Source organism: Carassius carassius, chromosome 6, assembly GCF_963082965.1.
Source record: "Carassius carassius chromosome 6, fCarCar2.1, whole genome shotgun sequence".
Lineage (NCBI taxonomy): Eukaryota > Metazoa > Chordata > Actinopteri > Cypriniformes > Cyprinidae > Carassius > Carassius carassius.
The window spans coordinates 39,255,199-39,369,055 of record NC_081760.1 but is presented as its reverse complement, the minus strand read 5'-3'; the positions used below and the strand labels follow the sequence as shown (position 1 = coordinate 39,369,055).

The window sequence follows — 113,857 nt, the reverse complement described above, 5'->3', positions numbered from 1 at the left end:
TCTCCCTCTCTCTGTCTCAATGTCTCTCTCTCTCTCTCTCTGTCTCTCTCTCTCTCTCTCTCTCTCTCTCTCTCTCTCTCTCTCTCTCTTCTCCCTCTCTTTCTCTCTCTCTCCCTCTCTCTCTCTCTCTCTCTCTCCCTCTCTCTGTCTCAATGTCTATCTCTCTCTCTCTCTCTCTGTCTCTCTCTCTCCCTCTCTCTCTCTCTCTCTCTTTCTCTCTCTGTCTCTCTCTCTCTCTCTCTCTCTCTCTCTCTCTCTCTCTCTCTCTCTCTCTCTCTCTCTCTGTCTCTCTCTCTGTCTCTCTCTCTCCCTCTCTCTCTCTCTCTCTCTTTCTCTCTCTGTCTCTCTCTCTCTCTCTCTCTCTCTCTCTCTCTCTCTCTCTCTCTCTCTCTCTCTCTCTCTCTCTCTCTCTCTCTCTCTCCCTCTCTCTCTCTCTCTCTCTCTCTCCCCCTCTCTTTCTCTCTCTCTCCCTCTCTCTCTCTCTCTCTCTCTCCCTCTCTCTGTCTCAATGTCTATCTCTCTCTCTCTCTCTCTGTCTCTCTCTCTCCCTCTCTCTCTCTCTCTCTCTGTCTCTCTCTCTCCCTCTCTCTCTCTCTCTCTCTCTCTCTCTCTGTCTCTCTCTCTCTCTCTCTCTCTCTCGGATTAAGGCCTTGGTGTATTTTCAGCCAAGAAGGCTTATGGGATCTCTGATGAACATGGTCATAATCCTCCCAGAGAACAAAACGATAAATTTTCATGATAACAGAGGAACAAAACTCAGTTCTTGAATCTTAGCCATGCATTTGCATGATTTACTTCTGATAATCAACTTCAGTAATATTGGCATCTGTCAGATTTAACTGATGGACTCTCTGTTTCTCTCTCTCTCTCTCTCAGTAGGATTATGACGGTGGGTTCATGTAGATTAGGTGGTCTGTTCACTGTGGCCTTTAAATCTCTCTGATTAGAGAGTAGACAAACACTGACAGAGCAATGTCAGAGACAGTCTGGTGTCACTTTAACCCTGTAATCACCGTGAACGGGGCGCGTGGAGACAGATAACAGCACGGTGAACCTGCAGGACGTGAACTCATGATCGGTTCGGTTCTGAGGCCAGCGAGACTCCATCACTGAAGGTCTGAGAATAGGTAGTAACCTTGAACCTACCCCTAAACCTAACCCAAGCCCATCTAGTTAGCTTGTATTACCAGAACTTTCTTAGGTAAATACACTGTACAATAAAGTGCAACTGGAATATTCAACTTTATAGTTTGGCAAACATCATTTGAATGTTACTTTAAAATGTTCTCTGAACGTTCTGAAACAAGTAGCAACATTTAAAATATATTAGACAATTGTCCAACTTAAAAATTTTCAGAAAAAAATACAAAACTTTTGACAACTGTTCCTTTAATGTTGCTGGGAGAACATTTGTTCATAACTTCTAGTGGCTTAGGGGTGTTTTGAGAACATTCTCTGTTGGTTTTAGTTGAGGTTTGGTTCAATCCTTCTTGTAAAACTCAAACTCACAATCTGTGAGTGTTTATACAGGGCAGGACTTTGACCACCATCTACAATTTCACTGACTGAACTCAAGATTATCTTTTTTTCCAGCTTGTGTAGAAACTAATAGCCTAGGGATACTGTTCACACTGGAAAATGTGTATTTGATTGTGTTGTAGTGTATTCATTACAATAGATTGTTTGCCATTTTAAACTCCATGCATATAATCCAGCAGTGATCAGGGCACGTTCTCTCTTCAGAAGCTGTCATGGTGGACCTGTTCCTGGGGAAGGTTCTGGTGAAGAACAATAAAGACCGAGACGAGCTGGACACGGAGCGTGAGATCGTCCTGCGGCTCCAGAACCGCATCCTCATGCTGTTCTTCGGCTCCGGTGAGTGTGAGAAGTGCCAGGAGTTTGCACCGACGCTCAAAGACTTCTACAAGAAGCTCACGGACGAGTTCTACGTGGAGCGATCGGCTCAGCTGGTGCTGCTGTACATCTCTCTGGACTCGTCCGAGGAGCAGCAGGAGAAGTTCCTGAAGGAGCTGCCCAAACGCTGCCTGTTCCTGGCCTACGAGGACCCCTACAGAAAGTGCGTACCATTTCTGTTTGGTGCAAAAAATTTCTAGTACAGTGCTTGAGCACAGTTTGACTGGTCTGCAAGAAGAAAAGATGCCTTAAAATAAAATATAACACTCAAGAACTTTTATTTTACCGTCCTGTTCAGCATGTAAATATTATGTACTGTATTTATTATATTAATTCAAATAACTGGTTCATTACCATGATCCAGTGATATTTCTGAATTACTATTACAGATTTTGTTAATATAGCTTTTATTTTTATACTTTCAGTTTTTTTATTAAATCTAGTAATTACATCTTTTTGTACATTTTCTTCATTTTTCTTGTTTAATATTTCTATTTAGCTTTGCTTTTTTTTCATTTTATTTCAATTTATATTTTTATTTCCAGTAATTTTAGTGCAAAATTTATATATTGTTTTTCAATCTTATTTTAGATTTTATTTCAGCTTTAATTCAATTATTAACATTCCACATATGTATTAATAGGTAATGCTATTTTTTAGTTGATTTTAACAAGGTTTTTTTTTCTTAGTTATGCAAACTTTAAGGGAACATTTCATTTTATCATTTTGCAAAAAGAAGAATGTTACTTTTTAATGTTCTGTAACAAGTAAAAACATTCACAGTTATTATGAACATTCAACATTGTTTCAGGGAGAAATCATTCTGTGAACAATATACTAATTCTACTGTCTAGAGACCTGGCCTGAGTTTCCCAAAAGTTTCGTAAGCCTAAGAAGTTTGTAAAAACGATCGTACGACTGATCTTAATATTACGGTATGTTTCCCAAAAGCATCGCAACTTAAGTAGCACTTGAAAATCATCGTAGATCTACGGGTGCTCTGGAGTAATCATTGAGCCTTAAGTGCATCGTAAGAAGACAGATTTATGCATCACCTGCAGGATATATAAATTAATGAATTAAAAAGGGCAGAAAAAATTTGAAATACACATCTAAATTAAATGACACAAAAAATAAAAGAATAAAAGTAATGTAGGAAATGTTTCAAAGACTTTGGGGATATGTCAATGACTTGCTGAAGTGCACGAAAACTAGCTATGTATTGGACCCAGAAATAACCTCTCTCCCTCTCTCTCTCTGTCTCTCTATACTGTATATAAATGAATAAATTGAAATAAAATTATGCATTTAGCAGACGCTTTTATCCAAAGCAACTTACAGTGCATTCAGGCTAACATTTATTTACCTAACATAATGAATTTAAAGTATATAATATATTATTATGTATAATATTGTACACTATAATATAATATAATATTGTATTGCATTATAGTTATTATATCCAAGTTATCTGTCTGGAAAGCAGCATTAGGTTAACGTCAATAAACGATTTCAGCACTTGACAAACGGAGAGCGACTCCTAAGTAGCACTTAAAGCACAGGTAGGTGCGATTGCTTTACGTGCAATTTTGGGAAACGCACATGAAACAATAACAAACGATCGTAAAATTACTCGTAGAAAATGCTCTTAAGCACTAAGATCAAACGTTATCGGGAAACCCGGGCCACAGAACTTGGAACCATTACTGGAAGAGTTTGTTCATATCTTTGGGAGAAAGTCCTGAGAAGATTCCCTGTCAGCTGATTTAGAGTGAAAAAGGTTGAGAACTGGAGTGTGTGACCATCAGGATCTGTGTAGTCAGTGACGTGTGTGTGTGTGTGTGTATGGTTCACAGGGAGCTGAGCGAGATGTTCGAGGTGCAGGATCTGCCCAGGCTGGTTGTTTTGCGTCCGGACTGCTCTGTTCTCACACCTGACGCCGTGGAGGAAATCTGTAAACTGGGAACGGACTGCTTCCGCAACTGGCAGGAAGGGGCGGAGCTTATCGACAGGAACTTCATGATGAACGAGGAGTTCGACGAGGGCAAAATGCGCAGCATGACCGACCCCATCCGACGAGTCAAATACAAGGTGGAGGACAAGAAGAAGAAGAAGAAGAAGAAGAAGAGAAAGAAGGATGGGGTGAGTGTGGAAGAGGAGGATGAGGACGAGGATGGAGATGAAGATGGAAATGATGGAGGAGGAGGTTGGGGCTGAGGTTAGGACATCGGATGCTCTGATAACTATTAGTGAAAGAAGCCACGAGTAAGAGTTGATTACACATCGCTGATCAGATCAAATAGCAGCGCTGAGAGAAGAAAGATGGATGTTCTGCAGCAGTTCTCAACCCTTCATCCAAGCCCCATCAATGTCCACAACAACATTTGAAAACTAACATGTTTCCTCTGGAAAGACAGATGCTTTTATTTTACCGAAACTGCGTTAGAAACTAAATTATTATAATTCAATAACTGAATTTCAGGATTTTTTTTTTCATCCAATCAATCCAGTTGTTCATAATTCACTGGATTCGTATTAAGCATAAGATATTGATACGACATTTTTATACTTAATATTCGATTTCACAAATGAAAGAATTAAAGAACATAATTTTACAAAAGACATTTACTGTGCATGCCAGGTTATTTTCTGCCAAATCATGTGAAAGCAATGCAGTTATTAACCTGGAAATTCACACTAAAATTTTAACTGTTGTTAAAGGGGTGAACTAAATTAAGAAGTATCTTGTTTTTATCTTTTTAAATAACATTAAGTCCTCAAGTCCCCTTTTAAAGTGTACTGAAGACCCCAGGTTGAGAACAACTGGACTACAACGGCTGCTCAGTGACTGATAGCTGAGCTCAATTTCTCAATTCAAGGATCAGTTACTTCTCTTCAAATACATCTCTACAGTACATTTCCAGATCATAGGTGTACATCTATGAGTGTACAGTATCACTATAAGGATCGTCAGATGACTGCTGTTACATAAATGTATACATAAATGCTCTTTTTTTAAACATGCATGCTTTTTATCAACATTTGGATTACTAATAAACTATGAAATTATAAAGAAAATTGGTCTTGATCATGTTAACACACACACACACACATACAGTAGAAGTAGTTTCAGACATCCTCCAACTATTTTTAGCCTCCCATTTCCACAAATTACCAGATAACAACTATCAGAACTTAAAAGAAAAAATAAACATCTGTGTAACAATAATTCTCTTTTTAAAAAGGTGTTTATTTTTAATGCATACAAAAGGTTGATTAAAAACAGCTCAATTTCATAATACAAATCTTCCAAATGTGGAAACAACAGAGCGCAGACTGAGCAGAAGGCTTTTTTCATCTACAGGAAGTCTAAGGGTGAAAGAGAAACCGAGTGGCGCGAGCAAACAGGAAGTGAAGACTGCGAGTTAACGAACAACTTTGTAAGTACAACATTAACTTCATTTAACAAGTCCCTGGAAATAAGTTACATTTTCTCAAGGTCTCAGTATTTCTTTGAGTCTAATTACTCAAAGTGTGTTTGTGTGTGTTTGTGTGTGTTCACAGTGGTGTTTGTTTCAAACGAAAGGTAGCTGATGTGTCTCTCATCTTTAACAATACACGTTTGGAAGCACAATACAAACCACATTCTCTATTCAGACAAATATCTGATCTGTAATTGAGGTGTTAGTCGTTCAAATATGTGCAAAGGATTTCACCTCGCCCTTTAGTGCTCGTTTTTACAACTAAATAATAAACTCAAAGGCAGTCATATCAACGTGGTCCAAGCACCAATAGGTTGTACGGTTTGGATATGCAATATATATTTCTCAACATATATTATGAAACTTAAATCTCTTCTGGTTTTAGTAGTATGCAAAATACATGACAGTTTAAAAGGAAATTAGTAAATAAGTATTAATTTACCTTGATGGAACATGAACTAATACCTTGACCTGATCTTAACCTTAATAATCTTAACCTCTAGTGGTCGACTGTAGTATAACAGTTTTGATCTGTCATGCACAGCTAAGGTTGCAGCCGTATTTAAAGGTTTTAGCTAGACCTACACAAAGCTGAATAAACACATGAGGATTTCACAGTGTGGAGAATACTTATAGAAAATGAAAACAATAATAATTTTACAATCAGTAGCAGAGAAGTTCATCTGCACATGTGTAACACTTGATAAGCCAAGCGCACACAACATATTAATAAATCTGTAGGCCAGTATGGTTCGAATGAGGAGGCATAAATTATACAGCTTTAGTCTCGTGGTGAATATAAGCTGATGATTATTTTAGAAAAAAAAAATATATATATATATTTAAAAGTATTCACAATACCAGTTTGAATATTATACAGGTGGGATAAAATGCCCCCAGTCTGACAAAGCACTTTGATTTATACATTTACAGCAAAGTCAGAGTACATCCAGTTATACTGTAGCTAAAAAATAAAGACCATATAATCATTAATTATGATTTACAAAATTATAGCCTATTTGAAAAATATTGTTAGCTGATGATAACTGGCAAGCTAACTAGCTACCTGATGCTAACTTGAAGTAATTTTTAAATATAAAGTCCAAATGTTTTTTATCTCATTATCACCATAACACAATATGAACATATGGGACTCATGTTATTATATTACATGTTATTGTATCAGTATATGATTGCTAAAGCACTGAGCTTGCGTTTTCTCTCACTGGAATATCAGTACACATCTGATTAATATACAAACATTTATACACATAACAAAATGTGTGCTCACCAAATTCCAGAGAAATAAACACATAGATGTAGATTTTTTCATTCTCTTTGACTACTTTTTTTTCTTTTCTTTTAACTCTTGCTCAAAGTTATGCTATGCTCATCTCGTGAATCTCGGAGAAGAGCAAAAACGGCGGGATTTCTGCTTAGACTAAACGTGATTGGACGATCACTGCCATGTCAGTCTGCTTACTTAACTCAATTCTGATTAGTTTGTTTCTTTAACAAACTGTTTAAATATTATTATTTATAATACATTTACTAAATTATACAGGGTATGATTGAATTATATATATTGTTCACAGGCAACATAATAAATAATCCTGTCATATACAGTTTGTTAAGTTTATTTAGTTAAAAATGGAACAAATATTTAAAATGTACTCCTGATTAAAAATGAATCCCTTCCAGGTAAAAGCTGCAGATTGTGCAGATTTGTCTAAAAGGTGATCAATTGATCCAGACTGCTTAAAACACACAGATATATCCTGGATGAGTTCTTTGGGAATAAACAAAATAATCAAATGTGTTCTTTTGAATGTTCACATACTGTAGCTTCCTGTTCTGTTTTATTGTTGAGTTTCCGGGTGTAGAAATAGTCAGTGTGAATGCATGTCTCTTAACTCTCCACACTAAAGGTGGAAACCCTATTCTCAGTTGCAAATGAGGTTTATCAGAGAAATGGCAGTTTCCTGATTCCCTTGCTAGGACCACACAAAACATTTTAATCTGTGCTGGTTATATTTGCTCCCCCAGCTGAGTCTACACTGAGACTGATCAAGTTGTTTTGTTATATTCTCCCACTATAGTGAAACAAAATGGCTACAACCGAAACAGCAATTCTTGATGCACTTAAGGAGCTACTGGAAGCCGAGTTCAAAGAATTCAAATGGCATCTCTCAAATAGTGGGACAAAAGACAACTCTATTCCTCGAGGGAAGCTGGAGAACGTCAATCGCCATGAGGTTGTGACTCTCATGGTGCAGCAGTACACAAGTTCAGACGCCGGGAAGATCGCAGTCGGAGTGCTAAAGAAAATTAATCAAAATGAGCTTGCTGAAGAACTGAAGAAACAATTTCCGGAAGGTACTTTTTAAAAATGTTTAGCTATGAATATTTGCTTTAAACTGATTTTGAGTTTATCTGTATGTCTCCATCACTTCCAGAGGACGTTTCTGCTGAAGGTGGAGCATCATCTGCTGGAGCTGAAGGTGGAGCATCATCCGGTGAAGCGGCTGCAAAAGCTTCCACTGCAGGAGTTAACGTTACCATAACCTCCTCCAGTGGAGGAAGCGTAAAGGCCCCTGTTATTCAGGGTGGTGTGTTTAACGGCCCAATAAACTTCAGCTAATGCTCAAGCACCTGTCTTATCTTATAACAATGATTTTAGTGTTTACATCCTTAGATTTGAAAGGGAAGCTGATTGTGGCTTCTGATTCGTTGTGCTTTTAGGCTCATACATACATATTTATACATGAAACAAAATAGAAATTGTGTTTACAGTGTATTTGAACTTAAAACAGTTTATGTTTTACTAACAGTCTGATTAATTCTAAACAGTAAATTCTAAATTGGCAGCTTCTAATGATACTGGAATGTGAATGACTATGACCAGGAACATTTTTATTTCGGGAACATCATTTATGTACTTCCCTGCCAAATTGGGCAGCACCTGAGATGCCAATGTTTGTATCACATGTTCATTAAAAAGAGCTGGAAGCACAGATTCTGCCTTTTATTCTTGTAATGCCTGCAATTTGCACCTTGTTGAGTTCAAAGTCTACAGAAAAGAAGCACCTTATTAGTATGCATGTGCAGACAAGGATTTAAAATGCCCCCATTATATTATTTTAAAGGATACTAATTTTATTTTGGAGGTCCACTGCAATAGGTTACAAGCATCCAAGGTCAAAAAAACACCCCATACATATTAAGCATTAAATTAAATATTTATTATTATATCCATTTACACGTGCCTTCGCTCAGTAGTTTGTGAGTTTGGCATGACTCCACACGCAGAGACGAGACATGGTTTGTACAAAACTGATGGTTTTAGGCCAGAGAAGTAGATGTGTGTTTGATTCTGTGAAACAGAATCGATTGTTGGGACATGTTGTGCAATGGACAGGAGCCAAGGCATTAATAAAGTATGTTCTTCGATTTGTAACAGAAGTGTAATTAGGCCTGTAAGTCATCATTAATAGTAATGATGGACTGAAGTACAGGGCATCTATAGTTTAAATGGTGATACAGCTGACTTTAAAAAGGAAAAAAATAAAATATTCAATCAATAACATTGGTGTAAACTAGTGAGACATACAAAGTAGACATTAGTATCCTGATCCTCCGGCTAGTGGACAACTTCAGTATAAGTCTTGACCTGACATTCACTGTTGCAAATGAGATGCCTTAATGTTTAACTCTAATAGAAAAGGACGGTTCATGGGGCTTATGTGCCACCATTCTGTCCTTTAAGCATATTACAGAGATGTTTATATTAAATTAAGTGATAGCTTACTGATTCCTAAGAAGAAAAAAACTGCTTAAACTGTGCTAGTTATACAACGAAAAGCAGAATTTCATTTAGTGAAGCAGCTGGGAATCCTCCATTCAATCCATCATTATGTGTTGAATCTGAATGACTAATGAGCAGCACACTTTTTATTTTGGGTCATTTACTCTCTTACCTAAATTGTCCGTGCTTGTGAAGGGGATAAAAATTAGAGCTAATGTTTGTGTCATTTATTCAATAAAAACCGTTATAAGTCCAGAATAACAGTTGTGTGATTTGTTGTGATATTACTGTTTTGGTGCACTAATATTTTAGCAAAATCAGTGTTTTTGTTTTGCAGTGTTCATTAATTTATCAACTCAAGACAAGCAAATGCATTTCGCGTTTAAATAAATACTATACTGTATATCCATTTACATGCGAGCCATTTTTTTTATTTTATGGAAACCAGCCTCTAAATTACAAACGCTTCCACACGCAGAGATAAGATGCTCTGTATAGATGCCTCAATGTTCTGTGAAGTGAATGAAGAATAAAGCAGTAACTCACCGTTTGTGTTGTGCCTTGAGTGTTTGCAGATGAAAGTCTGAAAAACACCTTTATATATATACATCAGATTGTCAGGCTCCTCCTCTGCGTTTTAGTGCAAATCTACATAATGAATGTGAATTTGTGTTCTAATTCTGAGATCAAAAATGCCATTGTAGAGTTCTTGTTTTCATATGTATACCATATGCTGTAACAACACAAGGGTGTAAAATGAATTCAATCTCAGGATTTACTGATGACAGGAAAACAAACAGCAGGTGAGTATCAGATGCAAACTGATTAATGAAACCAAGTAACTTAACTTGAGATTGTATTGCAGATGGCAAACACTGATGAATGAGATAAAATGAAAACATAACAATGGGTGATCAGCAGACAACGAAGGAGAAACCCGAGGTGGTCAACAAACAGGCACATGATCCAGCTGAAAATGAGTTAACAATCTTTGTGTGGAAACACTGACAAGATCAGATAACTACAGAGTATGTGAGGTTAATATAAGAGCTACTTGATGGTGATTTAATGAGCCAGTGTGGCAATGGCCATGATGATAGCTAGTTAAGCAATAGAACCCCAACCAGAGTCATTTTTCCCCAAATATAATCACAAGCATGTAGAGTCTTTTCTGTTTGAAATCATTTTACTGCCTGGAGAGTCAAGGATCAGGTTGCTGCAAAATTTTTATAATGACCCTACACTTCATTCATTTATATGAACTGAAAAAAAGCTGATTAAAATAATTGATTTGTCAGAATAGGCAGTAGGGAATTGTAAAGATGTAAATTATAAGTCATGTGTCCTGTAATTTAAGAGTCAAACTTGCAAAAGAAAAGCAACATCTAATGACAATTACACAAACAAAGCAAGATATCACACGTTCCAAACTAATTTACATCTGGACACAGACTATGGGTTCAGCCTTGATCTGACAAATAAAACTCATTACAACTAAATCACAGATAAATATATCTCATAACAAATATGACATTCAGCCATGGGTATTGAGGGAGGAATAAAGCATGGAAATCCTTTCTGAACATGTGGCTCGACTGCTATTTACAGTTAAACATGTGAAACCTTTGCATTTACCTGCATAAAATCTTATCAAATTTGATTTAATGAATACATGTGTAAATAAATGGTAAGACAAATAGGTTTTCAGGTTAAATCTGACAGAAGGACACTGAGTTGCTGTCCACTCTGAAGGCCGCATAGAGAGGATCTTCAAAAGCCACAAGGAAGGTGTACAAGTGTGTAAGTGTGTCAGAGACACTGTAGAAGGACAAAACGCCAGCTGTCGTGTCCACATACACACCTACTCTTTTAAATGAACAAGAGGATGAAGCCTTTGTATAAATGTCTTCTTCATCATGAGAAACATATGGGAAAGATGCACAGGTAATTTTCCATGACACACTATTACATCCAAGCTGAGCGGTGGCCTCTGCTACACAAAGATCATCACTTTTCCTCTTGATGGTTTCGTACGTCACCCCGACCGTCCCATCCGGACCCGTCCATTCGGCCTCCCAGTAACAGCGGCCGGACAGGATCTCTCTAGACAGCACTTGTTGGACTGATTCAAATCTATCTGGATGATCTGGATATGGCTGCTTCTGCATTACACATGTCGCTGTTCTGTCTCCGTTGGAGAGACACAGCAGAACATGAGCTGTGTTCGGATCCAGCGTGAGATTGCAAGCATCTGCAAGACAGAAAACACATTGGTTAGTGCCTCAGCGAGAGAGAGAGACACAGAGAGATGGAGAAGGAGAAACTTACACTTCCTTATCCCTGCTTTGATGAAGCTTTCACCCATAGGGTCAGTTCTGTAGAAATCAATGAAGAAGAGGTTAAGAGAATGAAAGAACATAATAACAAAAAGTCATTGGTTTGATTTACAAGAAATTAATGAACTGAATGAATGAACGTTGTATTGTTCCTTTGGGTAAAAGTAGCAGCACAAATGTATATTTGCTTCCTGTATGTTGCTTAAACAACACTGACTTTACGACTAATGTTTTGTCCTTATTGAAAACAGCTTTACAGCTATTTAAAAAAAACTTTTTATTGAGCATCCCTCTTTAACTTAAGAACACAAAAATACTGACAAATTACTAAAAACATTTAGATATTGAATCAAATTAAGTGATTCTTTGAGTCATTGTTTCTATACATAATTCCGTTCAAAAGTTTGGGCTCAATCAGTATATATATATATATATATATATATATATATATATATATGTATATATATATATATATATATATATATATATATATATATATATATATATTGGGTACGTAAAGTATTCAGACCCCATTCAATTTTTCACTCTGTTATATGGCAGCCATTTGCTAAAATCATTTAAGTTATTTTTTTTCCTCATTAATGTACACACAGCACCACATATTGACAGAAAGAACACAGAAATATTGCCATTTTTGCAGATTTATTAAAAAAGAAAAACTGAAATATCACATGGTCCTAAGTATTCAGACCCTTTGCTGTGACACTCATATATTTAACTCAGGTGCTGTCCATTTCTTCTGATCATCCTTGAGATGGTTCTATACCTTCATTTGAGTCCAGCTAAATACATGTTATTTGGGTTGTATAATTAAATAGTTTTAATCAAAAACAGAATGGTCTGATTTTAGGTTTGTTAATGAGATGCAAACATCACTCTCTGATAGCAGGTGCCACTATTGGAACACCAGGTCCATTAAAGACGGATCCAATAAAATAATGAACAGATTTCTTTCTCCACCGTATAAGTTCACTTAAGATATAACCAACTGTATTTATGAAAATTCTTTTGCATTTATATTTGGCAATTTGACAGAGATCTGACATTCTATTTGTTGTATTTCTGTCTTGCATAAAACTGAAGAATATTTGGCACATCCTATTCTAAAATGATCTGATATTAACTTTTGCATGGATTTTATGGAAAAGTGCTTAGGCCAAAGGTTTTAAGATATATGAATATGCTTTTAAGTTTTATACATTTTTCTTACCTAGGTTTAAGGTTGGAGTAGGTGTAGACATTAATAAAACACTATCTAACATGTGGAAAATTTTATTTCATTGTTGGTTTCCAGTCGGAGCTGTCCCTTCTAGCCATGTGCAAGCATGCAAGCCCCAAAAGAGTGTGAATGGTTTAAAATGCTTGAATGTTTAAATCGGCAAGACTTAGATTGTAGTTGATCATTTGCACTTGTTTCTGTTTCACCCCTACAAGCGAGTGAACAACGCGAATAAAGTTAGGAATTTTACATTACTATTCAAGATAGTCCTTCGGGCAGGGCAGTAATTCATTTTGGTAGCCCGACTGGAAAACACAGAAGTCCCGGGACATCGGGCTAGAGATTTTGTGAGCACTGTACATATATATAATAAATTATATATTTTATTCAGAAAGTATGTATTCAATTAGTCAGAAGTGACTTCTATTTCTAATAAATGTTGTTCTTTAGAACTTTCTGTTCATCAAAGAATCCGGAAAAACAAAATGTATCACAGTTTCCACACAAATATTCAGCAGCACAACTGTTTTCAACATTGATAATTATCAGAAATGTTTATTGAGCAACATTTGATATAGTTTTGAATTAAATTTAGTGGATCTTGGGGAATTTTTTTTTTCTTCACACCATGACCTACAAGACATACTTGAGTATCTGCAGTTTATAGTTTGGATCCTGCTGTTTGTGTTTGAGCAGCTGGACTCCTGATTGTCCTGGGTTATTGTAGCTCAGATCCAGCTCTCTCAGGTGTGAGGGGTTTGAACTCAGAGCTGAAGACAAATAACCACAGCCTTCCTCTGTCACCATACAGCCAGACAACCTACAGACTGACAAAACAACTGAGAAACAATCCATTTGTCAAAAAATAAACTACAGCTCTTAGTTTTACCTCAGTATCTGCAGCTGACAATTTTGACTCTCCAGTCCAGTCCAGAGCAGCTTCACTCCTGAATCCTGAAGGTCATTATTACTCAGATCCAGCTCTCTCAGGGGCGGATCTGAGCTGAGAATCAAGGAAAGGTGCTCACAACTCTTCGCAGTGAGGTTACACCAGCTCAACCTGTGTAAAAACATTCCAAAACAGTCATTTATCAAGCATCTGCCTAGTACAGTGTGGTCAATGCTAAATTTCATCAATACTTTCCTCAGAACCTCAAGTTTTCTCTCTGTTTTTGTCATCTCATCTAGTAGCCAAACGAGTCCAGAGTCTTGCAGGCCATTGCCGCTAAGGTCAAGCTCTCTTAGACGATGTGAGATATTCTTGAGAGCGGAGAGAAGCTCCATACAACTCTCCTGGCAGAAATGACACTGGGCCAACCTGAATGATTACAATATCAGCATTACATTTCAGACTACATGTTCACAAAGAAATAGAAATGGTAATTACATGTCTGTCAACCACAGATTGCATAGACTGAGAGGTCATGTACATATTTTAAGGGGGGCGTCTAATCTTTTTTTTTTTTTAGGTGTGGTGGGCACATGTTTAATGGCACCTGTTTCTGAATATTAAACACGTAAAACTAGAAAAACATAAACACTAGACTTGTAAATACAATTATTTATATACAATTTAATAAAATGTAGCCAAGTTATATACATGAATTGGGTGTTTGTCAACTGACTGCATGCTGTTGGAGTTTACAGCTCTGTAAAAAATAGGCTACTGGAAGCACTGTGGTACATCACACAAATAACATTTCAAGTTACTTTCATTTTTTAACAAAGACAGTACTTAATTTCATAAATACAGGAGTCTGATTTTTGTTTTAATTGTGAGAAGATATGGTTAATAACAAAAAAAAACACATTTTGCAAACAACGCCTAAATGAACACATAAGAGCTGAATATAAGCCAGATTCGGCCCATATTCTGTTGCTATCAGGGAAGCCAAGCATAAGAATATTAATGTAATTTTTAATGTAAATTTATAACCAATCGCCTAATTTTGTTCATAAAAACACGCTAAACATAAATTTTAAGTTTTTGAAAGGAAAAACAAAAACGGAAAGTCAAGTCGGCTATAAGTCAATTTTATAATATTCAAAAATAATAGCAGCAGGCCTAAAGCATAATGTTAACGTTCCAACATTACAAACACTATAAACATATAGGCTATTTTAGTTCCCCTCACTCAAATCCCTTAAATTTAACATTATTCAGAACAGACCAAGAATGAAAAAAATAATAATTTATTCATTTCTATAATAATGTAACTAACTGCAGTATAATATAATAATATATGTTAGCAAAATGTTAGCAGTTTGAAGATTCATGAATATTAGCAAGGATTATTCAAATTATTCTGGAGGTGACGGGGCACAGGGACCAAGGTGCCTGGGCCCCCGAGGCCCACTGTGGCGCCTACGCTGACCTGAGTGTCTCTAGATGACGGTGTGGGTTCTTCAGTCCAGTAGAAAGTGCCTTTACTCCCGCCTCAATGCTGTAATTGTGACTCAGGTCCAGTTCGCTCAGAGGACAGTCTTCTAGCTGAAGAGCCGAAGCCACTGTTTCACAGCACTGCGCTGTCAGTCCACAGTCTGAAAACCTATAAAGATGGCAAGATGTTAGCTAGTCATGAGGAGCTTACCTCTACAGTTTCAAATAAATAGATCCCAATAAAGCAAAAAAAAAAGAAACAATATAAGTATTACACTGCACAAACAAATGTTGGAAATGTATAAACCGCCTATATGAGTCCATAGACTTTACAATATCACACCTGTACATTAGTTCAATAACTTAACAATTTTATTTGTTTAAAAAAACATGTAAATCTTAAAGGAACAATGTATTTAAATACTATGCTTGACAAAATTGTAGTAATTTAAAAAACATGGAAAGAAAGAAGAGTACACAATGGCTTACGCTGCGCTTCTGCAGCATTATGGTCACACAAAATGGATCAAAATTGTTAAAAAGTCAATTCAATTGATTAAACATGCTTTTGGATAACTCAAATTTAATTAAACTGGAATTGTGAAAAATTTAAGTAGAAAACATAAACTGGGGAAGAAAATGGAATATGTTAAAATAATTTATGGAGGAAATAAAAAAAAAAAAAATTGGGAGAAAAACAAACAGTATTTTATGGAAAATATTATCAAAAACATGTTGAAAAAAAATTACATTTTGAAAAAGTAAAACAGAAAATGCTGTAAAACAACAACAACAGCAAAAAATAATAATAAAATAAATTTGGGGGGAGTTTTCATTTGACTACGTACAGAGCTTTTCTGCAGCACCTCACGGCTGGGACGAGTCTCCTGCATCCCGCATATGTTTTGTTGAACATCTTCGGGTCGAAGTCTTCCAGCACCTCGCCTGACATCAGAAGCACATAGACCAGAGCTGAGCAGTTGGACTTGGAAACCGCTTTTGGCTGGCCACTCTCTGACTTCAGATATTTCCTGATTTGTTGGTACAGGCTTCTGTCCTGCAGCTCCAGGATGCAAAAGAAGTGGTTGATGGATTTATCTGGGCACTTGTCATTGTTTTGCAGTTGCTTGATGTACTGGATGGTTTTATTGATGCAGTTTTTATTGTCCATCGTTTCGTCCAGCAAGCCGATGAGGAGTTTCTGATTGGACTGGAGAGAAATGCCCAGCAAGAACCGCAAAAAGAGATCGAAATGCCCTCGCCTGCTCTCCTTTGCTTTATCGATTGCCTTCCTCTGCAGAACATACAGCAGTTCTTTCTTTTTAGGACGCGAATTCTCAAGGAAGAATGACAGCACATCCATGTCCAGCTTCAAGTAGCAAAGAAACACATGCAGCGCAGCAAGAAACTCCTGCACACTCAAATGTATGAAGTAATAAACCTTCATCTCATGCAGGACAGAGTCCTTCTTGAAGATTTCAGTGCACAATCCTGTGGACTCCTTGCTTTCATCGATGCCGCAGGCTTTCAGATCACTCTCATAGAACATGATGTTTCCCCCCTTCAGCTGTTCGAACGCAAGTTTAGCCAACTTTGAGATCATGTCTTTGTTTGAACTCAAAAGCTTTGTGCGATCTCTTTCGGGTTTCTTCTCATACTTCTGGTTCTTCATGTTCATCTGAATGAGGAGGAAGTGGATGTACATTTCGGTGAGAGTCGAAGGAATGTCCTGCTCGTCATTTTTTAAAAGAATATCCTGAAGAACGGTAGCTGTGATCCAGCAGAAGACGGGAATGTGGCACATGATGTAGAGACTACGAGACGCCCTGATGTGTGAGATTATTCTGGAGACCTGAGCTTTGTCTTTAATCCGTTTTCTAAAATACTCTTCCTTCTGCTGGTCGGTAAATCCACGCACCTCCGTAAACAATCCTACGTACTCAGGAGGGATCAGATTGGCCGCTGCCGGTCGAGACGTCACCCAGACAAGAGCCGATGGAAGCAGTTTTCCTGCACCTAGGCTTGTGAATAAAACATCAATGGATGACCGTGCATGGACACATTTGACCAATTTACAATCAAAATCCAATTCCAGGCGACTCTCATCAAGCCCGTCAAAGATAAATGCTAGTTTGTATTCTTTATAAAACTTGGTATTTTCCACATCTTTCAAATCAGGATAAAATTCCAACAGAAGCTCATGGAGACTGATCGCTTTATTATCTTTAATCAAGTTAATCTCTCTGAATGGAAGCAGAAACACACAGTCCACATGCTGATTGGCTTTTCCTTCGGCCCAGTCCAGGATAAACTTGTGCACAGAGAATGTCTTTCCGATGCCAGCGATGCCTTTGGTCAGCACAATGTTTCCCTCTTCCTTTTGCTTCAGTAAATAGAATATGGTGTTGCAGTCGATCGGTGTGTCCTCAAATTTGGGCGTTTTCACAGCTCGGTCGATCTTCAGAACCTCATGTTCATCATAGACGTCTGTAATGTCCCCTTCAGTGATGAAGAGTTCAGTGTACACTTTGCTGAGGTGTGTTTTGTTCTCCTTTTTGCCCTCAAACACACGCCCCATTTTGGCCTTCATGTCGTCTTTGTGACTTTCCACGAATTTCTGCAAGACGTCGTGCTCTAGAACGAATCAAAAACACAAGAACTGTTGTGACTTCTGCCTAAAATCATAACTTGTAGACATTTAGAAATCAGTCGAGTTTAATCAATTATAACCAGAATAAAGTGAAGTGAAGTGAAGTGACATTCAGCCAAGTATGGTGACCCATACTCAGAATTTGTGCTCTGCATTTAACCCATCCGAAATGCACACACACAGAGCAGTGAACACACACACACACACACTGTGAGCACACACCCGGAGCAGAGCATAAAGAAGGGGCTATTGCTGTTGTACCTTGTTTCTGAGACATATGTCCTTCAGGTGGATTTTGGTGCCCTTCTGAGTAAACATCGGAAAGAAAAAAAAAACAAATTTAGCACAAATCATTCAGCTACCAAAGCATATTTATTAAAATCTTCCAAACTACTGGGTGGTTCTGACACATTAAACAGTTTTGCCAAGTTTTGCTAAAGAAATAAACAACCTGGTCTGAAAAATTACATTGCAATATTAAGTGACCCTTGGTGAATTTGTACATATATAATAAAATATATAATAATACAAAATAAAGTAAACCTGTGACTGCCAAAATCTGTAAGATAATTAAAAAAAACAAAGCCTAGAGTGGCTGATAATGAGCAAACTTGGCAACGCTGATGCTAACCATATAAGAGTGCTATGAGCTCACCGACAGCACCAGTGGCTGAGCTGAAGCTGAAGATTACTGAGCCCTGGATGATGTTTCCAGTGAGTACAGGAGCGTTTACAGTTGCAGCTGTTTTAGCATTCAGATCAACACAGACTGGAGTGTGAGAGGGGCTTATCATGTGCATCGACCCATCTGCCTTCTCCAGTTCATCAGCCGTAACTGCACTTTTTTGTCTCTTCGGTCTGTCATCATCGAATTCTAACTCATCCACTGCCTCTGGAACCGACTCCATATTGTCTACCTTGGTCTTGTCTCCACCTTATTTTTTCAATGCTGAAGTAAGCGGTTTTCTGGTAATGTGTGAGACCTTCGGTTTATTAGCTGCTGTGGGGAAATAATCAAAAGAATAACAGTGCAGCAACAACAAACCAATGTGTTCACAATTTAAATAATGTGGTAAGACAGACCAGTTTACAATATCAAGCAGCAAGAGCTAGAAGCATATGTGACCGGAAGCCAGAAAAATAATAAGATCTGACAAGAGAAGATGGCCTATATGACAAGTTGAGTTTGACTAAACCATTTCATATTTTTACATCTCATGTATGCACTTGTAACAATCCTAATACACAACCAGATCTGATCCTTACTTTCTATTGAGTAGCTACAACTAATTGTGCCATTAAATAACAGTAATTTACTTGCAGCAGGTGTATACGAAAACAAATTCCTCGTATGTGTGAACATACCTGGCAATAAACCTCATTCTGATTCTGATTCTGATTCTGATACAGTATTTTACCGTAAATTCGACCATGGAAATTAACTCCACTCTCACTGCTTCAAACAGTTCGAGTTTAAATCTAGCATTCATATGATGTTAGTACTGTGAACTTATTTCATTTGAGTACATTGCGAAGGAATATTTCTTAATATAAAACAGCAAACAATTAATGTGTAATAGTAAAGTAACTAAAAACACAAATTTTACTTAAATCACTGCAGTTCATTGTCAGCTATAACACACATGCATGTGCTGAAATACTCAACACAGAGATCACCACTGCATCAGTGGCTCCACATTTACTGCCTTTATATAAAGCAGCAGAAGATCAGAATGTTCTGGTTACATTACTGTAATATTTTATAAAATTAAGAAAAAAACATGTACAATTCACTCACATATTTCAACACCAATTCATACTTATAACTTTTAAGTCAGTGTAGTAGATCATGGACGACAGAAACAACCATAGTCTCTTAACAACCTACATAAATATTGCTATTACCAATGTATCACAAAGACACAACTATAGCAATCAAATAAAACTGAAAGTTCAACAGTATCTAATATCTTTTTTCAAGTTACTAGTACTTATTTTTTAGATACTAGAATCTTTTCCATTAAATACTAGTACTTATTCTTTATCTACTAGTGCTTATTTTTTAGGTACTAGTGTCTTTTTTTTAAGTTACTAGTACGTATTCATTAGCTACTAGTGCTTATGTATTAGATACTAGTGCTTATTCATTAGACACTAGTACTTATTTATTAGACACTAGTACCTATTCATTAGATACTAGTGCTTATTCATTAGCAGTGTTTGGAATAAAACCGTTTAAAAGAACGTTAGGCGTTAGGTAACGACGTTATTTTTTCAGTAACGGGTAATCTAACTAATTACTTTTCCCGTCGTTACAACGCCGTTAACATTACTGGACGTTAAATGCGGTGCGTTACTATGCATTGATTGAATAAACTGTATAATCCGAACGCAACCCTGGCTCAAACAGCAAGTGAGGAGGTGGGTTTATAACGAGATAAGCGATTATGATTGGCTAAGGCAGAGTCATGTGTTACATGCTAGCCAATCAAAGCCAGTGTTTTTACACACATGCCAGCACACATGCCAGCGGCACAACAAACACACACACACACACACACACACACACACACACACACACAAGCAACAGCTTCGCAGCAGCAGCAGAGATGGTGAGACAGGAGCAATCAGATGGAAAGTTGGCATTTTCAAAGGTGGAGATATAAGCACTACTTCAAATTCATTGTGATCAAAGGCAAGAACGTACATGTAATGTGTACATTATGTCCAGGAGCGAAGACTTTGTCGACATCCAATGTAAGCAACTCTAATTTAATGAAGCATCTCACAACAACACACGCATCTACAAAGCTAGTTGCCAAAAACACTTTTCTTACAAAGATAATATTTGAAGTGCAGGATAAAACTCTTGCTGTCTGTTGACGTAATCGAAAGTTATGTACGAACACCTGTCTGTTCTACTCATTTCAACTGACTTGTTAAAACTGCTAAAAAAATACAAATTCTTTGACATATAGCAACTTTAAACTTTTTTAGTTTTTTTTTAAACAGTAACGCAAATAGTTACTTTCCCTGGTAACGAGTTACTTTTATTATAGAGTAATTCAGTTACTAACTCAGTTACTTTTTGGAACAAGTAGTGAGTAACTATAACTAATTACTTTTTTAAAGTAACGTTCCCAACAGTGTTCATTAGATACTAGTGCTTATTTATTAGACACTAGTACTTATTCATTAGATACTAGTGCTTATTTATTAGATAATAGTGCTTATTTATTACACACTAGTACTTATTTCAATAGTGACTAGTAACTTTTATATTGTTACTAGTAACAAATTTAACATTTTTGCTATTGACTTCTATGGGGATCTGCCATTGAGATATCAACTATTGAGTTTTGACTAGTATGTATTCCACTAGTGACTAGTACTTAATTTTTATGTACTAGTAGTAACATAAGCCCTTGTAAAAAAGCAGATCTGACTAGTAAGATAAGAATAGTTACTAGTAGTGATTAAAAAAAGGTACTAGTGTCTAAAGAATAAGAACTAGTATCTAATGAATAACTACTAGTATCTATTAAATAAGAACTAGTATCTAATGAATAAGTACCAGTATCTATTAAATAAGAACTAGTATCTAATGAATAAGTACCAGTATCTATTAAATAAGAACTAGTATCTAATGAATAAGTACCAGTATCTATTAAATAAGAACTAGTATCTAATGAATAAGTACCAGTATCTAATAATAAGTACTAGTATCTAATGAATACTTACTAGTACTATATAAATAGATACTAGATACTATTGCAATACTTACTAGTCAGAAATTAAAAGATGATATCAAAAACAGAATAACTCCGAGTCCCTTTTCGTTTGGAGATATCTTCAACCTTATTAAGAACTAGTAAGAATGCATTTGGGGATATCTTCATTTAAACAGATCATTACATAAACACGAGTACCTCTCCACTGTCCAATCAGAGTCCACATGGTAATACAACACGCAGAATAAATTAGGATTGCGTTAGGATTGCGTTTTAAACTTTATTCTCATAAAAATAAGCGCGATGGTTTGCGAAGAGCAGAGATAAAAGCATATATTATCACAGTCATTGTTTATTTTCATCAAGTTTCATCAATAAAACGTCTATCTGAATGTTATTCAGCTACATCTACAGCGAAAGCTGAGTTTCCTGGAACTTCATCAGTGAGTCTCACTTGTGGAGTTTCTGCGCGATGGCGAATTTAGTTTTTTAATGAAAAACGAAATTCATTGAGTACTCATTATTGCTTGCAAAACCCTAATTTGAGTAAAAATAACTAAAATAATTAAGAACTTTGAGGTAAAAATTTGCAATTCCCTACGTTCTTCTCCGGGATAAAGCATTATATTTATTCTTATATATTCTCAGTTTTGTATATTATGGTGAAATAGTGTTATTACAAAAGTAATGTTCCTTATTTTGTTTAGTGTTTTTATTTAGAAATAATAACCATAACCATTATTAGGGCAAAATTGTGCAGCCCTTCAAGTACAGCAAACCTGGTGTTTTATTATTATATTTTTTATTAATACCTTTTGGCCTTCTTTTCAATTAAAGAAAATGTTTGTCTGAAAACCACAAGGTTTGGCTTTTGGGTGCCCTGTACAGAATATTAATGTAAAAACATTCAGTGTCTGCAGCATCAGTGCTACACAGCACTGAAATTAACTCTGCTGGGAGTAAATGTGAGACCACACACAAGAGTGTGAAAGTTTTAAAATAGGAGTGTTAAATTAACACTGAAGCTGAGTTAAAGTTAATGAGATAATTAAGTGATTAATTGAGTGATGATTGACCATTATTGAAGACACCTGATGTTAACATGCAGAATCAACAAAGATGAAAATCACTATTTTTATGTCACCATTATAGTGGTCAGTGTTTGCTTTAGTTGGGCTCTTGAGCCTTACGTTTTTTAAAGTCATATTTGGTTTGGCTGTTGCAACTGAATTGTAACAAACAGACAAGAAAAAAAATCTAAACACAGGCTTTTGACCTGAATCACCAAACTCAATTAAAGCCTAAACAGATTTGATTGACCTCATTGATTATAAAAATCCTGTGATTATACAGTACCTGCTAATTAAAGTGATTTCTTGAAAGTTGTTCTGATCATAAGAAAAGCTTGTTTTAGGCACACACATAGATCAAAAATTTGTTTAGGAATCTCAACAACGGTGACAAACAGCATATTCAGAAAAACAGTACAACTCTAAACATTAGAAAACAAACTACTAAAAGTAACATAAAAAACAAAAATAGAATAGTAAGAATAAAGGAAATTACTGAAACAATTCAGCTAATGATTTATTGATGCCGCAATGCATCATGGGAGCCATGAATTAATTTTGATAGGTGGCACCCAGAATGCACTGCAACATGCTTTTTTGATTTTCACCATTCTTGAGATTCACAGGTTCTTGATGTTAGTGTGCCTAACTGAAAAACTCTTTTGAAAGATTTTTGAACAAACAGCTTTTAAGAAAATCTTCAGATTGTGTTTGAAATTCTGGAAATACTTTGTTTAACAATCATAGGGCTGCAATAATCAACAACGTAACTTTAACGAAGTAATTCAGGAATAACAATATTCTTTGCTTGTCCATCAGTTTTATAACTCAGTTATAACAGCCAATTAAAATCTGACTTTAACACTTTAGGGGTCAAGAGCCCAACTAAAGCAAACACTGACCACTATAATGGTGACACCATTAAAATAGTGATTTTTGTCTTTGTTGATTCTGCATGTTAACATCAGGTCTCGTCAATAATGGTCAATCATTCCTCAATTAATCACTTAATTATCTCATTAACTTTAACTCAGCTTCAGTGTTAATTTAACACTCCTATTTTAACACTTTCACACTCTTGAGTGTGGTCTCACATGTACTCCCAGCAGAGTTAATTTCACTCAGATTTATTTGCTGTGTACAGTCATGCCCAAAAATATGGGCAGCCTTGGTAAATATGATCAAAGAAGGCTGTGAAAATTAATCTGCATTGTTAATCCTTTTAATTTTTTGTTTAAAAAATGCAAAAAATTCTAACCTTTCTTTGAATGATAGGAATTTAAAATGGGGGGAAATATTATTATAAAAAAATATTTTTCTCTAATACACATTGGCCACAATTAAGGACACCCTTTTATTGAATTCTCCATTTGACAGTTTAACAGCTCTACATTTTTCCTATAATGCGTGATGAGGTTAGAGAACACCTGAAGAGATCAGAGACCATTCCCTCATCCAGAATCACTTCAGACCCTTCAGATTCCCAGCTTCTCCTCTTCAGTTCACTCCTCTCATTTTCTATAGGGTTCAGGTCAGAAGACTGAAAGGGCTATAGCAGAAGCTTGGTTTTGAGCTCAGTGAACCATTTCTGTGTTGTTTTTGAGGTTTGTGTTTGTATTATTGTACGGTTGGAAGATCCAAACATGGCCCATTATAAGATTTCTAACAGAGTCAGTCACTTTTTGATTTTTTATATGTTGGTATTTGATATAATCAAAGATGCCATGTATCTAAACAAGATGTCCAGGACCTCCAGCAGAAATATAGCCCCACAACATCAAAAATAGAGCAGTATATGTTTTATCTCTGTGTTCACCAAACCCATCTTGAGTATTTGCTGCTAAAAAGCTAATTTTTTAGTTTCATCTGACCATAGAAGCCAGTCCCATTTGAAGCTCCAGTCATGTCTGATAAATGAATATGCTTTAGTTTTTTTTTTTTGGATGAGCAAGGAGAATTTTTCTTGTAACCCTCCTAGACAGCATGTGGTGATGTAGGTGCTGTTTGACAATTTTTCTTTTAAGGTTTTCTGAGCCCGAGACTCAACTATTTTCTGCAATTCAACAGCTGTGATCCTTGGAGAGTCTTTAGTTACTCAAACTCTTCTTCTCACCGTGCATTAGGACGATACAGACACACGTCCTCTTCCAGACAGATTCATAACATTTTCTGTTGATTGGAAATTCTTAATTAGTGCCCTGATGGTGGAAATGGGAATCTCCACTGCTCTAGCTCATTTGTTAAAGTCACTTTCTAATTTGAGAAGCTCAATTATCTTTTGCTGCACATCAGAAATATATTCTTTGGTTTTTCTCATTATGATGGATGATTAAGGGCATTTGGGCTTTGTTTTCCCTCCTCTTTATATTTCTGTGAAACAGGAAGCAATGGCTGGATAATTGCATGTTTATAATCATGCTGGAGTGCTCAAAATTGTGAATATGACTGGGAATATACTTCAGTTATTTTACTCATAAGAATTTCTAGGGGTGTTCTTAATTGTGGCCAATGTGTATTAGAGAAAAAGCTTTTATTTCATAACGATATTTACCCCCATTTTAAATTATTATTTTCCAATGAAAGGTTAGATTTTTGTGAATTTTTAAAATAAAAGATCAAAAGGATTAACAATGCAGATTAATTTTCACAGCCTTCTTTGATCATATTTACCAAGGGTTTCCATATGTTTGGGCATGACTGTATATGAAAAAAAAAATAAAAATAAAGTTAACATACAGCTCGTGTATGATATTTATTGTTTTTACTGGAGGAAAAATAGGAAAATAACAGCTAATACAATTGGTGTCGTATATCCATCCTTCCAGCAGAGGTCACTCAAAGACCAACAAAAACATTAGGCTACTATATTTACGAAATAAATAAGTTTTCTATGTGCCTGTGTACAAATAATTGTTTCTTTTCTATTTGGTTTTCTAAAAAAAAAGTACATCCATCTCCTTGTTTCTGTTTTCTGTTTAATCTCTCTCCTATATGTTGTTGGCTCATTAATATTCAACATACAATTACCATACTGGGCAGAAATGCAAATTCAAAAAGTACTAGTATCTATTAAGTTCAGGATATCTCTGGTCTAAAAAGTTACTAGTAACTAAAAAATAAGTACTAGTTCTATTTAGTGTTAACACAAATAGTTTAATTAAATACTAGTCACTATTGGAATAAGTACTAGTATCTAATGATTAAGTACTAGTAACTTTACAAAAGACACTAGTACCTAAAGAATAAACACTAGTACCTAATGAATAAGAACTAGTACTTAATGGAAAATATACTAGTGTCTAAAAAATAAGTATTAGTAACATGAAAAAAAAAGATACTAGTACAGCTTATAGATTAAATGTTACAAAGGCTTGCCATACTCATTAGTGTTCATTCTCTCTGTCAGGTGGACTTTATTAGTAAACTCATATAGGAAATAGTGAATGAGGGTGTAGGGTGTGATTTGAAACACAGACGCTGAGTGTCGACTTTGAACGTTGTTAATTTACGATATATAGCAGCAGGCTACCTTCTCAAAAACGATTAATATTACCCTAGAATGCACTGTTTTAAAGAAAAACAGTATGTTACTGTCAAAATTTGGCCGTTTTTACAGCAACTTTTAACAGTGATATACAAATGAGAATAGAAGCAGTTTTGCACATATTATTTTTTACATGCAATAGTACTCAGTATTCCGGCTTACACAAACATGCTCATGCGGACAGAAAGTCCAAAGTCTCACCTACATGCCCGTTCACACCAAGAACAATAAATACATGGTTATCGTTCTCATAAGTGGCCGTGAATGGGTTAAATTAGCAGGAAAATGAGATTAGGAAACCAAACACATGTATCAAGAACCCGGTGGGTTTTCACATGCATTAGCGATACCAGTTGGGAAATAATAAACGCACGGTACATTACCTGTCCTGCTGATCTTGTACATCAGTTTCACTTCGTGTCTTCCTCCCACCAAGCGGCAACCCATAGACTGTGTAAAAACATGGACATAGTCTCCGGGACCTCCAAGTGGGTATAAATGCAGACCAGAGATCTCCAAAATGGGGCGTGAACTCAAAAATTGGGCAGAACCTACAAAATGGGGCGGGGTCTCCTTTCGCAGAGACTTTCATCATTGGTTGTGGCTTCAGCCAATTATTACTGACTTACATTTCATAATAAAACTTTATAAATTAAACATTGTTTCTAGTTCATCTAAAATAATATATGCTATATAAATAAATGTTCTCCATGAGAGCAGAGCCCAAAGCTCGTGGCCAGTGGTGTTTGGACCCAAGTCTGAACCTCTGCTTCATGATGTAAACAGGAATAAGCGTCCCAGCGGAGGGGAAAGATTTTACTCTATCACTTTATTCCAAGCAACGGGGCCGTCCCGGAACGAGAAGGGTATTCCTGCACAACCGTAGGCTGCAGTTTCAGGACCGCAACTCTTGGACCACAGTTTTAGGACCCCTAGTTTTTTTGTGAAAGCGCCACCTACCGTACTGGATCAACACTAATTAAAGATGGACGACGTGGACAGCAATCAGACGGTGAGTACCGATATTTAATTTAGTTTTATTTTATAACATTTAAACGGTGCGAATTTTACATAGTGAGAACTGCTAACTATGAATTAATAATTAATTCCCACCAAATTAAGAATTTGTGAGCTATTTTTATTAATTACTACGATGTTAATTCGTGGCCATGATTTCATAAATCCTTGTTGAGTTTTAATGACAAAGTATTATAAGTGAATCTAGCCTGCACATTAATTAAACTTATCAGATGACAAGAGCATGGTTGATGTAAGGTTTGTAAGATTTACCTGCAGCTTAATGTATTGGTGTGAATACTGGCTTAATAGTCGTTGTTTTACCATATTTATGTATAAAGTATCTTTCATAATTAAACTGCACTGACTGCCTAGTTGCATTATGTGTTAGCCTGTTGTTTTGGCATTGTTTTGCAATGATAAATGAGGCATTTGGCAGTGTTAATAGCTTGTTACAATTTGGCCTAATCTGCAGGTCTACTCCACATACAGTCCATTGATATCGTGTGTTAGTTTCTGTCATGTTCTGCATGGCCAATATGATTTTATGATTTTATGGATTTGGTTAGGCTCATTGTAGGACAGATGATTAAAAAAGGCACTAGGGATATTTTCATGATCTCAAAATATTCTAACAAGTAGGCTCTCTCTTTTTCAAGATACATATAACAATCCAAAAAGGGAGATCCCTGCCCGAATTGAAGAGATGCACCACATGCTGCAAGGAGATAGATATATAAACCAGTTGATTATGTTAACAACTCAACAACTTTTAAAATATTGGCTGTAATTTAGTGACTCCATACGCTGATTCCAACTTTAACTTACCTGATAATGAGCTAATTCACCTTAAGGAGGTTAATCAATACACTGTATAATTCACGAGACTGAGACTTTTAAGGTTCTTCATTTTTTACAATTGTTTTAAAATTGATATACATCAATTTTACAAAATTGATATTTCATTTATATATTTTGTAAATTCATGTTTAAATTTAAAATTGTGACTCAAAGCACACTTACTAATTAACCTCTGCTGCATTTTGAATCAAAAATCACATTTAAAAACAAATACTACTGAGATTAATATATTGATGCTATATACAAAGTAACATGACTGCAAACTAAACCAACAGGGTACTAGAACTGCGGTTCTGAAACTGCAGCCATCGTTATATCGTCCAGTACGGTAGGTGGCGCTGTCACTAAAAACTAGGGTCCTAGAACTGTGGTCCTAGATCTGCGGTCCTGAATCTGCAGCCTCCGGTTGTGCAGGAACATACTATTGCCCGGAACACGAAATTCACAGGCTAGGAGGTGGTAGAGATGCTAGGTGTAACTAGAGCGGTGAGTCACATGTCGCATAAACTTATTAACTGTTTATCTCCTGAACTGAAACTTTCTATACCACGCTATTCAGCGCCAATCCTGCCATTCAGTCAATTTCACTGGTTAAGGTAAGGTGTGGGGTTGGTTTAGGGGTTAGCATTTTTTGTTGCATATTTTAATAAACACTTTAACTGACACAACCAATAAAAACTTCAGAATCAGCTGTGGGGCGGAGTTTGCACTGAAGTGAACTGGGGGGAAAATTTTGCATGCGTGTCATGTGCCCGTCTCTCATTGGGAGGAAGTCACGCCCTATTTTGGAGCTCCCACCCCGTTTTGGATATCTCCAGGCTGCAGTTATACCCATAGACAGTAAAAGAAATGGACACAGCGACCCCATTGGAACTCAATTGAGACAAGTGAAGCCATTTTTAGCGATTTTTAGCACTTCTGTTTCTGACGCGCGAACTCAAACTAAGCTTGATGACGTCAGCAACCAGTCTGACAGATGTCAATCTTCTAGTAGCTGTGCGTGCAAATTGCCATCGTTAATCTTGCAGAGACGGCGAGCCTGAGCGGGGAGTTCTTTGGCGTGAGTGAGCAGGAGTAAGTATTCTGATTAATTATTTTGAATAGTATTTTAAAATGTAACGCCAGGGCTTGTATCTATGGGCTTCTCTCTTTACGTCTCCCCGATTGCCTGCGAGCTTCTCCTCCTTTCTGTACGGTAATTTCTCTACTGTGCGACAGAGAGTCGAGTGGTTATGATGCAATCGTTAGCCTATTTTTACAAAAACTGTTTCTACGGGGCCATAATGTAACATAGAAGGTAATGGAGCCCTTTATACATTGTCGTGTATCTTTAGAAATAAATAATGGACAAATGGAGTCTTTAAACGCCTCAGATGTAAAGTTATTCGCTGTCAAAGTGACGCCAAAATGAATGGGAGTCAATGGGATGCTAACGCAAGTGAAGTTCTGCTACAAGATGGCGGCACGCGGCCGACTTCAACTTCCGGTCGACTTCCTTCCTGCCTGGTTATACCCTTCTCGAACATTCAATAAATCTGAGTATGTCAACCTCTGCCTGTCATCAATATTTCAGTCTCTTTCTCTTGTTCACACACAGATGTCATCTTCAGGCTGCAGACGTAACCTGGGACGTAACCTGTAGAGCTATATAGACCAAAATAAATTTTTTATTCTTTTTTTTCTGCTGCATAGTTGGACATTTTAACATGGGGACTCTACTATAGAGCAGGAAAATAAATGTGTACAGCCTGGTTCAAAAAATAATTTTGGTCTGCTAATGTTGCCCCTCATGACAACTCATCCATTTAAATTTTATTAAGCCTTAAATGTCTGCCAATTAAAGGCGTGGCCACTTGAGTGACAGGTGGATTGCCGCTGCTGTCACCGCCGTCGCGCTAGGTGGGCGTGGCTTCAGCAACCAGCTCCCACCTAAAATGCCCCAAATATTTTTTTTTCTGGTTATTCTTTGAAATAAGACACTTCGCACTGTAAATTTATCATTAATCTATTGCTATATCGAGCTAAATTTGACATTCATAAGTGTACATTTTCAAAGAAAACTCCCTAGTTTTTTATTTTCAGGAAAGATTTTGATGAGTATATAAACTCTTTAAGAAACTCTAATACAGTCTATTCTATTGCATGTAAGACTCTTTCATGGTGTAAGTCTTAAAAGCTAACATTTTCATCCGTGTTTCAGTGGTAGTCGTCCCTGACGGTTGGCTATCATTAGCACTTAAGTGAAGTACAATACTTTGCTTTGGAGTATTGTTTGTAACCCTCATTGTCTTCTGTTCTTACTTTGTCTTTGTAAGTGTTGTTCTATTGCATAAAAAAATACAGCCTATTCTTCCCATCAGCCTCTTTCTGACAGGAACTGAAGGGGGCGCCGATCTTCGATCATCACTTTCTTTCAAATATTGAACCTTTCTGCTTCATTCTGGCACAGTATAAAGGTTGGCGAAAAGGGAACCTTATATAATAGTGATGTATGTGATTGAAGACTAAAGCAATATCTTAATCAGTCTAAATTATGATGATGAAAGAAGTATTCAAAACTTAAAATAAAATGTGAAATTTTATACTTTTGGAATTGTGGGTATAAATAAATAACAGACAACAAAAATGTAACCAAACATATCTCAAACAATCTTATTTCTCTAATACTGATTTAATCTTAACATTAAGGCCACAGATTTAAAATCACAAAGCATGTGAGGAGGAGGAGGAGGATCTGGAGTCCTAGTTTGGTGTGACTCAAATTAAACCTGCATGTCCTCAGTCTTTCATGGTCTAACAGTTGTGTAGACGCATGTTTCCTGTCCGTCAGAAGTCCTGTCTGAATGATGTGCTGCTGTAAATCTGACGCTGGAGTAGTTGATTTCGACAGAGGGGCTGCTGGGTAATTGTGCTAGAGCATAAACAGAGTCGTCATGTTCAGCAAATGCTGGAAGGACCAGACTATAGTCTGGATGATCAAGAGTGTTACTGATGTCTTCATAAACACATTCTGTCTGAAGAGGAGAACAACAAATGAATAAAGAGTGGAGAAGATGATTAGAATCCACAAACGAGTGACTGCATACACACACATGATGAAACTCACTTCTGTAGTTTTTCTCATATCTCCACCGGGCGGATTCTTACTCGGGCCATGACCGACATCTGTGCACTGCGTTCCTGTTTTGTGACACCAGATTTTATGATTTGTGTCAAAAACCTTTCTTTTGACACAACATGCAGCTTTGCGACACCGATGTCCAGTTTGACTATGATAATACTGTGATTCACTGAGGTAAATGAGAATAAAATGACTCTATATCAGGTGAACTGATGTGAGAAAGACATTTACCTTCTTTCTTTTGCCTCTGTCTTAAGTATATGAAGAATAAGAGTCCAAACCCTGTCAGTATCCCTAAGACCATCACCATGATGATGATTGGTGTTAAACCTTCAAAAACACACAAAAACATATAATAAATGACTCCAAATATCTTATATTTAATAAACGCGAGAAAGAAATGTCTCCGCACACTCTCTGTACCTGGTTGTGGTTTTGGTGACACTTCATTAGCAGACAGTGAGAAAAACACTGACACTGAAGGAGATGTTGATGAAGATGATGATGATGATGATGAAGATGTGGTAGGTCTGCTGGAGGCAGTATCTTCTGTCGCTGGTTTGCTGGTGTGACATGAAGCTCTAGTTGTTGTTGTTGTTGGTTTAGGTGACGCACTCTCTGATGTGTCTGAAACTGTGTGTAATGCATGACAGCCCATGCAGTTATTTACAGATATTATTACAACAAAAACTATTTCAGGTGCTGTTTATATTTGTGACCCTGGAACACAAAATCAAGTCTTTATTTGCTTGTGTACATTTTTAGGAATAGCCAAAAAAACATTGTGTGGGTCAGAATTATATTTTTTTTTATATGCCAAAAATCATTAGGACATTAAGTAAAGATCATGTTCCATGAAGATATTCAGTAAATTTCCAACTATACATATCAAAAACACAAATCAAAATTTTTGATTGGTAATATGCATTGCTAAGGACTTAATTTGGAAATATTTAAAGGTGATTTTCTCAATATTTAGAGAGATTTTCAAACAGCTGTATCTCAGCCAAAATATCATCCACTATCCTAACAACCCATACATCAGTGGAAAGCTTGGAAAGGTTTCAGATGAAGTAAACATTGACTCTTATGACTGGTTTTGTGGTCCAGGGTCACATATTAAGAATGCATTTCTGAATAAATGCAAACAGTTGAATTTTTACAGTCTTACTGAGGCAAACGTTCATGTGACACGTTGACTTCCCCTGACACAGCTGTTAGCAACGCTTCACTAATGTCAAGGGTGTGAAGGAAATAGAGAGGCGTATGAGTGACCAACCATGTGTGTTTAGCATGAACGTTTTATACGAAGAACGAATCATTATTTAGGTTTTTATGTCCCTAAACATAATATAAAACCTGTTAATGTCATCTTACCAGCAGAAACGATCAGGTCTGTCACTGAGATCCACTTGTGCTCTTGTCCTCTCGGTGCAGCTCCACACCAGTATATCCCAGAATCCTCTTCTGTCAGATCAGTGATGGTCACAGTAAAGACTCCTGCAGATTCATTATCACTCAGAGAGAAACGGCCATAACTCTTGATCTCTGATGAAGTTCTGATAGCTGATGTTACACAGACGGACGGGTCGCTTCCTTTGCAGATGAATTTGACATCATTCTTCAGTTCACTTTTATAATGGCAGGAAATATTCAGATGCTGTCCAGTCACAGCAGACACTCGGGACACTAAACCAGAGCATCAATGAGATAATTAAGTACTTACAGTGACAGTATTAGCTGTTTACTGCTTTGAATAATATCAGCTCTTTCTGCTCTACATTCAGTGGCTGCTCTGATGTTATGAATGTGAAATGAAGAAGACCTTGACCTTTAGAGGCACTAAAGGTCAACAGATACCTCTTTGAAAAGTTGAGAGTAAGATGTTAAGTTGTGTAGGTGTTTTTTTGTTTGTCTTATGTATTCACTATTTCTTCTCAAAGAAAGTGAATGTCATGTGACAGGAAGTGATGCGGGTCAGTATTATTGTTGGTGTCTCTGTGGTGTGAACACTGGCTCTTCAGCATCTGTAGAGGATACTGTGGTTTCTGTTATCTCGCCTCTCTACATCATTCAGAAGACGATACAGCTCTTTCATACATGCAAAGATCTTATATTACGAGTATACTAGATTTGTTTATTTATTCATTCATTATTCATGTGCATTGCCAATGATGAAGTATTTCACACATACATATATGCACATATAAATATATATTCTTACTTACCATGTTTAATGTCCAGATGAACCTTTGTAAAGTCATCCAGTTTCAACAGCCCTGTGTCTACTCCACACCAGTACTGTCCTTGATCCTCTGTTCTCAGATCAGTGATGGTGACGGTGAAGATGTGGACTGTTTTGTCAGCAGTCAGAGAGAATCTCTTGTCTCGAGCTGATGATCCAGATTCAACAACTTTGTCTTTATTCACTCTTGGACATTCTCCTCTGCAGAGATACTTCTCATTTGCTTCATATCCAGACTCATATGGACACTTTATCTCAACTGTTCCTCTTTCATGTGCAGTGAAAGTCAAGATCTCTTTCGTCTCACATGCCATGACTATAAAAACACAGAGAGAAAAAGCTCAGTGCAAACATGGACCTGATTGAGAACAGAGAGACTGTTAGAAAGACACAGAATAACTCTCACCTGACACGAGGAGCAGCAGGAGAAATATGAGTTGATCATCACAGATCTGGATCATTGTTTCATCTGTGTGCTGCTGCTGCTGTCTGTTAATGAAGAGCTCTCTCTCTCTCTCTCTCTCTCTCTCTCTCTCTCTCTCTCTCTCTCTCTCTCTTCTCTCTCTCTCTCTCTCTCTCTCTCTCTCTCTCTCTCTCTCTCTCTCTCTCTCTGTCTCTCATTTGCTCCTCCTCTCTGTGAAATGCTCTGTTTGCAGCAAGAGCTCCCTCTGTCTTCATTGAATAAATTAAATCTTCCATTTACATTTATTCATTTAGCAGACACAAATACATTCAGCCTTCTGCTCAGAAGGGATTGAGGACTTTTAAGTACACATAAACATGAATGAATATATGTTTCATCAAGTCAAGACACTGATCATAGTCAGGAGACATCAGGCATCGTCAAATACATTGTAAAGTGTGTAACCTGCATCTTTGACCACTTGGTGTCAGTATGATGCAATAATGACAGAATGAAGGGTTGGCATTTGAATTGAAATGTATTTATTTATTTAGTTGATCTTGCAAATATGACTTCTGCATTAAAAGTTACCACTATGATGATTGTTTAATTTAATTTGCATAATATCTTCATGTGGGGTTTACTGGAAAAAGCGAGGTAATGTTACTTGTGGGATTACAAATTTATAAAATGTTAAATCTAGGTTCCAATATAATAGCATATGAACTGAAAACGTTTTGATATACATTTTGAGGTAAATCAGGAAAATCAGGTGTCTGAGATAATGTCCTTTTGTCTTTGTGCTCTTACTTGCCATTTGGCTTTTTAAGCTTAAGGCACAGCTGTGCCTTTTGTCTCTATGATAATGTGAAGGTATCAGTAATACTGTCAGGCACCTCTGTATTTAAATGACACTGTTATGCTGATGAGATCAAGGCTGGGAAGATGCCAGTGTCTGGCACCTTCCTGATTGCATTTGCATGCTTTGTTTAGGTTTGTCTCCACCTTTGTGTATCCCACCCCCTTAAAGTGTACATAAACTACAATGTCTTAGGGACAAGTTAGACTTTTGATGACTGCAGCGCCACGCAGACCGTTCTCAATAAATAATCCTGCTGAAGATTACCCAAGAGTCTCCTGGTCTTCGTTTCTGAGTTCCCAACATACTCTATACCCTTACGAAAAAAATGAATAATAATATTCCAGTGTGCTATTAGTATTCTTTTTTTAAGCTAAAAATAGGAATCTTTTTAGAAAAGGAACTTGTAGTGTACTTATCAGAAATGGGCTTTATGTACTTTATGTACTTAAAGGGTTAGTTCACCCAGATAGCAAATTTATGTAATTAATAACTTACCCTGATGTTGTTTCAAACCCGTAAAACCTCAGTTTAATTCATTATCTGGCTCGGCTCGGTGTTCATCTTCAGTTCTCTCTTCACAGCAGTTCAGTCAGTGTACTGTTTGAGTAAATGAATTACTCCGGGATATTGGTTTGTTTGAACTCAGAGGGAGTGTCAGCCACATTAAAAAAAGTTAACAGCTTAAGTTATTTGTGGATTAATGCTTATTGGAGACGCGAACCATTTAAAACGATTCAGTTCAATTTGGTGAACTGAATGATTCGTTCGCGAACCGGATATCCAGACTGCTTTGATTTGAACTCTCTCACACAACAGACACGGAAGAGAAGACAATGCTGAATAAAGTCATAGTTTTTGCTATTTTTGGACCAAAATGTATTTTCTATGCTTCAAAAAATTCTAACTGACCCTCTGATGTCACATGGACTACTTTGTGTAATATATTGTGTTGCCACTAGAGTGCGCTGTTACGTTGTATGCGCCAGTGCTTTTTGTATACATAGCAGCATTAGCTGCCCTTGCGTGCTGTTCAGTAAAATCAGCTATCGTGCAGTTACACTCGCTGTCTTTATTGTCTCCAGTATCTTACATGGTGTCAGAAGTGTAACATGGCTTCCCCACAATTTGAGCACCCAAGGATTGACTGGGAGGCTGCAGATTTATACCAGGAATTCGACCGTTTTCGGAGCCATGTCACGTTTGTTTTTGATGGACCACTATCCGAACTAACTGCAAAGCAGCAAGCCGGCTGGGTACGTGGATAGGAGGTCAAGGCAGATAAATTTACAAAACACTCAACTGGGCTGAAGGTGAGAAAGAAGATCCCAAAAAGATGTTAGACAAATTTGAGAAATATATCAGACCAAGGAAGAATAAGAGGATAGCTCGCCATCGTTTTAAGCAGAGGAAACAAGACGCAAGTGAGAGTTTCGACCATTTCGTTAAAGATTTACGGCTACTGTTAATGGATTGCGCATATGCAGACCCTGACGACATGTTGATTGACGCAATTATCGCGGGTGTGCGTGAAAAACGAGTACAAGAGAGACTATTAGACAAAGGAGAGGAATTGACACTAGCCAAGGCTATTGAAATCCCTCAACAATATGAGATGTCTCAGAAACAATTGAAAATAGTCAGAGATGATGTCACATGCTCTCAGGTGTCCACTGTTGCAGAACGTGTTCAACCTAAGCCTTCTGGCCAAAGCAGAAAAACACGCTATCCAGATCGCAAGTTCACTCAGTCAAAACCATCAGCTTTCTGTGCTAGCTGCGGTAAACATCCCGATCACAAATGGAACGAGGGCAAATGCCCAGCCAAGGGCTCAACGTGCTCTTACTGCCACAAGCCCAACCACTGGATGGCAGTGTGCCGTAAACGTGCTGTTCACACACTGAATGTTGAAGCGCTGGAGGAGTCTGATGATGAAATACTGAACATTAGCCTAACAGACGTTGTCCATCCAGCAGCTGCATTAACTGTGGACAAATGGTCAGTGCATTTGACGATACTTTCACAGAGAGTCCAGTTCAAGATAGATACTGGTGCCAAGTGTAACACTTTGACTCTTGACAGCTACCAGCAACTTGTGCACACAGGTGAATTAAAGCGTTCTAACAAGCTGTTGCGCTCCTACTCTAATCATAAGCTCAAACCAGTCGCTGCTGTAGATTTATCAGTGCACTATAAACAGTGTGTCACTGATGCAGAGTTTGAAATCGTGGATATTGCACAGGAAAGTGTGCTCAGCGGGGCCACGGCTGAAGCTTTGGGTTTGATCGCAAGGCTGAACTCTGTACGAAATGTTGCTGAAGCTGAGGCTGACTCGCCTATGGAGGGCATTCTCGAACAAGACATTGTTCCTCAAGGCCTTCGTGACTTTCCTGAGCTAATATGGACCACAGGGACTCTACCAGGGAAGTACACAATCAAAATAGAGCCCAATGCTAAAGGTGTTGTCCACCCTGTGCGCAGACAGCCAGCTGCACTCAAGGGACAGATCGTCAAAAAACTGCATGAAATGGAGGAAAATGGCTATATAAAAAAGGTCGAGCAGCCCACTGAGTGGGTCAGTTCAATGGTGGCGGTCTCTCGGGGAGACAAGTTAAGAATTTGCATAGACCCCAGCGATTTAAATAAGGTAATTAAAAGAGAACATTACCCCATGCGCACCGTTGAAGAAGTTTTGTCATCTATGCCTGGAGCACGTATATTCTCAGTCCTCGATGCCAAGTCGGGTTTCCTCCAGATCGAGTTAGATGAGGAGTCATCATTCTTAACAACCTTCAACACACCCATTGGTAGGTTTAGGTGGTTGAGGCTACCGTTTGGAATTAAATGTGCTCCTGAGATCTATCAGAGGATCATGGATGGCATGCTAGAGGGCATTATGGGAGCAGTCGCCATTATGGATGACATCTTGATTGCGGCCCCCACTGTGACGATGCACGATGAAATCCTATGCAAAGACATCGAGAGAGCAACAAGCTACAACCTGAAGCTTAATTTCAATAAGTGTCGCATTCGCCAGAGCCAAGTCCCATATATTGGCCATTTACTCACTGCAGAAGGTCTGAAGCCTGACCCAGCCAAGGTCCAAGCAGTCAGGGGCATGCTAGAACCTGTTGACAAGGAAGGGGTTCGCCGATTTTTGGGGTTTGTGACTTATTAATCAAAATTCATACCAAATCTCAGCGAAGAAGATGCACCTCTGCGTCAGCTCTTGAAAAGTGATGTGGAGTTTGCGTGGCAACCTGCTCAGAAACGAGCTTTTGCAAGGCTCAAAGAACTGTGTTCACACCCCCCTGTACTGAAGTACTTTGACCCATCAGAGCCAGTTGAAATTTTCTGTGATGCAAGCAGCAGTGGATTAGGTGCTGTGCTTTTGCAGGACAATCACCCTGTTGCGTTCTCTTCCAGGTCTCTGACCGACACCGAGACCCGCTATGCACAAATAGAAAAGGAAATGCTTTCTATTGTCCATGCATGCACAAAATTTCATCACTACATCTTTGGAAAGTCGGTCACTGTGTATAATGACCACAAACCACTGGAGGACATCTTTAAGAAATCACTGCTTGCCACCCCCATGCGCATACAGAGGATGCGCCTGCACATCCAATGGTATGATTTGACTGTCAGGTACAGGAAAGGGAAAGACATGGAGCTGCCCGACACACTTTCCAGGGCGCAACTGTCACACAATACTCCAGAATTGGAACATTTGGAGTGTGTATCCATGCTGAACTATGTGGCTGTAAGTGAAGAGAAGTATGCTGAGCTACAGGAATGCACAAAAAAAGAGCTGAGCACTTTACAACACATCATCCAGCAAGGTTGGCCAGAGCACAGGAGAGAAGCCCCAACTACTGTTCAGCCATATTGGGACTCAAAAAGCCAACTGACCATATGTGATGGAGTGGTGTACAAAGGGCTGCGTATAGTAATACCACCCACCATGAGACAGCACATGCTAAAACTCATACACCAGTCTCATTTAGGGATTGTGAAAAGCAAGCAGAGCGCGGGAAGTGCTCTACTGGCCGGGCATGAGCGCAGAGATAGAGGAGGTGGTGAAGAATTGCAGCAAATGTGCAGAGTTCCAAAACAGACTACCAAGACTGCCTCTAAAGCCAACTGAAACCCCAGAACTGCCATTTGAGCGAGTGGCCTCAGACATCTTTGAATTTGATGGCAAACATTTCATTCTTCTCGTGGATTATTTTTCTAAATACATTGAAGTGGACGAGCTTAAAGATCAGAGAAGTTGTACTGCCATTGAAATATTGAAATCACAGTTCAGTGACAGTCACAGTTCTGTTCACGAACAGACAATGGGCCCCAGTATGCGTCAAAGGAATTCAGAGATTTTTGTGAGAGCTATGGCATATCACATCTCACATCATCACCACACACACCTCACTCAAATGGAGAGGCCGAGCGTGCAGTACAAACGGTGAAAAGGCTTTGGAACAAAGCACCAGACAGACATTTGGCATTGTTGGACTACAGAACAACCCCCCTAGAGACAGTAGAGTTGTCCCCAGCGCAGCTGCTCATGGGCAGAAGACCCTGAAACAAACTCCCTGCAGCTCAACAACTGCTTATCCCAAAGGCCTACAACTCTTTGAAAATCAGACACCTGCTCAATAGGTCCAAAGCTTCCCAGAAGTACTACTATGACAAAGGCAGGACGATGCACACTCGCCCTGCACTGGTGCCAGGCGAAGAAGTCAGAATGCAGCCCTACCCTGGCCGTGCCAAATGGTCTCCAGCTGTTGTCATCCAGTGTCACAGCAGCACACCCAGGTCTTACATCGTCAACTCTGGTGGTGTGGAGTTCCGCCGGAACTGTCAGCACCTTCGCAAAAGCACTGCAAGAGCAAATCAGTCCCGTCACCTCGTGCAAAATGAGCCTTGGGAGGAGTTGCCTGATGCTCTTCCAGAACAAGAGGAACTGATTCCTCCCCTAGTGGGGACTTCAGCATCACCTGCTAAGGAACCCCTGAATGGGGATAAACCTCAGCCCTGTCTGCCCTACATCACTAAGCATGGCAGAGTGGTTAAGCCCCCTGAAAGACTGAATTTGTAGGCCATTAGCATTGAGTGAAATAATCCAGTAGGCCTAACTGTTTTGTTGATAGCATTCAATTGTTGATAATTAACAAGTTGCTCCTGAATAGTTAAAGAAGTATGTCAAGTGTGGTACCTTTGTTTAATGTCATTATTCTGCCTTTTAAATTGGCTTAGAATCTGTCAGTTATTTAGTCTGCTATCTATCTGTGGTGTCTCCCCGACTAAGCTGAAGAAGGGGAGATGTAATATATTGTGTTGCCACTAGAGTGCGCTGTTATGTTGTATGCGCCAGTGCTTTTTGTATACATAGCAGCATTAGCTGCCCTTGCGTGCTGTTCAGTAAAATCAGCTATCGTGCAGTTACACTCGCTGTCTTTATTGTCTCCAGTATCTTACACTTTGATGATGTTTTTCTTACCTTTCTGGACATGGACAGTAGACCGTACACACAGCTTAAATGGAGGGACTGAGAGCTCTCGGACTAAATCTAAAATATCTTAAACTGTGTTCTGAAGATGAACGGAGGTCCTACGGGTTTGAAACAACATGAGGGTAAGTTATTAATTACATAAATTTGCTATCTGGGTGAACTAACCCTTTAAAGGTCCCGTTCTTCGTGTTTTTTTGAAGTTTACAGTGTGCAATATAACATGTGTTCATGTTTCGCGTGTAAAAAAACACAGTATTTTTCACACAATTCACCTATCTGTATAGCGCTGTTTTCACTGTCATAAAAACGGGCTGATGACTTCCTTGTTCTATAAAGTCCCTCCTTCAGAAATACATAACGAGTTCTGATTGGGCCAGCGGATCCTGTGTTGTGATTCGACACCAGCTTAGAGCACGCTGCCCTCCTGGAAAAGCAAGTGAGCAGGAGCATGTGCTGGAGATGTACTTACAATCACAGGAGCATTTTTACTGACCAGATGCACATGAAAATCGCATTCGTTTTTTTGCACAGCCCTACCATCTAGTTAACAAAGCTAAACAGCGTTGCCCTTTGTGTAATAAGTTACAGAAACTGTTAAACGCACCAACTTAAATAATAAAATACACTTACCTGTTGTGGTACACAAACAACGCCTTCTCCAGACAAAGAGGGAACTGCTCCATCTTTCAGGAATAATCTTTGTGCGAATCCGGCATTAAACTGATTGAGATTGAGGAAGCTGTCCTCAGCAAAATGTGCTGCACATAGTTTTACATGTGGATTATAATGTCTGGGAATGAGTTAAACATAAATTGTAACCATTAATCTCCAAGTGCAGCGTCCCTGGGAAGCCCAAACAAAGATGATTGGATTCAAATATGAAAATAACAGTGTTTCAACGACATGGCAAACACAAACGCACCTCTTCCTTCTTCTCCGTCGGAGCGCAACAACAAGACCACGTACCCCTTTTTGTGAATTCATGTGGGCAGAGGTTAGTCAAAAAACTGTTTTAGTGACGTCATTACTGCAGGAACTAGAGGGATGTAGTCCAAACGGGTCATTTGATGTAGGCAAATTCTGTTAAATAAAATATCTCGCTTGGCATTGAACTTTGAGCTTTAGAATTTTACAGATATTATTTATACTCTAACAACAACATTACACACTAACTAAAGTTTAAAACATGGGATCACGAAGAAAGGGGCCTTTAATATGACATTTAAGTGTACTTGACTTATACTTAAAAAAAGTCTAAATATATTTGAGCTAAAGTAGTCAACATTTGAAGTGGATCAAAACCTTTCATCAAAGTTGTTCTAAAATATATAAACCAAAATACGTTCTTTTCTTAGTGCAACTTTGATTAACTTTTTTGATCCACTTCAAATGTTGACTACTGTATCCTTGTGCTCCTAGAATCTGTGTTTTCATTATTATACTGCAGAGGGCGCTAGTACACATCTTCTGTACAGAATAAAAAAAAAAAAAAACACAAGTGAAGAAGAAAAAAGAAACACCAGATACTAACACACGTAATCTAACACGATCATCTGACATGAAAAAGCATCAAAAATGTAATGTTATGGAATAAATTGTCAACCAATGAAGAGGTAATAATTACATTCAAGCTTTGGGATGTTGATCGACTCCATCTACAATTTGATTATCATTCTGAATACAATTCATAGTCTTTTTTAAGCTTTTTGTTCAAAATGTTATTTCTTTATTTCTTATTAAACTTACCCACACTGAAGTGTTTAAAAAAGAATGCATGAAGCTAAAATGTTTTTGTTTACAAGAAGATACCTGTTCTTCCTTTGGATGATTTGTATGTTCAGATATTCACATACCATATTTTCCGGACTATAAGTCACACTTTTTTTCATAGCTTGGCTGGTCCTGCGACTTATAGTCAGGTGCGACTTATTTATCAAAATTAATTTGACATGAACCGAGAGAAATGAACCAAGAGAAAACATTACCATCTACAGCCGCGAAAGGGCGCTCTATACTGCTCAGTGCTCCTGTAGCCTACACTGAGCAGCATAGAGCGCCCTCTCGCGGCTGGAGACGGTAATGTTTTCTCTTGGTGCTTGGTTCTAAATAAATTGACTAATAGTCCAGTGCGACTTATACAGTGTTGTGCCAGTTCATACTTAAACAGAACTAGCTCAAAGTTCAGTTCACACAGATGATAATGAACTAGTTCATGTTCATAGTTCATTTTTTTTTTAAATGAACTAAGTTCACATATCTAAAAACGAACTAGTTCACGTTCATTTGTATCATTATAATATTTTAACAAATATGAAACGCGCTTTTTTTAATGGCTACAACAGTATAGTATGCCTACATAGCCTACTCTCTATTTGTACAAATTTCTGCACATTAATTTAATTCTGAATTTTGCACACACAAGTTGGAAGGCATTTGTTCAAATCAAGTTCACGGATAATTGTGCGTGCATTTATTAGCCTAATTATGATACCAAAATCCTAACAATTAGGCTATGCTATGTACAAAAAAATCAGATGAGCCCATAATATGTGAATGAATGTGAAGTGACATTCAGCCAAGTATGGTGACCCATACTCGGAATTTGTGCTCTGCGTTTAACCCATCCAAAGTGCACACACACAGAGCAGTGAACACACACACACACACACACTGTGAGCACACACCCAGAGCAGTGGGCAGCCATTTATGCTGCGGCGCCCGGGGAGCAGTTGGGGGTTCGATGCCTTGCTCAAGGGCACCTAAGTCGTGGTATTGAAGGTGGAGAGAGAACTGTACATGCACTCCCCCCACCCACAATTCCTGCCGGCCCGGGACTCGAACTCACAACCTTTCGATTGGGAGTCCGACTCTCTAACCATTAGGCCACGACTTCCCCGTAAAGTGTGGGAGATGTTGCCGAATCCCGGGATCAAACCAGGGACCTTTAGATCTTCAGTTTAACGCTCTCCCAACTGAGCTATTTCGGCTACGCAGCCGTATGAATGGTTGAGCATTTTCCCCCCATAGAAACCCATTATAAGAACGCTTAATGTGGCTTAATGCAGATTAGAATGTCCCCTTATTATGTCGAAATAACGAGATATCGATACTAGGCTACTGTGTCCACCGTGGTCTCCTTTTTGATCAGCTGAAACGATTTTTGCTTGTTTGGGATCTGACAGTCCAGCGTATTTGAAAAAGTTAAGCAAACTTTCCTGTCATTTTTCCCCTGCGTGAAACGATCGAGGCTAACAGCAATCTCAACTAGTACAACAAGCGCGCAAGTCATGTGTCACAAACATTGAACACTACACAAACAGTAATTTTTTTTTCATTTAGGCAATTCATTTTAGTGACACAGGAGGTGCCGGATCCAATGTCGGAGGTGAAGGAACATATTCCGGCTCAAATTAAGCCCTGGTAAAACCTGACTTTTCAAATGAGCGTGAACGTGAACTGCGCGTGCTGTTCATTCCTGCCAGAGTGAGCGCCGCTCTCGTTCACGTTCATTGTATGAAAAGTGATTCGTTCAGTTCAGCGTTCGGCGAAAATATGAACGCGTTCAGTGAACGTCATTCATTGAACGCGTTCATGCACAACACTGGACTTATATATATATATAGTTTTTTTCCTCATCATGACGTATTTTTGGACTGATGCGACTTATACCCGGGTGCGACTTATAGTCTGAAAAATACGGTAAATAAATATATACACATTAACACCTAAATAGGCACATAACAGTATACTTAATGTATGATGTAAAGTGCACTTAACGAAAACTTGTACATTAACACAATACTTGTAGTATAAATCTACTAAACTAGTAGTTTACTGAGACTACACTTTGTAACCGCACTGGGTTGTACATAATAATTAACTCAAATGATATAGGGAATTTGGGTAATTAATCAGGAATATGATTAATATATATATATCATATTACAGTTGCATTAAAATTATTGAAGATGAAAAATAGGTCAATTGTATATATTAATAACTCATCACAAGGCACTGTAATTTACTCATTAATATTTCAATATTCTATTCTTCATATCAATTATTCTGATATCTTTTACTAGAAATTAATGTAAATCAAACGTGGTTCGTCCAGCAAACGGCCGTAAGATTTGTTCTATTAATTCTCAGTAACGCTATCACTTCCTATAATTCCAGGACGAATAGTTTCTGGCCATGAAACCATTCTCATGTCCTTATAAAATTTATATTACTTAAAAGTAACATATGAGCTTTGTAGCTAAGATCGGCATTTCATTGACTTCGTAACATGAGCAACTTAGACAATCTGGAGTATATGGAATTTAATAATTGAACTAATAATACATCAACTACGATTTATACAGAGTAAATACGCGTACGACAAATATATATACAGTAAACTTTGTACAAGACATAACGCAATCCAAATGAGGGAGAGGGAGAGAAAGAGAATGAGAGAAAAGGCATGATAAATGAGAGAAAAGGTTATGTAATAAACCAACAGACATTAACCCTTGAGAGGCAACCTAGAAGTCAAATTATAGACAACTTAAACAGCATTTAAAATTTAGCAGCATTTCCATAATGATACTTGCAAGTGTCTCTGTGTGGGTGCTGGAGCAACGTGGGCGTGTAGCGTGCGTCAATCTGGGCTTGTCCTCTCTGTGTCCGGGCTGCTGCGGAATCGCGCGATATTTAAAAGTTCAAAGAAATCAATGTTTCAGAGTTCGTCTTCCTCGTGTGGAGAGGCGAATAGGTGAAAAAACTTAGTAAAGAAAATAAACAAAACAACGAAAACGAAAGCTACCAAAGGAGTCATGAGAATGGCTGCCCTCTCAGCCCCTGTGCTGAGGGGGACGGCGATAGGAGCGCGGACCGAGGCCGCGCAAAGGGACGAGGAGCACGTACTAGAAGAACGCGATCAGCGAAGAGAGAGAGCTAAGAGAGGGAGGAACTTCCTGGGTCAGTCCTTATAGCTTGAAATGGTTCACGCCTCTGTTCGCATGAACAACCAATGAACGTCCCCCATCTGAAGCAGGAAAAAGTTCCTTTGTCTCTGTGGAAACACCCACCCTAATAAATTAGGGTTTATCAGATTTCAACAGTGATATTCTAGCAAGTTCGTAATTCAAGATTAATACGTTTTACACACCTTTTATACAGGGGGATAGTTGGGTCACAACATGACAATTCCAAAAACACCAAACAGTACATATATAGCTGATAGAAACACGAAGTTAGTCAAATGCAGAATTACACACATTTAATGTTTTGATTAACACACGATATAAACTGCAGATAATCCAATTTATATGGGGAACCATCTAATGCACCAAAAAGCAATACTTAATACATTGAGAATACATTTGAGTAGATTTTACTATTCTCTTTCTAAGAGTTAGCTTTGATTCCTGTTTCCCAGTGGGATCATAAAGTTTTATGAGCTAGTCAGGGGTAGGGTTACAGACTCATGATTCTTATTTGAGAACATTAAAATTAGGATAAACATTTCCAAAGTATAAGCTAGCAACTTATACTCTTCACATAACAAGGATTAACCATTTTATGCAACACACAAATATATTCGAAACACATATTATTAAGGACTTTATTATTAAGAAAAATTGGTAAGATTGGTAATTGGTTTTAGACTGTTGGTAAGACCACAGTCTAAAAAGTCTTTGGCACAGGATTCTTTGAGCTTATAAAGAATTTGTCTTTGGCGATCTGTATCGCTCTGAAGTGCATGAGCGTCTTGTAGAATTTGCTGCACTTGAGATTGAAAAAATGTGTAAGGCTCCTCCGTCGTTGTGTCATCAGTCAGTTTGGTATTGAGAGTTGTAGCAGCTTCATCAGTCTCACTGACGTTCTGGTGGGAGACTGTGTATACTGCAAGGTGTTGGTCATCTGTCAGATCCATTCTGCATACCTGGTCTTTGCTCACCGACATGACAGATGTGATGGTGACAAATTTGAAGGGTGCAGTGAACAATGTGTTGTTTGTACTCCCTTCGGGTATCAGTGCAGGTGGAATGGGCTCAATGACAGGTAGTACAAGTTCAAAGTCATTAAAGTCATGGCTCATTAGCCATCCCAGCCCGTAGGCCTTGGGAATGTTAATGTCAGTTGCCATGCAGTTGTTGCACAGGATGTAGGCTATACAAGATGACACTTCAGTGAGGGGTGTGGCTTCAAGTGTGAGTCCGAGTTCCACACATTCAGGTGAGGAATGGAAGAAACCCAGCGTGTGGTTTAAGGTTTGACCACATTGCAGGTTGAGCTGAACAGCGACCCCTTTGGTGTAAGCTGGTATCACCGTACGCTGTTCGTTGACTAAGGTGCAGAGGCTTGAATTTGAACTTGGGCCACGGCTGGGTGCTGGGGTTCCCGTGACCTCTGTGACCTGACAGTCTGGATCTGTGGGAGTTCCCGTGACCCCTGTGACCTGGCAGTCTGGCTCTAGCAACCTGTGTGGCTGGAGGGAAAGAGGTTCTTGCACTTGAGCAAAGTCTTTTAGCTGTTTGAAGTTCAGAAAAGGGTCAAAGTGGTCTAGCAAGTCTTTGTCGATGAAAAATGCCTGAGTGTTCATTGGTGAGACATACATGTGATGTACTAGACTCATCAGACCGATTGTCAGGTGAATGGAAACAACCTGTTCAAACTGGATGTCATTCTGGCTGTACGACTGTACATTCAGTTCACAAGTTTGAGGTGTAAGAGTTTGATCTTGTCTCTTAGCTAAAAACTGGAGTCTTTTGAAAAGGTGAGATGAGATCATCGTCAGGTTTGATCCTGTGTCGATCAGGTCTTCCATGTTGACTCCTTTTCGGCTCACCCCCTTTTTGACAAGGCTGCCCCGAAATGTTGGCATCCGGGCAGGTGTGACGATCGATGGGTGGTGAGGACCGGTCTTGTGTAGCTCGCTGCGAAGGCAGGTAGTCAAAACAGCATTTTCTGGTACCTTGTGTTTGTGGTACCTGGTGTGAGGACCTATGCTGTCTCGTTCAGGGTGTGCAGTTGTCAGCTGTGGAGCTTGGGTGATGCTGTCACCTTGTGATGTGACAGTTAGCTCTGTGGTCTGTGGATGACGAGCAGTGTTCTGGGTGCTTGGTTCATACAGATCGTGGGAAGTCGTGGCCTAATGGTTAGAGAGTCGGACTCCCAATCGAAAGGTTGTGAGTTCGAGTCTCGGGCCGGCCCGAATTGTGGGTGGGGGGAGTGCATGTACAGTTCTCTCTCCACCTTCAATACCACGACTTAGGTGCCCTTGAGCAAGGCATCGAACCCCCAACTGCTTCCCGGGCGCCGCAGCATAAATGGCTGCCCACTGCTCCGGGTGTGTGTTCACAGTGTGTGTGTGTGTTCACTGCTCTGTGTGTGTGCATTTCGGATGGGTTAAATGCAGAGCACAAATTCTGAGTATGGGTCACCATACTTGGCTGAATGTCACTTCACTTCACTTCTCACTTCAGATGGCAGTTAGACAGGGTGTTGGTTTCAGTTCTTATGCTTAGACATAAGATGTCTGGTTCATCTTCCTTGTCTTCCTTGCGAGTTTTCATGGAAAGAAGCTCTTTCAGCACCCTCAGGATCTCTGCTGTCTCAGACGTGGCTGCACTGTGTTTTTCTGATGTGGGCTCAGGATTGAGCTTACCAGTGTCATATCGAGAGTGGTTCCACTGCCGGCTGTCGGGGCTTTGTGTTCTGGACGGTGAGGATCGGCTCTTTTTGGGTCGCCGGTCCCAGAGTCGCTCGCTCTGGTGCATTGGATGAGCACCACCACGATTGTGTTGCCCTCTGCTGGCTTGGAACGGTATTGACTCTCTGTAAAAATGTCTGTGACTGTGGTGTTGTAGGGCGCCATCTAGGGTTAACTCCAAGCAGTGCTCAGAGACTTTGGGGTTTTTCACAGTCTTTTCACAAATAGTCTTTTGCTTGGTGCAAGCTTTGTGGGCTGAGTTCCATAACTCTTGTGTAGTTCTGTTACATGGACACGCTGGGACTCTGAGATGAAAACTCCAACTGGCATGTAGGTTTCGGAGGAACAGAGTTTTTAAGTTGACATCCTGTTCCATACCTGGTTCGTTGCATGCTCCAAAGTAGGCTTTTCGTAGCTGAATACAGAAAGTCTGTGGGTTTTCAAGTCAGCCCTGTTTGAGGTCCATAGCAATAAGCAGCCCTGGTCTGGTCTGGTCCAGGTCTGTGTCTGGATCAGAGAATTCAAGAATCAAAGTCTGTAGCAGTTGCTGGTAGTACGCTTTGACAGTCTCTGGTTGACGATCCAGAAAACAATGCACATCATGGCTGGACGTGATTTTTAACAGGTACAATGTGTTCACATCTGTCATGTTGATGACAGTTTGCAAGTGAAAGTCAATGTCTTGTAAAGAAGCATGAACGTCATGTCCTCCTGCAGGATCTAGATTGCATGTAGGGATGTTTCTGGCTAGCTTGTCAAGTTCTCTGTGAGCCGTGCAGGGTTTAGTGGCATGCGTTCTCTGGAAGGGTTCTCTCCCCTCCGTTGTTGACAGGTGTTCTTGTAAGCTGGCTGGTGATTTCTTGAGCCGTGAGCTTACACCCCCTTGTCCAGTTCTGGGTTCTTGGCTGAAAGGGTTGGAGTGGCGGGCCGGGAGAAACTTTGTGGTGTGCGTTTCTCCGATCCAGCCACTCTGTAATCTGTCAGAATGTTTCAGTTCTGTATGAACAGTGTCAAGTTCATCTTGGAGCTCGTCTCTCTGCAGAGTAAGCTCGTTGATTTTATCTCGGGACGCTTGCAAGTGTGTTTTGCACGCCCAGGTTTTATAGTCTCTTTCTTTTAGTTCAGTCTCTGCTCTTTTTAGGAGAGCGTCACCTTGCTGGAGTTTTTTGTTGAGTTCTTTTAGGGCTTTTCTCTCCAGCTGTTCTCTTTGATCTGTGTCGAGGCGAAGATCTTGCAGGGCATTGTGAAGTCTTTCCACTTCTTTCTGTAGCTCTGGATCGGTGTCGTCCTCTTTCTCGCGCTGGTTCTGGGTCTCGAGGAGGAGCTGATCAAGACGACTCTGGGTTCGGGCCTGGTCCATCCAGGCCTCCTCCGCTTGAAGCTTAAGTGTTGCTGCTTGCTGTTCAAGGTCGATGTTGCTCCGTTCACTGAGCCATGCCTGGGCGACGAGAATGTGAACGAGGCTTCCGAAGATCCTGGCGAGTTCTTTGTAGTAGTCGCTTTGGGTTGGATCGTGTGCCATCAGTTCATCTAGCTCGGTGTCTAGTTGCTCTGGGTGCTGCAGGTTACTGGCGTCCTTGGGCAGGAAGGGGGTCGTCACTGCTTTCAACCATGTCGAGAGGTGGCCCCCGTGGACTGCTGGACTGGATGACTGGAACATCCTGACTCACTGTCGGCGAGAGAAGCACAGCACACACACACAAAAAGACCAATGCAAGTTCGTTCTAAGGTTAACGAGCTATATTCATACGGCTGTGCCGTTTATGAGAATTTTGGGGCTAACTGATACAAACAGTCAGACATGAGTAACCAATTAACTTGGGTCAACGAAGGACCTGAAATGGAGATTTGACAGGCAGTAGCCTAGCGGGTCGCGTGATGACACCGGCTGCTGGTTGTCACTCTATTTAGCTTCTCTGGTGGCTCTCACAGGTTACTGTCTCTATGTGAAATGAAAGAAACAAATCACAACAGAACAGAGGATAGAAAAAGATCAAAGTGAAGCACAACACTTGAAATTAGGTAAAACAATAGTAACACAATGTGTTAGTGTGAATAAGGAGGCCTAAGCCTACTGCTAGATTTTAAGATAGGGCCAACATGTGAGTGGGGCTATCTAAGTAGAAAACCTAGAAAGATGGTGTGGCTTGAAGAAGCAATGGGTTAAACACTTAAAATATATCCAGGGGAATATCTAATATTCTGTGGCTTATAATAAGTGGATGGTTTTATCACATTTGGTTCACCTGGGTGCATTGAAGTCATTCAGGTGGAAACCAGTGGCTTGGTCAACCTCTCCAGCGCTTCCCAAACACTCAACCGCAGTGTCCCTGGCTCTCCGTTACTCTGGCGCTGCGCCCTCTCAGACAGCTTGTGACTTTTAACACAACCGGGCAACACCAAGATGTCAACCGCCAGACAGCACTACAAAATTGGGCTGTTCCCTAGAACCCTCTCTTAAAAGAGAGTGGCCCCGATTTAGGCCCCGGTTTAGGTACTGGTCCCAGAGATTGCGTCGTTAGTCGGCTGGACTGATTGACTACCGTTGGAGTGCCAAATTGCTGATGTCTCCGCTGCGTGCCACAACAGACAGAGATAAGAGGAACCGAGTTTCACTCACAGCCAGTGTCGGTAACACCGGTCGGGCAGCCTTGCTCACTGGAGACCTGAGATGACTGTCCAATCACCAAGGGAGTTCTACAATCAAATACACCAAGGATGAACAAAGGAAACTTAAAGTTAATTAAGGTTTGGTTTGTTTAACATCAATTGAGTAAATATATATGTAGAAATGAGAGGTAACAGCTTTACCTAATAATGATAAAACAAAGCAAAGGGATTATGATAATAATGGTAATTATCAAAATAACCTAAGCCAAAGGAGAGAAGAAAAAATACAGGAATGAAACATGGGAGAAGTAGTAGCTGGTTTTCACCACAAGGGGCGTACTGCCTCTCCGTGCTTAACCTGGTGAGCAGAAAACTTAATTCAAATTAAAAAAAAATTCAAAACTGGTTTAAATCAAAATTTAAAATAAGCATGTAAGAATTAAATTAAAATGAAAATCTGAATAATATCCTACAATAACCAATGGTAACAGTAAGGTCTCATTATTAGATATGAAATTAATCAGAAAGGGTCAAAATAGACATACAATTCAAAACAGAATTGAAAGAGAGCAAAGAGCTGTTAGTCGATTTAACAGGAGACTGCCACTAGATGGCTTACCTTCTAAGTGGATCAATCAGTTTCCACTATTACACAATTACATTTTAATTCAAATAATGTTTGAACCAAACTCAAAGTAAATGTAAACAGTCTGAAGTTGTCTAACCTGGAATAATATTTGCATGAGCAAGGCTGTAAATGCAAATAATTATAGAGAATTTAGACATCTAATTCAATAGCAAGGAAAATAGAGATTAGCAATTAGAGCGCATTATCTGAAACGGCCACGGCATGGCGGACTTGCACTCATGCAAGCTGGAATCAGAAGGCAGGGCGTAACTTGAAACTTCTAAACAAAAACTCCCTCTGGATTTTAGATAGCGGAATTACAGCTGACTTCAATGTGATCTAACTCTCTAACGCTGATTCTCTGCCTTAAAATCACAACTAACCAACAGACAAAAGTTTTACCTCTGCGGTGCTATATTAAACAGAGCGTGAAGGGAGGATCCGTTCACTGCCAACACACAACTGTTAACAACAGGAATTTTCCATCTGTTGAACTCCCATAAACATTTATCAAAATAGCACTTATGATTTAAATGTTTTAGGTTTACAAATCGGGTAGCTAAGCCAATTTTGGACCAGGAGTTTTTATCGTTTATTTTTGAATATCACTGTGGTCCACCACAAATTCATTAACGATATTTAATAAGCAAGGCCTTTTTGACTGAATCAGAGGAACATCGCTCATGTTCAGATTTACATGTTGCAACTAATAAAATATTTCTTCATCTTTTAATTATTCATATTAAAATGTTCTCACTGCAGAGAGATCTTGGTCTTTCTTAACAGGAGACTTTTTTAACATTTTACCTTCATTAAAATAACAGTGAGTATACTGTTAAGTTTCTATAAATACCTAACGTGCTGACTGATCAGCTTTTGCCTCAGTCAGTTAGGAGAGAGTTCGCGTCTTGCGGCTTCTCACAAGTACAAATTTCATAGCGCGCGTGCAGAAATTATTAATAACCATATACACAGATTGAACTGGATTGCTCACAAAACGAAGTTTGAAATGGCCGCCGTTTCTCCACCAAATAATGTAACCGCACTGGGTTGTACATAATAATTAACTCAAATTATATAGGGAATTTGGGTAATTAATCAGGAATATGATTTATATATATATATCATATTACAGTTGCATTAAAATTATTGAAGATGAAAAATAGGTCAATTGTATATATTAATAACTCATCACAAGGCACTGTAATTTACTCATTAATATTTCAATATTCTATTTTTCATATCAATTATTGTGATATCTTTTACTAGAAATTAATGTAAATCAAACGTGGTTCGTCCAGCAAACGGCCGTAAGATTTGTTCTATTAATTCTCAGTAACGCTATCACTTCCTATAATTCCAGGACGAATAGTTTCTGGCCATGAAACCATTCTCATGTCCTTATAAAATTTATATTACTTAAAAGTAACATATGAGCTTTGTAGCTAAGATCGGCATTTCATTGACTTCGTAACATGAGCAACTTAGACAGACAATCTGGAGTATATGGAATTTAATAATTGAACTAATAATACATCAACTACGATTTATACAGAGTAAATACGCGTACGACAAATATATATACAGTAAACTTTGTACAAGACATAACGCAATCCAAATGAGGGAGAGGGAGAGAAAGAGAATGAGAGAAAAGGCATGATAAATGAGAGAAAAGGTTATGTAATAAACTAACAGACATTAACCCTTGAGAGGCAACCTAGAAGTCAAATTATAGACAACTTAAACAGCATTTAAAATTTAGCAGCATTTCTATAATGATGTTTGCAAGTGTCTCTGTGTGGGTGCTGGAGCAACGTGGGCGTGTAGCGTGCATCAATCTGGGCTTGTCCTCTCTGTGTCCGGGCTGCTGCGGAATCGCGCGATATTTAAAAGTTCAAAGAAAGCAATGTTTCAGAGTTCGTCTTCCTCGTGTGGAGAGGCGAATAGGTGAAAAAACTTAGTAAAGAAAATAAACAAAACAACGAAAACGAAAGCTACCAAAGGAGTCATGAGAATGGCTGCCCTCTCAGCCCCTGTGCTGAGGGGGACGGCGATAGGAGCGCGGACCGAGGCCGCGCAAAGGGACGAGGAGCACGTACTAGAAGAACGCGATCAGCGAAGAGAGAGAGCTAAGAGAGGGAGGAACTTCCTGGGTCAGTCCTTATAGCTTGAAATGGTTCACGCCTCTGTTCGCGTGAACAACCAATGAACGTCCCCGATCTGAAGCAGGAAAAAGTTCCTTTGTCTCTGTGGAAACACCCACCCTAATAAATTAGGATTTATCAGATTTCAACAGTGATATTCTAGCAAGTTCGTAATTCAAGATTAATACGTTTTACACACCTTTTATACAGGGGGACAGTTGGGTCACAACATGACAATTCCAAAAACACCAAACAGTACATATATAGCTGATAGAAACACGAAGTTAGTCAAATGCAGAATTACACACATTTAATGTTTTGATTAACACACGATATAAACTGCAGATAATCCAATTTATATGGGGAACCATCTAATGCACCAAAAAGCAATACTTAATACATTGAGAATACATTTGAGTAGATTTTACTATTCTCTTTCTAAGAGTTAGCTTTGATTCCTGTTTCCCAGTGGGATCATAAAGTTTTATGAGCTAGTCAGGGGTAGGGTTACAGACTCATGATTCTTATTTGAGAACATTAAAATTAGGATAAACATTTCCAAAGTATAAGCTAGCAACTTATACTCTTCACATAACAAGGATTAACCATTTTATGCAACACACAAACATATTCGAAACACATATTATTAAGGACTTTATTATTAAGAAAAGTTTGTATGTGTGTGTAAGTTGTAAGGCGAGCTCGTAATCTCTTTGAAGCATGAATGTGTTGTCGGGCCGTGGGGAAAGCAAAACCGGGGGTGGGGGGTGGGGGGGGGGGTTTGAGGCTCCCGCGAGTGTCTCTGGAGACTCTCTCTAAGGTGTAATAACTGTCACCCACGGCAGGATGTTGCCGACATCGCGGCGCCCCAAATGGTGAATTATGTTGGAAGATGTAGTAAAACTCAAAGTCCTGGGTTACTCACGTTCTGGTCTTTGAGTGCAGAATGTGTTAGTGTTAGGATTCATTAATATGGAACAGATGGCTGAAATACCATCAGCTCAATAGTGTTACAACTTCAAAGAGAACAAAGTATTTAATTAGTAAACTTTCAGTATACATATAAGTTCAATTTTAGTATAATTGCAGTACAAACTACAAACACAGAGGTAAACTAGTTGTGTACTCAAAGTTTGCTACTGTTATACTTAAAGTATACTTAAAGGTATTTTATTTTTTATATACTAGAAAGTGGGCCAATTTAGTCCCAAGAAGTATTTTAAACAGTACACTCTTAAACAAGTATACTACTAGAACAATGATATTTTTATAATTGCTACATAAAGTATACTTAAAAATATACTTAAACTTTACTTAAGTATACTTAATAAAATAAACTTGAAGTATACTATGTTTTGGTAAGGGAATACAGCATACAGATGCATGTACTTGCACTTATATACATGTTTATAGTGGGGCAGCGTGCTAAGTCTCTTAACACTGTTTCATTTATGGAAGAATGATAAAATAAGACCAAACGCTGAACAAAAGACACTTAGATGAACAATAATTCATTATATTTTGAGTCCTTAATAAGGTTGTGTGCCCTTTGAAGTTTCAAAACCAGAGAATCAGAGCATGAATCAATGAGCCAAAGTCAAGAGATTTCACTAAATGAGTCTTTGTTACGTTAGAACTGTGTCAGTGTTTCAACATTGTAATGGTTCACCGCTAGCTAGGGGTCGAGGATATCTGTGTATCCATGAACCAATGGTTTTTATCTGATCTCAGTTCAGTTTTATTCATGTACACACTGTAAAACCCGACAAGTTAACTTAACTCAAACCGTTTGAGTAAACAGATTGCCTTGATTTAAACCATGTAAGTTTTAAAACTTTGCATTCAAGTAATTAAGTGATTAACTAAGTGCTGATTGAGAATTAGTGATGAACAGCTGCTGTTAACAAACAGAATCACTGAAGAAAAGAGAAACACAAGAACTACTACAACTGACTTCAGACACAGCCTTAGATGAAATCAACTGAAATAAAATACATGAAATCTCTCAAGATCTGATTAAACAACCCCACAAACAGCATCACCAGCTCCACTTATTAATAACCAGACTGACTTTATTTCTGTCAGACGTCTACAGAAGATCTTATTGAGAATGAACTAAGGTTTAGATGTTGATTTATTGTTTCATTTGAAGTAACCATGTTAGAGATCAGTGTTTGCTTTAGTTGGGCTCTTGACCCTTGACTTCTGTCTTTGTCTTTTCTCTGGCTGTTATAACCGTGTGTTTCTAAAACACATTTGTTGTAATTCAAAAGCCCAGAAGAAATGCCATCAAGTGTTAACCTGTACCTAGGTGTAGGTTGTTATACTTTATGTTGGCGATGATAATCATCAATTATTGAACTGTACTGAGTCTAATATCTGATGAAATAGGTCTTGTAAAATTTGATTGATTATAGTAAAAGTGATTCTAAGAGGTTGCTCTGTGATAATCAGTTAATCTGAATGACTTTTCAAACTGTGTGGTCTTCTACGGTGTCAATTAGTCACACACAGACATCAATAATCAGAATATGAACCTCAACAATGGTGACCATAACAAAAATGCTGCAGAGCATGCTGGGAGCCATGGATGAGTTTTGTACTACAATAGTACCCAGCATGCATTGCAGCATGTTTTTTTTCGTCACCATTGTAGAGGTTCATATTCTGATTATTAATGTCTGTGTTTGACTAATTATTGGGATAGAAGAAAAAAGTATGTGTACAAAATGTTTATGAAGTCATTTTTATATGAACTGAATGTTAGTGTCATTTTTACTAGGTCCACTTCTACTAATTGCACATTTATTTAATCAGAGGTTAGACTCTATACGGATCAATGATTGTGAATAATAATGAATAACTATCATCACCTGTACAAACTATAACAACCTACACTTAGGTACAGGTTAACACCTGATGACATTTCTTCTGGGCTTTTGGATTACAACAAATGTGTTTTAGAAACACATGGTTATAACAGCCAGAGAAAAGACTAAGACAGAAATCAAAGGTCAAGAGCCCAACTAAAGCAAACACTGATCTCTAACATGGTTACTTCAAATGAAACAATAAATCAACATCTAAACCTTAGTTCATTCTCAATAAGATCTTCTGTAGACGTCTGACAGAAATAAAGTCAGTCTGGTTATTAATAAGTGGAGCTGGTGATGCTGTTTGTGGGGTTGTTTAATCAGATCTTGAGAGATTTCATGTATTTTATTTCAGTTGATTTCATCTAAGACTGTGTCTGAAGTCAGTTGTATTAGTTCTTATGTTTCTCTTTTCTTCAGTGATTCTGTTTGTTAACAGCAGCTGTTCATCACTAATTCACAATCCGCACTTAGTTAATCACTTAATTACTTAATTGCAATGTATATCTTCTTTCAGTGAACTCAACTGAATTAAGTTCAGAGTACTCATAACTGTTAGTTTTTTCAACTTAAATGGTTTAAGGCAATCGGTTGCCTCAAATGGTTTGAGTTAACATAACTTAAGGATATCTGTTTACTCAAACCGTTTGAGTTAAGTTTAATTGTCGGGTTTTAAAGTCAAGGCAATCGGTTTACTCAAACGATTTGAGTTTAGTTAACTTGTCGGGGTTTACAGTGCAGTTTAAACATTTTAATAGCACATTTGTATTATAAAGCTAAGATTAGTAGTTAATAATCTCTGATTGGTCTGTTTAGCTGAGCCCTTCAAACAAAACAAACAAAAACAAGCCCCTCAATGTAATGACAGAACACATATTATACAGAAATCTCACATTTAAAGGTATTAGATGATTTGTTCATATTCATTTAATATATTTTATTTCCAGCAGGATGTTTTAAAACTCAAACTTGTAAGTAAATGCGGCTGCCTTTAATTTGACAAGATGTGAACGTCCAGCTATGAAAATGCTATAGTGTGGCAAATGAAAAGTGATCAAATATCCTACATCATTTAATATTTTGTGTATGAGAGAGTGAAGACCGTGATACCTTCTTTCTTTTGTCTGCATGATAAGTAAATGAACACTAGGAATCCAATCACCATCAATATCCCCATAACTGATGGCATGATGACTTGTGTTAAACCTTGAAAAACAGACAAAAACATCCCATTTTTAATAAACCTAAGAAACAAATGACTACAGTCACACTTTGAGCAACAGAATGTATCACACCTGGATGTGGTTTGTTGATGATGATGATGAAGCTGTGATGAGTCTGCTGGAGGTGGTATCTTCTGTCGCTGGTTTACTGGTGTGACATGAAGCTCTAGTTGTTGTTGTTTTGGTGACACTCTCTGATGTGTTCGATGCACAAATAATCATTGGTTTAGTTAACATAATCTTGTAGTTCGACACAAAGAAAACATTTATTCTGTAAACTGATTTTACAACGAGATTCTGTTCTTAAAGTCCCTGTAAAGTCAAAATAAAGTATGTGTTCTGAGTCTATCACACCACAGAAAAATGTGTTATTAGCCACCCAGCCAAATTTGAATGATAAGAAAGCCGTCAAATACATAAAATAAGCTATCAAAATATTGAAAAAATGAGCAGTAGACTCTGCTCTCAAACGCTGCGGGCGTGTCCGCTGGCTGCGCTGAAACCACGCCCACTCGCGGGAAAGCTGCCGTCGTCACACTCAACTGTCACCGCTACAGCTGAAATGGATGCTCCTAGCAGCTTAATTGGTTCTACAAAGCCATACATGTTTGAGCCTCCAGAGCCAGAATTTAATTCAGAGGACATTGACCAGCCTTTAGAGAATATTCATCCCCCTCGGTCTGCAACAGAATGGTAAGATTTTTTTCTCCCTTTTATGCAAGTTAGCTAGCGTTATATGTAACTAGCATAACCTCACTTAGCCAAATAAAGTTAAGCTAGCAATAAATAACAGAATAAAACATTTTTACGCTTTATAGTTACGGATCTAACTAGTAGCCATCATGGTTGTTTTTAAGTATGAAAATGATGTGCATAAATCCATGAGAAATGGACTGCTGAATATTACTATAACACACAAGCTGAGAAACAGAATATGCTCCAAATATGCTCTAATTGTTCAGATAACTTTTCTGTAACTGTTATAACACTGTTAAGTCACACTGAATTAAACTGTAGGTGCACCTGTGGAGAATGCAGGACAATGCCCACAGAGGATGAGAATGTCTGCTGCAAAGACATTAATGCTGTATGTAAAGATTTATAAATGTGTCTCCCTCCCACAATGATCATTAAAAGTATGAATGCCCAACTAGAAGAGTATTAGATCTCTAGCACTAAAACACCTTATAACACATACTCCAACAGGTTCAGAATAGATGCGGAGAGCTTCCTGAAGAGCCACGGTGTATGACTCTTCATCCAGGCCTTGAGCCTGTCTGCCTGAACCCCTACTCCCTGCAGAATGCCCTAAACACCTACCAGGCAGACCATGGGCCACTGGAGATGAAGGAAAGAGCCGTGTAAGTTAGACAAAATAATTTTGAATGTGTATAAATTACGTTTGTGCTGATCAAATGGCATGCCTGTCAAAAACTGGTAAGGTTTAGGACACAAGAACAAAGTCACACTGTTTATGCAATCATATTAGGAAATGTTTATTAATGTATACATGAATGATATGAGGCAGATTGCAGGTTGATGAATCAAACGGTCATCTTCTGGGGTCCCATTCTGTTAGACCTGACCAAAAATAGTGTTTTTGTTGTACAAAGACACCAGATATTGATAACTTCACAATGTCAGTTTTTGTTGCAATTATCAGAGAGGACCACCGACCAAATACAAACCTATATAAATAATATATTATGTGACATGACATTTTGTTTTTATTTTTTTAATTACAGTCGTGCTCGCTACCTGGCCTACAGATGTTTTGTTTCCTGGTGTTGGGGATACTTGGGAAAGCACAACAGGGTTGTCATACCTTCTTGTGTTGTACTCCGTATTCACCAGGAGTACTCGGATGAAGATGGGGAGTACACAGGCTTTAGGCCTCCCATTTAAATTTAAAAAAATATATTGTACTTGTTTGGGACATGAGCCATGTAAACAAATATCCAAGATGGCGCCGCACATGGCTGCTTCAGTGCTTGGCTCTCCAGTGTTTGTACTGTTTTTGTTCGTTTTTCCTGTTTTTTGTTTAACAAACACGATCAGTTTCACCAGGGATGAACTGCTGAACATTCGGCAGAACACACCACATGATATTTTTCCGGATTTCTATTATACAGACGTTTTACTGAACATTGTTATCGGAGGAGCAGCGGCGCTGATCAAGCGCTTCAGGACGCGCAGACGGGGAAAGCGAGCGGGAGCGCTCGTCAGACTCAGGAAGCGCGGATTTCGAACGCCGTTGCCTAGCATCCATCTCGCAAATCTCCGCTCTCTACCCAACAAAACGGACGAACTGCTTCTGCTCTCTCGGACAAATAAGGATTTCTCTCACTCTGCTGCTCTGTGTTTCACGGAAACCTGGCTGAATGACGCCATACCGGACCGCGCACTCCATCTGCCGGACTTTCAGCTGTTTAGAGCGGATCGCGACGCAGAATCAACGGGGAAATCGCGCGGCGGCGGGACATGCTTTTACATCAATGAACGGTGGTGTACAGATGTAACTGTGTTAAAGAAGATGTGCTGTCCTGATCTAGAAACACAGTTTATCAACTGCAAGCCGTTCTATTCGCCGCGGGAGTTTCACTCGTTCATTCTGGTTAGTGTTTACATCCCTCCTCAAGCGCAAGTAAGTCTGGCTTTACAGAAACTCGCTGATCAGATCACAGACACAGAACAACAACACCCGGACTCTGTTTTAATCATTCTTGGGGACTTTAATAAAGCCAATCTCTCCCGTGAACTGCCAAAATACAGACAGCATGTTACCTGTCCCACCAGAGACAGTAATATACTGGATCACTGTTACACCACAATAAAGGATGCATATCACTCTGTTCCACGAGCAGCTTTGGGGCGTTCTGATCACTGTCTGGTTCATCTTATACCGACCTACAAGCAGAAACTTAAATCTGCTAAACCTGTAGTAAAGACTGTGAAGAGATGGACCAGCGAAACAGAGCAGGATTTACAATCTTGTTTTGACATCACAGACTGGAGCGTTTTTGAAGCTGCTACCACCGATCTGGACGAACTCACAGAGACTGTAACATCCTATATTAGTTTCTGTGAGGATATATGCATTCCTACCAGGACTTATTTAACATTCAACAATGATAAGCCATGGTTTACAGTAAAACTCAGACACCTTCGTCAGGCCAAAGAGGATGCCTACAGAAATGGGGACAGGGTCTTGTACAATCAGGCCAGGAACACACTGAACAAAGAGATTAGAGCGGCTAAAAAGACCTATGCTAAAAAGTTGGAAGACCAGTTTACTTCCAACGACTCTACTTCAGTTTGGAGAGGACTGAGAGCCATCACAAACTACAAGACACCATCCCCTTGCACTGAGGCTAATCAACGACTTGCTAACGACCTGAATGAGTTTTATTGTAGATTTGAAACCCCCAACACCCACTCTGACCATCTCCCTACACAACCATTAACACCTCCTGCAATCCCCCTCTCCATACCTCCTGCTCTTCAAATCTGTGAAGATGATGTGCGCCAGGTCTTCAAGAAAAACAAAAGAAGAAAAGCACCAGGCCCAGATGGCGTTACACCAGCCTGTCTGAAAACCTGTGCTGACCAGCTGGCCCCCATCTTTTCACAGATCTTCAACAGATCTCTGGAGTTGTGTGAAGTGCCTTCCTGCTTCAAACGCTCCACCATAATCCCCATTCCAAAGAAACCCAAGATAACAGGACTTAACGACTACAGACCTGTGGCTCTAACGTCTGTCGTCATGAAGTCGTTTGAAAAACTGGTTCTGGCTTATCTGAAGGACATCACTGGACCCTTACTGGACCCCCTGCAGTTTGCGTACCGAGCAAACAGGTCCGTGGATGATGCAATCAACATGGCATTGCACTTCATCCTGCAACATCTGGACAAAACAGGGACTTATGTGAGGATCCTGTTTGTGGACTTTAGTTCGGCTTTCAACACCATCATCCCAACAACCCTCCAGACCAAACTGACCCAGCTCTCTGTTCCTAGCTCTATCTGTCAGTGGATCACCAGCTTTCTGACAGATAGGCAACAGTTAGTGAGACTGGGGAAATTCATGTCAAACAGCTGCTCCACCAACACTGGTGCCCCTCAGGGATGTGTTCTCTCCCCTCTGCTCTTCTCCCTGTACACCAACGACTGCACCTCTAAAGACCCCTCTGTCAAGCTCCTGAAGTTTGCAGACGACACTACAGTCATCGGCCTCATCCAGGACGGTGACGAGTCTGCTTACAGACAGGAGGTTGAGCAGCTGGCTGTCTGGTGCAGTCTTAACAACCTGGAGCTGAACACGCTCAAAACAGTGGAGATGACTGTGGACTTTAGGAGAAACCCCCCTGCACTTTCCCCACTCACCATCATGAACAGCACTGTGGCTGCAGTGGAGTCATTCAGATTCCTGGGAACCACCATCTCTCAGGACCTGAAGTGGGACAATCACATTGGCTCCATTGTGAAAAAAGCCCAACAAAGGTTGTACTTCCTTCGCCAGCTGAGGAAGTTTAACCTGCCACAGGAGCTGCTGAAACAGTTCTACTCAGCCGTCATTGAGTCAGTCCTGTGTACTTCAATTACTGTCTGGTTTGGTTCAGCTACAAAATCAGATATCAGAAGACTAGAGAGAACTGTTCGGACTGCTGAAAGGATTATTGGTGCTCCCCTGCCCACCCTCCAAGAACTGTACACATCCAGAGTGAGGAAAAGGACTCAGAAAATCACTCTGGATCCCTCACATCCAAGTCACCCCATCTTTGAACTTTTGCCATCTGGCCGGCGCCTCAGAGCCGCAAATACAAGAACAGCAAGGCACAAGAATAGTTTCTTCCCCCAGGCAATCTACCTCATGAACAGTTAAATGTTTCCCACTTAAACTTATGCTTATGCAAAAATGTGCAATATCCTTATATTTATTTGTTACCCCTCCATCCTAGAACATTCCTGCATCTCACTCAATCCTATTCCATTATCATTTATAGCACAATTGTTTATACACTTATTTATTTGCCAATTTGTAATTCTCCCGTAATTTTTATTTTTTATTTTATTTTTTATTTTTTTCTGTGTGTTGTTGTGTGTCTGTTTACTGGAAGCTTATGTCACTAAAACAAATTCCTTGTATGCGCAAGCATACTTGGCAATAAAGCTCTTTCTGATTCTGATTATTCAATACACTTAATAAATTTCAAAGTCAACCATGTTTGTATGCATCACAACTTACTGTCAAATCTGGACTATCATGTCCATATATACATTGTGCAACAAGTTGATAATGTAAGTGTGACAGATCTAATGTACTGTATAGATTACCCAAATAACAAAAATTGAATAAAGGCAAGAATAGTACTGTGGAGATGGTAACTTACATGTTGGCAGAAAACAGAAAGGGATTGTGGACTTAGATGGGTGTTGTTAGAGCCATTCCCTCACAACCGGGACAGCTGAACCTGGATACGTGGCTGGCAATTGCATCGGATTTCCCAGGTCGCTCATACTCTGAACACAGGAATCCAGGAACAGCCACCGCTTTCATGTTAGCCACAAAGGGTGCAGGGTCCTGGATGACCTCGTTAAAGAGGATGTCCATCAGCTCAGTCACATATTCTAAAACACAGGCGAGATCACATAGGATACAGTTTAAGTCATTCATATGGTAACTGTTGACGAACTGTTAAAAGTAACTGCAATAGAAATGTTTTTACTGCATGTCACACTGGCAAACATGCTACACATTTTTCATCAGGTGGTGCCAAAATCTTGCCAGTGGGGTAAATGCAAAAATTCTAAATTATGTATATGTTAGTATGGAGATATCAAAAGACAATTGAGAATTAACTTACCAGTAGAATATTTTGTCTTCACTATGGACACCACATGTTCCCCTTTCTTGGCCTTGGGAAATTTAATTTTGAACTGCAGTTCTCCGGCTGCAGTCCTCGCTTGGGTACGGCCAGAATTTTCATTGAAATGCAAAGCAGCCAGGTAAAGTCTGAAATGAGGATTTTGTATGGGATTACTCCAACATAATGACGCCATGGCCAGACTGGCCCTCTCGCTCTACCTGTGCGGCTGCTCTAATCTGTTATGAAAAGCTTCCACTACGCACACACCTCGCTCATGTAGACAGTATGGCAAGTGCTGATTGTTATAACTATACAAAGTGTTGTTACTATACAATATTGACAACATACACATAATTTACCTGCAAAGCATCCCCAAGTACGAGAAGACCATGTTTTTTGGTGCGAACCTCAGAATCACACTGTGGAACCCCTCCAAGGCAGATGTTTGGTAGAGAGGGCTCAGCTTTTTCACATCGCCAAGAACACGCTTGTTCATTAGCACCTTCTCCAGCTTGCAGATGGCCTTTGTTGCTAGAAGAGGACATTCTGGACGTGGTTGAGAAGAGATGTCCATTACTCTGATAGAAGAGCAAAGACTAGTAGCCTAGCTAATAAAGTTAAAACATTATCAAAGCAAGTAATCACTATAAAATGCATTAATTAAGCATAGATAAATACAATATAGTATATCGAAGCTACAAATAAAGTAAGGTTTACGCTTTTATTTCAGGTAAAAAAATATAATAATTATATGTAAAAAAAAAAAATTAACTCGGTGTTCACTCGCTCTCTGAAACGCGCCTCGGGTTTGCGCGGCAGTGAGCACACAAAGCGCGCGAGCTGTGAGAACGGAATTAAATTACCTTTTTCCTCTTTTAGCGATGAAATAGTTTGAAATCTATTGAATGTGAAAACAAGCAAGACAACACGTACAAACTAGGCACTTTACCTCTCAACATACCTGTATTCTTTCTGTTGGCTAGTGTTCTTTTAGACAGTTGTGTGGCCACAGTCCTTTTCCCCACAAAGTAATCTGTCTGACATCCAACTTCTCGGGTGACTTTTTGCATGTTGTCACACTGGAACTCTATCTCTCTTGTGGTTGGAAGGGACTGCTTTGTGAAGAGATCATAGTTGAAATTACTTGACTAAGGAATCATATTGATGCATAAACAAACGAAAAAAAATCACGTTAGAGAGTTTCACAATTTAGTAGTTACGGTGGACTACCAACTATAATTATAACATATTAAGCAAGCACACAAGGCAACTTACACTCATTGGTGGGCACGCACTGCCGACGATGGCAACAGTTGTCGGTGCGACGGGAGGATGAAGGCCGAGGCGGGAGATAGTCGGTTCGGCCCCATTCACCAGTAACAGCGGATTATCAGTAAATCCCAGTTGTCTCCGACTAAAGTTAATAAAACTATCTCGTGTAAAATGATCACTACAGAGGCGGGTTTTGGTGGTGATCCTGAACTCTCCATCAAGTTGGCTCTTTACAAAATTAATCCACCTTTTCTTGATGTGATCGTTTTTCGGAAATTTAAACAAGGACACCGATCTGTTTTGAACGCGATCGCATCCAGGTAGTGCGCATTTCCGTGACGAAGGCATAGCTAGTTAGCAAACTGTAGGCTGTAACAGAGAATGTAGAAAGCTGTAGTATGTAATACTGACAGTAACTCGCGATTGAGCGGCAAACTGATGTGAATCTGCTCTATTTATATTGTTAGGGGAGGGGCCAGCGTCAGGGGCTCCAGTGCGTCATCAAGTAGGGGCGTGTCCAATAGCCCAGGGGGCCTCAGTGCGTCATCGAGCCCCCGTTTTAGCCCCGCCCAGAAAATCCGTAACACAGCAATGGTGAAAAACTGTTTAACGGTCTAACGCCACAATACAGCACTTCACAGTTCACAGTCTTTGTAATATGTTTTAGCAAATTTAGCATTTCTAACATTTATAATGTGTTTAGAATTTTTTTTTAGAATTGCCTTTACAGGGTCTTTAAATAAAACACAAAATATGCTGATGTCATCTTACAAGCAGAAACGATCAGGTCTATCACTGAGATCCACTTGTTCTTGTGCTCTTGTCTTTGTGCAGCTCCACACCAGTATAAAAACACAGAGAGAAAAAGCTCAGTGCAAACATGGACCTGATTGAGAACAGAGAGACTGTTAGAAAGACACAGAATAACTCTCACCTGACACGAGGAGCAGCAGGAGAAATATGAGTTGATCATCACAGATCTGGATCATTGTTTCATCTGTGTGCTGCTGCTGCTGTCTGTTAATGAAGAGCTCAAGCTCAAGCTCTCTCTCTCTCTCTCTCTCTCTCTCTCTCTCTCTCTCTCTCTCTCTCTCTCTCTCTCTCTCTCTCTCTCTTTCTGTCTCTCTCTCTCTCTCTCTCTCTCTCTCTTTCTGTCTCTCTCTCTCTCTCTCTCTCTCTCTCTTTCTGTCTCTCTCTCTTTCTGTCTCTCTCTCTCTCTCTCTCTCATTTGCTCCTCCTCTCTATGATTTACAGAGTATTTGCAGCAGGAGCTCCCTCTGTTGAGATCTTAGAATAGATTATGTGCTGCTTATTACACATAAACATGATTGAGTGAGTCTCTAATGAGAAGAACTACAATATATGTAATCATAGCCGGAAGACATCAGGCATCATTCATATTGTACAGTTATTAACCTCATATGTGACCACCTGGTGTCAGTGTGATCTAATAATATCATTATGGCCCACAATGAGAGGCATTTTTCAATATGACTTTGACATACTACCACAATGCACATTGATTCATTCAGCTGTTCTGGTAAATATGACTTTTGGACCAAATATTGCTGTTAGATTATATCATGATCTCTGTCAGACATTAATGTGAGTTCAACTCTTTGCAATCCCTCCTCTCTTCTTACTCGCTCCTATCTACAGATGTTTCCTGTTATTGTTGGGAGTGAGTGTTTTAGTCTTCTCTCTTACTCCTGCCCTCCCTTTCCTTTTCCCTTGTTTTTCTCCCTCCTCCCATCTGTGCTTTCTCTCTCTGTTCTTTACTCTTATGTCTCTTTACCTCAATGTATCCGCACATGTGCAGATGTAACATAGAGTTGAATTGGTGAAGATTTGTGGGGGGACCTTTTTAGGTCCAGTTTGATAAGTTCACTTTGTCCTTTACAGAAAGTTGAAAGGCTCAGTTCCAATATTATTCCTTTTATGTCCAGCGTTTTCTGAATATATGCTTACCTCAGCTAAATCAATGTTTTGGCTAATACTCAACACATATGTAATCTATATCCTATTGGTTGAAAAGACCCTTATTTTATCCTATATAAACTCAGTGTAAAACAATAAAAGATTTGAAGTGAATGTATACTCAGATTTTGTGTCTGTTGAAAACTGAGAAAACTTGGTGGTGGCAGCGATGTAGAACGGGACCATTTTAATACTTAATAATTTAACAATTGCTTTATGGACCCTTGTTTAATCCAGTTTGCGTGTGGTGTCAGAAATAAAGGGAAACAAAAATACCATTCATATTTTATTCCTAAATGAGGATCCAAGTTAATTAAGATCTTCAGCGAATGACTATGTAATCATCTCAATTATGTACTCTTTAAAAGCCATTAAACTGACTTTTGAAGAGTTTGATATTAAAATGTATTCAGATCTTGCAGATCACAAACTCATCTGGTTATGTTTCTTCTTCTTCTTCTTCTTCTTCTTCTTCTTCTTCTTCTTCTTCTTCTTCTTCTTCTTCTTCTCCTCCCTCTTCTTCTTCTTTGGTGTTTTATTCACGGCTTAACCAGCTTCTAGCATTACCGGCACTGACTGGACTGGAGTGTGGATCAAGATTTATATATATATACAAACCATTAAATAAACTAATACAATTCTAAAATAAAAATAAATAATTGTAATAATAAAACCCACCTTATTTATATTCTATATTCTTTTACTTAATTCACAGTCTTTGACATCACTATTATCATTGTTAGCTGATTTCCCCAATAAACGATAATGCGATATCTCTCATTGTTATATTTTCACATTGAAGTAATATGTTTAACTGTTTCTTGTTTCCTCAGTTGGGTGCTTACCGATTCTGTATAGCCTAACGTACTATTAAGTCCAGTACGTCCAATTCTAAGACGTGTAATGATATTTCCTTCTCTTTGATTCCAACATCAACTCTTTGTTGTATATCATACAAATGTCTACCTGTTCCATGGTCATCCCAATATATCCACCATATTGATTGTGTATACAGTTATGTTCTAATGTATATTTTAGCTTCTGCTTAACTTAATGTAATATGTAGATCTACTTGCTTTATTGTTAAAATTTGTTTAGCCAGAATATCCACCTTCTCATTTCCCTCAGGAACCCAAATTAATTGTGTAGACATACCCTTAACTTTCATTTCATACATCTTGCAGAATATTTCGTTAATAAAATCCATCCTAACTGATGGCCTGCCAGATTTTATATTTTAAGTGCTGAAAAACTATCAGATGCAATGACAGTATTATTTATTTCTCTTCTCTCCACCGGGTCAATAATAAAGCCAATAGCTCTGTAGCATATACTGATAAACGATTGGTTACTCTTAAAATTCACACCTTGGAATATATACTGCTGCACCTGCATATCCAGCATCAGGATCCTTGGATCCATCTGTAAATAAAACCATTGACTGTGGGAGATGTTTCTCAAAATACTTCTGGACTATTCTCTTTCAGTTCCTGCAGTATACTAAGACTGCTCTTACTTTTTTGTTGGTCTGTGCTTTCCTTAAGCCTGACTAAAAGAGTAAAAGAGTTTTACTTTCCAGGAAGTATGCTATTCTTTCTGTGATCATTCATTCCATGATTTTACATAAATGTGAAGTCAAGGCAAGTGGTCTGTAGCTAGAAGGATCTGATGGGTCTTCCCCTGCTTTAAGAACAGGTGCTATTATTGCTTGTGTCCATACTGAAGGAAGTTGTCCAGTATCCCATATTTGGTTAAACAGATTTAATACTATTTTTTTATGAGTTATCTGTCATGTGTGCCAACATTTTATAACAAACCCCATCTTTCCCCAGAGTAGTACATCGAGCACTAATTATTGCTCTTTTTAACTCTTTGCTGCCTCTGCATAGCTGATGGGATGAGAAGGGGATGAGAAGGGTCTGAAATGACAAATAATTGATTTTATTTATTCTAATATGTGCCAACATACTGAATCACAAACATGTCATATTTTGAGGTTGTTCAGCCAGTGTGTAGGAATCACTGTCCCCAGATAGCAACATTGTGTCGGCCCAGATCCGGCCCACATCTGGCACCCATGGAAAGATGATCTGGCCCACATGTAGCGTGGAATGATGGCACTTGGGCGGACCGCTCCTGTTTGCCAGATTATATCTCAAAATTCTGAAAATAAATAAAATTAACTTGTCATTCTCTTTTTAAATCCCACACTTCTGTTTTTTCCCCTCAGAATTGACAAACTCACAATTGCTGAGTTAAATCGAGTTATAAAGTCAGAACTAGTAGATTGCATTTGCGAGAAAAAAGAAGTCAGAATTGCGAGATAAAATAGGTAAATGTTATGTAAAATGTTATAGGTTTAAGTAGTATGCTATTTTATGCTGTAACTGTAGCTAATACTATATGTCCCCTAAGAACTGCTTTTTTGAGACCTTTCAAATTTATGGTTTAAATGTAGGGGAATCAAAGCAGGTTTTAGCCACAGTCAGTCCTATTAAACATCTGCGTTTAGCTTCAAATGGAATCATTTACTATAAAAATGATTTGCATTCCGATTCTGGCATCCAAAAGCACAACAGAATATTTTGCTCCCAGTGTTTTTCTGCCACCACAATGCGTGCACAGCTGCAAGTGATGTAACTATGACTTCTGCTCTAAGTTGTTCTATACAGACATTTCATATTAAACAGTGTTACTTGACCTGTTAATTACATTTAATAAATTACACTCTCAGTAAATAATTTCAAATCGGTTTATGCATTTTTGGACTGGGTTTTGAAAGTGAAAGTGAAGTGACATTCAGCCAAGTATGGTGACCCATACTCAGAATTTGTGCTCTGCATTTAACCCATCCGAAATGCACACACACAGAGCAGTGAACACACACACACACTGTGAGCACACACCCGGAGCAGTGTTCATCATTTATGCTGCGGCGCCCGGGGAGCAGTTGGGGGTTCGATGCCTTGCTCAAGGGCACCTAAGTCGTGGTATTGAAGGTGGAGAGAGAACTGTACATGCACTCCCCCCACCCACAATTCCTGCCGGCCCGGGACTCGAACTCACAACCTTTCGATTGGGAGTCCGACTCTCTAACCATTAGGCCATGACTTCCCCAGTCGTAAATGCGTTTTTGCTGCATTTACACAGTTTTGACCAGCTAAACACTTTAAAACCAGTGAAGCATTTTATGACACAATTATTTTGATTACTTCAAATTAAAAAAAAAAAACATAGTTTTCCCCATCACTTCTGCCAAGGAAAGTTCTGCGAGTATCACTTTACAAATAACTTTAATTGTGATGTCCTAAATTGTCATTAATCCAAGTTCATTCTCATAATAATCAATTTAATTTATGTTAAAGAACTCACCAGACTGGACTGAAGCATCTGTTCTTGGTTATCCATTGTTGTCCACGGATGAAAGGTCAAGAACAGGCACGTGCAGAGGGGGGGGGGGGTGGTGGGGGCGTTGGGTGCTTGAGCACCTGCCCCTTTGCCCCTTGGTGCCCAAAGTGCCCTTTTGACAAAGCAAAATTTCCTCTAATTTTTTTTTTGTCATAATGTACCCTTTTGTGAATGCCTGCCCATGCCCAATCTAAATATTAGTAAAATTTCTGAATAATAATTTAGCCGTCAATAAGATGACCCACATGATGACCTTTCACCTGACGATGACGACCTCATCCGACGGGGAAGATTCGTCACGCCGCAAGCGCATTTTTTAATTGCCAGAGGATATTTGCAACACCAAAAAGGTTCTTCTATGGAAATCGTGAAGTACCTTTACATGTATTACATGTGTTCTCACCTGAAACATGAAGCTGAATCTCTGTGAAAAGAGGAGTGTAGATAAGGATGCTGTATATTCCACAGAAATACACCCCATCATCGTGTCTACTCACATTAGTCTACCCCCTGCACTCCTCCCACTCACCATCATGAACAGCACTGTGACTGCAGTGGAGTCATTCAGGTTCCTGGACACCACTATCTCTCAGGACCTGAAGTGGGACATTCACATTGACTCCATTGTGAAAAAGGCCCAGCAGAGGTTGTACTTCCTTCGCCAGCTGAGGAAGTTTAACCTGCCACAGGATCTGCTGAAACAGTTCTACTCCACCATCATCGAATCCATCCTCTGCACTTCAGTAACTGTCTGGTTCAGCTCAGCTTCTAAATCGGACCTCAGAAGACTACAAAGGGTAGTCCGGACTGCTGAGCGAATTATCAGTACAACCCTCCTATCTATTCAAGAACTGTACTTATCCAGAGTGAGCAAAAGGGCTGTTAAAATCACTCTGGACTCCTCACATCCAGCACACTCCCTCTTTGAACTGTTGCCATCTGGTCGACGCTACAGAGCACTGAGCACCAGAACGACCAGACACAGGAACAGTTTCTTCCCTCAGGCAATCCATCTTATGAACAGCTGATAATAACTGTGGGACACACTACACTATTTATATTTATATACACTACACTTTTTATCCAACACACATACTTAGCGTACACGTAAATCTTTTGCACATAATATACATGTACATACATAAATGCTCATTTTAATATACCTGCCATACATTGTCAATTTGTATATTGTCAATCCTTACCCACCTATTTGTATTTTTTATTCCTTATTGTGTTTTTTGTTCTGTCGCTGTTATGTTGCACTGCGGAGCTCTGTCACGAAAACAAATTCCTCGTATGTGTGAACATACCTGGCAATAAAGCTCATTCTGATTCTGATTCTGATTCTGATTAGTAATAGTCAGAGTGAGGACATGCTCCTGTTCATTTACACTCATTGGTGGTCGAACTCCCAAATATATGAATAGACACTAATGATCCATTCTGCACTTTATATAATTGCTTGAGATGATCTTTATATTTCTCAGGATATTTACAGTGGATGACAGCAGCTCCTAATATATACACAGTCTGTTCCTCTGATGTCCCACAACACCACTCTGAAACCAGAAGAATCTGAATCTCAGAATTCCAGTTGGTGCAAAATTGTCTTGGGAATAAACATAAGATGCTAAATCTAAACTTCTGATAGAGAACATTAGCCTGATTTGTTAAACAAGTATTCATTTCTACCTTGTTCCACGTTGAGTTTGACCTCCTGAATCCATTTGCTGCCATCTTTCCATCTGTATGTCCCGCTGTCATTTACAGTCAGGTTTCTAATCAGAGTTTTATCATCAGTTATAGAAATTCTCTCTTCTGGGATCCATAAATCATTCTTTACTTCTGTCATGATTGTACAATCACTGCCCAACTTTTTCAGGTTTATACACACAGCTGTTGATGACACTTCCTCCTGTGAGGGCAGGCACAGGGTCAGCTGCATCAATCATGTGACCTGTCAATCAAAATTCACTTCCTCTTTTAATAAGTGCCTTATGATCAGATACTGAAGCAAACTTAAACATGTACAAATAAAGACAAAAGACTCACACAGACAGGATTTGATCTCAGTTGAGTCAGTAGTAAAAAAAAAAAAACAAAAAAAAAAACAACAACCCCAGCTCTTTTACAGGTACAGGTTGCTACTGTATTGAAAACAGCTTCTTACATTTAATCAGACAGATCGTGAAGAAGAGAAGGGCCTTCATCATCATCATCATCATCACTAATGATTAAACTCTCACTCCTGTGAATCTGGACATTCTTTGGCAGTCAGAGATGTTGTGAGTTCATCCGTTGTGCCTGCTTTTGTGTCTCTATCTTGTGCCCCTAAATAGTTTTTATACGCACTGTGATGAAATACAGTCCTGCTGTCAATGACTCTAGTTAAACCAAAGATACTGACCATGAGCATCTCCTGTCTGAAGCTTCTGCCACACAAATTAGCACACATTTACAAAAAAAAAAAAAATTGTCAGAAGAGCAGAAAATAAAAGTATGCTTGCATCAATGTGTGGCTTGAAATCAGTCTTTATATCTTTTCTCATAAGTCATGATGTCATTGTTAACAAACTGTTACCCAATAAAAAATAGAGCATACAAGAGAACAAGTGAAAGTTCAAACTGCATTGGTAATGCTTTAACAGCAGAGGGCAGCAAACTTAAAGGTGTGGTATACAAAGTAAATAATTCGAGTCTAGTCAAACAACTGACTAGCTGAAGGTGATTATTTGGGTTAGTGTCCCTGTATGATTAACACTTTCAATATAAAACACTTGATAAATGAAAAACATAAACCTGTATATAACAAACACAAACACACGGATGATGAACTGTACAATAGACATGATATGAACAAGGCACACGATTCACTCAGCCTATATTAATATCTCATAACTGGTAAGACACCTAAACACAGTTTTATTTCATATGGTCCTTCTGCTCCAGATGAGGCATCTCTGAATAAACATAGTGCAGTTAGAAATAATAAACAGAATAACAGCTGCAGTAAGTAAAATACATTTTTTTATTCCTGCATTTTTATGCATCATACGTTTCTAGATGCTTGTGGGTGCAAGGGTGTGTTGTGTGTGAACAACACAGAAAACCCCCGCTGTGGTGTAAGAAAAAGTGTTCAGTTGAGTTGTTTTCTTGTACATTTCCAGCAGATGCTCCTCTCTTGTGATTTCTTGGTTCATCAACAGACTCTTATCTGTAATTTCACTGGGGTGTGACAAAATGACTAACTATAGTAACTATAACTATAGTAATCTGAGAAACGTCTGAGAGTAAACAGAGAGAGCAGATCAAGTGTCACGTGTAAACAAGTGCTACTAGAGTTTTGCCACACAATTATTAATTTCTTTCACATTTATGAGCACACACAATGGTGGTTCATTACGTTCACTCTGAACATGTTCCACTAATCACAAACAAGCACAAAGTCATGCAATACTTCTTATTTTGAGTGTAGTTTTGAAAGTACTTTTGCCACTTTTCTTAACAATAAATGGTATTTGTTTATATATATATATATATATATACAGTACAGACCAAAAGTTTGGAGACACCTTCTCATTCAAAGAGTTTTCTTTATTTTCATGACTATGATAATTGTCGAGTCACACTGAAGGCATCAAGGGCTATTTGACCAAGAAGGAGAGTGATGGGGTGCTGCGCCAGATGACCTGGCCTCCACAGTCACCGGACCTGAACTCAATCGAGATGGTTTAGGGGTGAGCTGGACCGCAGACAGAAGGCAAAAGGGCCAACAAGTGCTAAGCATCTCTCGGGGAACTCCTTCAAGACTGTTGGAAGACCATTTCAGGTGACTACCTCTTGAAGCTCATCAAGAGAATGCCAAGAGTGTGCAAAGCAGTAATCAAAGCCAAAGGTGGCTACTTTGAAGAACCTATAATATGACATATTTTCATTTTTTGTTATGTACATAATTCCATATATAATTCCACATGTGTTAATTCATAGTTTTGATGCCTTCAGTGTGAATCTACAATTTTCATAGTCATGAAAATAAAGAAAACTCTTTGAATGAGAAGGTGTGTCCAAACTTTTGGTCTGTACTGTGTATATATATATATAATTTTATATCTAATGAAATGCATTTTTAAGTGTCACTGAAGAGTGACACTTCAGTAAGACTCACTGTATGCATTCAGATTTTACTGCACTTGTGACCAGATTCCATACTCTTTTAAAAATTAAGTTCTTTAAAAAAAAAAAAAAGAAGAAAAAGGAACACCTTCTGAAACCTAGCTGAGCTAGTTGAGACTGACCGTGGTGTAGTTACAGTAAACGTCCTCATTATTGAAGGTAACTTTAGCATCGCTGATAGACTGTTCATGTTTCTGGAAATGGACTGAAGCATACAGGAGCCCATCAGAGGGGTTTGTGGGTAACTGTACGGTAGAATACAGCATGTCGTTTGGATCAGACACGTCTGTGGGATGTGTGACAGTGGAGTATAACGCTGTTTCCTCAGTATCTGGGATTGAGCGGCTTCTGGCATCTTTGATATTCTCATAGTCACATGCTGCATGAGAGGCCTGAAAATAGATTTAGAGAGGAATAAACTAGATTGAGTACGAGGGCTGCATGATTCATTCAAATACAAAGGAAATTGTAATATGGGTTAGTGAGACAATGAAATCACAAAGGCAGCGGTTTAATCAAATAGATATACAGTATATGCTGCATGTTTCAGAGTGAAGCACAGCACTGTCTTCATTTATACGAGCATTTACAATAACATTTCATATCCGTAACATCACACAATTATTATTATTACTATTATTATTATTATTATTATTATTAATAAATAAGCATATTGATAATCACAATAATTTTTTACTAATCGTGCAGCCCTAAAAACAAGCATGGCAAACTCTGACCCCCTCATCCCACCCCACAATTAGTCAGGATGTGAAGTATTAAGTTTTTGCTTTGCATTGCAAATGATCACACATTTACTAATGTTCTGTAATTCATTAACGTGGTTCTAGTTCTGCTTCATGTGCAAATGAGAATCAACAAAATGTTCAATAAACAAGAAACTCAACAGCCCTCACCTCTCCACCGCTCATCCCAGTCCTGTCTGGGGAAGTGTGCTGATCTGCGGATTATAACCAGAGTACAAATGCTAATATTAAAATTTACTTAATAGTTTTAATTTGCAACAATACAATAAAGCTGCCTTAAGAAGACATAATATGATCTATTTAGTCAATTTGGATCTGAGTGTGCGGTATTAGAGTGTCTTCAGGGAGGCCAAGGTTGGAAAAAAAAGTCAAATAATTAGTAACTGAAAAACTACAGGCCCATTTTCCAAGAAATCAAATGAGAACTAGCTAAAATGCTGATGCTATTTAAATTCAAAATGAGAGAGAGAAAGTAAAACAGAAGAAGGTCACACTAGGCCAGTAGACCGTTAAACCATGTGTGTGTTTGCGATTGTCACCTCGTGTCTTGATATATCCTAATTTGTATAATAACAGGACAGACGCTCCCATCAGCAGTAGAGTCACAGAAACACAAGAGATTGTGATTCTGCCAGTAACACCTGGAAAACAGCTGCCGGTATTACCAGTAAAGAAACCACAGTATGTGCAATAAACCACATTTTACATAACACTCAAAAAGCCATATATTAGCATTTAGTGCAGTTTTAATTTTGATATAATGCAAAATATAATTTGCATCTGCAAATTTCCTAAAATCTATTTGTGGCTGCTCAGTTCTTTCACTTCTGCTTTCATAACCTGAGGAAATCACAAACTACTCAGCTTCACTTTCAGATACCTAATCTCTAAATCTACCACTGTCTGTGAGGTCAAGACAATTAGGGATAATAATCACCTTTAAATAGTTCAGGTAAAAGTAAAACTTACTTTTGTTGACTTCAAGATTGACTTTAGTGATGATGTGAGCTCCACACCAGTATATCCCAGAATCCTCTTCTCTCAGATCAGTGATGTTCACAGTAAAGACTCCAGTAGATGCTTCATCACTGAAAGAGATTCGATCATCTCTGATCGTCTCCAATGAAACTCCATCCTTCACACACATGGAGGCTTCATGTGCTTTGCAGAAGCGTTTCTGATCTTCATCATGATGTTTGCACTGGATTGACACGTCGTCTCCTTCATACTTAGTCAAGTTCAGCTCTGGAAATGTTTACAGACACAAGAACATTAATTCACAGCCGTAGTTTCACATATTCAGATGCAGAAACCTTCCTCACCCTCGTTCATGATGACGATCAGATGAGTGTAAAGATAATTGAGCTCTGTTTCTAATGTCACTGCACACCAGTATTTCCCAGCATCCTCTGCTGTCAGTCCAGTGATGCTCCCAGTGAAGACCCCTGCAGTGATGTCATCATTCAGAGTCAATCTGCCAGTCTTGGTCTCTTTCTCTTCTCTCACAGTCTCACTGAGAGGATTTCTGTCTCTAATGGAGCACTTCCCCTTACAGAGAGACTTTGGCTTTGATTTATAGATTGAATCATAAGGACAGATGATCTCAGCTGATTCTCCTTCATGTCTCACTACTGGAGGCACTAAAAACAATCAAACACAGACATTTAACACAAATGATTCTGAATAAACTGTAGTAACCAGTGGCATATACAGTGCCTGGACTTGCTAGTTGGTATATAATGGTGGCTATAGTAAGGGCAAAATTAAGAAAGAGAAAACCAAATAATATTATTACAACCCAAAATGAAAACTCAGAGATTTGCTGGGAAAAAACAATACAACGTATAACACTGATGAGACCAAACAATGAACAGAATATACTCAGGGCTTAAATACATATGGACCAAACAAGGAAAAACTGAACAGGTGTGGATAATAATTAACAACCAAGGAAACTATAGAAAACCAGCATGCAACAAAGGGAAAATAAAACCATAACAGATCACATTTGACATTACACCCCTCTCCCAGAAGGTGCGTCCCTGCACCGTAAGAGCAGGCAAAGGATGGAAACCGAGAGAAGGACATGGCGGGAGAAACCAGGGAGGCATGACCAAGGCAACAGACTTGGAGGAGCCTGGAGCAGTCCAAGATGGGCACCCAAAGTCCACTCAGGAAGGAGGCTCATGGTGGAGTCGAGGGAGGGAGGAACCAAAGTGGGGATTTGGCTGATGACACCAGGGGGTCAACTGATGGAGAAGTAGAAACCCTGGTGACACCGGAGACCAGAAGCTTGGCAGGCCAGGACAAAGCTGGTGCGACTGAGGACCTAGGTGGAGCTAGAGGGAAGGAGGAGCGCTACAGAGCCAGAGGGATGGAGCAACAAGATGAAACCAAAGACTGTAGCGGACGCTGGTTGACGACAAACCAAGTTGGAACTGGAGGAATGAGGGAGCCTGTCAGAGACCAAGGACTGACGGACTCTGGTGGAGCTGAAGGAGCATGGAGCCAATGGAGGAGCTGAAGGGATGGAGGTGGAGTCCATGCTTCACAAGGATTCCCATGGCATCCCATGATAGGCTCTGTTGTATCCTCTTGTGCAGGCTCATGCTAGTGATATACTCAGGGCAGGGCAGATGGTGAAATGGAATAAGCAGGGAAGCTCCCTTGAGGATCTTCCCTGGACAGCTTAGCCTTTGCCAGGGTGTTAAGTCCAACAAAAATAAAAAAATTGCATAGGCAGCTGTCCGGGTTGTGAGTCAGGTATGCTAGATCTAAAAAATCCCTTGTGTGGTCCTCAAGGAAGCGATCGCAGGAGACATACAGCAGGAAGGTCTTTAGTAAAAAGGGGGGAAAAATGCTGCAACAAAAAAATCTTGTCTAGGTCTGTTCTTCTGTCACAGAATGGTGGCTGTAATGAGCATGCAATAAAGATGTAGAAATCAAAACAATATTGATTATAATCCACAAGGAAATACAAGGAATTGCTAGAGAAAAACACAACCACATATAACACTGACAAGACTGAGCAATGAACAGAGGTAACTCAGGGCTTAAATACACATGGAGCAAAAAATGGAACAGGTGTGGGGACTAGTTAACAACCAAGGAAACAAACAATAAACACAGGGAAAACAAAACCAACACGTAATGCACGACACTAGTCACTATTTTCATGTAGGCAAATTCATGCACTTGAACAGCTGTACCGAATTTTTTTGCCCAGACAGAAAAAATATTTTTCTAGAAAATTTCTAGATATTGATTACGGAAAGTAATTTGCCAGTGACTAAAAATAAAAATTAACAATCAAATAAACAAATAATTATACATTTTATAAAAAATTAAAATGTATTTATTAAATTAATTATTAAATTAAAATTCAGGGTAATTGGGACATTTTTTCCAAGTCATCTCAATGGCTAAAAGTGTCCAATTGTACCTAATTCTATCTTATTCCTACATAAGTTTGATACATTTACTGCAGTGAAATCATCTGAACAGACTCACTGATGAGGTTGAGCTGAATTTGAGTGTTCAGGGAGATGAAAGTCAGATGTGTGTCTCTGGTTTCTGCTCCACACCAGTAAACTCCAGCATCTCTCACACTCACATTACTGATGCTCACTGTAACAACTCTCTCTTCATTTCTCTCTGATGAACCACTCATTTCTGTCACTTTAGATGAGCTGATGCTTTGGCAGATGTGATTATAAGTGTGATTATCATCTTCTTTGCAGAATTGAACTTTGTGCTTCTCCAGGATCTGACAGGTGAAGTTAACTTCTTTACCAATATGAGCAGATTCAGTCACACTCTTTGGATATTTTTCATCTATAAACCAAAAGAATCACACACACACAAAAAAAATCAGAACAAAAAATTTGCATTCACAAGACAAAGTACCTGAGGTTCCTCACCGTCTCTGACGCTCAGCTGTATCTCATTGAAGCTCTCAGTATAGTCAGATACTTTTACTCCACACCTGTATGTTCCTTCATCTGCAGCTTTCAGCTCTCTAAAAAACACCATCAAGACTCCTGCTCTGGTGTCGTCATATAAAGAAACATCTCCATTCTCCATCCATTCACCCTGAACTCCTGGATTCTTCCTCTCTGAACATCCGTCTGATTCTTTACAGATGTATTTTGGGTTGGTTTTGTATTGAGGATGTTCACACTTGATCATCAAACGACCTCCTGAGGAACCGTTAACTCTAGACACGCCCACTTTAGCTGTCAATCAGAAGTTTCATTCATTTAAAATACACCTTATTAACTCAACACCAAACTCACTGTTACTCTGCATAGAAATGTTTGACAGCTACATTGTTATTTATCTGAACGGACTCACTGATGAGGTGGAGCTGAATTTGAGTGTTCAGGGAGATGAAAGTCAGATCTGTGTCTCTGGTTTCTGCTCCACACCAGTAAACTCCAGCATCTCTCACACTCACATTACTGATGCTCACTGTAACAACTCTCTCTTCATTTCTCTCTGATGAACCACTCATTTCTGTCACTTTAGATGAGCTGATGCTTTGGCAGATGTGATTATCATCCTCTTTGCAGAAATGAACTTTATGCTCGTTTGGGATCCGACAGATGATGTTGACTTCTCCACCAGGATACACAGATTCAGTCACATTCTTTGGATATTTTGCATCTGTTAACCAAAATAAATGACAGGAAAATCATAACAGATACTTCATATATGCAAGATTGACAGAGGCAAAATTCAAGATGGCAGCTTGTTTATAAACATGTTTGCCAGTCTTTCTCTTCTTGTTCTTCTTCTTCTTTCATTTGTTTAATACAAGTGTTTGACTAATTTTATTCAATCTAGTGTATTTTTGTTTTGGTATTTTAGTTCTTAAATATTGTCTTTAAAAATGATCTTATTTTACATGAACACTTGTATCTGAGAACTGCACCAGCGCTCCGGCAGTGGCCTCGGACGCCTGACCTGTGTACCGGCTACAGTAAATTGGAAATGTCCACCCCAGTCCAGGACCAGAAGTCCAACATCAAATGCCAGATGAATATAAACTAACTGACTTTGGTTTCTTCATCCGAATGTGCCCAGTCTGATTAACAAAATGGATTCATTAAGAGTTTAGGGTTATATGAATGATTATTTAAACATTTTAATGAACAAGCAATTTTACACAATAATTATAACACTGGTTTGATTGTTGTATCATGCATGTTAGATGTTAACATTGCATGGGTTTTTTTATTAATTTTTTAATCTATATGTCATAATCATGCTCTGTTTAAATGATTTAGGATGAGTGGTAAAAATAATCCTAACAAAGACAACAAAGGATTCTCTAGATTGGATCTCCTACGAAACACTATGAAAAAATACACAAAATTAAAAAGAAATTATTATCATCTTTCTATAATAAATGAAAATGTACACTCTAAAAAATACTGGGTTGTTTCAACCCAACTTTGGGTCAAATATGGACTAACCCAACTTTTGGGATAAAAATTTAATTACAAAATTTAACCCAACAGCTGGGTTAGTCCATATTTGACCCAAAGTTGGGTTGAAACAACTCAGCATTTTTTTAAAGTGTAACTAACCTAAGTTCTGCAAAATAGTCAAATCCAATTTGATACCAAGCTCATCAATCAACTTGATTATCGAAATGTAAACCATTCTGTAGTAAAGAGTGCAGATATCTTTAATAATAATTTATGCCTGTTGGTTTCACATCTGGCTATAGTAATTTAAGTGATTGTGCTCTTGTGGAAGGTTTAAATCCTGTTCAACATTGTCCCTCACAGTTGTTGAATTTTCTGCTGCACAGGTCTATAAAGCTTTAGTGAAATTTGATATAAAAAATCAGCAGGAATCGATAAAATTGAGCCTTACTTTTTAAGATTTGGCAGCTCACATATGTCTATATATAACCTAAGCATAATTTTCTGAAAACATGGAAATCTGCAACAGTCATCCTTTTATTAAAGGGTGGATTTCCTTCTAATCCCAATAATTGTAATTTTATCTCACAGTATTTGAATCATTGATATAAATTTCTTAAAGTGTCCCTATTATGCCATTTTTAAGGTTGCTAATAGTGTTTTATGAGTCTGCTAAAACAGGTTTATATGTATGCAAGGTCAAAAAACATGTTAGTTTTCTCAGAATCTCTAAATAATTCATAAACGACTTTATGCGAAGCAGTTCATGGGGCAACTGTGGCCTAATGGTTAGAGACTTGGACTAGAGGTCACAGGTTCGAGTCTCAGTGCCAGCAGGAGTTGTAGGTGGGAGGGAGTGAATGAAAAGCGCTCTCTTCCTCCCTCAATACCCATGTCTGAAGTGCCCTTGAGCAAGGCACTGAAACCCCAGTTGCTCCCCGGGTGCTGGATATATAGCTGCCCACTGCTGTGTGTGTGTGTGTGTGTGTGTGTGTGTGTTCACTGATCCGGGTGTGTGTTGACTTCTCACTGCTGTGTGTGGACTTGGATGGGTTAAATGCAGAGCACCAATTCCGAGTATGTGTTACCATACTTGGCAAATGTCACGACTTTCACTTTCAAAGAATCAGACTCTCTTAACCCCTCCTTCAAGTGAGCCCTCACTGCTGGGATTGGTCTACTGCATATAGCGTGTGTTGGAAACAAAATGCTCATTGTCATGACAGAATGACAGCCCTAGAGATTTGACAAAACATAGAAAAGACAGTATCAATTGCAGCTTAGCAGCTGATGATGAAACGTTTGAACTGATCAATGAGAGAACGATTCACAAGCAAGACATGCCTCAGTGTCAAGTGTTGACAAGTTTTAGGTAATTATGAGATGTGATCAAACAAATTTAGTCTCACAGCATAGGACACAGCGTCTTCTCGACATGATGTTGACCACACATAAATTTTACTGTGTTTATTGGCAGGCATAAAACGTGCGACGTAAAACGTGGGCAGACATTAAGCAAATGTGTTTCTTCGTGATGTAGAGCCGTAACAGAATAAGGCTCAAATTCCTGACGACTCATTTAGGCAACTGTGAGCTGACTCTTTTATTTGTAATTTTTTTCCCGACTGACAATAACTTTATTTATTGTGAACTGTTGGCTTCACAACTTTGCAGATAGTTAATGTTCACATACAGCAACATGACACACTGCATGAAAGGTAATAGTCGAAAAGGCATAATGTGGCATTTTAAAGTAAAAAGCAGGGTAAAGGATCAGTTTAAGCTAATTTTCTATCTATATCAATGATTTAGGTCTTGGAATAAATTTAGTTAAAATGAATTTGTATGCTGACGACACAAATATATATACAACAGCATATTTCAATTTCAATCGAGAAAGCACTAGAGTGAATTTCAAATAATGCAGCATTGCATGAGCATGAGAAGGTGTGTCCAAACTTTTGGTCTGTACTGTACTGTATGTGTGTGTGTGTGTGTGTGTATGTACTGTATATATATATATATATATATATATATATATATATATATATATATATATATATATATATATATATATTAAAGAAGCACAATAAGACAGATACAAAAGAGATTAAAAAAAAAACAAAATTCAGATACTGTAGGTTTAACTTTACATGTATGCATTTATTTAACGTCTTTTTTTGGTTAAAATTGATGACATACGTATTTAATTTGGAATGCTGTCCTTTTAAGAGGGAAGGCATGCACATATTGACACCCATGCAGTTTTTACACACTTGTTCACCTTCACTTAATCCATAATCTGTATTTACATGAGATTCTCTACACAATAAACACTTGGACTGTTGTGTGTGTATTTGAGCGCTGAGAACTGGTCGGGATGAAGCGGAACTCAGGCGAGATAGGTGGAATCACACTGATAGAAATGTCCTCTCTCGCGCGCACCCTCCACTTCCTCACTTCTCATATACAGCGCGTGCGCAAGAGAGAACACTTCTATCAGCATAATTCTGTCTATCCCACCTTCACAAACTTTAAAGTTAATCGACAACGAATTGTGACTCCCGGGAAAAACGGGACGTCCGGTCACCTCATCCCTACCCCTTCGGGTGCTGAGGCCATTGTTTCAGATTGCTAGTTCGCATTTATTAGTGTATTCATTCACTGCGGCTGTTATACTGCATAGATATACAAACGACCCTTATCCGATCGCAATACAATGACAGGGACGCACATTTTGAAAGACAAATAGCCTATAGGATGCATTTTGAATGTCCAATAGTCCTCAAATAACATTAGGCTATAGCTAGTTAAAGAAAACACTGCATAAATTTTGTCATAATTTCGTCATCAGATATTATTTTTAGCTCATCAACTTCTCGTCTTAGTCACATAAAAAATTTTCTTTAATAAATATTTTTCCTAGTTGTCTTCATTAACGAAATTAGCACTGCTAGCGCACCGTGCATTGATTTGGGTCTGGGTCTGCAACTAAGTAGTTCTGCTCATTTTGAACGAATCTTTAATGTGACTCTGGAAGAACGAGTCGTCTCGGGGTTGATTCGTTCAGTCGCGCATGCACAATATTCTATAGGTTCTGTTCTACTAGTAGCAGTTCACCTGTGTCACTCAATGCAGTCTTGAGTCGGAAAGAGAACTGATTAGTTCATAGTTCGGGTCTTTTAATTTTAATTTTAATTTCTTCAAATGAAACAATAAATCAACATCTAAACCTTAGTTCATTCTCAATAAGATCTTCTGTAGACGTCTGACAGAAATAAAGTCAGTCTGGTTATTAATAAGTGGAGCTGGTGATGCTGTTTGTGGGGTTGTTTAATCAGATCTTGAGAGATTTCATGTATTTTATTTCAGTTGATTTCATCTAAGGCTGTGTCTGAAGTCAGTTGTAGTAGTTCTTGTGTTTCTCTTTTCTTCAGTAATGTTGTTTGTTAACAGCAGCTGTTCATCACTAAACTCAATTATCACTCAATTAATCACTTAATTACTTAATTGCAATGTACATCTTCTTTCAGTGAACTCAACTGAATTAAGTTCAGAGTACTCATAACTGTTAGTTTTTTTCTACTTAAATGGTTTAAGGCAATCGGTTTCCTCAAACGGTTTGAGTTAACATAACTTGTCAGGTTTGAGTGAGGCTGTGTCTGAAGTCAGCTGTAGTTCCTTTCTCTCTTTTCTTCAGTGATTCTGTTTGTTAACAGCAGCTGTTCATCACTAAACTCAATTATCACTCAATTAATCACTTAATCACTTAATTGCAATGTATATCTTCTTTCAGTGAACTCAACTGAATTAAGTTCAGAGTACTTAAATGGTTTAAGGCAATCGGTTTCCTCAAACGGTTTGAGTAAACCTTATTTGTCAGGTTTTTAAGGATATCTGTTTACTCAAACGGTTTGAGTTAAGTTACTTGTCGGGTTTTATACATATATTAGACCAAAATGTCAAGTTTGCCTAGGAAAAGCAATTATTATACCAGCAAACTCAAAATTGTATTAAAACTAGGCTATAAATACTTTGTATTGTAGGCTTGGATTATTATATTATTAGCCTAGTGTTTATTTACTGATTGGCGCCAATTGAAATATACGGGACAATCATGCCGAAGAGTTGCTGTGTCGTTTTCTGTACCTCCAATAAACTAACAAATTATGAATTGAAGTTCTAAATCCTTCCTAATAAACATACAGAACTGGAAAGGATGACAAAATGGCTACAAAAGCAATAAATTGTGAGGATGATCAAGGGAAGTTGTGGAATCCCAAGACTAAGCATGTGTATGTGTGCAGTCGGCATTCATCACAGGCAGGCTATATTAACGTTGTGTTCATTATTAACGCTATCAAAACTGTGTAAGGTTGTTTCAGAAAGTGGCATGCCTTATCATTCTACCTGAAGCAAAACTATGTAATGTTAGCTTAGTGTGGAACTCTAACTTGCATGAAAACGCGTCTGCTAAGAGGTGTAGTATACGTGATACGCGTATTCCCACTAGAAAAGGCCAAGGATTTCCGTATACCCACTTAAAAAAGTGTGAGGATACGTAACAACAGGCACGTGCACACATAGACATGAAAGGGGGCTTGAACACCTGCCCTTTTTATTCCTGGAGAGAAAGTGCCCTTTTTTTGGGATGCTTTTTTTTTATTTTTGAAAAATAATATATATTTCTGTTTGCACACAGCTTCCCTGTCAAACAAATATATTTATTGAAATATAGTATCTAAATATCAGGTCAGGAGTTCTGAAGCGCTCCCTCTCCCTCTCCCCCGATTGTTAAACCCGATTGTATTGCTTCCGCTAAAGAAAATAGTCCGCTCCGTCTCTACGGTTACAATCCTGTGAGTCCATAGCAACACTCTGTTTTTCATGGCAACGGTCTGTTATACTCCGCACAGCGGTCTGTTGGTTATAACACACCGCATTCTACATTGGAATTCAACCAAGCCATATAATAAAATAAGTTAATAAAATAAGCATATATCACCACCAGGTGATATGCTTTAGTTATTTTGTTTATCCTATTTACCTGCATTTCCCTGTCAATTAGATGCAAATGTGCGCATTTTAACTAGTTGACGCCTAATTTGCATACAGAACGTCCCCAGTTATTGACTTACATCAAGAGTCTTTCCCCCTGAAATGTAGAAATCTAAACTGGTGAATTTAGAAGAAATCTACAGATGCAAACAGATGGAGGATACACTCTAAACAATGTAGTAAATCTGAGTAACTGCATCTGGTACATTAATAAATAAAACTGAGTAGAAATAAGTTAACATTAAACTTTAAAAATAACAATATTTATAAATTAACTATTTAAGTAATTTAACTTTTTATTTCCTCGAAACCTTTATAAAATAGTATTCCATACCACCACAAATACATACATGACATTGGCTTTTATTGAATTTTTACTCAATTATTTTGGTAAGTTTAATTTTAAAGTGATATGTATTCTGATAACACCAAAATAATTAAAACGATGTAGTGCCTTGTGCAAAAATAAACAAATTATTAGTAAAACACGCCCCTCTGTTTGAGGCAGTTATTTAGGTTATTCTAAATATGAAGAGTTCAGATGAAAAATCCTCTAAGTGCCATCTGAAATTTCCTTCAATAATGATCATTTTTATCAAGCTTGTATGTTTATGTTCACTTATTTCACATTACTGGCAATGAAAATTACCTATTAATTGTCATTTAAGTTAAATTACTGAACTTAAATACGAGCTTGAAAAAAAAGCTCATAAGAAAATTTCAGATGGCACTTAGAGGCTTTTGCATCTGAACTCTTCATATATACTTGAAACTAGTAGCATAGAAAATGTGTTCAAAACATGCAGATTGTGGAATGGTTTCCTTTGCTGCTCTATAAACCTAGTGAATACTAAGGAGACCATGGTTTCTGTCAACTGATTATTTTCTAGACATCTTTTGAAAATGAAACAATTGCGTGAGTTTGAGGAAGATAAAATTAATTAACTTTTTTAATTATTTTTTTTTAAAAGGAAGTCAGAGTTGCGTATATATATATATATATATATATATATATATATATATATATATATATATACTTTTTTGTTTAAAAAAAAAAAAAAGAATTATGAGAAGTGCCCTTTATTTCACTTGAGCCCCTGCCCCTCAAAATGTCTGTGCACGTCCCTGCGTAACAACATAGTTTTATGTCTGAACTTTTACACTTTCATTCATAAATTCACCCCGTCTGTGTTTGTGAAGCAACATGGATAGAATCGCGGAATCCAGTCAAAAATGGAACTTGCTGTATAAAGCAAAATGTCACGGAATTTGGCCTATTTTTGAATTAATACATCTACAGTTGAGCTGTACAATGAATCAAATATCGAAATGGACTAGTGTATGTGAATATTAAAGTTAAAAGACACTACAATTGTTCTATGCGTCTCTGGGAATGAGCGCTCAATATGTGCAGTTTTGTCATTCAAATACACACAATGTTCACTGTGTTTTCCCCCACGCCGACTCCGCCCCCAACTATTACTAGAGGCCGACTGTATGTATGGGTCTGTCACATGATTAAGGAACGACTTGAACCCGAAGACTTGTCAGACAAGAGGTGAGGTGAGCTAATCACAGACTGAAGACCCAGGTAAACAATTAATGAATCTTTTCTGTATCTTATAGCATTTTAGTTTTGTATTGTTTGTAGTGTGATCAAGGTTTGCGTAAGTACTAGATGTGCTGGGGAAGTAACACGTAACATTTTAATTACATTTTGCTAAAATGAACGAAATGAACAAAATGACTCAAAAAAAGATTAGTTGGTTTTGTTGAACGTGACTCAAAATTCCGAGTAGCTAAAATGATCCGAACTTCCCATCACTACAACTAACTAAACATGTCACCGATGAGTGCGCTAAGGCAGGACCAAACCATTTCATGCAGATACAGGGGGGTGGTCGGTCAATATGGATGTTTTATTTTTGGCAATGGTGATATTTAAGTTTTATTGCCAAAAAGTAAAATCAATGACATCATTCATTTTATTATTATTTGAAATATACTCAATGATATTGGTTTATAGTGTATAATATAATACAACTTTTAAATTAGTTTTTACCTATTTGTTGGGACCCATCAGTCAGGGGCCCTTGGAATTGTCCTAACTTTTCCCCCCTATACGGTGCCCATGAGCAAAGTCAGCGCGCACTGTGGACCCGCCCAGAGATGCATTTTCTATCAACGCGATCTTTAAATAACATTTAAAATACATTGCAGCAGACTTTAGACCAGGTTTGAGTTGGTCTATGGCGCAGTCTATTTTCAGTTCCTTAAAATAGCAATGCACCAGCAATGTGCCCGAACACACCTCTTTTTTAGACCAGCACAGCCATGGGCGCACAAATGAGTGCAAATGCATTTGCTAATTAAACAACGTGGAAAATGCGAACGGCACCGGACTCAAACTAGCAAACACACTTGCTCTGTCGGAACACCGGGTGTATGATAGGGCCCATAGACTCATATCTATGAGTTTATCATGCAGCATTACATTTTGTTTTTGGTGCTGAGTCACACATGCACCTGTGACTGTGAAACTTTATGTACTGCCATTTTGATAAGGTCTCTCTGAAAGAAGAGACTGTAATATCACAGCATTATTTTCTCGTTAAACAAAGGAAATAATTATATTATAAAAGATAATATGTTTTCTGTTCCTCACCGTGTCTGATGCTCAGCTGTATCTCAGTGAAGCTCTCAGTATAGTCAGATACTTTCACTCCACACCTGTATGTTCCTTCATCTGCAGCTTTCAGCTCTCTAAAAAACACCATCAAGACTCCTGCTCTGGTGTCGTCATATAAAGAAACATCTCCATTCTCCATCCATTCACCCTGAACTCCTGGATTCTTCCTCTCTGAACATCCGTCTGATTCTTTACAGATGTATTTTGGGTTGGTTTTGTATTGAGGATGTTCACACTTGATCATCAAACGTCCTCCTGAGGAGCTGCTCACTCTAGACACGCCCACTTTAGCTGTCAATCACAAATATAATTAAATCAAATACAGATTTTTAGAAACTTTAAAACCAGATTAGATTTAACCTTAGATTTTTGTTTTACTTACAAGTAATATGTAGATGAACAGTATTAATAATGGAGTAACTGTATGGGTAACTGTAGACCCAAACTCCACATAAATAAACTCCTCCATCATCTGGTGTCACAGCAGTCATTCTCACACTGAAGATGTTTTTATGTTTGTCATCAGAAATACTCAATCTTTCTTTCTTCTTCCATTTGCTGTAAATCATCTCAATGGAGTCTTTTTCTTCTTTGAATATGATTTTGGGATCATTAATGTGATTCTGTGAATATTCACAGCTGAAACTGGCAGTTTCTCCAATATTCTCCATCCTTTTCTTTGACACTCTACAACATGCATCTGTGATTTATATAATAAATACATTTATTTTTTCAGATACAAAAGCTTTGAAACAATCAGTAACTTCATTAAAGCCTTTGATATTAAAATGACTGACCTTCTTTCACATTCAAAGTCATATAAATGGACCACTGGCCTTCAACCCCAATCCTGTATCTTCCAGCATCTTGTGTGTTCAGTTCTCTGATGAAGATCATGAGCTCTCTGTATTCATTGGAAAATAAAGTGAATCTTTCTTCATTAATCCATTGATAATGTTTCCTATTATTTATTATTTTTGTATTCTTTGTGTTCTTTATTCTTTGGATATATTTAGCTGAGTCACTGAACCAAAGTTTCCCAGAATCCACCAGAACACTTCCTCCAGAATATCCCGTGACGCTAAAGCATCTCACTGCAGCTGTCAATCAGATTGATACTGTGATCAGAAAGATGATGAACAGAAAACAGCATCATTACTGCAGTGATGAAAGAGAAAAGCTCTGACCTGAGATCAGGTAGAAAGTGAGGAAGATGAGGAGGATCTTCATTGTGAGTTGAGTTCAGTCTTCTTTCTGCTGAATGATCTCTGTGTGAATCTCTCTGTCTCTACATCTGTCTGCTTTAGTTACTTCCTCTTTATTCAGCTCTTTATCAGTAATGAGCAGCTTTACTGGCTCCTCCCACCATCAGCACTGACTGAATATCACATTAATCACACTGAAAGAGCGACACCTAATGGATACGACAGAGTATTTAAGACAGTGCTGTTCTGCTGTCAAATTGATTCGTACATGAGAAAAAAAAAAGTCTGACATCACAACTCAAGGGAAGGGAATTCACTCATTCGCTAATCCCTATATACACTGTAAAACCCGACAAGTTAACTTAACTCAAATCGTTTGAGTAAACAGATATCCTTAAGTTATGTTAACTCAAACCGTTTGAGGAAACCGATTGCCTTAAACCGTTTAAGTTTTAAGCAATTAAGTAATTAAGTGGTTAACTAAGTGCGGATTGAGAATTAGTGATGAACAGCTGCTGTTAACAAACAGAATCCCTGAAGAAAAGAGAAACACAAGAACTACTACAACTGACTTCAGACACAGCCTTAGATGAAATCAACTGAAATAAAATACATGAAATCTCTCAAGATCTGATTAAACAACCCCACAAACAGCATCACCAGCTCCACTTATTAATAACCAGACTGACTTTATTTCTGTCAGACGTCTACAGAAGATCTTATTGAGAATGAACTAAGGTTTAGATGTTGATTTATTGTTTCATTTGAAGTAACCATGTTAGAGATCAGTGTTTGCTTTAGTTGGGCTCTTGACCCTTTACTTCTGTCTTAGTCTTTTCTCTGGCTGTTATAACTGTGTGTTTCTAAAACACATTTGTTGTAAACCAAAAGCCCAGAAGGAATGCCATCAGGTGTTAACCTGTACCTAGGTGTAGGTAGTTATACTTTATAAAGGTGATGAAAGTTATTCATTATTATTCACAATTTTTGATCCATACAGAGTCTAATCTCTGGTGAAATAAATGTGCAATTAGTAGAAGTGGACCTAGTAAAAATTACACTAAGATTCAGTTAATATAAAAATGACTTCCTAAACTTTGTGTACACATACATTTTTTCTTCTATGCCAGTAAATGGTCAAACACAGACATTAATAATCAGAATATGAACCTCTACAATGGTGACGAAAAAAACATGCTGCAATGCATGCTGGGTACTATTGTAGTACAAAACTCATCCATGGCTCCCAGCATGCATTGCAGCATGTTTTTTATGGTCACCATTGTTGAGGTTCATACGCTGATTATTAATGTCTTTGTGTGTCTGTTTGACACCATAGAAAACCACACTGTTTGAAAAGTCATTAATATTAGCTCATAATCACAGACCCACTGGCTCTTAAAATCACTTTTACTAAAATCAATCAAATTTCACAACACCTATTTAATCAGAGATTAGACTCCATACAGTTCAATAATTGATGATTATCATCACCAATATAAAGTATAACAACCTACACCTAGGTACAGGTTAACACCTGATGGCATTCCTTCTGGGCTTTTGGATTACAACAAATGTGTTTTAGAAACACACAGTTATAACAGTCAGAGAAAAGACTAAGACAGAAGTAAGGGGTAAAGAGCCCAACTAAAGCAAACACTGATCTCTAACATGGTTACTTCAAATGAAACAATAAATCAACATCTAAACCTTAGTTCATTCTCAATAAGATCTTCTGTAGACGTCTGACAGAAATAAAGTCAGTCTGGTTATTAATAAGTGGAGCTGGTGATGCTGTTTGTGGGGTTGTTTAATCAGATCTTGAGAGATTTCATGTATTTTATTTCAGTTGATTTCATCTAAGGCTGTGTCTGAAGTCAGTTGTAGTAGTTCTTGTGTTTCTCTTTTCTTCAGTGATTCTGTTTGTTAACAGCAGCTGTTCATCACTAATTCTCAATCAGCACTTAGTTAATCACTTAATTACTTGAATGCAAAGTTTTAAAACTTACATGGTTTAAATCAAGGCAATCTGTTTACTCAAACGGTTTGAGTTAAGTTAACTTGTCGGGTTTTACAGTGTAGTGTATGGCAGTTGAGTTCACTATATCAGGAAGGAGTGAATAAATAAATAAGTGAACGGATTCGGACAGTGACGTATAACCTACACTGCGCGTGAGACTTGGAGCTGTGGCAAAAACGTTGCCATGTGTACTTTTATATTACATCTACCTAATTTTAGAAAATAATACTAATAGCAATAATACTCAAAATTACTTTATATTGCAGTTATACATACCTCCCGCGACAGCTTTGTGGTTTCATCGATAGTATATAGTAATAATAATATAGCTATATATATATATATATATATATATATATATATATATATATATATATATATATATATTGTAATGCTTTTATGTTCATAATCATTAATTGCTATTAAAATAACGTACTGAGAACAAAAATAAACACACATAAACGTTCATAATTATGTATTTATTACTTTTAGTATCTTGACACTTGCTCAAGCAGTGTTTTGAGCTCAGATAAGATGGTTGTTGAGCGTCCACAGGCGACTGTTAATTTTACATCGGAATACACTACCTGTTATTAACGGAAAAATGTAAATTATCCACCAAATTATCATTTTTGTAAGTTAACAACAATGCCACCTCAGTAAATTAGTCAAATAGTAAACTGAGTTTGATGTATTGCCTACATAACATATTTTAATATAAATAATGTAGGAAAAACGTTAAAACAGAAATAATAAAGATGTAAACTTCATCTCTCATTCAAACTCGCTCGCTCCCGCTCTCGCAGTAGCGTGCTGAACTGTCAAGTAATGTTCGTTTGGCTGCCTGGGGCTCGAGGATATAGAGCCATCAACTTTTTTTGAGCAAGCATTGATTTTGCGTGACACAGTCTCAATTTGCGGGACGCATGAATTGGGCTTCAAACGCTGTGAGCGCACGTGCTACGCGGGACGGGTGGTCACCCTACATTCATGGTGAAATAGGGTTGACATGCATTAAATAAAATCCCAGACAGAAAAACAGAACACACTGAGAATCACACACTGAGCCCACTAAGCAATGTTATGTCCAAAAGATGTCTTTTCTACGTCTTTGTCACTAGAGGCGTACGTTGAAAAGACGTCCACTGAGGAGCCAGAATGAAAGTTTTTATGACGTCTGTTTTGGACGTGTTCTGCACGTCTGATATAGATGCTCATGGAACCTCAAGGTTAAACACTAGTTTAAATGTGCTCATTGTGGACATACAGCACATACAGTAAGAACTTCTGAAGGCGTCTCACAGAAATGGTCAAAGTGTCTCATATTTCTGTGATTAAGGGCAGCACCAGTGTCTCAGTGGGAAACACTGGCTCCTCACAGCAAGAAGATCCTGGATTGAATCCTGAGCCAAAGAGTCTTCCCTCCAGGTTTGGTTTCTCTCACAATCCAAAGACGTGTGAATTACAGATGCTAAGTTGTCTAAAGGTGTGAGGGAAGTTTATTTTATTTTCATGATTTTTGGACAAACACACTCTGTTTGTGAGTTGCTTTGCAATTACAAATAGAAACAATGAGCACATTTAAACTAGTGTTTAACCTTGAGGTTCCATGAGGGTCTATATCAGACGTGCAGATCACGTCCAAAACAGACGTCATAAAAACTTTCATTCTGGCTCCTCAGTGGACGTCTTTTCAATGTACGCTTCTAGTGACAAAGACGTTGAAAAGACATATTTTGGACTTAATTATGCTTAGTGGGAGGAAGTGTGTAGAGAGGACTGTCTTATAAATCATTTCACCACTTTACGACCTCCTGTTACCCTACAGATTACAAGAATGAACTGAAGTACATGGACATATCAGACTTTCATTGTGCTTACATCCTTGATCAAGTTTTGTGCTGTCTAGGTGTGCATGCGTAAGATTTATGATTTTTGAGAAAGTAAGTAAATGATCAATTTGGGACAGCTATAGACACAAAGCAGCTGATTAAGGGCTTAAAACAGTCAAATAAGACTGTTTTTAGTCTTCAGGTCATCATTTATGTGACAATACCGTGGCAAATACATGAGCCTCAGAATGACTATTAGTTGTGTCACTGATGTATAAAGTAACTTTTGTCCCTACACATTGTGATCTGTATTTCAAGCTTTCTGAAGCCAAAAAAAAAAAAGTTTTGTGTGATAATCAGGCTCAAATTTAAGAGATTTTCTCAGTTGAAACAATTCACCTGTGCACTTTCTTTTCAGTCAGGTTGACATAACAGCTGCATGAGTATCGTCATAATGGATCATCCCAACTAGTGTTAAAAGGATATTCACCCAAGAATGAAAATTCGGTCATCATTTATTAACCCTAAAGTTGTTCCAAACCTGTACGAATTTCTTTCTTCTGTTGAACACAAAACACGTTCTTTTTTAAAGACATCAGTAGGCAAACTGTTGATGGTAGCCAACGACTTCCACAGTACTGAAGAAAAACAACCACTATTCAGTGGGGATGAGAAACGGTTTGGTTATCCACATTCTTCAAAATATCATCTTTAGTGTTCAGCAGAAATAAATTGACTTTTTAATTCAAGAATGTTTAAAAAACAACTGCATGCTTTGATAAAGACCTATTGTGTTTAGAGAGCTACTGTGAATGCAGAACAACAGAGTTCAGAAAGCACTAATGCAGCTGAATGGACATCAGGGATTCTTTCTGTGATTCGAAGACCTAAAATTAAAAAAAATTGTAGATGATAAAAAGGAACCAGTTTCAAAATATGATTTATTTCTGCATTAATAAAATCTATGTTTATATAAACACAAACAGAGCATCGATAGAACATCTCTCAATATATATCTCTAACTGGATTCCTGGACTAATGTAATGCAGGTCAGAGAGCACTGGTATATTCAGAGAGAGGAGAATAATAACAGCATGTATCAGCTCTAAACAGAGTACACATTATGATCCTCAAGTTTCATGTGTCTCATAAAGGCAGGTTGAACTCTTGTTTGTTTTAGAGTCGTTATTACAGAGTCTATATAATTATATGTGTCTCTTAATTTGGAGTGGAAACGATACAGTATAATTTGTGTCACTCAGGGGTTTTGTTTCCTGTCTTCATTGTAACCTGACAAAAACTAACATGACAGACTATTTTAAATGTGAAAGAAGCAACATGAGCAGTGGTGGAAACTTTAAAGTGTCTCATGATTCGATACACCGCAGCACGTCTGCATTAATACCAATAGTAAAATGTAATGATCTGTGTTCTCTGTTATAGTGAGTTAGTAGAGTCTTTTGTGGTAAATGACCGTGGTGTAAACCTCCTCCTCACTGAATCTGACTGTACCATCACCGAGAGACTCTTCATGCTTCTGGAAACTGACAGCAGTGTACAGGAGCTCATCAGAGGGAATTGTGGGTAACTGTGAGTGAACTGATCTGTGTGTGTGAGCATCACCTTGTCTCTTGTGTCTTAATTTGCACACAGTCAGAGTGAATCCAACGATCAGCAGCAAAATCACACACATACTTACGATGATAATCATGGAGAAATCTGAGAATAAAACACACAGAGTAATAATTAATGAGATGCCATATACATAATTGAAATGACATCGACACAAATATTCTAACTGCTGATGTTTATATTCAATTCACTCATTTGTCAAGAACGCTCCCGGTTACTTAACTGTAACCTTGTTCCCTGAGAAAGCGGAACGAGATGCTGCGCTGCTCAGCACATTGGGAAACATCTTATTCCTGACCAGCTGTGAATAATGTGTATAACACGTCGATAGAATTGACCCGGAGGTAATATAGCCTCGGTTGATGACATCATCTGAGCGAGCCCGCAACACATGGCTATAAATAGATAAGCCACAGGTGCATCAACATGATATTTTGTCTGAAGAGCAGTCCTGGGACATCTTCAGCACAGCAATACAGCGCAGCATCTCGTTCCACTTTCTCAGGGAACAAGGTTACAGTTAAGTAACCAGGAACGTTCCCTTTCAAAAGCTACAGTCGATGCTGCACTGCTCAGCGCACTGGGAACGAGAATACCCATGGCACCGGGCTTGAAAATGTCTGGACCCCTAAGGTTGTGCAGGTGTGCTAACAAACCACAAGAAGGCCTCAGACATTAGCTTGTGATGTTGACTCAAGGACATGAGAGCCCTTATGAATGTGTGCGGAGGATCAACCTGCTGCATCACAAACCTGTTGTAAGGGGGCAACCCTTGCTAAATCACTAGAGAAGGCGACCCCCCTTGTGGAGTGAGCTCTAAGACCTATAGGCGAAGCTTGACCGTGCGCCTCATAAGCCAAAGCATCCCTGACCCAATGAGACATGGTCTGCCTGGTGGCAGCTGCTCCTGTGTTACCACCACCATAACAGATGAACAGTTGCTCCGACTTACGCCACTGGCTAGTGCGGTGGATGTAAGTCTAAAGAGCATGGACTGGACACAGTCTATAAGATTTCTCCTGCTCCAGCATTGTGAATGGCGGAGGGCAGAAGGCATCTAGAATGACCGGATGTACAGCCGAAAATGGAACCTTAGGCAGGTTATCAGGATGAGGATTCAAAATCACTTTCACCATCCCTGGGGCAAAGTCTAAGCATGATGGTGAGATAGAGCCTGCATATCCCCAATTCTCTTCAAAGACGTTATATCCATGAGAAAAAAACATTTTTAGAGTCAGAAGTTTATCAGACTCTGATTCTAAAGGTTCAAAGGGGGTTTCAACCAGACCCTCGAGAACTATAGCTAAGTTCCAAGAAGGCATCTTGGTTTTCACTGTAGGCCTCAGTCGTCTGGCCCCATGAAGGAAGCAAGAGAGCAGAGTGTGTCTCCCAAGTGGCATCCTGTTAATCAAGGCGTTGCAAGTCAAAAGATCGTCCACATACACTTTAAGAGTAGCAGGGCATGTGCCTGTTGATAATTTCTCTTGCATGAAGTCCAAAACTGAAGCAATATGGCAGTTGACTGGATCTACTTTGTGTACCACACACCACCTCTCAAAGACACCCCATTTACTGAGATGTAGAGGGGATATTGCGCTGTCTGATGGGAGGCGAAGAGGTCCACCTCTGCTTCGTAAAATTTTCTCCAAATCTGTTTCCATACCTCTGGGTGGAGTTTCCATTCCCCCGTTGGTAGTGTCTGTCTGGACAGTAAATCTGCTCCCACATTCAAACGCCCTGGAATGTAAACTTCCCTGAGTGACAGGAACTTGTCCTGGGCCCAAAGAAAAATATGCCTCGCTATTTTGTTCAGTTTGTGTGAGCGCAGACCCCCCTGGTGATTTATATAAGAGACTGTTGGTGTGTTGTCCACCCATACTAGGACATAACAGCCCCTCAAATGATGGAGGAAATATTTCAGAGCCAGAAATACGCCCATCAGCTCGAGGCAATTGATGTGCCAATCGAGATGACCCTCCCATTCCCCTTGAGCTGGGTGGCCATCCAAGACCGCTCCCCAGCCAATCAGGGAGGCATCCATCGTTTGCAGTCTGCCACTACAAGGTGCCCCTACAGCTGGACCCAAGGCAAGGAACCGGGGTCTGAGCCACAGAGATAGTGTACGAAGCCCGCAGCTTGTCACTTTTATTTGCCTTCTAGGATTGGCTCTTGGATGAAATCCTCTGGCTTTTAGCCACAACTGAAACAGTCTCATGTGCAATAGCCACAAAGGAATCACCGTGGATGGTGAAGCCATGAAACCTAGCATCTTTTGATACTGACGAATAGTGCGATCTTGGCCTAGCCTGACCTTGCTCAGGGTCTGCCGAATAGTCTCAATTCGAGAGGGAGACAGTTGTGCCAACATCGTGATCTAGCCCCAAACTATCCCGAGATAAGTCGTTCTCTGGGCCGGACAAAGAACACTTTTCTCGGTGTTGAGTCTCAACCCCAGAGAAACTAGATGAGCTAACACGATGTTTTTGTGTTGTAGTGCCATCTCTTGCGATTGTGCTAGTATCATCCAATCGTTGATGTATTTCAAAATGCAAATGCCCTGGAGTCGTAATGGAGCCAGTGCTGCATCCATGCATTTTGTGTACGTGCGGGGTGATAAGGCTAGGCCAAATGGAAGAACCCGAAATTGGTACGATTCACCCCCGAAAGCGAACCCCAGAAATTTCCTGTGTTGTGGCAAAATTTCTACGTGAAAATATGCGCCCTTCAGGCCGATCATGATGAACCAATCGTGATGCTGAAATTTGCGACACGACCATCTTGACGGTTGACATCTTGAATTTGAGCAATTTTACTGTACGGTTTAAGCCTCGAAGATGCAAGATTGGACGCACTCCCCCACCCTTTTTGGGAAACAGGAAGTATCTGCTGTAATAGTCCGACTCTTTCCTTGGAAGAGGATCATGTTCTATGGCCTCTTCGCCCAGAAGAGTTTGTAGCTCTTGTGACAGTACCTGCATCAGCTCCAGTTTCACGGAATTGGAGACCACGCCGTTGAAACGTGGAGGATGACGAAAAAATTGGATCCTGTATCCTATCCGTACTGTGCTCAATACCCATGCAGAAATGCCTGGCAGAAGTTTCCACGCTGTCAGACTCTTTGAGAGTGGCACCAATTTTAACACTTCCTTTTGAGGGGATGTTAGATGTTCTGTGTCCTGAATGACGGCAGGAAACACTAGAACATCTCATATCTCGCTGGAAACCACTGCCCCCCGAAGTGCAGGAAGTGGAGGGAATGTAGGGGTTTTGTGAGGGTAACGGGGCGGGGTGAAAAGCTCTTGAGCACACCCCACCCTGTGAGGGACTACCCTCACCAGCACGGGCATCAGAGCATCAGGACTTCCTCTTCTCGTTAATGATAGTCCTGAGGTGTGGCTTGGGAGGTTGCTGAGTACGGCAAACCTTTCCCCAATCCCTACGAGGGGGAGCACGGTCCGCCACGCTCTGCATTTTAACCTCCCTGGTTTTTGAAGGACCAGGGCGGGGCTGGGTGGCTGATAGCCCCTCCGCTTGAGTGCGGCAGGAAGGAACTGAACGAACGCTTCTTCATGTTTCTTTACTTTCTTAAACCTGTTGACAACTGTATTAACCGAATCACCAAACAGGCCAGATAGAGAGATAGGAGAGTTTAAAAGAAACAAACATTATTTTTCTTTAATGCCCGTCAAATTAAGCCACAGATGCCTCTCTGTGCTGACTAAAGCTGACATAGAACGGCCAATGGCACGAGCCGTCTGCTTGGTCGCATGGAGAGAAAAATCTGTGGCTCGACGAAGCTCAGCGAACGATTCCTCATTGATTGTACTGCTCACACTCAAGTCCTTAAACAGGTCAGCCTGGTATGTCTGTAACACTGCCATAGTGTGCAGCGCAGCACCAGCCTGACCTGCAGCTTGGTAAGCTTTACCCACTAGCGATGATGTTATTCTACAAGGTTTAGTGGGGAAAGTAGGTTTCTTAATCAAGGATGCAGATTCGGGCGAAAGATAGCTCGCGAGCACCTCTTCAGTCAGAGGCATCTCGGAATACCCCCACGACATTGCATCCACGATAGTCAACGTCGAGGCCACAAAGATGCGAGAAGTATACGGTTTGCTACATGACTTCGACAGCTCATCATGGAGGTCCTCGAAAAAGGGAAGAGACTGCTGTTGTGGTCTCCCTCCCCTACCACCTGACAGAAACCTATCCTCCAGCTTACTACATTTGGGGGGTCTCTTGTTAGCTTGGCCAGTCAAGCTGCAACATTTCCACCATGTGAGTACCCACCTCGAGCAGTTCCTCGACCGATTTCCTCTCACGAGAGGAATGCTCAGAAGCAGGCTGCTGGTGGCCCGAATACCCAAGAGATATATCATCCTCCTCGTAAACCGAAGAAGCACCGGAGCGCACTTCGAGATCACAACAGAGGATGCATGGATCGGGTGACACTGCAAGCAAAAGGGACGGGCCCCTCGCTCGCTCGTCACGCAGATCCCCGCAGATCCCCACAAGAGCCCCCCGATGAAAAGGTGGGTGCGGTCTGGAAATAGATCAGACAAGAACGAAGCATCTTCACTGAGAGCAGTTCACAATGCTCACACTCGCATGTCTCTAAAGCCAGAACCGCGTGCTCTTCACCCAAACAAACAAAATAGTAATCATGTGTATCCAGCTCATACATAGGACGAGCATGGAGGAACACAACACTTACCGTTTCATTGGCTCATCCTACGAAGAACTGAAGCTGACGAAAGGATCTTCCTGACGCACACATGCACAGAATGATCTGAAGACAAAAGACCTGTTGATGCACCTGTGGCTTATCAATTTATAGCCCCGTGTTGTAGGCGCTCCGATGACGTCATCAACTGAGGCTATATTACCTCCGGGTCAATTCTATCAACGTGTTACACACATTATTTACAGCTGGTCACAAATAAGACGTTTCCTGATGCGCTGAGCAGCGCAGCATCGACTGTAGCTTTCGAAAGGGAATGTGAGTTTAAGGGATCTGACCTGTAGAATAAAGGTGCTCTGGTTAATTTCAGTTGAACATGAAATCCATCTTCTTTGTTTTATTGCCAAATAAAATGTCTGTTTTAACACTTACAGCTTATAAATAAAGAGCAACTGTGAGCCTAAATAAACTGTACATGAATGAAACATGTAAAGCATGGCTTTGGTGCAGTCTGATGATCTCTGACTGACCAACATCACTGAGAGTTTTCATACACAGCTTCATATGTACAGTATTTCATTCTATATTAAAGCTGCACTACGCTGCAGCTGAATGAGTGTATTTCAGTCTCTCGTCTGCAGAACTGTACAGGTTCAGCATCGTCTCTCTGTCTCTGCTGAGTCTCGTGTGGTCTGTGGGTTTCCTGAATAAAGACCATTAGAGACTCTGAAGCTTCAGCTCATTATCTCTAAACCAGAAATGTCCAATCCTGCATTCGAAAGGTTAAGCTTCAAACTGCTCCAACAGACTTATCTGGAAGTTTCTAGAAATCCTGAAGACCTTGATTGGCTGGTTCAGGTTTGTTTAATTATTGGAGCAAAACCCTGTAACATAGCAGAGCTTGATTGGACATGTCTGCTTTAAAAACTCCCACTTTATCTGTCAGTCACAAATATCATATACTCAAATTGGCTATAAACACAGTCTGTAGAAACTTTTATACCCAATATGACCAAGTGTTTAATCTACTCACTCATATCATGTAGATGAACAGTATTAATAATGTTACTACATGCAATAATGTAGTAACTGTACGAGTCTCTGTTGATCCAAACTCCACATAAATAAACTCCTACATCATCTGGTGTCACAGCAGTCATTCTCACACTAAAAATGTTTTTATGTTTGTCATCAGAAATACTGAGTTTTTCTTTCTTCTTCCATCTGCTGTAAATCATCTCAATGGAGTCTTTTCCTTCTTTGAATATGATTTTGGGATCATTAATGTGATTCTGTGAATATTCACAGCTGAAATTGGCAGTTTCTCCAACATTCACCATCACTGTCCTTGACACTTTACAACATGAACCTGTCATTCACATAAAGCAATATTTTTTATAAATATAGATGTTTTAAAATGATCAGTGTTTTACTAAAAGTCTTTGATCGAAAAATTACTGACCTTCTTTCACATTCACAGTCACATATATACGCTGGTTGTGAAGAACATCAATTGCGTATCTTCCAGCATCTTGTGTTTTTAGTTCTCTGATGAAGATCATGAGGTTTCCCTCACTGTTTCGATAAAGTGTGAATCGTCCTTCATTAATCCATTTATCGTGTTTCTTATCATTTATTATTACACCCCACTCAGGTAATTTGGCCATGTATTTAGCAGAGTCACTGAACCAAAGTTTCCCAGAATCCACCAGAACACTTCCTCCAGAATATCCCGTGACGCTAAAGCATCTCACTGCATCTGTCAATCAGATTGATACTGTGATCAGAAAGATGATGAACAGAAAACAGCATCATTACTGCAGTGATGAAAGAGAAAAGCTCTGACCTGAGATCAGGTAGAAAGTGAGGAAGATGAGGAGGATCTTCATTGTGAGTTGAGTTCAGTCTTCTTTCTGCTGAATGATCTCTGTGTGAATCTCTCTGTCTCTACATCTGTCTGCTTTACTTACTTCCTCTTTATTCAGCTCTTTATCATTAATGAGCAGCTTTACTGGCTCCTCCCACCATCAGCACTGACTGAATATCACATTAATCACACTGAAAGAGCGACACCTAGTGAGTTACACTGTCTGATACTCAGAGCTAACACTGGTTTCATGTTCTGTATTAAAGGGTTAGTTCACCCAAAAATAAAAATTATGACATTAATAACTCACCCTCATTTTGTTCCAATCCAGTGAGACCTCCATTCATCTTCTGAACACAGTTTAAGATATTTTAGATTTAGTCCGAGAGCTCTCAGTCCCTCCATTGAAGTTGTGTGTACGGTCTACTGTCCATGTCCAGAAAGGTAATAAAAACATCTTCAAAGTAGTCCATGTGACATCAGAGGGTCCGATAGAATTTGTTGAAGCATCAAAAATACATTTTGGCCCAAAAGTAGCAAAAACTACGACTTTATTAAGTATTGTCTTCTCTTCCAGTCTGTTGTGAGCACGTTCACTGCAGTGTATGATATCCGGTTCGCGAACGTATCATTCGATGTAACCGGATCTTCTTGAACCAGTTCACCAAATCGAACTGAATTGTTTGAAACAGTTCACGTCTCCAATACGCATTAATCCACAAGTGACTTAAGCTGTTAACTTTTTTAATGTGGCTGACACTCCCTCTGAGTTAAAACAAACCAATATCCCGGAGTAATTCATTTACTCAAACAGTACACTGACTGAACTGATGTGAAGAGAGAACTGAAGATGAACACCGAGCCGAGCCAGATAACGAACAAAAGACTGACTCGGTCACGAGTCAAGAACCGTTTCTGTCAGACGCGTCTAATTCGAGAACCGAGGAGCTGATGATACTGCGCATGTGTGATTCAGTGTGAAGCAGACTGACACACAGAGCGTCTGAACTGAACTGATTATTTTGGTGATTGATTCTGAACTGATTCTGTGCTAATGCTATGAGTGCGGGTAAACCGAAGGCTTTAATGAAGGGCAATCATCGCCAATGATGTCATTACATCGAGCGCAAAAGAACCGGTGAACCGTTTTCTTCAACCGGTATATTGAATCGAACTGTCCGAAAGAAGTACTGGTGATCCGAAAACCGATGCAACCGGTTCTTCACTCGTGAAATTAATTAAATAAATTAATTCCTCCGGGATAGAAATGAATAAAAATTATATATTGATATGTAATATTAATATCTTTTCTTTCCATTTTTTTTTCTTTTACAGTCAATAAAATTGTGGTTACTATATTTGCTTGTAGTTTTTAAATTAATATCATTAAATCATTGAGTAAAAAAAAAAAAAAAAGATGATATAGATGATGTTTGCACTGGATTGACACGTCGTCTCCTTCATACTTAGCTCTGTTTCTAATGTCACTGCACACCAGTATTTCCCAGCATCCTCTGCTGTCAGTCCAGTGATGCTCCCAGTGAAGACCCCTGCAGTGATGTCATCATTCAGAGTCAATCTGCCAGTCTTGGTCTCTTTCTCTTCTCTCACAGTCTCACTGAGAGGATTTCTGTCTCTAATGGAGCACTTCCCCTTACAGAGAGACTTTGGCTTTGATTCATAGATTAAATCATAAGGACAGATGATCTCAGCTGATTCTCCTTCATCTCTCACTACTGGAGCCACTTTGTAAAAAGAACAAGTAAATTGCAACATTAATCTGCTTATAACATATTTCTGTATTTGGTTTATAATGTAAACAATCATACTTGATCTGCTCAGGTTCCTGCTCCTAAATAATATCACAACTTTTCAACTCAGCTGCAAATGTAAAATGAGTTTTGTTCTACTCACTCATAACATGCAGATGAACAGTATTAATAATGGAGTAACTGTACGAGTCTCTGTCGATCCAAACTCCACATAAATAAACTCCTCCATCATCTGGTGTCACAGCAGTGATCCTCACACTAAAGATGTTTTTATGTTTGTCATCAGAAATACTGAATCTTTCTTTCTTCTTCCATTTGCTGTAAATCATCTCAATGGAGTCTTTTTCTTATTTGAATATGATCTTGGGATCATTAATGTGATTCTGTGAATATTCAGACCGTTCTCATCCCAAGGCGTCATGTACTGACCCTTTTGACATTTCGTCAACATCCTACGCACATGGCACCCTCTAGCGTCAATATTAGAAGCAGATAAAAATGGGCCAGAAGGCGCCTCCTAGCGGTCTAACCCTAACCCTAACCTTAACCCATAATCTGTGTCTCATATTGACGCTAGAGGGTGCCATATGCGTAGGATGTTGACGAAATGTCAAGAGGGTCAGTATATGACGCCTTGGGATGAGAATGCGTTGATGTGTACGTGCGTATCATCTCTTCAACAGAGCATTTTTCTTCTTTGAATATGATCTTGGGATCATTAATGTGATTCTGTGAATATTCACAGCTGAAATTGGCAGTTTCTCCAACATTCACCATCACTCTCCTTGACACTTTACAACATGAACATGTCAGAAATATATTTAACGTTTAATATTTTACTTTGAAGTGATTAGAAATGTATAACATAGAATATATATTTCAACAAGACCTAAATTATCTAGGCTAATAGAGTTTGTTACAAATCTAAAAGACTGGATGACTAATAATTGTAAAACCCGACAAGTAACTTAACTCAAACCGTTTGAGTAAACAGATATCCTTAAAAACCTGACAAATAAGGTTTACTCAAACCGTTTGAGGAAACCTATTGCCTTAAACCATTTAAGTTGAAAAAAAACTCAGTTATGAGTACTCTGAACTTAATTCAGTTGAGTTCACTGAAAGAAGATATACATTGCAATTAAGTAATTAAGTGATTAATTGAGTGATAATTGAGTTTAGTGATGAACACCTGCTGTTAACAAACAGAATCAGTGAAGAAAAGAGAGAAAGGAACTGCAGCTGACTTCAGACACAGCCTCACTCAAACCTGACAAGTTATGTTAACTCAAACCGTTTGAGGAAACCGATTGCCTTAAACCATTTAAGTTGAAAAAAACTAACAGTTATCAGTACTCTGAACTTAATTCAGTTGAGTTCACTGAAAGAAGATGTACATTGCAATTAAGTAATTAAGTGATTAGCTGAGTGATAATTGTGAATTAGTGATGAACAGCTGCTGTTAACAAACAGAATCACTGAAGAAAAGAGAAACACAAGAACTACTGCAACTGACTTCAGACACAGCCTTAGATGAAATCAACTGAAATAAAATACATGAAATCTCTCAAGATCTGATTAAACAACCCCACAAACAGCATCACCAGCTGCACTTATTAATAACCAGACTGACTTTATTTCTGTCAGACGTCTACAGAATATCTTATTGAGAATGAACTAAGGTTTAGATGTTGATTTAACCATGTTAGAGATCAGTGTTTGCTTTAGTTGGGCTCTTGACCCTTGATTTCCGTCTTTTCTCTGGCTGTTATAACTGTGTGTTTCTAAAACACATTTGTTATAAACCAAAAGCCCAGAAAAAATGCCATCAGGTGTTAATCTGTACCTAGGTGCGGGTTGTTCTACTTTATATTGGCGATGGTTATCATCAATTATTGAACAGTATGGAGTCTAATCTCTGATAAAATAAGTATTGTTTAAATTGATCATAGTAAAAGTGATTCTAAGAGCCAGTGTTTCAGTTAATCTGCAAGACTTTTCAAATAGTGTGGTCTTCTATGGTGTCAAACTGTCACACACAGACATCAATAATCAGAATATGAACCTTTTTTATGGTCACCATTGTTGAGGTTCATACGCTGATTATTGATGTCTTTGTGTGACAGTTTGACACCGTAGAAGACCACACTATTTGAAAAGTCATTCAGATTAACTGATTATCACAGAACTACTGGCTCTTGAAAATAACTTTTACTATAATTAATCAAATTACACAATACCTATTTCATCAGATATTAGACTCAGAACAGTTCAATAATTGATGATTACAATCGCCAATATAAAGTACAACATCCTATGCCTAGGTACAGGTTAACACCTGATTGCATTTCTTCTGGGCTTTTGAATTACAACAAATGTGTTTTAGAAACACATGGTTACAACAGCCAAAGAAAAGACTAAGACAGAAATCAAGGGTCAAGAGCCCAACTAAAGCAAACACTGATCTCTAACATGGTTACTTCAAATGAAACAATAAATCAACATCTAAACCTTAGTTCATTCTCAATAAGATCTTCTGTAGACGTCTGACAGAAATAAAGTCAGTCTGGTTATTAATAAGTGGAGTTGGTGATGCTGTTTGTGGGGTTGTTTAATCAGATCTTGAGAGATTTCATGTATTTTATTTCAGTTGATTTCATCTAAGGCTGTGTCTGAAGTCAGTTGTAGTAGTTCTTGTATTTCTCTTTTCTTCAGTGATTCTGTTTGTTAACAGCAGCTGTTCATCACTAATTCTCAATTATCACTCAGTTAATCACTTAATTACTTGAATGCAAAGTTTTAAAACTTACATGGTTTAAATCAAGGCAATCTGTTTACGCAAACGGTTTGAGTTAAGTTTACTTGTCGGGTTTTACAGTGCACTGAAGAAAAGAGAAACACAAGAACTACTACAACTGACTTCAGACACAGTCTTAGATGAAATTAACTGAAATAAAATACATGAAATCTCTCAAGATCTGATTAACCAACCCCACAAACAGCATCACCAGCTCCACTTATTAATAACCAGACTGACTTTATTTCTGTCAGACATCTACAGAAGATCTTATTGAGAATGAACTAAGGTTTAGATGTTGATTTATTGTTTCATTTGAAGTAACCATGTTAGAGACCAGAGTTTGCTTTAGTTGGGCTCTTGACCCTTGACTTCTGTCTTTGTGTTTTCTCTGGCTGTTGTAACCGCATGTTTCTGAAACATGTTTGTTGTAGCTTGAAAGCCCAGAAGAAATGCCATTAGCATTTATTACTTAACCTATTGATGATAATAATCTATTAGAGGTGGGCCGATCGATACTAATATCGATAATATCGATACCAACGTTGGTCGATACCAGCTTGAAAATATCGATACTTAAGTTTCAGTTTCTCTCGTTTTGCGACCTGGCCGTGTTTTTCAAAATGCTGCTGCTGTCACAGAGCAGAGCAAGCTCTCAAGAGTGCTGCTCGTGCTCGACACTGCTCTCCTCCCCCTCTCCTGTGTTGTACCGTCACGTGACTCACCACTAGCACTAACACCAGCAGTCTGGCGCGCGCGCTGCTCAGCCGCGCATTTCTAACAGCAGTCAGTCAGAGGCGGAGAATGGCAGCAGAGAGAAAGAGGAGCGTTGTATGGCTGTATTTTCAGGCCAAAAATGAGACAACAGCGACTTGTACCATTTGTAGAAAGTCTTGGCAATACAACTAATTTGTACAAACATATGAAAAATCACGGACCAGAAAATGCAGAGCTGCAGAAACGGAGAGAGAAGGAGAAAAATCGTCTCCGGTTACTATCGTAACCTCGGTTCCCTGAGAGGCGGGAACGAGACATTACGTCAGCTAAGACGTATATGGGAACTCCTCCCTTCTCCCACTTCTGCTGAAATCTTATTGGCTAACGCCAGCTGGGGGCAGCTGGCCAATTGACGCGAAGCATGCAAATACTGACAGGTTCACGGGCAGTATAAATTGCATGGGCGCGAAAATTACGTCAGAATCACGACTGAACACTAGCACAGCTGATCAAACAGCGACCACGGCGGCTAACGTAATGTCTCGTTCCCGCCTCTCAGGGAACCAAGGTTACGATAGTAACCGGAGACGTTCCCTTTCGAGGCGGGGACTCAACTTTCGAGGCGGGAACTCAACATTACGTCAGCTAAGATGTATATGGGAACTGTATAAAATCCCGCCTTGAGAGCAGTGAAGATAAGCCCTGAACGGAGTCAATCACCCCCACACATAAGCAGGACAGTTCTAGCCAATGGTCGTGTCGCTAAGAGTGCTTGCATCTGATAGGCGGAACTAGACCAATGAGACTCTGACCCTAACAAAATTTGCATATCTTCATGCAATAAATGTGAAGCCCGCACTAAACAGGGCAGACACAACACAAAAGCACTCAAGTTTGAGAGTAAACACAGAGTCGACAGCTTAGCGGTGACAACTGCATAAACCATTTAAACCATAACACAGAGTTAGCAGCCATGGTAACTACTGTATAGCTGGTAATAACAGAATGAATAAAACTTAACTCACCGAAAGTACATGTGACGCAACAGAGGGTACATCCAGCTTGTAAAACCTGGCGATTGTGTTCTGGGAAGACCAGCCAGCAGCAAAACATAAATACTGGATAGACATACCTCTAGACCAGGCCCATCAGGAAGCATTTATATCGTCCTCGCAGAATGAGCTCTGATGTTGAGGGGATAACCCTTCCCCTGGCATTCGATAGCGTCCACGATCCAGTGAGAAAGTCTCTGTTTAGAAACAGCACGTCCCTTATTTCATCCACCAAGCACACGAACAGCTGGTCCGACTGACGAAAGGTGGCCGAGTGATTCATATACATCCGTGAGTATACATGAGTATAACTGACGCTCTCTCCTCCCTGATTTTGCACAACACAGGCAGAATCTTCACCGGAGGGAACGTGTAGGCCTGGCTTCCTGCCAACGCGATGTCAGAGCATCTCCCGGCAGGGGGGAGTGAGATAGCGAGAAAAACGTCTTACAGTGTGCGTACTCGCTCGTGGCAAACAAATCCACTTCCTCCCTCCCAAATCATTAGATCTGATCCTGGGTGTAGCCTCCATCACCTTGAGGAATCCCGTTCCTCGAAAGCATGCTCACTCCACGGTTCAAAGTACCGGGGATGTGCGACGCTCTTATGGAGATTAAGTGTCGGTCCGCCCACAACAGGAGCCTCGCTGCCTATTTGAATAGAGCTCTGGAGCGCACGCCGCCCTGGCGATTTATGTACGAGACCACAGACGTGTTGTCGGTTTGTATCAATACAAGTTGCCACTCCAATTTCGACCGAATGGATTGCAGGGCTAAGGACACCACTTTTAATTCCAAATGGTGTATGTGCCACCTTCTCTGTGACTCCGACCACAGGCCTGAGGCAGGTATGCCCAGACGCACTGCTCCCCAGCCTGAAGTAGACGCGTTCGTAGAAAAAAGAGCTCCTGGGCTGAACATATCCGGCCTGTTCCACGGTCTCAGAGTGCTGACGCAACTGTGAATGACCGTATGTGTTTGTGGACCGAAGACCATGCCCTCGGCAGAACTCGAGTTACAGCCAAAACAGTAGTGGCCGCAATGTAGCAGACCCAGATGGCACACTGAAGAAGCTGCCGCCATTCAGTCCCAGAAGCCTCTGAAATTCCCTCAGTGTAAACGACCTGCCCGGTCTGAAACAGCGCAGAGTCGATGAAATGCTCTAGGGAGAGATGGGCTCGCATCGCCATCGAGTCCAAACATATTCCCAGATAGTTTACAGTCTGACTCGTAAAAGTACGCTCTTCTGCTTATTCACACGCAGTCCCAGCGTATCCAAACGGCGAAGCATTGTTTTCACGTGACTGATAGCACATCTCTTGAGTGGGCTAAAATCAGCCAATCGTCCAAATAATGCGCATTCCGCTCGATCTGAGGGGAAATTCGCTCTATCGCTCCCTATCGAGCAGACTGAGAACTTCCTGTCGCAGAACAGGACGGTTCTGGGGCAAAGTCAGTGACGGGACCACGCCATTGAAGCGGGGAGGTCTGCGTTTGAATTAGAGAGAATATCCATCGTGAATATTCCCAGTATCCACAGTGAAACGCCCGGGATAGCCTTTCTACCGTCCATGAAATGACACCGCGGACGCGTTACAACCCAGCAACGGATGGGTTATTATGACCAGGGCCCCACCCCCGCGAGGCTGGAAGCACTGGCGGGAGGGCGGGTCGCATCGCGTAATGGTGTGACACTCTTGTGCCATCGAGAGGCCATTATAATCATGGGTTTGTGGCTCTGCGCTGTTAGAGACAGGACGAGTGACACAATGTTGGGTGCACGAATTTGGATACATGCTTCTAAAGTAAAATTCTTACTCACACAAACATCATATAACGCATATAGCAATCGTCACCCATAGTGACATGGGGGACACGATGCATGTGTTTTTGTGGTGTTAGCACTCTCGCTCACTCGCGAGGCCATTATAATCATAGGTTGTGGCTCTGCACTGTTCTGAGACAGGGCGAGTGACACAGTGATGAGTGTAAGAGGAAGTAAAGCTCTTTTGTTGATTGTATACATGCTTTTATTGTGGAACTCACACAAACAGCATGTAAACAGACATAGCAATCGTCGCCCGAAGGAACATGGGGGACATAATGCATCTGAACATGGAGGGTGACACCGTGTTTTTGTGGTGTTGGCACTCTCGCTCCCTCGCGAGGCCATTATAATCATGGGTTGTGGCTCAGCGCTGCTATGAGACAGGGCGAGTGACACAGTGTTGAGTGTAAGAGAAAGAAAAGCTCTTTTGTTGATTGTGTACATGCTTCTATTGTGGAACTCACACAAACAGCATTCAAACACACATAGCAATCGAAGCCCGAAGGAATGGGGGACATGATGCATTTGAACATGGCACTTGGGGGCGGGGCCTCCCGCGCAGTCACTTTTTCACTATCGGTCAGTCAGGGAGACGGCTCGATGGCGCGCTGGCTCTCTCGCGGTGCGGGGTCCTAAACCGACCCTGACGTTTCCTCCCAGGTTCTTACCACTGCTGGTTTCGGCCGAAACGAGCGTCCGGTTTAGAGCGGGGTGTCACGGCGGGCTATTTTAGCTGGTCTTAGAGCCTGACGAGGTGCATAAGAGCGGAACCTCGCAGATGAACACTGGAGTGAGCGACGGGGTATCACGTGGCTCATCGCCTTGGCGCGCTTTCTGCGTCTCTGAGAAAAGCTCCATGATGTCACCAAAGAGGCCGGAGGGAGCAACTAGAACATTTAGGAGCGTCCAACGGTCCGCGTCTTCCAGGACAGCTAGGTTAAGCCATAGGTGCCTGTAAGGACGACCATGAGCCCCATGAAACGGCTGAGCGAGCGCTTAGTAACCATCAGCGCGAGATCAGTTGCCGCGCGCAGATCCTTGATGACGTCAGCGCTATTGTGCCACCGACTGCCTGAACACCTTGAGTATTGCCCTGGCATGAAGAGCAGAAGCTGCCTTCCCTTCAGAAGTATAGGCTTTGTCCGTCTAAGGGCCGTGAACCGCACGGCTTGGAAGGCAGGCTGTAGTCCGAACCAAATGCAGAGGGAGACGGGCACAGGTGCACAGTCTCTTCGACGGGGGGAGGGTTTCCGCCCCGTCCACGTGCGTGAACATGGCCTGCGTAGCAAAGTGGGTGCGCGCCAATTGGGGTGCAGCCCACGACTTCACCACGAGCTCTTGCATGCCTCAATGCCGTCTGGTAGCAGCTCGACTAGAGAAGCCACGAGTCCAGTTACCTTTCACAGGCTTGTCAGGTGCGTTGCAAGCGAGACTCCAGCTCTAGCATTAGCAGCCATCGGATGTGGAGAGGAAAACAGGGTGAGTAGTCCTCTATTGCAACTTCCACGATGACTTAGATAAGACTTCTAGCGTGAAGAAAGAGATTCTGACGTAATTTTCGCGCCCATGCAATTTTTACTGCCCGCGAACCTGTCAGTATTTGCATGCTTCGCATCAATTGGCCAGCTGCCCCCAGCTGGCGTTAGCCAATATGATTTCAGCAAAAGTGGGAGAAGGGAGGAGTTCCCATATACGTCTTAGCTGACGTAATGTTGAGTTCCCGCCTCAAAACGGAACCCCCTACCCCACCCCCGGGCCCCGACAGACCCGCGACTCAGAGGCAGAAGTCACTGCCAGAGGCATTTCAGTTTGGCAGAGAATATCCAGGTAGATAAGAGTGATGAAATACATATTTTAGTCATCTTCAGCATTAGTTAATAATAATTAATAACTGGTCATTTGTTACTTTAGTCAACTTAAGAATTATGCTAAGACATAGAAGTAATACATTAATTCCATTGAAGCGTGTTATTTAAATGAATACATTTACTGGAACTGAAACAAATATACTGAATATAATGTAGGTCATATTTGATATTTGAATATAATTACCCTTTTTGTGTTAGCTGTGAAAGTATATTTAAACTACACGTAGATGTGCACCAGACTTAATTATTTTTATTATTTATTATTTTATCAATAGCTGATTCTCCAAGAGCAGTGGATATTACAAGACGCCTATCAGAAATGATTGTGAAGGACCTGCAGCCTCTTTCCATAGTGGAAGATGTCGGCTTCAGGAATTTTGTAAAGAGGAAAAACGTTATTTTGTTCTCATTATATCATATTACAAGGAGAATTCATTTTACATTTTTTTTATTTATTGTGAAGTAAAACTTTGTGACTTTAAGAAAAAAAATCCTGAAAAGAAGTGCACTAAAGAGAAACATTTTTTGTTAACATGCTACATGAAAAGAGATTTTGTTTTTAAATTGTTTATATTTGTGAAGTAATCATTTTGTAACTTTGTTTATTTAAATAAAACAGAAGTAACCACAAGATGTTTCTGAACAAAAGCTTTTGTAGTACTGATTAATAACCCAAAACGCAAATCACAAAAACAAATTGAAAGTCATGACAAGTCATTAAGATTTAGTTTGAAGACGCATCCACCTTAATTATTAAAAGTATCGGTTTCAGCGATACTGGCCCTGTACTTACTTGGTATTGGATCAATACCAAATCTAGCGGTATGGCACACCTCTTTAATCTATTAATGAACAAGCAGTCAAACACATACATCAATAATCAGCATATTAACCTCAACAATGGTTACCATAAAAAATGCAGCAGAGCATGCTGGGAGACATAGTTTAGTTTTGTACTATAATAATACCCAGCATACATTGTAGCGTTTTTTTTTTGTCACCATTGTTGAGGTTCATATTCTGATTATTGATCTCTGTGTGTGACTTATTGCTGCCATTGAAGAAAGATGTATGTGCATAAAGTGTTTGGTAATTTTATGTAAACTGATTATAACAAAACAATTATTATGGCTTTCCTCATAATAAACTGAACTAACTATGCAGCACCTATTTAATCAGATTTTGAACAGCCTCATAATTGATGATTGTCATCACCAGTAAGCTCCATAACAACCAATACCTGATCATATTGTCTCTGGTTTTCTGAGTTATAACAAACATGTTTTTAAAGCACATGGTTATAACAGCCAGAGAATTGGAGCTGGTGATGCTGTTTGTGGGGCTGTTTAATCAGATCTTGAGAGATTTCATCTAAGGCTGTGTCTGAAGTCAGTTGTAGTAGTTCTTGTGTTTCTCTTTTCTTCAGTGATTCTGTTTGTTAACAGCAGCTGTTCATCACTAATTCTCAATCCGCACTTAGTTAATCACTTAATTACTTAATTGCAAGGTTTTAAAACTTACATGGTTTAAATCAAGGCAATCGGTTTACTCAAACAGTTTGAGTTAAGTTTACTTATCGGGTTTTACAGTGTATTAATTTTGGATAATAATTTATTGTATATACAATATTGCTTATTGGACCAAAAGCAGTACATACAATCTCTTGGATTACAATTTGCATCTAGACGGATGTTCTGTTACTTCCTCTACAGTCAAAAATTTGGGTGTTATATTATACAGCAACTTGTCTTTTGAAAATCATATTTCCCATATTACAAAAACTGCATTCTTCCATCTTAGAAACTTTGCCAAGCTACGAAACATGTTGTCTGTTTCTGATGCAGAAAAGCTAGTTCATGCATTCATGACCTCTAGACTGGACTATTGTAATGCACTTCTAGGTTGTTGTCCTGCTTCTTCAATAAACAAGCTACAGATAGTCCAAAATGCAGCAGCTAGAGTACTAACCAGGTCAAGAAAATAAGATCATATTACCCCAATTTTACAGTCTCTGCACTGGCTACCTATTAAGTTCTGTATCAGTTACAAATTATTATTACCTCTACATACCTATAAGGCCTTAAAGGGGTTATATGATGTGATTAAAATTTTTGACATGGTTTTATGTTTACGTGGCGCGATATGAAATGCAATGCCTAAAAAAGACAGTATAAGTCATTATAATCAGTAATTATGTGCCCACTGGATGCAACAAATGGCTCGTTTATAATGGGTTTCATTGGTTTTATCTTTTTGTGCCGTTTAGAGAAACAATAATGTACAGTATGTGTAAAATAATGTGTTTTTTAACCTTAAACCACATAAACACATTGCATTACACCAAATACAATATTTATATGAGTGTGGACTCATATAAACACTGAAGCAGTGTTAAAAGTAACCAATATATGGTGACACACAAATTGTGATTTTCTCGTTTGGTGAGTCTGCTTGTTAACATCAGGTGTCTTCAATAATGGTCAATCATAACTCAATTAACTTCTTAATTATCTCATTAACTTCAACTCTGCTTCAGTGTTACTTTTAACCAGAGGTGGGTAGTAACGAGTTACATTTACTTCGTTACATTTACTTGAGTA

At 39.2% G+C, this 113,857-nt stretch overlaps 3 protein-coding genes, 1 non-coding gene and 1 pseudogene across 9 annotated transcripts; 1 reads left to right on the top strand and 4 right to left on the bottom strand.

The window, feature by feature from the left end:
- LOC132142869 (NACHT, LRR and PYD domains-containing protein 12-like) overlaps positions 1–26,649 on the bottom strand; it is a 52,091-nt pseudogene extending 25,442 nt beyond the window's left edge.
- nxnl1 (nucleoredoxin like 1) lies at positions 619–4,360 on the top strand. 6 transcript variants are annotated; one of them, XM_059551706.1, is made up of 3 exons: positions 619–1,115; positions 1,716–2,077; positions 3,771–4,360. In XM_059551706.1, the coding sequence occupies exons 2-3, from the start codon at positions 1,752–1,754 to the stop codon at positions 4,129–4,131; spliced, it is 687 nt and encodes a 228-aa protein (XP_059407689.1). In that variant the 5' UTR covers positions 619–1,115; positions 1,716–1,751; the 3' UTR covers positions 4,132–4,360. The 6 variants fall into 6 exon arrangements, with proteins under 6 accessions (XP_059407689.1, XP_059407690.1, XP_059407693.1 ...); XM_059551707.1 differs by having other exon boundaries at positions 619–1,127; XM_059551710.1 differs by having other exon boundaries at positions 621–1,115; positions 1,747–2,077.
- Positions 26,650–30,682: 4,033 nt separating the features above from the next.
- On the bottom strand, positions 30,683–33,937 carry LOC132142070 (CMRF35-like molecule 8). Its single transcript, XM_059551703.1, has 7 exons — positions 33,803–33,937; positions 33,380–33,712; positions 32,529–32,840; positions 31,575–31,778; positions 31,383–31,481; positions 31,137–31,210; positions 30,683–31,044 (listed from the first exon to the last, which is right to left on the bottom strand). The coding sequence occupies exons 1-7, from the start codon at positions 33,855–33,857 to the stop codon at positions 30,817–30,819; spliced, it is 1,305 nt and encodes a 434-aa protein (XP_059407686.1). The 5' UTR covers positions 33,858–33,937; the 3' UTR covers positions 30,683–30,816.
- Positions 33,938–43,084: 9,147 nt separating this feature from the next.
- Positions 43,085–43,157, bottom strand: trnaf-gaa (transfer RNA phenylalanine (anticodon GAA)). Its single transcript has one exon. It is a non-coding gene; the product is annotated as a tRNA-Phe (tRNA).
- A 30,923-nt stretch (positions 43,158–74,080) lies between these two features.
- Positions 74,081–88,682, bottom strand: LOC132142069 (polymeric immunoglobulin receptor-like). The gene is made up of 10 exons (XM_059551702.1): positions 88,370–88,682; positions 87,964–88,278; positions 79,162–79,473; positions 78,729–79,043; positions 78,319–78,642; positions 76,131–76,448; positions 75,778–76,053; positions 75,348–75,449; positions 74,959–75,002; positions 74,081–74,436 (listed from the first exon to the last, which is right to left on the bottom strand). The coding sequence occupies exons 1-10, from the start codon at positions 88,656–88,658 to the stop codon at positions 74,152–74,154; spliced, it is 2,580 nt and encodes an 859-aa protein (XP_059407685.1). The 5' UTR covers positions 88,659–88,682; the 3' UTR covers positions 74,081–74,151.
- Positions 88,683–113,857: the final 25,175 nt, after the last annotated feature.

Excerpts from the sequence above, each read along its gene's own strand:
- LOC132142070 (XM_059551703.1), bottom strand. The coding sequence starts at position 33,857 with ATGATCCAGATCTGTGATGATCAACTCATATTTCTCCTGCTGCTCCTC. Across the intron at positions 32,841-33,379 it reads TCATCTGGACATTAAACATG|TGTCCCGAGTGTCTGCTGTG; the intron begins GTAAGTAAGAAT and ends GCTCTGGTTTAG. Across the intron at positions 31,779-32,528 it reads AGACCTGATCGTTTCTGCTG|ACACATCAGAGAGTGCGTCA; the intron begins GTAAGATGACAT and ends ACACAGTTTCAG.
- nxnl1 (XM_059551706.1), top strand. The coding sequence starts at position 1,752 with ATGGTGGACCTGTTCCTGGGGAAGGTTCTGGTGAAGAACAATAAAGAC. Across the intron at positions 2,078-3,770 it reads TACGAGGACCCCTACAGAAA|GGAGCTGAGCGAGATGTTCG; the intron begins GTGCGTACCATT and ends TATGGTTCACAG.
- LOC132142069 (XM_059551702.1), bottom strand. The coding sequence starts at position 88,658 with ATGGAGAATATTGGAGAAACTGCCAGTTTCAGCTGTGAATATTCACAG. Across the intron at positions 88,279-88,369 it reads TGTTCATCTACATATTACTT|CTAAAGTGGGCGTGTCTAGA; the intron begins GTAAGTAAAACA and ends TGTGATTGACAG. Across the intron at positions 78,643-78,728 it reads ACAGCTGAGCGTCAGAGACG|ATGAAAAATATCCAAAGAGT; the intron begins GTGAGGAACCTC and ends TTTGGTTTATAG.